This window comes from Loxodonta africana, chromosome 16 (genome assembly GCF_030014295.1).
Source record: "Loxodonta africana isolate mLoxAfr1 chromosome 16, mLoxAfr1.hap2, whole genome shotgun sequence".
In the NCBI taxonomy this organism is placed as follows: domain Eukaryota; kingdom Metazoa; phylum Chordata; class Mammalia; order Proboscidea; family Elephantidae; genus Loxodonta; species Loxodonta africana.
This window is the reverse complement of record NC_087357.1, coordinates 47731325-47875503: the sequence shown is the minus strand read 5'-3', so window position 1 is coordinate 47875503 and position 144179 is coordinate 47731325. Positions and strand designations below refer to the sequence as shown.

Sequence of the window (144179 nt, the reverse complement as noted above, 5' to 3'; positions counted from 1 at the left end):
CTACTTTGGTGAGTAGGATCTTGGGTCTTAAAATCTGGTGAGCAACCATCTAAAATACATCTATTGGTCCCATCCTGTTGGAGCAAAGGAAAATGAAGAAAACCAAAGACACAAGGAAGATATTAGTCCAAAGGACTAATGGACCACATGAACCACAGCCTCTACCAGCCTGAGCTGAAAGAACTAGAAGGTACCTGATTACCACCACCGACTGCTCTGAGAGGGATCACAATAGAGGGTTCCACACAGAGTGGGAGAAAAATATAGAACAAAATTCAAATTCACAAAAAAAGACCAGACTTACAGAGACTGGAGGAACCCCTGAGACTATGGCCCCCAGTCACCCTGCTATCTCAGAACTGAAGCCACTCCCTAAGTTCACCTTTCAGCCAAAGATGTGACAGGTCTATAAAACAAACAATACACTTGAGGAATGTGCTTCTTAGTTCAATCAAGTATATGAAACCAAATGGGCAACACCTGCCTAAAAGCAAAGATGAGAAGGCAGGAAGGACAGGAAAACTGGACGAAAAGACATGGAGAATCCAGTGTGGAAAGGGAAAGGAGGAGAGCCCTGATACATTGCGGAGATTGCAAACAATGTCACAAAACAGTTTTTGTACAATTTTTTGAATGAGAAACTAATTTGCACTCCTAACTTTCACCTAAAAACACATTAACCTTTCTTTTAAAGTATCAATATTGATTTATCAAGAACAAATGTACCACAGGAATACAAGATATTAATAATAGGAGAAACAGTGTGTGTGGCAGGGGAAGTACACAGGAATGCTCTGTACTTTCTGCACAGTATTTCTGTGAATTTAAAACAGGTCTAGAAAATAAAGTCTATTATAAAAAGGGGTGGGGTAGCTTGATTAGGTATTGTTCATTTGTTCCTTAGTAGTCAGGTTTGTTTTTTAAGTGAACTTCCTCCCAAGCATATCTGCATTTTAAGGCTTATCTTTATTATTCTTGGTATGAGGAGCCCTGGCGGTGTAATGACGAAAGCACTTGGCTGTTAACCAAAAGTTTGGTGGTTCAGCCCAAAGCCACTTCGAGGGAGAAAGATGTGGCAGTCTGCTTCCATAATGACTACAGCCTTGGAAACCCTATGACAGTTCTACTCTATTCTACAAGGGCGCTATGAGTCAGAATTGACTTAGCAGTGAGTTTTTATTCTTCTTCTTCTTCTTCCTACTACCGTTACTACTTAGGAATAGTCGTACCCTGAAGGAAATGAATTAAGTAACCTTAATCGGTGGGTTTGACTGTATTCCCAGCCAGAATTGCCTGGGGAAAATAAATACCCATCACATATACTTATGTCTTTAAGGGATACAAATAGCTATTTATAAAATGTCTTGAATGTGCCAAAAGGAAGAAAAAATTAACTTAAAATATTAAAAATAGGACTAATCTTTTAAAATCTGTAAATTAGAAAAACAAAGAGACACTGCCCAGACTACCTTCCAGAATGTATATCTCAGAAATAAGTCATCTGGGTGGACTCGCAGGCAGAGATGATTATGAACTCATGAGGCTGGTGATGGTTCCATGGAAATGGTAGGACACGAATTAGACACTGATGGAAATTTTCATTTAACAATTCAGTCCATCTGCACATTCGGTTTCACACAGACTTAAAGTCTAGATGATTGACTTATTAAATCTATTACAGACTAGATTTTAGGTTTTTGTTGGTTTTACTTTGAGAAGATGCCATCTTGGAAAGAATTGAGAAAATACCTCCTCAGAGACAGAGCCCTTTTAAACTGGGGAGATATTAAGGAACTTAATTTTGATTAACTTCTATCTATTTAGACAATTTATCTTTCAACCTGAGCATTTAATAAATTTAAACTCTTGTTGCTTTCTCCCTTATTTTGTATATTAACTACCTCTTCTTAGCATTCCATAGATTTACTCCCTCTCAGACGGCTGATCCCAGGGTTTAAAAGCCTACCTTTTCCCTTCCCCCTTCGCTGACAGTGAGTGACAAACAGGGTGACAAACATCCTCTTATACTCTTTGCAACCTGGTGTTTGTTAGGGATGGAATTGTATACTCCAAAAAGATATGTTGAAGTCCTAACCCCTGTATCTGTGAATGTGACCCTGTTTGGAAACAGGGTTTTTCTTTTGGTGGTTAATGAGGTCACACTGGAGTAGGGTGGATCCTAAGTCTAATCCCTTCTGAGTGGTAGATTATAAAGAGGAGTACAGACACAGAGATACAGATGCCATGTAAGGATCTACCTACAAGCCAAGGATCATCAAGAAACACACAGGGCTACCAGCTGAAAGAGACATGAATGATCTTCTCCAAAACAGACCAAACACAGCCCTGCCAACACTGAATTTGGACTCCTAGTCTCCAAAACTGTGAGATGATAAATTCCTGCTCTTTAAAGCCACCCTCCTGTGGTATTTTTGTTATGGCAGCACTAGGTAACTAAGATAGGTGCTTTCTGGAAGAGAATGTTGAGGGTCATCTCCCCAGAAATGTTGGTTGATACCAAAGCATTAAATGATATTATCAAGTTAGGTAATAAAGAGAGAGCTAGAGAAGAGACACAACTCTAGCGAAGTGCCTGGATGGAGGAGGCTTACCAAGAGGGAAAAAATCAGCAAAAGACACATGGTGGGGCAACAACAACAAAATTTAAAAAAAAGACACTTGGTGAGAATAACTCTGAGGTGGGAAATGCCAAAGGACTATATTGTAGCAGCCAATGAAGGAGCAAATATAATGAATTTCTTCTTTTTTCCTTCCAAGCTCAGAGCCTTAGTAGTTTTCCTACTCCCAGACTCCCAGACTCTCCCAATGCCAATGGGAGTTCCCACTGAGCACTAGTCCTGTGGGGCTAGGATTTATCGTTGTACACAATTTGATCCTGTTCTATTCTTCTGGCTCTTTGTCTTTCTTTCCTCCTTCAGAAATTCTGACCAAAGTAAACAACTTTCCACACCCCAAATTTTTTCAATTGTAAGTCTCTGCTAGGAGCCCTGGGGGTTGCTAACCGAAAGGTTGGTGGTTCAAATGTAGCAGCCATTCCATGGGAGAAAGATGTGGCAGTCTGCTTCCGAAAGATTTCAGCCCTGGAAACCCTATGAGACAGTTCTACTCTGTCCTATAAGATTGTTTATGAGTGGGAATTGACTTGATGGTAATGGTTTGTTTGTTTGTTTTTAGGTCTCTGCTCACTGATGACTCTACCTGTAATGTCCAGCTCCATCATCTCTACCTATCAAAATCATATCCATCTTCTAGCCCCAGCTCAACTCTCTGATGGGCAAATGAATAACTGAATGGAGGCTCCAGTACAATCTTGATCACTATCACTTAGCCTAGATTCTCAGTATGGCCTGAAATTTGCCTGCAGAGCTGACCTTCTGAAAGATCAGCATCTTACGTTTTTAAATTGATACCCACAGAAACTGTCATCATTTACGTGATCAAGTATCCAAAGGAAAATAGGTGCCCAAAGTTCCCATCCCTAAACTAGAAAGTTTTTCCACATACAGAAGTTACCAAAAAGTGCTCAAGACTTTCCTCGTGAGCTACAAAATCAGTGTCTTACTATTTTCTCCTGCCCTTAGCTCTGTATTTTCAATTCTCTTTCTGTCTGTCTTTCATACACAAATGTACATACACACACACCAGGAAAAGTGCTGAAATATAAATACTGTATAATAAATGTAAATAAAAATATGAATATGTACATATACACACATAAAAAAATTTATATACATATAATAGGAAAGGCGCTAAAATATATAAATATGAAATATATAATCACCTTTTTCTGTTGCTGGTTTATGTGACATAATCCTTCAGGGAATCAAGTAGAGGCTTCCAATTAGATTCATTACAAGTTCCCATAAGAAGCCATTAAGAAGGTAGAGTCCCAAGTGGCTAGTTCCCTCAGTAATTCCAACAGCATTTTCATGTTGCTTGCCAACACCAGACCAGGTTTTAAATACCACAATTATTACTCTATCACTAAGGGATTCTTGGAAGCTTGCAAAACCGTGGGTGAAACTGAGCATAAGGTTGTACTTTACTGAATACCTTCATATGTCAATAATGAGGAAACCAGAAATATAAAAATATCATCAGAAAGTGTTTTAGGGTGGTGGTTAATTGGAGCACAGATGCTGTAGTCAGTAGAAGTTGGGTTAAAATTCCAGCGCCACTGCTTATCAGCTATAAGACTTTGGGCAAATTACTTTTTTTTTGAGCCTCAGTTTTCTCATCTATAAAATGGGGGTGATAATAGGGCAGTTGGAAGGATTAAATGAAATGAAGACAATACTTGACATAGTGTTCAAATAAATGGCAGGTATTATCATTATCATGGAAATTGACAGTCCAGTAAACCATGCTGCCTCTCATTGCCAAAAATATAAACTTGCAGCTGCTAAGCTATTTGTGAGCTCTTAAGGCTATTAAAAAGATGGGAAGAGGAGAGAAAAAGAACTTGTCCTATTCTCAGTGAGCTCCAGGCTTTCACTGTTACCAAACTCTTTATACAAGTACAATGGAAATAACATTTCGAAAATATTTTTCTTCCCCCTTCTTTATAAATCTGGTTCCATGTAGCCATTCAACTAGTATGGCCTGCAGAAATCCTTAATCAGAGTAGAGAAAAATGTGATGTAGATGAAGTCTTTCCCTGTGGCCTGGTGGATTGTGGGAAAAATAACAGAAGGAGAGATGTAGCACAATCAAGTGAGCAGATACCTGTGTCCTGATCTGGCCCCTCTCGGTCACAATCTGGAAGAAGGTGGACGGGAGCTGGGGCAATCGTGCCCCAGTCCTTGTTCAGAACTCTAAGAGGACACTGTCATGTAGAGTGGCCTGCACTGACCTGGGGACTTTCACAGCACAGTGAAGATGGTGGAGAGGCACAATTTAGCAGAGAAGGAGCCTACATGCTCTCTCTCAAGCTTACCTTGGCTCTTAAGTGGCATGCAAGTTTCCACCAGTTCCCACAGCTGGCTGTGGGTAGGTAGATAACAGAATTGGCAGCCTCAGAACCTGCTACAGAGAATCCTCTGTGGTTAGGAGTGAGGTTATCCTAATACAAACCCTGGAGGGCAGATGCCTATGCCAGAGTCCAGATAGAGGACTTGATTGAGACTCAGTGGGGTCTGTAGTCCTGCCAAACATGTTCCTTGGCATTCCTGGCATCTGTCTCTTCCCCCACCCCCCATGTGTCTCTGTGTTTATTTCACTCTTTTTATAAGACATGACTCAAGGTGATTAGGTTTAGGACCAACTCTATTCTGGTATGACCTCACTAACATAACAAAAGAAACCCCCTGTGTTTAAACAGGGTCATATTTATAGGTAAAGGGGTTAGGATTTCCATATTTATTCTGAGGGACAAATTTAATCCATGCAGTGTCATGTGACAATCAGAGTCTTCTAAACACAGAAGTGGCTGGCTCAAAGATACTCAAGTTCTCTGTCACCAGAGATCTTAAAGTAGAGGCTGAATGATCCCTTGTAATAAGTTTGTGTATGGGGTAAGAATTGAACCAATGTTGACACATGGGGGAGAGGCAAGGGGAGACAGGTGTCAGGAATGCCCAGGGACACAATTGGCAGGACTGCAGACCCACCGAGTCTCAGTCAGGTCCCCTCTCTAGACCTTGGCATAGGCATCAGACCTTCAGCCTTTGTTTTAGGATTACCTCACTTCTAACCAGTGAGACCATTCTATAGCAGGCTCTGAGGCTGCCAATTCTGTTATCTACCTACCCACAGGTAGTTGTGGGAACTTCTGGAAACTTCCATGCCACTTAAGAGTCAAGGCAGGTTTGGGAGAGGGCACGAAGACTCCCCTTCTGGTGAACCATGCCTCCCCTGCCATCTTCACTGTGCTGTGGCAATCCCAGGTGGTCTCCTCTCTCAGAGTTCTGAACAAGGACCAGGGCACAATCACCTCATCTCCCTCCGCCCTCTTCCAGATTGTGACCTGAAGGGGGCAGACCAAGACACAGGTGTTTGTTAAGGCACTTTAAGTTACATTCCAAGCTGACAGGCTATGATTGGAACGTAAGAGAATGTTTTTGTTCTTAGAAAATATGCACTGAAGTGCATAGGTGAAGTGTCATGATGCCTAAAATTTACTTTAAATTGTTCATCCAAAAAAAGTTTATATATATACTGAGAGAGAGAAAGTGGCAAAATATCAATAATTGGTGGTGAGTCTAGGTGAAAGGAATATGGGCATAGTATCCTTTCAACTCTTCTGTTGGTTTGAAATATTTTTAAAAAATTGGAAAACAAATGAAAAAGGAAACGCTTTGTAGTTTTCCAGAATGTTGGAAAACTACTCGGTAACTGAAAATCCTCAGTCACTTTAGAATGAAACAGAGGATAGATTTTTTTTTAAATTTTTTAACATATTAGGATTAGACTCAAGGATAATGGGTATTCCCTCTGATGAAACTGTGCCTGCATTTTACCATTACCAACACATCTAGATATTTAGTCCTTTTGTATTTTGTGACCGTTTAGTGACTTATTTCCTGCTTGTGTAATATTAGTCATATCACCATAGCTGTTAAACTGTATTTACAAAAAAAAAAGAAACTATATTTACAGAGGCAGGCGAAGCATTAACAATGACATTCCTGGAGATAGCTTTCGGGCATGCTACCTTACTAGCACACAGGACAAAGCAGGTGATGGTGGGAGTAATTACTGCAGATTGACTTTAAACCTCTTGTTCTAGGGAGAAATGGCAAGAGAAAATTAAGGGCCTTGTAGATAACAACCCACATATGACCAATATGAAACCCATGTATGTAGGTGATCACTGACGAAACCAAGATTAGGATCTGCTGTAAACACTAGCTTCTGAATACATATCTAAGGAGATAGGGATGGAATTTTAGTACAGTACAGTCATATCGGTCCAGAATTATAAACAGAATAGATTGCATCTGAGGAAAACAAAATGATTTTCCTGTTCTCCTTTTCTTTTTTTCTACTGGAGTAGCACCATCTTCTGGACCCCCCTTAAAATGCAAACTCTTCAACCCTGAAGGAACTGAGCAAGGTCACCAGACCCCTCTAGCTGCTCCTTTTCTGGTCCCCAGCATCCCTTTTCTTGGTTCCTGATATTGGCTGACACTTCCTTCCTGTACTTACAAATACAGAAGTGCTACTTATATGTCTTGCTTCCATTACATTTCCTGGAGATTTGTTCTCCTATATAATGTATGTTATGGAGAATGAATACAAGGAATCTGTCCGGGTGTTTTTAATAAGAAAGTTAGCCTTTAATTCTGCAGAGTAATGCTTTGGAAACAGTAGCTGATTCAAGTGTATATTGCTCCTTAAGCTCAGTTCTTTTTCCAAAGCAGCGGTGTATGTGTGCGCATGCGTGTGTGTAAATGTTGTATGACCTTCTTAGTTTCCTGTCTCCATATTTATGCCACCAACTAGACCTCTAGACTCCATATCTTCCTTCTTCCTCCTCCTTCCTCGCCCTTACCTCCCTATACTTCCCTAGGCTCTGAGACTGATCTTGTCCTTAGCCGGAAAATATTTAACAAGCTCCAATTTCAATATTAAATCTATTAACTGAGTCCTCACCTTCACCCCAGTTCTAGCAGATGGTGTTTCGCTATGGCACCTGAGACCATGTCCGATAACTCAATCTCCAGTTCCCATACTGCATCTTTGTCTTTTTCGCTTATGCCTGTATCCCTTTCTTGATAATCTGCCTAGTTTTTCCATTTCCTGGGCTCTCGTGGAGGATATTGTCAAGAGAAAGGGATGAATGAAAAAGTACTAGGAAAGAACATGCCAGGTTCATTGAAAGGTGCCTGAAAAGGAAAATCAAGGAGAACATATAATAATGTCCCCTGGGAAGCCAGCTCTGAGATGGAGATTAACATGTAGGACATTCATCAGGGAGTTCCTTTGCAATGGGCACCTTGGAAAGGAAGAGAAGGAAGCAGGATGGGGGAAAAAGACTACCTGTGATGCAGTCTCAAAGCTTCAGCAACTTAGCAGATGTGGTGAAGATGGGATGACCCTTCAGAGCTCATCTGATTGGGGGTGAGAGGCCCAGGCTTTCCTACCCCTTGTCTATCAGCCAGTGGATATGCACAGATGGTCTCCAACAGGGAACATGACCTCGTGAGGGTCTCTTCAGCTAAGAAAAGTCCAGAAGGAAGTTAACCTCCAAGGGTCACCTTGCAGCAGCTAGGAGAATAAATAATGCCTGAAGAGAGAGATCTGGGCAGGCCATCACACCATCCCTCTACCCACACCCCACCCCCTTCCCCCCAGCTCTTGCCCCAGTAAGCATCATGGTCTCCTCTGTGTAGCAGAGAACATTTTTTTGTCTCACTCCCAAACGTTGAGCCCTTATCCCATGCACAAGCAGGATTAACCCTTCTGGTGACAAGTCACCTGGGAGAAGCAGCACAGTTAGTGCTGAGCAGCAGAGCGAGAACTTGAACAAAGCAAAAGAAAAGTAAAGCCTGTCCCAAGGTAATAAAGAACCACAGCAGGCATTTCACAGAGCATACTTTAGAAAACATCATGTATGCAGTGAACTTTAAATGGGTAGGATGGAAAATGTCTTGCAACTGGGAAATGATTGTCCCAGTAGACAACAGCCTAGAACATGGCCATAAAAAAAAGAGATAGACAGAACAATGGCAGAAAAGGAAACCAGACCAGAAAATATGTGAACAGAAACTGTCCTCCTAGCCACATTGAGCTAAGGGCTTTCCCTAGATCCCTTAAAAAAAAAAAAAAAAAAAGATGATTTTGTAACTTGTCTTGTTCCACAACTGATTTGCTATGACACACCCTTAGTGAGAAGGAAGAGAATCCTTACACTGGAATCTCTTGTTAATTTTATATAATTCCTGGCAAATTGGACATAATTCTCTCCTATATCCTTAACATTGATAAATCCTTTGGTCCTCTTTGTAAAGCCCTGAGTTAAATCCCCTTTCAGTATTAAATACACAGCTCTGGTTGGATCTCTATTCTCTCCGATGTCTACAGAGCACCTACCTGGTAAGAAGCCCAGTTACAGAAGAGTACCTTAACTGGATCAGTTTTCCTGGAGTACCCTGCATGATATACAAACAGAAGAGGAGGGGTCCGGGGATAAAGTCACCAGAAGGCATAAAAAAAAATATTTAAAGAACTCGGAAATACCAGCATTGCATATACCATGCACGGCTGCAAGCAAACTCCGCCTCCATGTACGGGTGATAAGACAATTCAGATGTCTGGCCTACATCAAGAGAAAGTTAAAAAAAATTAATTTAAAAATATCTTTAAAAAATATGTATTATAGAAGGCTTAGGACCATAGTCTCAGGGGGATAACTTGGTCAATTGGCATAACATAGTTCATAATATTCTACATCCTAGTTTGGTGAGTAGCGTCTGGGGTCTTAAAACCTTGCAAGCGACCATCTAAGATACAACTATTGGTCTCTACTCATATGGTGCAAAAGAGAATGAAGTAAATCAAAGACTCAGAGAAGAAACTAGTCCACAGGATTAATAGCCCACACAAACCGCAGCCTGTACTAATCTGAGACCAAAAGAACTAGATGGTGCCTGGCTGCCACTACAGACCGTCCTGACCAGGGACACCATAGAAGGTCCTGGATAGCTGGAGAGAAAAATGGAAAACAAAATTTTAATTCCTAAAAAAGGCCAGACTGACTTATGACAGAGACTAAAGGAACTCCAGTGACTATTGCCCTAAGACACCCTTTGAACAGTTCACTAAAGGAGGAGTGTTCCAGCAAATGGAACAGCAGGTGCAAAGGCAGAGTGGAGAGTTGTGCCAGGGTGTTGAGAAAAATAAGTGAACCTGAGTGACTAAAGTGGAATGTATGCACGAAGAGCCATTGCAGATGAGGTCTGAGAAGCAACAGGGTGGGGAATATAGATCACGTAGGATGGGGAGCTCACCAGTGATTCCAATGTGCAGCCTGGATTGGGGGCTGCTGGTCTAGAGCCCTTTGGCTCAAAGGGTGGTCCATGGACCAGCTGTGTTGACATCACCTATGAGCTTGTTAGAAATGCAGATTCTCAGGCCCTGCTCCACCCCATGTAATTCTTATACACAATTTGAGAAGCACTGGTAGAGAAACTTATAGATAAACCAGGACTTTGGCTCTGTCTTTGAGAGAGATGAGAATGCATTGAAGGGTTTTGAACAGAGATGCAGCAATGTATGATGAGAGTTAATGACAACCAGGAAGTGGAAGGGATAAAAAAACAAAACCAAACCCTTAGCTGTCAAGTTGATTCCAACTCATAGCGACCCTACCCTATAGAACAGAGTAGAACTGCCCCATAGAGTTTCCAAGGAGCACCTGATGGATTCGAACTGCCACCCTTTTGGTTAGCAGCCATAGCACTTAATCACTACACCACCAGGGTTTCCTGGAAGGGCTATGACCTGTTAAAAATGCAGGAAAAGGAAACTCACAGTGCCTGAGCTGCTTTCCCTAGAGTACCAGAGACACAGAGAGGAGTCTAAGGAGCCTAAAAAACTTGACTTGCTTTTGAAACCTTCTCCAGGAGTAGAATTTAGAGGGATCTCGGATATTAATTCCACCTTCCCTCGTTTTATAGATGAGGATATTGAGGCCAGTGAGAGTAAAGGGCTTAACAAAAGCACTGTAGTGAGTAAGAGGCCACCCTGGGTCCCAAACCAAGATTCTAGTTAAGTTGTAGCATCTTTGCTTTCAAATCTTTTTGATTGCAACTCACACAGTAAGAAGTAAGAACACACTGACACACACAATAAACTAAAATTACATAAGAAAACTTTGTGTGTGATGCGATCTCTCTTCTCTTCTACATTTCATCTTTTTAATGCTGATTTGTTGTTGGTTGCTGTCGATCGCCACGCCTTACTTCTGAGGGGCCGCCAACCTTTTGGTAAGTAAGTCCAGCACTTAAACATTTGTGCCACCTGGGGGACCAAATGCTAATTTGTTGTTGTTGTTAGGTGCTGTCAAGTTAATTTTGACTCATAGTGACCCCATGTGACAGAGTGGAACTATCCCTTAGGATTTTCTAGGCTGTCATCTTTACAGGAGCAGATTGGCAGGTCTTTCCCCTGCAGAGCCATTGGGTGGGTTCAAACCACCAACCTTTCAGTTAACAGCTAAGCGTTTAACCATGGTACCAGCAGGGCTTTCTCAAACCAGCAGTTTGAAAAACACTGTGGCAGAAAATGTTTTAGAAAATGATAACTTCACTAAAAAAAGTGTAAAGAATTATGACATGAGAGTGACTAATGCCTTAGTAACGATGACGTCATAGGATTACATGGGGCATAATGGATGTGGTCCCAGAAATGCAGCTCTCCATGGTCTTCAGGAGTTGATGCAGTTATTTACATGAGGCTTACCACAGATTTAGACTAACGCGAACATTCTAAAAAAAAAAAAAAAAGCGAACATTCTAGCACACATTAATTTGGTTTGCTATAAACTGAAATTAAGTATATGTGAAATATAGTAATAATAATAATAGTTAACACTTTACTTACTATGTGTGGGTACTGTTGTTGTTGTTAGTTGCTATCAAGTTGATTTCTACTCATGGCAACCCCATCTGTGTACAGTAGAACTGCCCCATAGGATTTTCAAGGCTGTGACCTTTCAGAAGCAAATCACCAGGCCTGTCTTCCCAGGCGCCTCTGGGTGGGTTCGAAACATCATCCTCGTAGCTAGTAAGCGTGCACCTAACCATTTGGCCACCCAGCTGCCCCGACACTGTTGTAGCACTATGTATATTAACTTATTTAACTTTATAATGACTCTAAGGCAGATACTATTGTCTCCATTTCACAGATGAAGAAATCAATCAACTATATATATAGTCAAAGTAAAATTTCAGGCATATTATACTCAATTATTTCCAGCATCACGAAAGGGGTCTGTCATTCACCCACGCCTCTGACTAAACTCCTGGCAGGGGCAAGAATTAAATGGCCCTAGCATCTTTGCTCTCCTAGCTCTCCTAAGACACTGGGGAAAGGTGATTGAAGGGCAAATGCATTTTGATTGACTCCCAAGGAATGAGGGGCTGCTACTGTCCAGAGAATAGAATAAAATCAAGGGAAGTTGGGCTACTCATCTTTGTCCTGCTTCCTGCTTCCATTTTTCCACCAGCGAGCCCTTTGGGTTCTGCATCTCAGCTTCCTGTTTCCTTGGCACAACTGACAGCCTTCTGTTCTCACATCCTGTAGAGGACTTAACCCTTTGTTTCCCTAAAAATCTGTTTTCACACTTGATTTTGAGCCCTTTAGTAGCTATGTCTTACTCTTTATTATGTCTTTTGTGCCTAGGACAGAGGCTGAGGCAGAAATGTTTGAGTGGAATTGGAAGTCCATCTGATGGGGCTAGCCAAGGGTAGACCAAACAGGCTATGCCCCTGCAGTCAGGGGTGATTCCACTATTTACTTCCAAGGGTCTTTTTGCAAAGTTATGGTGGTACATGGAGAACTGAGCTGGCAGTGGTATTGTCTTAGGAATCTGCTCCCATTTACAAGATGCTGCATCATAAACTCAAACCCAGATTGTAGTATGTTCGTTTGGTATGTTCCTCCTTCACTTCTTACTGGGTGTGGGAGGGAGCTAACAAACAAAACAAAGCTAGTACAGAGAAATGTCTTTTATTTCCCTTCCATACCAATAGCATGAATCCATATCTTCTAGGCCATCACACAATTCTGGTTAATTATATTCCATCGATTTCTACCCTGCCAAGAGACAAAATAAATAACTTTTTGAAACTTCATTCTTCAGTCCTTGAAGTTTTTACAAATAAAACGACATGTGTTGAGACAAATTACATGCTTCAAAATCTGTCACTAACATCAGTTTTGCATAAAAAAGTACTCAGCAACTGTTACAGTGGCATTTCTTTTGTTGTTGATGGAAATAATGACTGAATAGCTATGCTAATTTAGAGACAATTTTAGAGTTTCATGTCTATACAAAAAAGCAATGAGTAGTTCAATAGAAAGCGTTTGAGGGGAGTTATTGGTAGACTTCTGTTGATTTATTGTATCTTGACAGACTGGTATGATTGAAATGAATTAAATATTAGACACGCTTAATATTTTTTATGCTACATGTCATCATAATAGTGAAGTGCACAGATCACATTACTGACTGCCTTTAGGTTTTAAAAATAAAGCTTGCATTCAAATGAATACCAGTTCATTATTGCCTACCCTGCCTTGTCAAATTTAAAAATACAATAGCTATCTTTATTCCCATTTTCCACCACCTGTCAGTCAGTCTGTTGTGTTGTGGTAGCTTGAGTGTTGTTGTAATGCTGGAAGCTATGCCACTGGTATTTCAAATACCAGCAGAGTTACACATGGTGCACGGATTTCAACAGAGCTTCCAGACTAAGACAGACTAGGAAGAAGGGCTTGGTAATCTCCTTCTGAAAAGTAACCAACAAAACCCTTGTGGATCACAACAGAATATTGTCTGACTCACTGGCTTTCCCCACACGTCCAGCTGTTTGTCATACTGTGGTGGCTTGCATGTTGCTGTGATGCTAGAAACCATACCACTGGTATTTCAAATACCAGCAGGGTCAGCCATGGTGAACAGGTTTCATCAAAGCTGACAGATTAGGAAGAAGGACATGGCAGTATACTTCTGAAAAAATTGGCCAGTGAAAACCTTATGAATAGCAGTGTAACACTGTCTGGTATAGGGCTGGAAGACGAGCCACTCAGGTTGTAAGGCACTCAGAATGGGACTGAAGTATAACCAAAATCCATTGCCATTGAGTCAATTCTGACTCATAGTGACCTATAGGACAGAGCAGTACTGCTCCATAGTGTTTCCAAGAAGCAGCTGGTAGAGTAGAACTGCCGACCTTTTGGTTAGCAGCCGAATGCCTAACCAATGTGCCACCAGGGCTCGCCTCAAAGTATAGCGACCTTAATGATGTGAATGAATGGGGTAAACCTTTCAGAACCTTCATTTGCTGAGGCAGCACAACTCAAAATGAGAAGAAACAGTTTCAAACATCCATTAATAATTGGGACATGGAATGTACAAACTATGAATATAGGAAAGTTGGAAGTCATCAAAAATGTAATGGACCACATAAAGATCAATATCCCAGACATCAGTGAGCTGAAATGGACTGATATTGGCCATCCTGAATTGGACAATCATATGGTTTACTATGCCAGGAATGACAAATTGAAGAGGAATGGTGTCACGTTCGTTGTCAAAAAGAACACTTCAATACCCATCCTGAAGTACAATGCTCTCAGTGGTAGGATTATATCCATACACCTACAAGGAAGGCCAGTTAATACAATTACTTTTTCAAATTTACATACCAACACTAATGCCACAAATGAGAAAATTGAAGATTTTTACCAATTTTTGCAGTCTGAAATTGATCAAATGTGCAATCAAGATGCATTGATAATTACTGGTGATTGGAATGCAAAAGTTGGAAATGAAGAAGAAGGACCAGTAGTTGGAAAATATGGCCTTGGTGATAGAAACAATGCTGGACATTGCATGACAGAATTTTGCAAGACCAACGGCTTCTTCACTGCAAATACCTTTTCTCAACAACATAAACGGTGATTATATACATGGACCTCACCAGAGGGAATACACAGAAATCAAATTGACTACATCTGTGGAAAGGGATGATGGAAAAGCTCAATATCATTAGTCAGAACAAGGCCAGGGGCTGACTGTGAAACAGACCATCAATTGCTCATATGCAGTTGAAGTTGAAGCTGAAGAAAATTAGAATAAGTCCAGGAGAGCCAAAATATGACCTTTAGTATATCCCACCTGAATTTAGAGACTATCTCAAGAATAGATTTGAGGCACTGAACACTAATGACCAAAGACTAGATGAGTTGTGGAATGACATAAAGGACATCAAACATAAAGAAAGCAAAAAGTCATTAAAAAGACAGGAAAGAAAAAAAAGACCAAAAGGGGTGTCAGAAGAGATTCTGAAACTTACTTTTGAGCATAGAGTAGCTAAAGCGAACAGAAGAAACGAACAAGTAAAAGAGCTGAACAGAAGATTTCAAAGGGCGGCTCCAGAAGATAAAGTAAACTCTTACAATGAAATGTGCAAAGATCTGGAGTTAGAAAACCAAAAGGGAAGAACACACTCAGCATTTCCCAGCTGAAAGAACTGAAGAAAAAATTCAATCCTCAAGTTGCAATGTTGAAGGATTCTACCTGGAAAATATTGAATGATGCAGGAAATACCAAAAGAAGATGAAAGGAATACACAGAATCACTGTACCTAAAATAATTGGTCAATGTTCAATCATTTCGGGAGGTAGTATATGACCTAGAACTGATGGTACTAAAGGAAGAAATCCAGGCTGTACTGAAGGCACTGGCGAAAAACAACGCTCCAGGAATTGACGGAATACCGATTGAGATACGTCAACAAACTGATGGAGCGCTAGAGGTGCTCACTCGTCTGTTAAGAAATTTGGAAGATAGCTACCTGGCCAACCAACTGGAAGAGATCCATATTTGTACCCTTTCCAAAGAAAAGTGATCCAACCAAATGTGGAAATTATCAAATAATATCATTAATATCACACACAGATAAAACTTTGCTGAAGATCATTCAAAAGTGGCTGCAGCAGTACATTGACAGAGAACTGCCAGAAGTTCAAGTCAGATGCAGAAGAGGACATGAAACAAGAGACATCATTGGTGATATCAGATTCCTATTCCACCTAAAAATCCTTACTGAGGCCTTCTTCACCAACACCGTTTTCTGACTCTCTGCCTTGCTCAAGAAAACTCTAGCCACACTGACATAAGTATCTCAAGTTTTTTTTTTTCCCATTGGGTCAGGGCCTTCCTACATCTTGCATGCTTTTCTTAAGCCTGGGAAGTTTTCCTCGAACCCACCACCCTGTTTAAATGTCCCTACCTCAGGCAGACCTTCCCAGTTCTCCCCTCAGCCTAACTCTTTCTTACAGAATCCTTTTCTTGCCTTTCCTCTAAGTTCTCACAGTGGAGCCTTTGTATGTCTCTGCCATTGGACTGTAAGACGCTGGTCTGTTTTGCTCGCTAATCTAAAGCTAGTTGGATGTAGTGCCTGGCATATTGTAAGCATGCATTACAATGTATATATGTTAAAGGAACAATTTACAGAGTTAAAAGTGTAAGTGTAAAAGGAATAGTCATACTAAGTTTGAAAAGTAAAACCAATTTTATCTAAACATTTAATTCTCCATTGTTCCTGGCTATATTAACAGATGTGGTCATTCCTCAACACTGAGTGATGAAGGATTGATTGATAAGTTATTTCAAATCATTCCTCAAAAAAAAAAAGGCACCATCTTTACGGTTATATAAAGTTTCCCCTCGTTGTTCTCAAGAGTTAGAACTTGATAATATACTTTTCCTTTTAGTCCCAAAAATATAATTTTTTTTTTTTTTCTAAAAAACGCTTTGGAGGTACTTGAGATCATCAATGAGAAATTCATGTGGCTCACTTTGAAATGTTATGAGCCAGTCCCGGAAACCTATCTCTAAGGCAGTCAGTATAAAGCAGTCATTACCCATTACCATGAAACACTGAGACTAGCATTTCTTTTATCTGAACCAACTTCCTACTTCAGACTATATTGAAATATCCTTCTGGCTGAATATCTGTTGTAGTATATATAAAAAGGAATTATAGTGCATTGCTACGTTGGCTGCAGTTACTGGCATAATAGATTTCAGGTTCTCATGTACTGTGCATTGAACATTTTGACTTAGCGAAGTGGCCGAAAGGGGAACATTTGTTCTCTTTTTGTTTTACAATAATGTTTTTGTTATAAAAGAACATATGTACATTGCTGAAAATTGTATAGTATAGAAAAGTATAAAGAAAAGAAAGAAAATTGCTGATGATTCTACCACCAGGAAATCATCATGGTTAACACTTTGGCTTATTTCCTTCCAGAGACTTTTCTAATATGAAATCATTGATATTTGATCCTTTTGACCTGCAAAAATGTTAATTTCATATGGTTTACCCTAGTATATCTCTATAATGTCATATGCATATTATTTTACATACTTAGGAGCGCACTCTGCAGTATAGCCTGCTTTTCTCACTTGACATTATAATTTAAGTATTTATTCATAATATTAAAGACTTTTTGGAAAAAGTTATTATGAATGTCTACCATATTCCAATGTATGGAAGTACCATGACTTGCCTGACAACTTCCTTACTGTTGGACGTATTGGTCATTTCCACGTCATCACCATTATGACTAGTGCTCTGATAAATATCTCTATGTATAATTATTTGTCTCTATTTGAGATTATTTTCATCTCTAGAAATGGTATTCTTGTTTACAAGTTATAAATATTTTAGAGTCTATTGACACATACTGCCAGGAATTTGATTTAAAAAAATATCATATCTTCTATGAGAGCAAGGGCCATGTTTATTTTGCTCACCTCTTTCCCCAGTGGGCAGAAAATTACCAGTCACAACATTGAAGACACTCAAAAAAAATTTGTTCAAAAATAAAATAAAATAAGAAAATACTTGTTCAAATGAGGCCAAGGCCATGAAACACTTTATGTACAAATTATCAAATAGAAATCTAATTTGCTCTGTAAACTTTCATCTAATACACAATTAAAAACTCGAAAAGAGACTTGTACACCAGTGTTCATTGCAGCACTGCTCACAACAGCTCAAAGGTGGAAACAGCCTAAACGCCCATAAATAAAATGTGGTACCTACATACAATGGAATACTGTTCAGCCAGTAGGAGAAATGAAGTCCTGATACATGCTGCAGTATGGATGGAGCTTGAAGACATTATGCTGAGCAAAATAAGCCAATCACAAAAGGACAAATATTGTATGACCTCACTCGTATAAGAAGACAAGAAAAGGCAAATGTATAGGGACCAAAGTTTATTAGTGGTTACCAGGGGCAGGAGGGGAGGGGGGAAATGGAAGTTAACGGTGATGGAAAAATCACACTGATTAAGGGTAGGGTTGCACTGCTGATCATTGTAATTGCTGTCAATAAGTTGTATACCTGTAAAAAGTTGTGCAATAGAAATATTTACAATGCAAAAAAAAGAAAAAGAGCAGCTGCTGAGGCTTCTCCTGTACAACCAAACACCTCACAGGATTTGGTTCCTTGGTTTGGAGATTTAGAGTCATATTTTCACAGGACAATCCAGTTAATTGGCCTAATAACGTATTTAGCACTTCTTTTCTACCTCCTAGTTCACTGCATAGTGCCTGGAGTCTTAAAAGCTTACAAGTAGTCATCCATGGCACAATTGATTTCTATTTACCTGCAGCAATAGATGATGAAGGAGAGTCAGGAATAGGAGGAGGATATGGAATGTATGATTAATTGTCTCCATGAATAACTGCCTCCTTTGCCACCAGGCCGTTAGAACTGGATGGTGACTGGCTACCATGACTGAACATTTTGATCAAAGATTCCACACAAGAATCCTCATTGAAAGGGGGAAATGCAGAACAGAATTTCAAATTCTTATGAACTCTAGACTTTCTGGAGCCATGGAGGGTGGATTAACTCCTCAAACTATTGCCCTGCGAGAGCCAAGAGGTGGGGGTCAAATGAGTAATAACTACCTAATTAGCATTAAACTACTTGATGAGCTCCATCTCCTGGATGCTTGAGTCAATCACCTTAGTAGACATTTCCTTTTTAGTCTGACAGTTTGCTGACCTGAGATCCTTATCCCAGCTCTGGTTTTCCCCCTTCCAGATCAGACCAGCTTGCTCAGGTAGAACACTTGCCAGCCTGACACATCCGTCTGACTGGCAGCTGTAAAGTGACAAGCCTAAAACCACCCAATACTTGTCTAATAGGCCTACACTTACACGATCAACTTTTTTTTTTCCCCCTCTGAAACATGTTCTCCTTAGTCTTCTCATCTCAGGAAATAGAGCCACCACCCCCTTAGTTTCTCAAACTAAAAAGCTGGGAGTTGTCCTTTGATTCATTCTCAGTACCACACCACGTACATCTAATAAATCAACAAATCCCAATAGCTCCATCTCCAAAAAGTGTTGTGACTCTGTCCCCTTCCTACTATCTGTACTACTACAAACAAACCTGGTCCAAGCCTTCATCGCCTCTGGCCCCAGGTGTTGTAACAGCTGCCTAGATGGTCTCCTTGCTCCCAAGCTTGCCCTCCAAATGGCAGTCAGGGTGGTTTTTAAAACCTGTATCAGATCTTTTCACCTGCGTAAAATCCTCCAACATCTCTCTTTGCACTAAAATAAAAACCAAATTTCTTACCTTGGCCTATAAGACCATTCCTCGACTAGGTTTTTGCCTATCTTTCTGACTTCATCTTGTTCTATCCCATCCCTAGTGGCTACACTACAGCCACACTGGCCTTCTTTTGGTTTCTTGAACTCATTAGATTTGTTCCAGCCTTTGTATTAAGTGTTTCCTCTCCCCACCCCCACCCCAACAACTTCTACCCTGGACCATCAAGGGTAGTTCCTTATCATTCAGATCTCAGTTTAAATACCACCTCCTCAAAGAGGCTTTCTGGTTCCCCAAACTAAAGTAGCACCCCTTCCCCGCCACCATCACTCTCTATTTTTATTTTAGTTCTCAAGAATGCTCAAGAAATACTCTTCATATTTATTTATTGTTCTTTAGTAACTCTCTCCCTTTCATGGCCAGAATTGAACTCCATGAGAGCAGGAATTTTGTCTGTGTTGTTCTCCTCTATACTCTCAGCACCTGGAACAATCAATGCCTGGCAAGTAGAAGGCATTCAATAAATAAAGTCTGCTGGTGGGGTTGGTGTCCATCTAGGAACTTGGTATGGCTCAGTTATCTCTATATCTGACCCATAGTTCTAGACAGCTCATTTTACCCTGGCCATACATCAACCCATCTACGTGTCTATTTCATCATTTAGTGGCCTGTCATGGGGAGAAAGTGGGTGAACTAGCACAAATCTAATAGTCCAACTGAAAACGTTATCAAAACTCATGTCTTCATACTTATAAATTAGTAACACTATCTTTTCACTTATTAGAATATTTTACATTCATATATAGATGCTCTTCTTAGGAAACTATCCATCTCTTTAAACCTTTGCTATCTCTGTATAATAGAGAGAGGGAAAAAGCATTACTATCAGTTTTCACTGAGAAACTTGGCAGATATTTTTGAAATAACTCTAGAAGCTTTAAAATTAGGTGGTCTAACTTACTGGCCTGAGAGAGACTGGAGAAACCCCGAGAGTATGGCCTCCAGACACCCTTTTAACTCAGTAACAAAGTCACTCCCAAGGTTCACCCTTCAGCCAAAGATTAAAAATGAGACTAAAGGGGCACACCAGCCCAGGGGCAAGGACTAGAAGGCAGAAGGGGATAGGTAAAGCTGGTAATAGGGAGCCCAAGTTTGAGAAGGGAGAGTGTTCACATGTTGTGGGGTTGTTAACCAATGTCATAAAACCGTACATGTACTAACTGTTCAATGAGAAATTAGTTTTTTTCTAAACCTTCATCTAAAGTACAACTTAAAAAAAAAGAAGAAAAAAGTACTATGGAATGTATGGATTCTTGTATTTCACTAGAATTTAATTGTAATAAATCTCAGAGCCCCCCCAAAAAATAAAATTAGGTAGTCAATACTATTTTAAACACCAAAACCAAACCTGTTGCCGTTGAGTCGATTCCAATTCATAACGACCGTATAGGACAAAGGAGAACTGCCCCATAGAGTTTCCAAGGAGCATCTGGTGGATTCAAACTGCTGACCTTTTGGTTAGCAGCTGTAGCACTAAACCACTACGCCACCGGGGTTTCCATTTTAAACACAGAACATTAAAATCTAGAGCATATAATCTAGCAATGTAACAAAAGCACAAATAAATCATGGGAAATGTAAACAGAGAAAGCAATGGTCTAGAAACTATACTGTAATAGAGGCTATTTTTACATTTTAGTCAATATTTTCCATGAGAAGGTATTCTGTTATTGATTTTTAAATATCTTCCCACTTTTGTTAGCTTATCAGCAGTTTAATATTTTTTCCTGATTATAAAAGTAATGTGTACTCATTGTATAATACTTGGAAAATACAGACTCAACAGTAATTTGGCCAGGTTGGACCTGATAACGTGTTGTTACTTTAGGACCAACATGTGGTCTGAGACAACATTGCTGCAGGCAGACCAGGCATCTAACTCCCAGGGGATCTCACAGCTTCTTCCAGGTCTTAGAGGCTTGTGGACACTGAAGCACATCCTGTGATTTCAGTGGGTCATAGGAGCACTGTGGGAAGGAACTAGTTCCTGGTCCACAGTGGGCTTCACTCGTGAACAGACCTGTGTGATGGTCTTAATCCCCCAAATAAAAAAAACCAAACCCACTGTCATCGAGTGAATTCAGACCCATGGTAACCCCACGTGTTACAGAGTAGAACTGCTCCACAGGGTTTTCTTGGTTATAATGGTGACCCAAACAGTTTGCCCTGGACTACTAACCTAGAGGTTGGTGATTTGAACCCACTCAGCAGTGCCACGGAAGAAAGGCCTGGCAATCTGCTTTCATAAAGATTACAGCCAAGAAAACCCTATCGAACAGTTCTAATCTGCAACACACAGGGTTGCCTTGAGTCAAAATCCACTCACTGGCAAAGGCTTTTTTTTTTCCCCCCTGAATCTTAACAGAAGCATGTCACCAGGCCTCTCTTCTGCAGCACTACTGGGTGAGTTCAAACCACCCATCTTTAGGTTAGTAGTCAAGCGCAAACCATTTGCACCACGTAGGCATCTCTTTACAGATAGGCTGAAATGGAGAGAGAGTCATAGCCCCTTGGAAAAAGCAGTAAGAGTGAGGCTCACATCAGCAGTGTCAGCAAAAAAACAATTGCTGTGAAATCAATTCCGATTCATAGCGATCCCTTCCCTGCCAGAGTAGAACTGTGCCCCACAGAGTTTCAGTGGATGATGTTTTGGAAGTAGACTGCCAGGTCTTTCTTCCAAGAAGCCTCTGGATGGACTAGAACCTCCAACCTTTCAGTTAGCAGCTGAGCTCATTAACTGTTTGCACCACCCATGGATTTCACAGTTTCAGGAAGACAGGGCTTAATGGTCAGAAGGAACAGCTCCAGGGAAGCATGAGGCTGTCTTCCTTATCCGGCTCCACCTCACTGTGCCTGTAAACGATGGAAAGAAAGAGGTATTGTCAGGGGCCACCAGAGAAGCAGGAGATTTACTGGTGGCAAAAATGAAAGAGAACATCATAGGTTCTGACGAAGCTCCCAGGAACACAGGCAGTAAACTGAGGGTAAGCACAGAGGGGAGGCGGTAGAACCCACAGATATCACAGTAAAGGAGCTTCAGAGATACAAGGAGATATTCTAACTTCATGGTCCCACTAGGAGTCCCTGGGTGGCACAAACAGTTAAGTGCTTGGCCACTGGTCAAAAGGCTGGCAGTTTGAACCCACCCAGATGCCCTCAGAAGACAGACCTGGAGATGTGCTTCCGAAAGGTCACAGCTTGAAATCCTTATGGAGCAATTCTACTCAGCACGCGTGGGGTCTCCATGCGTCAGAATCAACTCGATGGCAACTAACAACTAAGAACAAAACATGGTCCCACTCCTACAGGAAAAAACTAGAGAGGACATTCTCTGGAAAAAGCTAAAAATGTAATGTTAATTGAGAAGTAGGGGCCTCTGAGAATTAGGATTTATGTAAATTTGATATAATTTTTACTCATCACTTAGTGATATCAGAAGACAGTTTGCACAGAAAAGTAGAAGAAGAGCCCACCTAAAATTGAATCATAGAAACACAACTACTTTTTATAATTTTTATGTATTTCCTTCTAGTCTTCTTTGCATATTTTTAAAATGTATATAAATTTCATGTTCTACTTATCATTTATAACATATAAACACTTCTTGTTATTAAAAATGCCTTAAACTCTGGAAAAATTTGACAATTTCTTATAAAGTTTAAACCTTATGATCCAGTAATCCCACTCTTGCATATTTACCCTAAACCCACTGCCATTGAGTCGACTCATAGCAACCCTATAGGACAGTGTAGAACTGCCCCATAGAGTCTCCAAGGAGCTCCTAGCAGATTTGAACTGCTGACCCTTTGGTTAGGAGCCATACCACTTAACCACTACGCCGCGAGGCTTTCCATATTTACCCCAGAGAGTAAAAATTTATGTTCATACAAAATCCTGGGCACGAATGTTTATGTCAGGTTTATTTATAATCAGCAAACACTGAAAACAACTGAGGTGTCCTTCAGTGGGTGCGTGGCCAGATAAAACATGGTATATCCATACAGTGAAATGCTACTCAGCAATGAAAAAGAAATGAACTATTGATACATGCAACCACTTGTATGAATCTCAAAGGCATTACGCTGAGTGAAGAGAAGTCAGACTCAAAAGATTACGCGCTGATGATTTTATTTACGTAACATTACTGAAACGACAAAACCGTAAGTATGAAAAACAGATTAGTAGTTGCCAGGAGTTGGGGGCTGGGGGTGGGGTAGGGTGGGCAGGAGCTGTGACTATAATGGAATAGTGAACAGGAGTTTTTTGGGTGATGAAACTGTTTTTTAATCTTGATTTTCATAGCGGTTACACAAATCTATACAAGTGCTAAAATTCATAGAACTATAAACACAAAAATAGTTGCTTATTAAACATTCCAGCAAGAGACTTGTGTATTACTTATTCACCTCTTCCCCTTCTATTGGACTAGTGAGTTGTTTCTATTTCTGTGTAAATAAAGCTATATTGAAAACTGGGGGACATAAATCTTTGTTCATATTTAAGATTTTTTTCATCAGGATTGAGTCCCAGAAGCAGGATTACCTAGATGATGAGTATGAATATTTTTAGAACTCTTGATATCTGCTGCCTAATTGCTTTCCATTTGGGGTTATGTCAATTGACCCTCTTGTAGGCAGTGTTTGATATTAAATGGTTTGAGCATTCTTTATATATATGAAATTAGAGTAGCTATTCAGGAAGCCCTGGTGGTGTAGTGGTTAAGTGCTACAGCTGCTAACCAAGAGGTCGACAGTTCAAATCCATCAGGCACTCCTTGGAAACTCTACGGGGCAGTTCTACTCTGTCCTATAGGGTCGCTATGAGTCGGACTCTGTCCTATAGGGTCACTATTAGTCGGAATCGACTTGACCGCAGTGGGTTTGGTTTTTTGTTTTTTTTTTTTTGGTTTTGTTCAGGGTTGGTAGGGGAATCGTTGGAGGGAACAAAGAGAAGGAAGAGAAGCATAGGTGGGTGAGTGTCTAGACCTGGAGAGAAACTAGGTCTTAAGACCTAAGGATTATCTGCTTCATACCTTTGTGTTTCCCAATAACTCCAACTTCTCTCCTTACCTCTTTCTTTGGCCTGATAACTCTCAAAACTGATTTTTATTTTCTTATTTCTTCTTTACCCTGTCTTTTAGCCTTAATGCAGGAGCAATGTCAGACAACCAGAATAGCAAGGCTTGTTCCATGTAATCAACTAATAAACACCAACACGTGAAAGGCACTGTACTAGCCACTTCAAAGGGGGCTTAAAAAAGCATGGTCTCTACCATCACAGAACTTACAGTGCAATAGGAAGAGGTGAAGATGGTATTATTTCCCTGCCCAATACCACCATTCCCTTGATGCTAATGATGTGGTAAATGTGGTAACTCCGACAGGTACTATTTAGATGTTTGAAGAAAGAGGTACCACTCTGAGTTGGGTTCATCAAAAAACACTTCACAGAGGTTGTAAAATTAAGCCATACCCTTTATTCATTATAGCCAAAAGGTGGAAACCACCCAAGTGTCTATCAACTGATGAATGGATAAGCAAAACGTGGTATATACATACAATAGAATGTTATTTAGCCATAATCAGGAATGAAATACTGATATACATTACAATATGGATGAACCTGGAAGACATTATGAAGAAACCAGGCGCTTATATATGTATCATATGATTCCATTTAATATAAATATCCAGAATAGGCAAACTTTTAGAGGCAAAAAGCAAATTAGTGATTGCCTGGGATTGGGGAGGGCAGAATGGGGAGTGACTGCTTAAAGGGTATAGAGTTTCTGTTTAGGGTAATGGAGAAGTTTTGGGAATAGATGGTGATGATGGTTGCATAATATCGAGAATGTAATTAATATCATTGAATTGTATACTTAATGGTTAAAATGGCAAAATTTATCTTAAAAAATATATAAAAATACATATATTTACTACAATTAAAAACAAAAAAGAAAGAGGAGTTAAAAAAAAGAAAGAAAGAAAAGAAATTAAGTCATGCCTTGCAAGATGGATTCATCCAATTAAAGGCATTCCAGTAGAGAAATGGTGTGTGAAGAGAAGATGGCCTATGGCAAGGGACGCGGAACTGTGGCTGTTTCCCTAGATAGTCTTGTGTGAAAATAAACAAAAGCATTTGAAGATCTCCCCTCCTAAGGTTAATAGAAACTGACTCAACAGCTCATTTCCATGCATCAACCTGCAGGGGAAACTGGGAAGGCCTATTCCCCAAAGCAGTGTTCCTCTCACACAGATAAAGATATCATGCATAATAAATGGGGAAAACTTGAGAAGCGAAACATCTGTTCTGCATGCTTAAACACCGAGGCATTCACAAGATATGAATTTCCATTCTATATTCTAGGTGATGCGGTGATGAACTGATAATGAGTTTGGAAGTTTCATCTCTTTCCAATAAAAATGTTCATCATCTCTCTCCAACTTTTATAATTATTATTTTTGGAACATTTTAGATAGGAAATTGAATGAGACAGGAGGATAGAATGATGGCAGAACTGAAGAACTGATGAAAGAGTCAGTAAAGCTAAGAATGTTGAAAAAGGAATTTTAATGATGGAGTAAACAATGACTTCGGCTAATTTAACCAAATAAACAAATTCATCATACTGTATAAGTGCTGTTTATTTCACCACAAATCTATGTAGAATGAAAGTCACATTATGAAATGTAAAAACTTCCTACATTTAGGATCTAAGCAATTGCATAAATGTTTGGGAAAATAAAATGTGAAGATATTCCTTTATTGAATGTTTTAGAACACAGAATGCTATTATTTTTTTTCCTGCAGTAAACATTTTATCCTTACTAGATGTCCTCAATATCCTCTAACAGGCAGCTAGCTGTTGTGCATCACTTTCTAACGCACTGTTTTCAATCTAGGCCAGTCTTCAAGTTTACTGTTGACCTTGAATACACAATATCCACTCATGGGTTCCACTAGGTAGCCAAATGTGAAATTTTCTGAAGCCAGTTTTGGGTACAGAGTATCTTTTTCTTACCATCATGCTGCATATTATTAGAGCTAATGCTATGTCTTACAGATTTCAAAGCTCCCTTCCAAACATTATCCCATTTGCACTTTACCCGAAATTGGAGATAAGCTGTGCAAATGTTTTTATCCACCATTCTATAAAGAAGGAAATTGAAGGTCTAAGAGTAACTTTTCCAGGGTCACACAGGGAACCAGGACAAGACCTTATGTCTCATAACCGTTGCCGTCAAGTCGATTCCAATTCATAGCGACCCTTAGGACAGAGTAGAACTGCCCCACAGAGTTTCCAAAGAGCACCTGGTGGATTTGAACTGCCGACCTTTTGGTTAGCAGCCATAGCACTTAACCACTATGCGACCAGGGCTTCCCTCAACACCATTGTACAGCATCTGCTTGAATAACTGGGAAACTCTCAGGGGAAGTGTTCCCTAGCTCCAAACCACTTTGCCCTCATCTAATTTCTGCTTAAAACTGTATCCTGTCCTGTTTCTCCTTCTTGGTAGGTACATGGTACCTGCACTGTGTAGAAGGCAGATCATGCCAGCCCAGTGCACTGAAAGTCCAAAGGCACTTCTAGTGGTGGCATTGCATTGGAGTAGCCAGGTATACCAGTGACCAGTGCCTTGAGAGGTGACCCATAAGTGGACAGAGGCATGTAGCTTAGGAACTGTGATGTGAAGGAGTGGCCTTATGGAGCCTCACGTGGCAATCTAAAGCAGCGAGATTCACAGCTTAGGTCCAGGATGGACTGTCTCAACCACTGAGCAGCAGTCAGACGGGAGTTTATTTTCATTTGTTTTTTTATTGTGCTTTAGATGAAGGTTTATAGAGTGAGTTAGTTTCTCATTAAACTATTAATACACTTATTGTTTTGTGACACTTGTTGCCAACCCCGTGACGTGTCAACACTCTCCCCTTCTTGAGCTTGGGTTCCCCATTCCCATTCGTCCAGCATTCCTGCCCCCTTCTGCCGACTCGTCCTTGCCCCTGAGGTGATGTGCTCATTTAGTCTCGTATACATGGTTGAACTACGGGTATTATTGTTTGTTTTATGCGCCTGTCTAATCATTGGCTGAAGGGTGAACCTGAGGAGTCACTTCAGATTTGAGTTAAAAGGGTATTCAGGTGATAACTATGAGCCCAAGAGACAGAAAGGGCCACACGAACCAGAGACTTCCATCATCCTGAGACCAGAAGAACTAGATGGTGCCCGGCCACAACCGATGACTGCCCTGGCAGGGAGCACGAGAGAGAACCCCTGAGCGAGCAGGAGAACAGTGGGACCCCAAATTCTCACAAAAAGACCAAACTTAATGGTCTGACTGAGACTAGAGGAATCCCGGCGGTCATGGTCCCCAAACCTTCTGTTGGCCCAGGACAGGAACCATTCCTGAAGACAACTCATCAGACCTGGAAGGGACTGGACAATGGGTGGAGAGAGATGCTGATGAAGAGTGAGCTGCTTGTATCAGGTGGACACTTGAGACTGTGATGGCATCTCCTGTCTGGAGGGGAAATGGGAGGGTAGAGAGGGTTAGAAACTGGCAAAACGGTCATGAAAGGAGAGACTGGAAGGAGGGAGTGGGTTGACTCATTAGGGGGAGAGTAAGTGGGAGTATGGAGTAAGGTGTATATAAGCTTATATGTGACAGACTGACTTGACTTGTAAACTTTCACTTAAAGCCCAATAAAAATTATTAAAAAAAAAAAAAGGGTGTTCAGGGGCCATACTCTCATGGTTTCAGAGGGGAGTTTTGATCAGCAGTGGACCAGGGTGGACTACATCATCAAGGTCAGCACCAGAGCAAAGTGTCTACTGGGAAAATGGTCGAGAGGGACAGAGGGGACATTCATGTTATACTGTATATGTGCTTTTGCATGCTGACCTTTTCTTTTAACCTCTGGAGGTGCTCAATTCCATGAATTTGACCAATGTATACATTCATGTAACCAACACAATTAAAATACAGACCATTTCCATCACCCGAAAAAGTACCCTTGTACCCCTTGTCGCCAGTCCCTTCATCCACACCCAAACTCAGACAACCACTGGTCTGATTTCTGTTCCTGTAGTTTCGCCTGATTCACAATGTCATAAAAATGGAATCATACAGTATGTAGGCTTTAAGTTTGGCTTCTTTTGCTTAGCATAAAGCGATTTTTCCCTAAGATATTAATTACTCTTTAGACACATGGTTTTTAATGGCTATGTCATATTTAGTTATTTGAATGTATAGTAATTTATTTGACCATTTACCTTTTGTTTGAAATCTAAAATGCTATCATAAATTATGATGCTATGAATATCCCTGTTTATAAATCTTTGTCTACATCTCTGCACCAAAACTGCAACCCATGTTAGAGCATTCTGTTAAGGCCCAAAAACTTAAGAAGAGAAAGAAGTATAAAAGAAATACAAAATATAAAAACAAAATGTTGACTGAATCTCTGCAATACGCATCCATGGCACTGGGTGACAGGAATTATGGAATATACAGAGAAGTATAGAGAGGTTTTTTTTCCCTTTTTGCTCCCTCGCATACTTGCAAACTATGCCATAAAGTACACAGCTCTAAAGTGGCGAGAATTCCCACAGAAATTATCATAATTAAGGATTGTACTTTATGAAGAGAAACATACAAGCTGTATAATAATACTGAATGGTAAAATCATAGGCTGTGTCCTACCCAATCAGAGTAAAATATGCCGTATGCATAGAATTTTAGAAACTATCATGTCATAACTTTGCACAAAAACCAATTAACAAATTTTATTAAATGGCAAATGGCAGTCACAAATGGAAAAGAAATTAAATAATTGTGATTTTTAAATTTTTAATAAATGGAATTGTTAATCAGACCACATTTAATTCATCACCAAATGAATAAATGACTCTGTCCTCCCAGAGTTCCAGGTGTGGTACAAGCATAGGTGACAAAGGAGTGAGCAGCCAAGCTGAAGACAGACAGCTCTTCTCCTCTGAAATAGCTCTTTTTATGGAGTTGAGAGGCCCGTTGAACCTTCTTGTTTAAGCCACTAACCAGTTGGTACTCATCTGCAACCCAAAGAAATCAGCATGCTTCCAGGGTGTTAAAATTTGGCCATTTTTCCCACCTACTGTAATCTCATAGCTGTGTTTTAATTCTGATTTATTGAATTGTATTACTGGGTGCTCTCTAATTCCCATTTGAAAAGGATAAAGTTCTTAGCCATTTTCTTAATTAAAACTTAAAGATAGCTTTAGTTGTGCTGGGGAGCGTGTGGATAATACAATGTTTCTCCCCTGTCTGGAATACTTTCCCTCCCCACATCCACTGCATTACCTCACTCACCCTCCAGCCCATCTTCTCAACCTTCTCAGTCCAGGCTTTGGCAAAACAGCATGGTATTTTAGAAGGAAACCAGATTTTCTATGGGGAAGTCAGTACCCTCAACACTTGTGTGATGGTTTTAAATCTATGTCCCCAAATTCTTTGATACTGCTCACCTAAAGAGATGGAGCTTAATTTCCTATTCCTTGAATGTGAACTGCACTTAGTGACTCACTTCTAATGAACAGAATCCAGTGGAAGTCAAGGGACATCACTTCTGTTAGTGTCTTGGGGGCACACGCTTACTCCTTCTTGAATTGCTCACTCTGGGGGAAGCCAGCTAACCATGCTGTGAGGCAGCCCTATGCAGAGTCCTGTGTAGTGAGGAACTGAGACCTGCCAACAGCCACAGGAATGAACTTGGAGACTCTTTCCCTAGCAAGGTCTCCAGATGACAGCCCTGGCGGATACCTTGGTTACAGATTTTTAAGTAAAGACTCTAAGTCAGAACCACCTTGTTGAGCTACTCCTGGATTCCTGACCCACAGATACTGTGAGATAATAAATGTTTGTTTTAAAACTGCTAAGTTTGGGGGTAATTTGTTACATATCAATAGACAATAAATACAACTTGCCTGGAGCAAAATATTGTTTAAGGAAAGAACCCACTGCTCCAAGTTTGTTGAAACTGGTTCTGTATTGAATACTAAACTGAAAAAAGAATGTTTAGTGTCAGGGTGAATCCATGGATCAGCGGACCTAACAGAATAAGCACGATAGTCATGAAGAAGTTAAATTTGTATGTGTGTGCATGCGCACATGTGTTTGTTTAAAATACATTTCACTTCTTTGGAAGTAATAGATGAATTTTTAAACATTTTTCAAATGCACAATTTAGTGATATCAGTTATATCAATCATGTTGTGCAACCATCACCAATAATAAAAGATGAATTTTTAAAAAATAAAAAGCCCAGGTTCTTTGTTGTCATTGTTTAAACCACTTGATAATCTTAACTATGCCTCCCTCCACTCCTCAAAGTATAAAGGATGATAGCTAAGAGGGCAAGAGGAAGACTGGTTGAGCTACTGAGGCCTGGGGGAGTGGCTCTATATGTGAGAAGTATACCTAAGTTAGAGTTGTTCTATTTTCAGTGATAGAATCTAAATTCAAACTGATAAGCCTAAAGGGAATTTACTGGTTCACACATCTGGGAAATCCAGAGGTAGAACGAGCTTCAGGACTGGCTGTTTACAAAGGCCCAAATGATATCAGCACGCACTGTTTCTTTGTCATCTCTAGGTCTGCCTCCTTGTTTCCTGCTGTATCTTCTCCTGAGGCAAATGGCTTTCTTTGGCTACCAGTAGCCTAACTTCTCATCTTGAAGTTACCTACTCCAGGGGACAAAGCACATCTCTCCTGACATCCATTAACCTAACTCTGGAACACGGATTGACCAGGCTGGGTCATATTCTTTTAGCAGGGAATGGTGGAAGGCAGTGAAGACACTGTGATTGACATCTTTGTCTGATCACATGGAGTGAGAGGAAGGGTGATTGTTCAAAACAGCCAAGAGGAAATGGGAAAGGGGCTGGGTAAACAAAAAATAATCACCACAGTCCCCCCTGGTCCCCTGGGCTTGACAGGAATAAAGCAAACTCTACATATGGTTGCTGTTCTCAGGGTGCTTCAGGATGTGACTAAAGGCTCAGGCAATGGCTGAGCTTAGCTAGGAGCAGACTTTTCTTGCTTCCAGGACCAAAAAAAAAAAACTTTGCCACTGAGTCGATTCCAACTCATAGTGACTCTATAGGACAGAGAACTGCCCCATAAGATTTCCAAGGAGGGGCTGGAGGATTCCAACTGCCAACCTTTTGGTAAGCAGCTGTAGCATTTAACTACTGGACCACCAGGGCTCCCTTGCTTCCAGGACCACCTGTTGCCATCGAGTCGATTCCAGCTCATAGCAACCCTATAGGTCAAAGCAGAACTGCCCCATAGAGTTTCCAAGGAGCACCTGGTGAATTTGAACTACTAGCCTTTTTGGTTAGCACTTAACCACTATGCCACTAGGGTTACCAGCTTCCGGGACCAGGAGGTCTAAATTACTAGGAAATCCTTGGATGCCATGGCTAGCCCTCCAGATCTGTTCTACATAAAGCTCTTTTACTTGTTAAGTGTGAGGAGCTAGAAGGTAGCTATCTTTTTACCCAACAAGAGAGAAGAATTAGGCCCACATGCCCTTATATTTCGAAGAGAGCCCACGTACAGTTTCAAAACACAAGGAAACGGAAGATGTAGGACCCTGTGGAAGTGATGGACATCTACAGTTTTGTTTTGTTTCTGAAGCAGGTCTGAGTTGGGATTCTATTATATGCGACCAAAAGATTCTAATAAAGCTGATTAAGAAAAATACCCAGATTTTTATACAGAACAGAGATAAATAAGATTTAAGTGATTTGATTAAACTTTATATGTTAAAAATTAAAATGAAATATTTTGCACTGGAAGATCAGTTCAAGTGCAAATCCATGCAAAAAATTCATCAAATGAATCCTACGTATTCAGAATCACAGTGTGCTCGAGAGAGGCCTTAGAGATCTTATTTTAACCAGCTTTTCTTTTATTTTAAGTGAGAACAAGCATCTTTTCATATATTTAATGGCTGTTTGTATTTCTTTTGTGAAATGCCTTTTAAAATTCTTGGCCATTTTTCTATTGTAGAATTAATCTGTTAGCAATTTGTAAGTGTTCTTTTTACATGAAGGCTATAAATGAGAACATTGCCTTTTATATACAGTATGCATCTTCCCTTTTTCCTTTGTTATGCTTTTATATATATATAAAGTCGAAAAATTTTCTGCATTAAATTTATTAATATCTCTTTTTATGGATTATATCTTTGTGTTAATAATTATCAAGACTTTTCGATCCCAAAATATAATAAGCCATCCACTTATATTTTCATGTATTTTATGATTTATTTATTCTATTTAATTTTTAAAATCAATCTATAATTTAATTACATATAAATCTTTCATAAATGTAGAATTTAATTTGTGAAGTAGGCATCTAATTTTATTCTTTCCCAAATGGTTAGCCAAATATCCCTGTACTATTTAGTAAGTAATCCATCTTTTTCCCATTCATCTGAAATACTGCCTTAAGTTGGTATTTTCTTTGAGTTTATTTGAGGTGGCAGTATTGCTCAAAACATTTATTAATGGAGAATAATGTTGTATGTAATTAGTATTTAACCTCAAAGCTCAATTTGCAGAATGGAAAAAATAAAAGGAAATGATAGATTCCAACAATATAAATAGTATATGCTGAGATTTTTGAAGTTAGACAAATTAGAAAAATAATATGATGTTCTTTTATTTTGAAGTAGAAGCTAGCAATTTTTTAGCTGCATTTGAGAACTTTATTTTCTCCTCTGCCATCTGCAGAATTTCTAGCAGACTTAACAACTGGCATTCGGGGATCCTTAAACCTGAGGAAGGGCCTTGGCTGACAGGAAGTTTTTCTGGGGATGCTAGACTCGAGAAAAGAGGGGTTTATACATTAAAGATGTGTAGAGGAACATCCATCTTTAAGATTTTAAACTCTATCCATAAGGCATCCATGAAGTTTAATGGCCTCATGGTTTTTTACATCAAAATGTCCCAAAATATCTTTTTGAAATGAATTTTGCCAAATTTTGAACAGTCATAGAAGATGATATAGCTAAAATATGATACTTATCACAAAGAAGGAACATCTCAAATATTGAAAAGTCTACCCCTAAAAAGATAAAATACTTAGGAATAAATCTAACCAGCGACATAAGAGACCTATACAAAGAAAACTACAAAATTCTATTGCAAGAAACCAAAAGAGACCTACATACCTCATGGATAGGAAGACTCAACAATGTGAAAATGTCAAATCTACCCAAAGCGATCTACAGATATAAAGCAATCCCTATCCAAATACCAACAACATTCTTTAACGAGATGGAAAAACTAATCACCACCTTTATATGGAAAGGAAAGAGGCCCAAGACAAGCAAAGCATTACTGAAGAAAAAGAACAAAATGGGAGGCCTCACTTTATCTGATCTCAGAACCTACTTACTACACAGCCATGGTAGTCAAAAAAGCCTGGAACTGGAACACATAGACTAATGGAACAGAATAGAGAATCCAGGCTAAATCCATCTACTCATGATCAGCTGACTTTTGACAAAAGACCAAAGTCCATTAAACGGGGAAAAAACAGTCTTTTTAACAAATGCTGCTGGCAAAACTGGATGTCCATCTGTAAAAAAATGAAGCAGGACCCATACCTCACATCATAGACAAAAACTAACTCAAGATACATCAGTGCATCAAAGACCTAAATATAAAACCTAAAATGATAAAGATCATGGAAGAAAAAATAGGGACAAATTTAGGGGCCCTAATACATGGCATAAATAGAATACAAACCATAGCTAACAATGCACAAACACCACCAGGTACACTAGATAACTGGGAACTCCTAAAAGTTAAACACCTATGCTTATCAAAAGAGTAAAAAGAGAATCTATGGACTGGGAAAAAAACTTTTGGCTACAACCTACCCGACAAGGATCTAATCTCTAAAATCTATAGAATACGTCAACAAAGCACCGTTTGAGAGAAGCATTGGAGGGGTATTTCTGAAATAACTGAAATGTTTTTAGATAAATTTCCTTTTATGTCAACCCCCTAAAGGAATTTCCAATCCCTCCCCTATCACCCGACAACCACTAATCTTGTCTTTATTTTCCTTTTGTGACTGGTTTAAACCTAGCATGTTCTGAGGTTCACCCATTTGTAGCATCTATCAGTACCTTCATTACTTTTGATGACTAATCCCATTTTATAAGGCCCATTGCCTTCCAGTCTATTCCGACTCATAGCAACCCTATAGGACAGCGGAACTGCCCCATAGGGTTTCCGAGGAGTGCCTGGTGGATTCAAATAGCTGACCTTTCGGTTAGCAGCAGTAATTCTTAACCACTATTTTTTTTTTTTTTTTTATGTCACCAGGGTTTCCCAATCCCATTTTATAGATAGCCACATTTTTTGTGAGCTTTGCTACTATGAATATTTGTACAAGTTATTGCTGAATTCTCTTCCTGAAATAAATTTGAATTACAGTTTTAAATGTCTCATGTGCTGTGTAACTTGGCCTGTGTGGTTTGTGGGGATACATAACTCATTGCCATCAAGCCATGCAAGTTGCCAAAGTGTCAAGCAGGTAAAATCTTTTGGCCTAAACCTGCTGTCCACTCTTCCTGAGAATTGTACAACCCCACAAATTTTACTGTGGTGAACTAAGAAAACTGAACCAACCGTGATGACACCAAGAACAAGTTCATTTCATGCAATAGTCTATTAACTTGAAACCAAGATTTCCAATAAAGAATTTATCCTTAAAAAAAAAGGGCAAAGGATATGAACAGACACTCTATCAAAAAAGACATTCAGGTGGCTAACAGACACATAAGGAAATATTTGCTATCATTATCCATTAGAGAAATGCAAATCAAAACTACAGTGAGATACCATTTCACCTCAACATTATCGGCACTGATAAAAAAAAAAAAAAACAGAAAATAACAAATGTTGGATAGGTCATGGGAAAATTGGAACTCTTATGCACTGATGGTAGAATGTAAAATGCTACAACCACTATGGAAAAGATATGAAGCCGCCTTAAAAAGCTAGAAATAGAAATACCATATGATCCAGCAATCCCACTCCCGGGAATATATCCTAGAGAAATAAGGGTAGCCACATGAATAGAACATTGCAGCATTATTCACAATAGCAAAAAATGGGAACAACCTAAGTGCACATCAATAGATGAATGGATAAACAAATCAGGGTACATATACACAATGGAACACTATGCATTGATAAAGAACAACGATGAATCCATGAAACATCTCACAACATGGATGAATCTGGAGGGCATTATGCTGAGTGAAATAAGTCAATCACAAAAGGGCAAATTGTATGAGACCTCTATTACAAAAACTCATCTTACTTGGATCCACAGTCAATGGCTATGGAATCTGCACCAAAGAAATCAAGCAATGTACTGCATTGGGCAAATCTGTGGCAAAAAACCTCTTTAAAGTGTTGAAAAATAAAGACGTCACTTTGAGAACTAAGGTGTGCCTGACCGAAGCCATGGTATTTTCAATTGCCTCATAGGCATGTGAAAGTTGGACAATGAATAAGGAAAATAAAAAAATAAACAAGGCCTTTGGATTATGGAGTTGGCCAAGAATATTGAATTTACTATGGACTGTCAGAAGAACTAACAAACCTGTCTTAGAACAAGTCCAGCCAGAGCACTCCTTAGAAGCAAGCAAGGTGAGGCTTCATTGCACGTACTTCAGACATGTTATCAAGAGGGGCCAATCCCTGGAGAAGGACATCGTGGTCAGCAAAAAAGAGGAAGACACTTGACAAGATGGATTGACACAGTGGCTTCAAAAATGAGCTCAAACATAACAACAATTGTGAGGATGGTGCAGGACACGGCAGTGTTTCGTTCTGTTGTACATGGGGTCACTATGAGTTGGAACCAAATGGATGGCACCTAAAAACAACAACAATAACCCCTTACACTCACACCCAATTCATGATCAAGTCTTGTTAGTTTTACTTCCAGATTAGGTTTCTATTTTATCTCTATCTCTGTTCCACTGTCCCCATCCTAGTGTGAGCCACCATCATCTCTTGCCATAGCCTCTTACATGGTCTCCTGTCTCTAGTCTTGCTGTCTTAACAATCTTTCTTTCCATATGACAGCCAGAGTTATCATTTTTTAATTTAATTTTTATTTTACTATAAAATATACATATACGGAGTTTAAGTAGGCAAAGAATTCAACAAATAATATTACCAGAAAGAAAGCAAAAAACAAACAAGAAAACCTATGCTCTAAGCTCTCCCCATTAACATCTTCCAGACAAACCATTTTTGATACTTCAGCTCAGTTGTTTATTTATTGAAGGATAATTTATGTAAAGTGAAATTCACCAGTTCACCTTTCTAAGGTACATAGTTCAAAGACTTTTGCCAAAAGTATATAGTCATATAATCACTACAATCAAGATACAGAATATTTACTTATAAAGTTATACTTTAAAACATAAACCAGATAATGTCAGCTTTTTTGGTAAAAAGCTTTTAATGACTTGCTTCTGAATTTGGATAAAACCCAAACTCCTTGTCAGGGTCCTTGAGGTACTGCAAAGCTTACTTCTCTTTGCTTCTTGGAACTCCCCTGATAAGAAGCCCCCTCACTCAGCACAGCCTCTATCTGGATTTTCCTTCCACTTTATGGCTGTTGAACTTGCTGTTTCCTTTATCTGAAATGATCTTCTGATGGTCCATCTCACTATCTCACCTTTTGTGACCTCCTTCCCCAAAGTAGCTTTTACTACCCACAAGTAAGTGTCAATCATTTTATCCTGTTTATTTCTGATCACAATTTGAAACGATTTTGTTAATTTATTTGTTTTCTTTTTTATGTCTGTGCCCACAAGAATGCAAACCAGATGAAGGCAGGGAACTTGGTCCGTCTTATACACCACCACTTTCTCAGCTTCCAGGATACCATAGCTTACAGAAGATGCTTTATATTAGGCTGAACCATTTGGAATTGCTGATACATGACAATATTTGACCTACAAAGATGACAATTTCATATGGTGTAACATAATAACTATTTGATGAAGAAATAAATAAATGAGCTGGAAGTTTACATTGCTGCCACCAGGAGGCAGTAGACAGCTACACTTCAGGGCAGTTAGACCAGGGTTTGTTCTTCCCGAGTTCACTTGATTGCTTTTAATCCTGAATTGCCTCCAGAAGTACCCTCATAGTTTTACAAATAATAATATTCTGTTATGCAGATAGCCCTCTTTACTAAAACAGATAACATGGGTCCTTAACTTCAAAACTTAAAGGTAACATGTCTTTAAGGCAATTTACTCAAAGAAATAGAAAATTTTCCAATTTTTTTTAGTTTTATTGAAATGTGGTTTACAGACCATAAAATTCATCCATTTTAAATGCACAATTTCATGAGTTTTGACAAATGTAAACAGTCAAGTTACCACAATCATGATATAGAATGTTCCTATCACTAAAAAATTATTTTATGTCCCGTTGCCATCAGTCCTCTTCTCCCGTCTAGTCCCAGGCAATTCCTGATCTGTTTTCTGTCACTATAGCTTTGCTTTTTCTAAAAATTGCCTCTTCAGTACTTCACATAAATGGGATCATACATGTAGTCTTTCGTGTCAGACTTCTTTCACTTAGCATAATGGTTTAGAGATTAATACACTTGGTGTGTCAGTATTTTGTTCCTTTTTATTCCTGGCTAATTTTTTGACTCTTCATACTTTTTGGTGGCAGGCATCTCATGGACTGTCCTGAGTGGCTCAGAAGTAGATGGCTTCCATCTGAGGTGAGTTTTATAGCTCCAGGAGTCCTTACTGCCTGGTAACTGAGAGGGCCAGCTTTGGCATCAGGACCACCTGTCTTATTTGCTGGCTGTGTTATTTACCTGCTAGATCAACTGACTGGAAGAGATCCATATTTATGCCTACTCCCAAGAAAGGTGATCCAACCGAATTCAGAAATTATCAAACAATGTCATTAATATCACACACAAGTAAAATTTTGTTGAAGATCATTCAAAAGTGGCTGCAGCAGTATATTTACAGGGCACTGCCAGAAAATCAAGCCGGATTCAGAAGAGGATGTGGAATCAGGGATATCATTGCTGATGTCAGATGGATCCTGGCTGAAAGCAGAGAATACCAGAGAGATGTTTATCTGTTTTATTGACTATGCAAAGGCATTGGACTGTGTGGATCATAACAAATTGCGGATAACATTGCGAAGAACGGGAATTCCAGAACACTTAATTGTGCTCATGCAGAACCTGTACATGGATCAAGAGGCAGTCGTTCGAACAGAACAAGTTGTTTGAATTTTAAACTGCATGGTTTAAAGTCAGGAAAGGTGTGCATCAGGGTTGTATCCTCTTACCATACCTATGCAATCTGCATGCTGAATAAATCACTCAAAAACCTGGACTCTGTGAAGAAGAACGGGGCATAAAGTTTGAAGGAAGACTCATTAACAACCTGTGTTATGCTGATGACACAACCTTGTTTGCTGAAAGTAAAGAGGACTTGAAGCACTTGCTGATGAAGATAAAAGACTACAGCCTTCACTATGGATTACACTTCAACAGAAAGAAAACAAAAATTCTCACATCTTTACCAATAAGCAACATCATGATAAACGGAGAAAATATTGAATTTGTCAAGAATTTCATTTTATTGGGTCCACAATCAATGACCATGGAAGCAGCTGTGAAGAAATCAAAAGATACATTGCATTGGGCAAATCTGCTGCAAAGGATGTCCTTAAAGTGTTGAAAAGCAAAGATGTCACCTTGAAGACTAAGGTGTGCCTGACCCAAGCCATGGTATTTTCAATCGCCTCATATGTATGCGAAAGCTGGATGATGAATAAGGAAGACATAAGAAGAATTGATGCCTTTGAATTATGGTGATGGCAAAGAATATTGAATATACCATGGACTGCCAAAATAATGAATAAATCTGTCCTAGAAGAAGTACAGCCAGGATGCTCCTTAGAAGCAAGGATGGCGAGACTGTCTCACATACTTTGGACATGTTATCAGGAGGGATCAGTCCCTGGAGAAGGGCATCATGCTTGATAAAGTAGAGGGCATCATGCTTGATAAAGTAGAGGGTAAGCAAAAAAGAGGAAGACCCTCAATAAGATGAATTGACACAGCAGCTGCAACAATGGGCTCAAGCATAACAACAATCAGGATGGCGCAGGACCGGGCAGTGTTTCGTTCTGTTGTGCATGGGGCTGCCATGAGTCAGAACTGACTCAACAGCATGTAACAACAACAACAAGATCTTGCCACCACCTGTGCATTAATTTGTCATACTGTGGTGGCTTGTATGTTGCTATGATGCTGGAAGCTATGCCACTGGTATTTCGAATACCAGAAGGGTCACCTGTGGTGGACAGGTTTCAATAGAGCTTCGAGACTAAGAATAGGAAGGCCTGCCTATCTACTTCTGAAAATTAGTGAAAACCCCATGGATCATAGAATATTGTCTCAGACTTTGACTTGCTTACTTTGGATGCACATCAAAAGGGACTGATTTCTGGAAGAATATCATGTTTGGGAGAGGACCAGCGAAAGTGAAGGAAACCTTCAGTTTGATGGATTGATACAATGGCTGCAGCAATGGACTCAAACATAACAACAATCATGAAGATGATGCAAAACTGGGCAATGTTTCATTTCTGTTATACATGGGGTCACCATAAGTTGGAGCAAATTCCACAGCAACTAACAACAACAACAAGGGGATATTGGGCAAACTTGGCTCCCTCACTCTGTTTCCTTAGCTACAGTCAACATGATAAGACTGCCTACCTCAGGGCTGCTGAGGGGATCACATCAGTTATCAGTGTGAAACACTTAGTACAGTGCATGTTCCAGACCCCCAAGAGATTTCACCACTTGCATATCCCACCAAAACATTTAACTCTAAGTGTCCCAATCATGACTCATCACCTTCCCCCATACGCCAGCTCCCCAGCCTGTTCGTTTTCTGATTGGGGCACTCCTTCTTCTGATCTCTCAGGCGAGAAATGACAGAAGCCTATTTGGTACTTTTATTTCTATTCGAGAATTGCCATTCTTTTTCTTTCTAGGATGCCTTCCTTCCACATTATTATGGAATCCTCCCCTTCCTTCAAAGTACTCCAGGAGCTCTACATTGCTTCTTGACGCTTTTTCTAGTTTCACCATCTCATATTGGTCTCTCTTTTCACTACAGGTCCATCGTACTGACTATCAGTACAGAATGGTTCTTCTTTTCCCCCCATTATAGGAAGGATGGAGCTGTGGTGGTACAGTGGCTAAGAGCTCGGATGATAACCAAAAAGGTCGGAGTTTGAATCCCCCAGCCGCTCCTTGGAAACTCTATGGGGCAGTTCTACTCTGTCCTGTAGGGTCACTATGAGTTGAAATCAACTTGATGGCAATGGATTTGGGTTTTTTGTCTGTTTGTTTTGTTTTTGTATGGGAAGGGTACATGCTAATAATAGTAAATTTAGAAGGGAAAAAAATTATCACACCTACACTACTTTGTATTTATGAATAGCTTTTTTCTGTTTTAATCTTGTGTTTGTAACTTACTATTATAAAATCTGCATCTCCATGCTCATTAATATCATTTAAAATTACAGAATAATATACATCAAGTGGCTATACCTCAATTTTGTTTTTTCTTATCCCTATTGTTGGGCATTACATACTCCACAAGTTGTTATAAATAACGGTGTGGTGAATTTACACATTAACACATTTTCTGTATATTTGGATTAAAGGAGATAGGGTATGTGAGGTAATTTGGGAAAGTATTTGATGCATAACAGGCAATAAAAATACTAGATGTGATTATCATTTTTATCTGTTTCTTATTAAAAACTCTGAGAGGTCAGGGACTCAGTTCTTTTTTATTCCTCAAATTAGCGTACTACTATGCTCACCTGAAGTGCTCAATTTTTTTTTTTTTGCAAATGACTGTTTTTTTAATTATGAACTAAGATATGCTCACTGCAAAAAACCAAAACCAAAAAACCCCATAAAATAAAGAGGAATATACTGAGGAAAAGAACACTCATGTGTAATCTCAGTCCTCAGAAATAATCACTTTTAACATTGTTGGTGTATTTTCTTCAAATCTAGACCATTTTCTATTTTATACATACACACAGAAATACACAGACAAAGCTAAGCACATATATTCAACAAATTTTAGACACTCAATTATTTTTTCCAACATATTTTGAAATCTTGCACAATAACTCCCATCGCCATGGAACATGACTTTATCTTACAAGAACAGTAATATATAATGTAATATAATAAACATGGAAACCCTGGTGGTGTAGTGGTTAAGAACTATGGCTGCTAACCAAGAGGTCAGCAGTTCAAATCCGTCAGGCGCTCCTTGGAAATTCTATGGGGCAGTTCTACTCTGTCCTATAGGGTCACTATGAATCACTATCGACTCGATGGCAGTGGATTTGGTTTTTTTTTTTTATAATAAACATGATAAATATTCTCAGTGTGATAAAATAAAAACAAAGGTCTTCTGTCCTAGTAAATTTAGACCCAGATGAAAATATAAGCACACTAATTTTGAACAAATTTAGCCTAGAGCTACAGGCTCAGCAAGTTCAAGGTTGAGAGAAACAGGTTGGGGATGCCAGCTCTTAAATGTTTAAAGTTTTGCAGCAAATGACTCCTAGGCTTTTAACGAAACAAAGAATCTGCAGGAGTATGTGGTAAAAACTAATCCCATATTGTGTGTAGCTTAGAGCTAGAAAGGAAGAGCAGAGCATGAAGGGAAACCAGATAAATTCAGTCTTTGTACATAACACCAGCTTTATAATGAATGACAGTCCTATTTGCTTTCTGTAAATGGACAGTTGCTAATAATAACTGGTGCAGCTTTTTATTTCATTCATATAGGTCTTGAAAAAGCCATGAAAACATTCACTCCCTAATATTCAACAGTAACTAAAAAAAAAAAAAAAAATTTAGAGAAGCCTAATTTCTTCTCACATTTTTGTCTTACTCCAGTCTCATGATTTCCCAAAATAGATATATGATCTGAAAGAGGGGTTCATGGGCAATTGTCACACTTTTCTTGGTTCAGCTAATTATATTTCCGCTTTTGCTTAAAATAAGATTAATTTTCTTATTCTGTTAATAAATCACGTGATAACAAAATGGTGTTAGTATTTTCATGCTAGAAAAAGATGCCTTTGGCATTTTAAAGAATAGAGAAGCTACAGATAAGCCATTGTGTACATAAAGATAAATTTATTTATATGAAATGTTCAAAAACTATAAAAGGATAATAATTTAAATAAAATCATTTCGCAGTTACATTTTAGTTACGAACAGTGATTTCTTCTAAAAGATAAAAAGCGTCTGTCTACATGAAGAATGGTAAACAAATATTGAGTTCATTCATATAAGCAGCATCTTTGGTTTTACAGATGTTAACTTTGAACTGTATTTGAGTACTTTTACGGACACCTTGCAAATGGAATAATAGCTTTGTTCCTGAGACTCATATTTTTCCACACCTTCCTCAGCCTGACAACCACTTTTTTCAAGGAAAAAAAGAACATAAGTGATTAACCCATACTGAAAATGCTTTTTTTTTTTTTAATCTGGAACGTTCACACACTATCTACTTCTAGGAAACCTGGAAACTAGAGAGAAAGCTGCAGGCCTTAAGATAAGGAAATCAATGGCAACATTTAGGACGTTACATTTTGTAAAGCTTTTCCTTCATAGCACCCATGTCCTCCCCCTCCCCCCCCGCCCCGATTTCTCACAACGATGCTAATTGTTGCTAGTTGCCCTCCAGTCACTCTTGCTCATGGTGGTGAACTTAGGTATAACAGAACAAAATGTTGCCAGGTACTGCACCATCTTCACGATTGTTAGTATCTCCATTGTTGCTATTATGTCAATCACCTCACTGAGGGTTTCCCTCCTCTCTTTGTTGGCTTTCTACCAAACACAATGTCCTTTTCTAGATATTGATCTTTTCTAATGATGTGTTCAAAGTAATCGAGTTGAAGTCTTGCCGTCCTCACTTCTAAGGGGCACATAATAAATAGATTTGGATATTGTTTGGCAATTTAGTTTTATATTCTTCCTGCTAATGCTGGTCTGATTTTAAAAATATACTGGTCTAATTTTAAAAACAAAAACAGCACCTAGCTTTTGTCTGTTTAATAATACAAGAGTAATACACATTCATTCTAAATTACTAAGAAAACATAGTTAATTTCACCACCCAAAGATAACTACTTATTTTTTTCCTGTCAGTCTTTTTTTATACATATACATTTCAATATATTTATTAAAATATGATCAGTAATACACATGTAGAATTGACATAATAAAAATTTTATACAAAATTTATAATTAAAATAGTAATCAACAGTATTTCCAATTTTTGATTTCTTATTCTGGCCTTTCTTTTCCTCTTTTTTAAACAGTTGTTTAGTTTTCAGGACTGGCCTATTTAATCTATAATGCCACTGAAATACTCTTCATGGTAAAAAAATGATAAAATATTACAACTCCAGTGATTTGACAAAACTAAAAACCAATACAATAGAATAAGAATATTTGTCCTAACAGTTGGACTTTAAGACAAAGCATATTTGATGTTCAATAATATATACATCAAGAGGTTGTTGGAAAATTTTATAGACACCTAGCACTTTTGTGAACTTTTTTGAATTATAAGGTTTAGTTTATTCCAGAATTATTTTTGCTCAATAGAGACATATCATTAGTCCTGTTGAACAGCCGATTGATATATCAAATATAGAAATATTTTGCTGTTGGATAATATAGTGAAGATACATGTAATTTTCAAGATTAAGCACTCAGCTTGAAAATGCCCATATATATGAATGGCTCCTTACACTTTTGTTTTCCTTTTGACTATGTGGCAGCTCTAGACAGCATCCTTGCTATCTGTAGGAGATAGCACCACCTGCTGACTAGTGCTAGAGCTAACTGAGTGATTTTCTTAACACCTTTCCATTCTCTCAAGGTCATCAAGGCCCTTTCAGTGCTTTATTTCATCTTAGCTTTCACTGCTGGAAATCAGTTTATTTCACTAATTTGATATACATCATTTTTAACCCCTTTCTTCTTATACCCTTCTTGCCTAGTTGCTTCTGTTGGATCTTATTCTTTCCTTCTTTAATTACCATGCATCTACTTTGCCTTTTGTATTCCTGTTTACTGTTTTGTATGAAATTGAGTTGAAAAAAAATTTTCCCCCTAATATGAATTTGAAACTTGTATATTTTATTTCCATTCTTTCAGTAGTTTTCATTAAAATATTTTTAAATGAATGTTTTATTTTGTTATCATTTCATCTTTGTCTTTATATTGAGGTTTTATTTTTATCAAAGTTTTATAAAGCATGTAGTTTAAAATGTCAAGTACTTCTTCATGGTTTATTAGGCTCCCATATTCCTCTCCTTCCCTCTAAAGTAATCTTTTTTTATTTTTTTTACTGGTCACATTGGTATCTGCTTCAGTGTCTCTAAAGAACGTGCTTTTACTTAAATTTCTTGATTTTTCACCAATTTTTGGTATTCTCTATTGCTTTCCCACTATGGAAGATGACTGCCCCCGCCAGATGTGCACATTCTTTCCTCTTTCCCACCCTCATGATATGATCATAACATATTTTATTTTGATTACATCAACATGTTTACATTAATATGACTATGCAAACACAATTCAAAGCTCGACCATGTAGAAAACTGATTAATCATTCTTGCCTGAACAGCTTTTTGTTTGCCTTTGAGCTGTCTTGTTTTACCATTTGTTTAGGTTTTTTTTTTAATGTACTTATTGCTAATTTTAACCCTAACTTTTTGCTAGTTCTCTAAATCTTCTCTTAAAATGTTCAGACGCATTGATTTCATCTTTCTGATTTTTCTGTCCTGTTTCCATTCAGTCATCATGCCTGATGTAATGATATCGTTACCAAATCCAGGAAGATGGGTCCTCGTCCAGTGCACTCAGACTTGCCAAAGATCTGTACACTGGTCTCTGAGAAAGAGAAAGTAACTTTATTGCAATGGGCACAGCAAGGAGCTGGAAGGAAGCTCCTCAGATCTGACTCCTGAGCTATGGTAAAGCAGAGCTTATAGGTGATTCAGGCAGTAAAATGGCGGCCGTGCAGGCACACTGGGGAAGGAAAACTCTAGAAGACATCCAGGAAACTGGAGGTGACAGGGATCTTGTCGGACCTTCAGACTAGGGTATGTGTGATGATGATTTTCCTTCTGATTCATTCCACCTGTTGCTGTGTCCTCTGTTGAGGTTAATTCATGGTCATAGCTGGCCCTTCTGCACATGTGGGGCAGGCCAAATTTGTCTTGGGCTAGTTTAAAGACTAATGGCAATTTATGGGCATTCATAGGGTCAGTTTACAATAAAGAGTTGTCGTCTTGGGATTTTCCCTTCACCATCCTAGGCCTGCTATCACCACTCTTCTGTGTGCATCTTCCGTCCTGTATCCTTGGTCTTCTACATTCTTTGTTTAGTTTCTTTGGTAAAGCACATCTTCTGGTAGCTTCCTAAAAAGGGGTGCATGGGAAGTAAAAGTTTTGAGACCTCACATCTCTAAATATGTCTTTATTTTACTCTTATATGTAATTCATAATTTAGTTGGAAATCACTCATTATTAGTCTTTCAAAGGCTTTGTTCCATTCCCTATACTTCCCCCTTGCTCTGGGGAAGTGAGAAGCCGTTCGCATTCCTGATCTTTTAAAAATGTTCCTTTCTCCCTCTCTCTGTCTGTCTCTGTAGTATTTTCTATTTGTCTTCAGTGTACTGAAACAGCAGTGATTAAAAGCTTGGCTGTTAACCAAAAGGTCAGCAGTTCAAATCCACCAGCCACTCCTTGGAAACCCTATGGGGCAGTTCTGTTCTGTCCTATAGGGTCACTATGAGTCGGAATTGACTCGACAGCAGTGGGTTGGGGTTTTTTGTTGTTCTGGGTACTCTTTTATTCTTGGAAGTTATATCCTCAGTTCTGGAAAATTTTCTCAAAATATTTCATTGATGATGGGTTTCATCCTGTCCAATTTCTCAGATTCTTTGTAAGAAAAATCTGAGATATTGGATCTTGTATATTAGTTGTTGAGATGTTGGAGCTCATATATTTGTCCTCTACTTTTCTTATCTTTTTTTATTCATCTCTTTGTTTTTTTGTACTGCTTTCTAGAAAATTTCCTCAGTTTTATTTTCCAATAGTTCTGAGATTTTCATTTCTGCTTTCATAGTTTTTAAATTCCCAGACCTCTTTTTTGTTCTCTGAGAATTCCTTTTATAGTATTCTGCTCTCATTTAATGATTGCAATATCTTCTCTTAAATATCTCTGAGAATAGTAATAGTCATTTTTTTTTTCAGAGGTTTTTTCCTTCCTACATAGTCCATTTTTTGCCTATTTGTTTTTATTTCTTTCCTTCACTTTACAAGTTTCCCCTGGGTATTTGGCAATGCTTAGCTATCTCCTCATATTTAAGAGTGTGGGATTTAAAAAGCTAATTGGGAGTTCTAAACTCCTGGAGCTCTCACTGTTGAGTGTCTGGCTGGGTGGTTTAGATTGGGAAATTTTAATGTTACTACTTTTAGTTTTTCCCTCCTGGGCTGGTCACATAAAGCTCTCCTATCTCCTGAAGAATGAAAGTCTAGCTTCTAGTATTCTGAAGCTGGGCAGGGCAAGATGGTTAAATTGGAGAGGGCTTGGCAACCCAGATGCATATATTCTCTTAATCTCACAATTTTCAGTAAGGAACCCCCATCTTGATTCAGTTCAGTATTTTCCAGGCCATAAATCTTCAGTGGTACAGCTTTTTGTGGTTGGAAGGGACCTGGGGTTCTGACTATTTCTTAAACAAACTTTCAATGACTCATCCTTACTTCAGTCTCTGCCCTTCACCCCACTTCCAGAAGAATAGGATGCTGCCAATTTCTGAGCCTTTGGGGGATTTTTAGTGTAAAACAAATTGTTTCTTGGCTTTCCTTCTGTTGACTTAGTAATTTAAATTTGGGGGTGTCTGTTAAATCCTTTGCCACTCATTTATCATCTTCCAGTTTTCCGAAATTCTGTTGTTGTTTCTTCTTTCATTTCCCCTGCCTTGTGACCCTTAAAAAAAAAATCACTATCATTTTAATTGGATGTGCGGAGAGCAAATTTGATGCATATGTTCAATCTACTCTGTATACCTTCCATTACATTTTTAAGAAGCATAACTTGACTCAATAAAGTCTAATTTTAATGAATATCTTCACTCTTAACCTCAAAAAATAAGAACATAAGGGCTTTGGAATCCTTTAATACTGACTACTCCCATATTCCCTATTTATGTTTATTGTTCTAATGCCATCTTATTGTTATCCTCCATCCCCAAGTTATTCCTGTTGTTGCTATTTATAAAATTGCTTATTTTGATATACCTGGATGTTTATAAATTTTTCCACTTAACTATTTCTTCTTGCATCTGACTCCTTCCAAGTTCATGTCCTTCTTATTTAAGTGCATCCTTAGAAAAAGATGCTCTTGGTGCTCTGCCAGAGTCTCTTTAATGGACCCCTGGATGTGTCCCCCAGCTGCTGACAGTATTGGCTGTTCTTCGCTCACACCCTCTTGAGGATTCCCTTCAGCCAACAAGACCAGGAAATGCTAGAACGTTACACTCTTTCCCCAGGGGTACCGCATAGCCAATGAGTGAGTGATATGGTGGTACCACTCATGCTCCATAACTCCCTGTGAAATCAGGTTGAGGCTAGACTTCGGATGAATACACATCTTTGCCAGATTCTCTTCCTGTCCTGTTCTGCTTCCCAAGTTCCCTTCTTCTGAGAGAAATCCTTCAGCAAATAATCACTTGGGCAGGAATCTAGGTCTCAGGGTTTGTTTCAAGGGCTCAACCTAAGAAAGCTGATACCAGGAGTAGTCCTATGATTCTGAGCTAGACAAGATTCTGGAGTTTGCTCATTCACCAGTCATTTGGCAATGATGGCCTCTTCACTGGAGATAATCTCTAGCCTGCTGCTGCAGTGTAATTGCTTAACACTGTCACTTAGGGTACTGAGACTGGGTATAAATAAAAGGGGATTCATTAGCTTGTGTAATGTATCTGGTTTTATTTACCTGTGTTTTATTGACTATGCAAAGGCATTTGACTATGTGGATTATAACAAATTATGGATAACATTGCAAAGAATGGGAATTCCAGAACACTTAACTGTGCTCATGTGGAACCTATACATAGATCAAGAGACAGTTGTTCAAACAGAACAAAGGGATACGGCGCAGTTTAAGGTCAGGAAAGGTGCGCATCAGGGTTGTATCCTTTCACCATGCTTATTCAATCTGTATGCTCAGCAAATATTCTGATAAGCTGGACTATATAAAGCAGAATGTGGCACCAGGATTGCAGGAAGACTTATTAGCAACCTACGATACACGTATGACACAACCATGCTTGTTGAAAGCAAAGAGGACTTGGAGCACTTACTGATGAAGGTCAAAGACTAGAGCCTTCAGTAAGGGTTACACATCAATATAAAGAAAACAAAAATTCTCACAACTGGACCAATAAGAAACATCATGATAAATGGAGAAAAGATTGAAGTTGTCAAGGATTTCATGTTACTTGGATCCACAATCAAAGCCCATGGAAGCAGCAGTCAAGAAATCAAAATGCCATATTGCATCGAGCAAATATGCTGCAAAAGACCTCTTTCAAGTGTTAGAAAGCAAAGACGTCACTTTGAGGACTAAGGTGCACCTGACCCAAGCCGTGGTATTTTTAGTTGCTTCATATGCATGCAAAAGCTGAACAATGAATAAGGAAGATGAAAGAAGAATTGATGCCTTTAAATTATGGTGTTGATGAAGAATACTGAATGCACCATGGATTGCCAGGATAAGGAACAAATCTGTCTTGGAGGAAGTACAGCCAGAATGCTCCTTAGAAGCAAGGATGGCAAGGCTTTGTCCCACTTTCTATGGACATGTTATCAGAAGGGAACAGTCCCTACATCATGCTTGGTAAAGTAGAGGGTCAACGAAAAAGAGAAAAACCTTCAACAAGATGGATTGACACAATGGCTGCAACAATGGGCTCAAGCATAACAACGAATGTGAGGATGGCATAGGACTGGGTAGTGTTTCTTTCTGTTGTACATAGGGTTGCTATGAGTTGGAACTGATTCGATAGCACCTAACAACAACAGTGTATCTGATATTTGATAGTACAGGAGAAAAAGGAAATCGGAAGGTTGTGGAATTGGGCAGCTGTTGCTAAATACCACTGAAGTACCGAGAAGGGTAAAAGATAAGATCAGATGTATTAAATACCAATTTAAACTCAAGCGTGAGAGTCAAAGGGCCTTCTTGGAAGCTTTTAAAGAGACCCTCATAACTAGCAGCCACAGAGCAGACAAAGCTGAACATCAGGCACCAGCCTTAATTAAGAGTGGCAGAACTTATGGGAAAATCTCCTTCAATAGTCAGGGACCTGATAGGAAAGTAATAATACCAAGAGACTTGGGGTAGAGATAACTGTCACATGCTTGAAGACCTTGATCATCTACTTCCACTGAACACTCTGGCCCACCTTCCCTCATTAAAAGACAGAAGCCCCTCCCCTTGCTTGAAAACTATGTAGAAACTTCAAATGAAGCAGGAGTCTTACAAAACAATGCTTGGCCCTGCTCAGAATATTTCCGTACTTCTTTCCCAGCTGCCAGCCAGTACTAGGATCAAATCTTTCAGCATGACTCAACTACATAAGGGCAGAGTCTATTAAGAGAGGAGAGAGAGCTATGGCAAAGAAGTTACAGGATGTGGCTGGCATATACCAGCAGGAACTTGGAGAATATGCATGTAAGTGGACCCCAAGGGTACTGGATAAAGAGAGCAGAATATAAAGTTGGGAAAGACAGAGTTTGTCGATCTGGTGGCACCATCCTGCGACACATGATTTAACACCCTAGCGAGGGTTCTGGAAGGACTTTTGGAAGCTTAGCTTTCCTATAACTTCTATGACATAAGGCACATTTTAACCTCAGCTTCCTTGTCTGTAAAATGGAAGACTTGCATATTTATTAATCAGTTGTTCCAACAAATATTTACTGACTATTCAGCATGTGCTATGCACTGTGTTAGGCTGTGGGTCATCAGTGCTGCATAAGAAAGAGTTGGTTTTTGACCTTAAGGAGCTTAGTAAACAAAGAAATGAAACAATTCAGGATGTGATAACCTCTCTAAAGGCAATTATTATGGATTGAATCATGTTCCCCAAAATATGTATTGAAATCCTGATCCTTATACCTGCCCTGGTGACCCAGTAGTTAAGAACTACAGCTGCTAACCAAAAGGTCCACAGTTTGAATCCACCAGCCACTCCTTGGAAACCCTATGGGGCAGTTCTACTTTGTCATATAGGTGTCTATGAGTTGATATCAACTCAGTGGCAGTGGGCTTGGTTTCTGGTTTTTACACCTGTAAATATTTTTTGGTAGCACAGTGGTTAAAGCATTCAGCTGCTAACCAAAAGGTCAGAGGTTCAAACCCACCTGCTGCTCCATGGGAGAAAGATGTGGCAGTCTGCTTCTGTAAAGATTACAGCCTTGGAAACCCTATGGTGCAGTTCTATCCTACCCTATAGAGTCACTATGAATCAGAATCAACTCAATGGCAATGGGTATACCTGCAAATATGATCCTGTTTGGGAATAGGGTTTTTTTTTTTTTTTTTGCTAATTAGGTCATACCCAAGTAGGGTGGGTTCTAAATCTAATCACTTCTTAGTTATAAAAAGATCAGAATGGACAGAGAGACACACACACAGGGGAAGACAGATAACATGTGAGGACCTATCTATGAGCAAAGGAACACCAAGGATCACTGGCAGTAACAGAAACTAGGAGAGAGACTCACAGAAAGAATGGACCGACCTGAACTTTTCACCTCCAGAAATGTGAGAAAATAAATTTCTGTTCTTTAAAGCCACCACTTGTGGTATTTGTGTTAAAAGCAGCACTCGGTAACTAAGACAACATAAACAAGGTGCTATAATAGTGAATAAAGAGACCTGGTGGTGCAGTGGTTAAGTGCTCAGCTGCTAACCTAAAGGTAGGCAGCTCAAACCCACCAGCCACTCTGCAGGAGAAAAATGTGACAGTCTGCTTCTGTAAAGATCACAGCCTTGGAAACCCTATGGGGCAGTTCTACTCTGACCTAAAGAGTCACTATGAGTCGGTATCAACTCAATGGCAATCAGTTTGGTTTTGGTTTATACAGAAACCTGTGAGAGCCGGAACTAGATGGGATTGCCTTGATTTTCTAGGTCTCACAAGTTGTTCACCTTTGACAGGGAACACAGTTTTACCGCTTTTCTATTGCTCTCTATTGTGGAAAATATTTTAGTTTTCCTTCTCTGACAAGTTTCTACCTTAAACAGGTTCCAGCTTTCACAGGTTTTACTGTAACAGTGAATAGTAGGAAGGAGGGCCGAATTTAGACAAGATGATCAGAAAGGACCTCCCTGAGTAGGTGACAATAAATTGACAACTAAAGGATAAGAGTCAGCCATGTGAACGGCTTGGGTAAGAACTTTCCAGGCCAAAGATGAGGGAAATACAAAATCTTTGAGGTGACAAGGAGACTAGGTGTCTTCTGATAAAAGGTCAAAGTTACTCAGATACAATGACATGTTCCCTTGTGTTGTTTTGATTTAAGAACTCTAAGAACTCTGCTTAGTATTATCAGCTTTGTGCTTATAGGCTAAACTACTTTTTACGTATAATATAGACACAATATTTTATTTATTATGCTTTAGGTGAAACTTTACAGAGCAAATTGGTTTCTCATTCAACAATTTATACACAAACTGTTTTGTGACACTGGTTGCAATCCCCACAATGTGTCAACACTCTCTCTCCCCTTCTATACTGTAATTCCTCCTTTCCGTTATCCATTTTTCCTGTCCTTTCCTGCCTTCTCATCATTGCTTTTGGGTAGGTGTTACCCTTTTGGTCTCATATACAGGATTTAACTAAAAAACATGTTCCTTGTGTGTGTCATTGTTTTATAGAACTGGCTAATTTTTGGCCAAAGGGCGAACTTCAGGAGTGGCTTCAGTTCTGAATTTAAAGAGTAGGGGAGAGCATAGCCTCGGGGGTCCTTCCAGTCTCTGTCAGACCAGGAAGACTGGTCTTTTTATGTGTGTATGTGAATTTGAATTTTGTTCTACATTTTCCTGCCACTTTGTCTGCGACGCTATGTTGTGATCCGTGTCAGAGTGGTTGGTGGTGGTAGCCAGGTACCATCTAGTTCTTCCGGGCTCAGGCTGGTGGAGGCTGTGGGTCATGTGGCCCTTTGGACTAATATTTCTAATATTTCTCCTGCACCTTTGATTTTCTTCATTCTCCTTTGCTCCAGACAGGATGGGGCAAGTAGATGTATCTTAGCTTTAAGGCTCCAGACACTACTCACCAAAGTTGGATGTAGAATATTTTCTTTATGAATTCTATTTTAAAGTTATTACTACTAATGCATAAATGGTTATTTCTGGATATAAATGATAACATTAGCCTGCTAAATGTCAAGCACTTTACAAATGTTTCTTATTTACTTCTCCCAACAATCCTGCAAGATAGCTATTATTATCCCCATTTTACAGATGAGGAAACTCAGAGAGATTAAGTTGTCCAATGTCACTTAGCACCAGCAAGAAGGTTCTTTCCATTGCTTACCCCCCAAAAACCTACCCTAGCAGACGTAGTTGTGTATTTCCAAATGCAAAACTCCAAGGGCTTTATTTTATTTTAATTTAAAGCCCTGGTCTTAAAATGTAGTATATCACCTTATGATAGAAAGCTAACATAAAACGGACTTTTCTTCATGGAGGCAACAAACACCAAGTTCTCTCTTCCTGGTTGCATCTAACAATTCTCTTCTTAAGCTGGTAGGACACTGTTTCAACAAATTAGACCAGTTTAATTTGGATGGCAGGACTCTTGAAAAAAACGCGGTTTAAACAAAGTCAGTAAGTGAAAGAAGCAGGGATTACACAGTAACAACAACAACAAACAAGTAACCAGTGGCACTTTAGATACTTAATTTTCTATGATTATATCTGGAGAAGCTCATCAGTTTTTATATTCCAAAGGAATGCTTTTGGTGACTTATTAGAGAGTTCTGGAGAATGCTAGAAAAGAATTTTTAAATTACACTTTTTTTTTTTTTTTTACTTTAAGAACCAATCCACAGGCTACAAAATATAGTAATTAAAGTTCAAGTGTGCATAAACAAGCAAATTTCTTATTATTGCTGCACTTTAATTTCTTAATCATAAAACAAGAAGTTGATGTTAACATCTCAAAATCCCTGGGGCAACTACAAAGGACTAAACAAAAACAGGTCGTACTTGGTCCAGAAATATGCTTGTCAAGTTAGTACAAGATCATAAAGGCTGTACCGACTCGTACTGAGGGACGGGTAATAAAAGGGTACATTTCATCAAGCAATTCAAAGTGGTGGAAGACGTAGTGATACTGAAGAGGTGAAATGCTAAGGGAAGTTCTGCCTAATCAGAATGAAAAACCTGGTGATTTTGAAACTACTCCACCTGAAGTTTCCAGAGTGACCCTCCCCAACCCCATCCAGAGTGAAGCCTAATGGAACTGAGTGACTGGCAAGGTTAACCAAGGCCCAGGAGACAAAAAAGTGGGACCCTGTTGAGAGGTGCAAAGGAGGGCAGTGGTTCTCAATCAAGGCTGGGCATTAGACTCACCATGGAGGAATTTTAAGGAGGAAAAAAAAAGATACCCAAATCCTTATCCCAAGCCAAATAAATCAGACTCTTTGAGGGTGGGGCCGGGCATTAGTATATTTGGAAAGCTTTCTAGGAGATTTTAATACATAGGGTGGGTTGAGAATTGTGAGGTTAAAGGAACCAAGGGAGCCCCTGAGCGGTGCAAATGGTTAATATCCTCAGCTGCTAACCTAACTGAAAGGTTGTAGATTCAGGTCTACCCAGAGATGCCTTGGAAGAAAGGTATGGCGATCTACTTCTAAAAAAATCAGCCATTGAAACCCTATGGAGCATAGTTCTACTCTGACACATTTGGGGCCACTGTGAGTTGGTGTCAACTCAATGGCAACTGGTTACAAGAAAGCCAGAGGCTGTAAAGCAGAGTGGAGGGAAGACAGGGAAGGTACAAAAGGAATAGGTGGCCTGGATCAAATTCTCATGGACTCTAAACTTTCTAGAGCCATAGAGGGTAGGTGAACCCCTAAAATTATTCCCCTGAGATAATCTTTAAATCTTAAACCAAAAATATCCCCTGAAGTCAACTTAAAACTGGACAATGGGTTCGCTTAACTAGTTTAAAAAAAAAAAAAGCCTGCCTTGAGCATTATGCTCTTTTAAGAACTATCTATACGGGATCAAATTGACAACAGCAACTTGAAAGATTATATAGGAACCTTAGGGGACAGTGAGTTTATATTAATGAGGGAGGAACAACTCAGAAAAGGAGGGTGAAAATGGTTGTACAACTCGAAAATGTAATCAATGTCACTAAATTGTACACGTAGAAGTGGTTGAATTGGTATATGTTTTGCTGTGTATATTCTCAACAACAACAAAATAAATAAAATTAAGAAAAAAAAAAACCCAACAATGAAAATACTACAACTCAATTAAAAATTGGGCAAAAGACATGAATAGACATAGATATACAAACGGTCATCAAGTACATGAAAACATGCTCAACATCATTAGTCATCAGAGAAATGCCACAAAGACATATCACTGCACACCCAGCAGGATGGCTATTATATAAAAAACTGAAAACAACAAGTGTTGGGGAGGTTATAGAGAAATCAGCACACTTGTAGGGTTTCCATAGAGCAGCTGGTGGATTCCAACTGCCAACCTTTTCTTTAACAGGTGTTGCTCTTAACCGCTGAGTCACCAGGGCTCCAGAAATACCATATGACCTAGCAATCCCACTTTTGGTATATACCCCAGTGAATTGAAAGCAGTGACTCAAAAAGATATATGTACACTAATGTTCATTGCAGCCTTATTCATAATCGTCAAAAGGTGGAAACAACCGAAGTGCCCAGCAATAGATGAATGGATCAAATTGTGGTACATGCACACAATGGAGTATTATTCAGCTATAAAGAAAAATGAAGTTCTGATACCATCACATGGATGAACCATGAAAACTTTATGCTAAGTGAAATAAGTCAGACACAAAAGGGCAAATATTGTATTATCCCACTTATACAAAATATCTGGAATAGGTAAGTACATGGAGACAAAATAAGACTGGTGGTTACTAGGGAATGGGAGGGGGAGGATCAGTACAGTGTCCATTTAAAATTAGTGAATTCTATTTTATGTGACTTGTTCCTCAATAAATATTTTTTATGGGAAATTACGGGAATTATGTTAGTAGCACAGAATGTGAACATTACAAACTTTGGCAACATAAAAATAATAACTAATATCAGGAGCAGCCAGAGGGAAGCTGAGAGGAATGGGAGAGTGAAAATGTGCTTATCTTTCATGGCAGGTACTGAATTAAAACTGGATAAAGTCAAAACAGGTAGTTAAAAATTACTACTCATGAACTATTAACATTTTTCTTTTCTTTCTTTTCATTACTCATTTCTTACCCTTAGAGAGATCTGTTTATTAATAATAATAATAATATTTTCTATAGTGAAGAAACATGTATTTGAAAAGCTATTAATTTTATTCCCATTTCTTTTTCTTCTTTAAATACAAGTGAAATTAAATGTATTACTTTTTTTTTTTTTATTATTAAAGGAATGGGTAGCCTTGAGAGATTGACTAAAGGAATCATGCATCTCAAGGTGCTAGGGAGCGGTTGATGAGAATGAAGCAGTCACTCCCAACGCCTCCAGTCCCCTGTGGACTTCATATGGTTTGGAAGATATGACTCAAACTTCAGTTACACGGCTGTAGCTTCTTCTGGGCTCTCCATGTTTGACTGGCTAAGATAAGGTAATAGTTTAGGACTGAACCACCTTCCTTTTCACTTTTAAGTCTCACTTTTTTACTGCAGTTACATTATTTTCCAAAGTTGTTCTTAAAATGAAAATAGGAAAGCTCAGAGATGGGTCATATTTTTATGCCATCTACCATGCATTGTCTGTCACCTATAAATTATTTCAGTTTGAACTGATGTCTGAAGACTGACCAGGTTTTTGTTGCTAAGTTTCTGCAGTAATCTGGCCCCTCAATGGCACACACTAGATTGTTTACCCTGGAGAATTTACATTCCTATGTACGGTTGATGACAAAAGATTACACGTATTCCATTATTGCTACTGTTGTTATTGTAAGATGCCATCAAGTTGATTCCAACTCATAATAGCCCTATGTAAAACAGAGCAAAACACTGCCGAGTCCTGCGCCATCCTCACAATCATTGCTTTGTTTGAGCCCATTGTTACAACCACTGTGTCAGTCCATCTTGTTGAGGGTTTTCCTCTTTTTCACTGATCCTCTACTTTACCAAGCATGATGTCCTTCTCCAGGGACTGGTCTGTCCTGATAACACTAGTCCAAAGTACCACCCCAAACCAAAACCAAACCCACTGCCGTCAAGTCGATTCCAAGTCATAGCAACCCTATAGGACAGGGTAGAACTGCCCCAAAGAGTTTCCAAGAAGCACCTGGCAGATTTCAAACTGCCGACCGCTTGGTTAGCAGTGGTAGCACTTAACCACTACACCACCAGGGTTTCCGAAGTACTACCAGTGCTCACAAAAAGAAATTCTGAGGAAACAGAAAGAAGGTTTTTCTCCAGACCTTGAGCTAATGAAAATTTCAGGCAAAACCAGTCTAAAAAGTAGACTAGGAAGCTGAGATTTTAAGGATCTTGGCAAGGTGTTTTGTTTTTGTTTTTTTGCTACTAGAAAATATCCCTACTGCTCCTGATTCTTGCTGCATTAATCATTCAAGGGGCCTCATTACAAATGCAAATGTTGCCTAGATAGCAGCACTAGCTCCGTTATCATGTTAGCCAGTCAGCTAGTAGAAATTTGGGAGAACTGGAGAAATTGAGTAAATTGAAATGAGTAGAAAAAAGGTCTCAAGTTTGGAATGCAAACTGGGACTCTACAATGGGAGGCTTCAGGCTTCAGCAAGTCCTCTGAACCAAATGGGTATATGTGGATACCAAAGAAAGGAAGCACTGAAAAAGACTAAAGGGATCCGAACACATTTATTGGCTACTTTATACTTCTTAGCCAAGAGTCTGCCTGAACATTATGTAGTCTGCTCAACTATGAGTGAAACGTTGATATGGTTAGGGCAAAATCTCTTGTGATTTTAGAGGCTGGGACCTGAGAAAGCTTCACATAGGAGATGACATTTAAGCTGCTGTAATGGTAAGCAAAATTTCTGCAAGCAAAAAAGAGAGGAAAGGTGTTGAGGGAGAGCGTTTCTGGTGGAAGAAGCAGCATGATAAAAAATATAATGCTATGAAAACATAAAGTATCATGTTTAAAGAATATACCCTATTTCAACATGGTGAAGGGTGGAAATTGGTTACTAAATAATGCTGGGAGATTTGGCTGGGTCAGATCAAATGCTACATGAAGTATTTTGGGACTTTTTTGTATAAGCAATGGTGTGCCATCAGATGTTTATGAGTAGGGGAGTCATGTGATTAGCTATTTACTTAGAAATGTAACACAGCAGGATGGAGGCCATATTGAAGAGTGGAAGACCTGGCTACAGGGATACCAATTGGGAAGCTCCCCGGATAGTCTCTGTGAAAGATGATAAGTGCAGTGTCAACGGAAGGGAAAGGACAAAAACCCAAAAGACATTTTAGAAGGATAACTCCCAAAAATGGAGAATGAAGAAGAGAAGATGGCTGAACACACCTACAGATTACTAAAAAGGGTTGTACCATCTCTCTCTTTGGAAATTTATACTCATAATATATACAACATACATCTATACCTCTGGAATGTTTCAAAGGTGAAGGATTTTACCAGTTGCCATTGAGTCAATTCTGACTCATGGAGATCCCATGTATTTCAAGCAGAACTGCACTCCAAAGGGTTGTCAATGTCTATGATAATGCAGAGGTAGATGACCAGGCCTTTCTTCCAAGGTACTGCTCTGTGAATTCGATCTGTCAACATTTTGGTTAGTAGCCAAGCACTTTACCGTTTGCACCAAAAGGTGAAAGATAGGGGAATGAACTGAATAATCTCTTGAGATTTTCCCTGGTTCTATTACCTGTGCTTAAAAATCTAGGATCATAAATATAGCTTATTTTAGTGGAAGTCATCAATGACAACTAAAGAATCCTATAGTCTATCTCTGACTTATTTTATATCTTCTCTGTGAGATAATTCCAACATTTCTACCCTAGAGGACTCTAATGTTCTTACCCTGGAATATGCATCTTCCTCCATGTGATTTCCAACTCTGCTCATATCTCAGAATACATCTATGTAAACTGTGCAACTACTTCCATACATATGCAAAATGGTTTTGGATTTACCAAGATTCAATCACTCAACATTATAAGATGCTTCTATAGCTCCCTCATTCATTCTTCCTGAACCAATGGCTCTCATGCTCTGCGTCATTTCTCTTTAATGCTAATTTTATTATTTTTCTTTGCCTCTAAGTTTCACTCAGTTTTATGGTAAACACTTTTGGTAATATTTTACATGAAGGATGAATTATGAAAATAAATGATACAAAGTAAGCCATTGATATGTTATATCATTGGGATAAATGATACTACGTAATTTTTGAGCTTCAGTTTGGTAAAAACGGGTTAGCCAAGCGATAAGGCTTAGCATTGAGGTGTCCCAAATTGTTATATACTCAGATTTAATTTTAGAAAATTTATGCTCATGGAATATGCATCAACCAAATAAATTGATAAATTACCTTCATCCTCAGTCAACCATTTTATATCATTTTCCAAGAGATGAATTTTAACGTAATGCTGGGCAGCATTATTCTCTGAATTATCTGCAATACTTCTTGTCACTGGAACCAAAGACCTTGTCAGCATTTTCATTATAAATTTCAAACCATCAATAATAGTTAGAAAGTCAACAGTAATTTACAAAAGAAGGGGAAAAAGACGAAAACATGTACATTCCTACACATCTGGAGATCATCCAAGAAAGAAAATAATTTTCACTGCAAAAGCAAGACTGAATTAGGTATTTTGAATACGCATTGTTGAGACCAGCAAAATGTTTGGTCCTAGAAGCTGAGCAAACATATTACTGAATGATTATTTAGAACAAAAAGTTCATCTTGTCATAAGAATATGTAGCTATTCTTTACTTCAATCTTAGCTGAATGAATTTTACTTTCTTTCACGCCAAAATTCACTCACTCACAAATATTTATGTGGCTCCTTTTATGAGGCAGGCACTGTGTTAGGTAAACGAGATACAGGAGGGGGCAAGGTAGAAGATCTCTTGTGGAGGGTATGGTCCAGAGGGAGGAGAGAGACATTAAATATATAATCTCTAATTCATTCAGTTATTTATTTGACAAATATTTATTCAGGTTCTATCATGTGTCAGGAAACCCTGGTGGCGTAGTGGTTAAGTGCTACGGCCGCTAACCAAAAGGTCAGCAGTTCAAATCTGCCAGGCGCTCCTTAGAAACTCTATGGGGGAGTTCTACTCTGCCCTATAGGGTCGCTATGAGTCGGAATCAACTCGATGGCACTGGGTTTGGTTTTGGTTTTTATCAACTGTCAGGCATTGTTCTAGGCACTGGGGATATAGTAATGCACAAAACTAATAGGAATTCTGCCCTCGAAAATCTTAACTTCTAATTGTGTAAGTGCTTCAAAGGAAAATGCAGATTACTATGAGAAACCATTCACCATAAGCCCTACAGTTGGTCTAACCACTTGATTAAATGCTCCTGGAGAGGGCTGCGAAACTGACCCTTGCTATGTTTCCACAGGGGTGAATTTAAGCTGTACTAGAAGAGAAACTGCAAGTGATGGAGGAGGAATTTATTTATGCCTGAAGACCCTGTACCCTGCAATTATATTCTGTGCAAAACGTAACCACAAGATTGAAGAGGTGTGCCTGGCCAGGGAAGGTGGTCTCTGACACATATCTAGACAGAGCTACATGAGGGAATACACCAGTGTTATATGTATTTACGTACGTACGTATGATGGCACCTGGAGAGACTGCTCTGTTTCCATAGCACCTGATGTGACCTTCACTGAGCAGACATCATCATCATCTGCAAGTATGCGTCGTGGTGGAGGCTTTCTGGAAGATGAAGCTGCACGTTTTGGTGTGTTATGCAACATGTTGACCATGTATCTTGATTATGCTGGTTTTCTTTTGTGTTCTTCAGGTAAGTAAACTCTTACATTTGTCCACGTAGTATCTGTGCCTGATCTTTCCATCCATCTAAACCTGCTATTGAAATCAGCCAATTTATTGGTTGTTCAGATTAACAAATATAGTCCATTCATTTTAAAGGTGATAACAGAAATAACTATTATTCAAATTTACACACCAACCACTAAGGCCAAAGATGAAGAAATTGAAGATTTTACCGGCTTCTGCAGTCTGGAATCAACTGAACATGCAATTGGGATGCACTGATAATTACTGGTGATTGGGATGCAAAAGTTGGAAACAAAGAAGGATTGGTAGTTGGAAAATATGGCCTTGGTGACAGAAATGATTCTGGAGATTGCATGATAGAATTTTGCAAGACCAACAACTTCTTCACTGCAAACACTTTTATTCACCAATGTAAACAGCAGCTATACTCATGGACCTTGCCAGATGGAATACACAGGAATCAAACTGACTACACCTTTGGAAAGAGATGATAGAAAAGCTCGATGTTGTCAGTCAGACGAAGGCCAGAGGCCGAATGTGGAATAGGCCATGAATTGCTCATGTGCAAGTTCAAGTTAAACCTGAAGAATATTAGAACACGTCCGTGAGAGCCAAAGTATGACCTTGAGTATATCCCACCTGAATTTAGAAACCATCTCAAGAATAGATTAGATGCCCTGAACGGTAATGACAGAAGACCAGAGGAGTTGTGGAATGACATCAAGGGCATCATACATGAGGAAAGCAAGAGGTCATTAGGAAGACAGAAAATAAAGAAAAGACCAAAATAGATGTCAGAAGAGACTCTGAAACTTGCTCTTGAACGCCAAATAGCTAAAGCAAAAGGAAAAAAACAATGAAGTAAAAGAACTGAAGATTTTAAAGGGTGGCTCAAGAAGACAAAGTGAAGTATTATAATGACACGTGCAAAGAGCTGGAGATAGAAAAACCAAAAGAGAAGAACACGCTCAGCATTTCTCAAGCTGAAAAAACTGAAGAAAAAATTCAAGCCTCAAGTTGCAACAGTAAAGGATTCTACGAGGAAAATATTAAACGACGCAGGAAGTATCAAAAGAAGATAGAAGGAATACACAGAGTCATTATACAAAAAAGAATTGGTCTACATTCAACCATTTCAGGAAGCATACGATCAGGAACTGATGGTACTGAAGGAAGAAGTCCAAGCTGCACTGAAGGCATTGGCAAAACCAAGGCTCCAGGAACTGGTAGAATATCAATTGAGATGTTTCAACAAATGGATGCTGCGCTAGAAGTGTGCACTCATCAATGTCAAGAATTTTGGAAGATAGCTACCTGGCCAACTGACTAGAGAGATCCATATTTATGCCTATTCCCAAGAAAGGTGATCTAGCTGAATGCGGAAATGATCGAACAGTATCATTAATATCACACACAAGTAAAATTTTGTTGAAGATCACTCAAAAGTAGCTGCAGCAGTATAGCAACGGAAACTGCCAGAAATTCAAGCTAAATTCAGAGGAGGATGTGGAATGAGGGATATCACTGCTGATGTCAGATGGATCCTGGCTGAAAGCAGAGAATACCAGAAAGATGTTTACCTGTGTTTTATTGACTATGCAAAGGCATTTGACTGTGTGGATCATAACAAATTATGGATAACATTGCAAAGAATGGGAACTCCAGAACACTTAATTGTGCTCATGAGGAACCTTTACATAGATCAAGAGGCAGTTGTTCAGACAGAACAAGGGGATACTGATTGGTTTAAAGTCAGGAAAGGTTTGCGTCAGGGCTGTATTCTTTCACCATACCCATTTAATCTGTATGCTGAACAAATAATACGAGAAGCTGGACTATATGAAGAAGAACGGGGCATCAGGATTGGAGGAAGACTCATTAACAACCTGCATTATGCAGATGACACAACCTTGCTTGCTGAAAGTGAAGAGGACTTGAAGCCCTTACTGATAAAGATCAAAGACCACAGCGTTCAGTTGTATTACACCTCAACATAAAGAAAACAAAAATCCTCAAAACAGGACCGGAAAGCAACATCATGCTTAATAGAGAAAAGATTGAAATTGTCAAGATTTCATTTTACTTGCATCCACAATCAACACTCATGGAAGCAGCTGTCAAGAAATCAAAAGATACATTGCATTGGGCAAATATGCTGCAAACAACCTCTTTACAGTATTGAAAAGCAAAGATGGCGCCTTGAAGACTAAAGTGCGCCTGACCCAAGCCATGGTATTTTCAGTCACCTCATATGCATGCAAATCTAGACAATGAATGAGGAAGACCGAAGAACTGACACCTTTGAATTGGTGTGTTGGCAAAGGACATTGGATATACCATGGACTGCCAAAAGAACGAACAAATCTGTCTTGGAATAAATACAGCCAGAACGCTCCTTAGAAGCAAGGATGGCGAGACTACATCTCACATACTTTGGACGTGTCATTAGGAGGGATCAGTTCCTGGATAAGGACATCATGCTTGATAAAGTAGAGGGTCAGCAAAAAAGGGGAAGACCCTCAACAAGATGGATTGACAGAGTGGCTGCAACAATGGGCTCAAGAATAACGATAGTGAAGACGGCACAGGACCAAGCAGTGTTTCCTTCTGTTGTACATAGGGTCACTACAAGTCAGAACCAACTCGACAGCACCTAACAATAATAGAAATGACAAGATGATGTTTTAAAACTTCCTAATTTAAGGCACTGAATGTTACGGCTACACTATAAAAAAAAAAAAAATTTATAGGGATCATCAAATAGGGTCATTTCCAGCCCAGGTAGGTCTTTTCACTATGATGACTCATCAGAGGGCAAGTACAGCCTCTTATCTGGGTTGAATATATAGACAGCGCTGGCAATTGCTTCCAAAAGGTCACAGCCTTGAAAACCCTATACAGCAGTTCTACTTCACACATATGGCATCTTCATGAATTGGAATCGACTCAACGGCAACTAACAACAACACAACAATAAGTGGATCATTTGAGGGAGGCTGGAGAAAGCTGCTTTTAAACTAAAAATGCTCTCACGATTACTTCTTACCCAGGATCTAACTTTAATATGTGGTAGGTGTCTTAGTCTGGGTTTCCCCTAAAGCAGAACATTTTTTTTTTTTTTTGAGATAAAAAGTTTCCTTTCTTTTTCCTTCATTAAAAATGCAGTGCATGTACAGTGCAGTACAATCAGAAGAATATAGATAAGGCATACCAAAAAACCAAACCCGTTGCCACTGAGTTGATTTTGACTCATAGCGACCCTATAGGACAGAGTAGAGCTGCCCCATAGGATTTCCAAGGAACAGCTAGTGGATGTTAACTGCCAACCTCTTGGTTAGCAGCTGAGCTCTTAACCACTGTGCGACCATGGCTCCAGATAAGGAATACCAGAAAAAACAAACAAACCCAGCACCATGGAGTCAATTCCGACTCATAGCGACCCTATAAGACAGAGTAGAACTGCCCCATAGAGCTTCCGAGGAGCTCCTGGTGGATTCAAACTGCCAACCCTTTGGTTAGCAGCCATAGCACTTAACCACTACGCCACCAGGGTTTCCAGATAAGGAATAGAAGGACAAAAATAATTTCATAAATTAATTTACCCAGGGATAGCCACTGTTATCCTTCCCTATTTTTTACATGCATTTTATACATATAAACTGAATATTATTTGTAATCTGCCATAATCTATCTATTCTATAGCCACCTTTGTCGAGGATTAGGTTTTGGTTCCATTTTGCCTTTTGTCTTGCAACTGTGGGCCAGTCCACCTTTAATTGGGAATAGATTGTTATTCTCTTTTCTCTTCTGTCCCTCAATCCTACCCAGCCCTACATCAGCCTGGACGCCAAAGGCTCCTCTACGCAGAGCATTTGACCAGCACTCGGATGTAGTACTTTTATCTGACGATAATCCCAGGAATCAGAAGTGAGGGAGTAGAAGCAGAGAAAAGGAAGGGAGAAAAGCTCAAAAGAAACACTTTATTAAGCTGGTTACCACTGTGGGTAACCGGGGCTCAGTCCACTGGGAATCCTCTGATGAACTGTGTAGAACCGCCCAGAACAACCCACCAAAGGACTGGAAGGCTAGGGCCTTTATCCACTGAGTACTACCCCCACTCTTTGTAGTTGCATCCAGGGGTGGTAACTTTCCCAAATTCCAGGGCCAAGCTTGCAGGTTCTGAGCAGACTTCTCAAATTTCTGAAGAGCCTTAGGGCAGAAAAGCAAAAGAAGCCAAGGTTAGTGCTTTAAGTGGTACACAGGCCAGGCATATGTAACTGTTGACCATGCTGTACTAAAATCGGATGGGCTGAGGCCTGTGGCACAAGGCACCAAAATGGCTGTAGTGGGACAGTATCCCCTTTCCTATTTTCTGAGGCTTGGGACACAATGACCCTCCTTAACGGGACATGGAACACAAAAAGTTCTATAAAACTAATGGGGGGATTTGATGGTGTACTTTAAAATGCAGGAAGAGACAGAAACTTTTCTTAGCATAAAGTTGAAAATATGCTGAAGAACCAGTTTAGCAGTATGAATGTCTTAATTGTCTCATAGATGTTCTCCCTACAGGATCTTGGAGGAAGCAGACCCTTTGGAAAACTGGGGCAAGAAACTGGTGGTGGTGGTTGTAGGCTGCAGTTGAGTCTGCCCGACTCATGGCGACCCCATGCACAAAGGAATGGTCCTGCGCCATCCCCATGATCGGTTGCAGATTAGACTACTGTGATCCATAAGGTTTCGTTGGCTGATTTTCAGAAGTAAATCGCCACGCCTTTTTTCTTAGTTTGTCTTAACCTGGAAGCTCCACTGAAACCTGTTCAGCATCATAGGAACACACAAACCTCTAGTGACAGATGGGTGGTGGCTGCTCATGAGGTACACTGGCTGGGAATGAAGCCCAGGTCTCCTGCATGGAAGGTGAGAATTACAACACTGAGCCACCAATACCCCCTTTTAGAGCGGTGAGGAAAAGTTACTTATTAGACAACATTTCAGGAGTACTTACTATCTGTTCAGCACTGTTCTAAGTCCACTACAGGTTCTAGTGCAGGTGTGGGGTATCCGTGCAAGGAAGGGGGAACTTACTATTCCGCATGTGGATAACTCTGTCTCTCAGGTTGAACCTGGAGTGAGATCACATGACAGTCTGAGGCAGTGAGGCTACACTGCGTTGACCAGGGAGACTCATGGAGGGGGAATATCTTTGTTGGCCCGTTGCCTGTAGTCCTGGACTGATCCCACAGATGCTGATCTGCTTGCTTGCCCTGGAGAAGCTTGAGAGCAGGGGAGAGCAGCCTCCTTTATCACAATTCACGTGAGATATGAACCCATTTGCTGCTAGTTTTAGATAAACACCCCTACATTCTTTTTTATTGACTGTATTGGTGTTAAAGGAACCTCTGTACACATTTAAAAAGATACAACTTGAAAAAGGGATATCGACTAAACAACTAAAAGAGATGACCCCTACTGATACTGAAATAGAACACTTTAAAACGTAATGAGAACTCTCTAGTAGATAGAATTAGACAGCACAAGAGAAATCTTGAAACTTAAAACATGATTTCAAGTTTCAAAATTCAGTAGAAAACCTGAAAAAGAAAATAAATACTACAGGAAAAAAAAAAAAAAAACTGTCTGGAAGATCCATGAAGGAAATATAACACAGGGCCAAAATATAAAGTAATAAAAATAATGAATGAAAAGTTTTAAAAAATGAAGGATAGATTCAGGAGACCTTATATGCAATTAACAGGAGTTTCCTAAGGACAGAAAGGAACAAATGTAATGGAAGAAATAGTCAAAGGAGTGATAAAATTAAACTTTCTGGAGCTGAAGAAATACTCTAAGTTTTAAAATGAAAGCTCTACCTGTGCCAGGCACCTATATCCTGTGAATGTTCTGAATCCCAAAGGAATATGTCTTGTAAATTTTCAGATGGAAAAACCATTATTACAGAGTTGCTTTAAACTCCCTGTGAATGGATTTGGTCCTCTGTTAATGATTTTACCAGCAACTCTGCCAATCAACCATCAAAGATTCAAAAAAAAAAAAATGCCATAAGGGGCTGTCCAAAAGAACAGACAGATAAATTAAAATTTGTGCAAAGAATGAATGGAATGGAGCCCACAGATAATTTCTAATCACCATGCATAGGGACCTTGTGGCCACACTGTAAAAAGGGGGAAAAAATCACATTAGCATAAGACCTCCAGTTTGCAACATCAGAAGCTAAAAGAGAGTGGAACAATGTTTGTAGACCTTTGGGAGAAAAGAACTACGATCCAAGAATCCGAAATGAAACTCAGATTATCATTTTTATGCAAGACAAAAGACATTTCTTTGCATATTCAAGGATTCATAAAGTATATCCATCATATACCCTTTTACAGGAAATTAATGTAAAAAGAGCATAAAACCAGACCTTACATGTCAAAATAGAAAAAGATGACTTGTAAACAAAAGTGGTGAAATAAGCCTTAGAGTATGATGAGAACTGAAACCATCCACAGCTACACAGCTCAACAGGACTAGGAGTTGTATGCATTAATGTGACTTTACTATCCCAGGAAATTCTTACCCAGGAAGGTGAAGTTACAAATAATTTTATTTTTTTGTTTCAGGAATTTCCTGAAATCTATGTATCTGAAGAAGAGACTACTCAACTAGCCCTCATTAGGGTAAACAGATCCCTTTTCAAAACAGTAGATCAAACAACTGAGTGCCATCACTTTAGACTATTATATCATGAAAGTTGCCCCATCTTAATAAGACTCCACTCCTGACTTGACATTAAAAACCCCATCTTAAAACCAGACCCTCCCCCCAATCTTACCAATATCTTGCCCTTAATACCCCATTCTGAGACGCTACTTACTAAGATTCTGTTGAGAAAGCAGGCTCCCTTACTGCGGTAAGCAATAAACTTGATTTTACTTAATCGATAAGTGATTTTAACGGTCTTTTGAGGGAATCAGCAGTTGGCAACAGTTATATTAAAATGAATTCAATCATTCAACAAATATTTTTTGTCCATTTTTTATGGGGCAGGTACCATACTAGGTGCCAGAGAAATAATATTGGTTCTTGGTGTTACAGGGCTTGGTATCAGTTTGAACTGAATACATCTTAAGTAAAGCTAAATGAAATACCTGAAACTAAAACAACACTCAAGAGTTGGAAAAGTAGGGATAAGGCTCAAGTAAAATGCAGGATGGTGGGGGGAATAATTAATTTTTAATATCTTGAGATGGAAATATAGGTTTAATTATAACAATTAAAATAGGAAGACAGCAATACAGACATACATTAAAATTTGAAATTATCAGGGAGAGAAAAGGAATCATGAGAATTTGGTAAATCCAGCAAAATTAAAGAAACAAAGATTAATGAAGTTTGTATATGTTATATATATATATATATGTATAAAATAACATGGCAGGGAGAAAATTGATTGAATTCCCCTATCAAAAGACAAAATGTCTCAGACTGGGTTAGTAAATTTCAGCTACATGCGATTTATAAGAAAAAATATAAACATAAATGACAAAGGCTGAGTATGAAGTGATGGGAAGGTTTAGCAGACAAACCCAAGGAAAAAGAATGAAGGAATGACAATATGAACATAAGATAAAAACATTCTAACATAAAAGCATTAAACGCAGCAGGGACAAATATTTTATAACAATAAATGTTTCAATCTGCAAAGAAGACATAATCCTCACTATTACTTGCCAAATAATATAACATCATTAACACACATTAGGCAGAGATTCCTGGACAATCAAGGACCTTTAAAAAACCTACTGCTGTCGAGTCGATTCCAACTCACAGCGACCCTACAGGACAGAGTAGAACTGCCCTGTAGAGTTTCCAAGGAGCGCCTGGCGGATTCAAACTACCAACCTTTTCGTTAGCAGCCGTAGCACTTAACCACTATGCCACCAGGGTTTCCCAAGGACCTTTAGTTATGGATTTCTGTTTTCATGAGTTGCTTAAACCTTAAGTCTCTGTCTTCTCAACTCTAATAAATTATTACAAAAAAAAGAAGAGTGCCTATCTCACAGAGTTCTTGCGAAAATTCAATGTGATGATGCTTGTAAACATAAAAATGGCTTGGGGGCAGTGTCTGACCTCCTCCAACCCTACAAGAAAGGAGAACCAAGATCAATAGCCCAAGGCTAGTTCTTTTGAGGCACAGGTCAGACATGCCTCCTCTCTCTGACATCTCTACCAATTCTGACACTAACTCTCCCTCCCACAGCACTCTCTCTGGGTTCAATAATTCATTGCAATGGCCACAAAGAACTCACAAATCATACCCACAATTACAGGATTTATTAGGGAAGTAACAGTTCCTCAAGAACACTCAGGATACGGTACTTCCATCAGGAAAGCCTCTCCCCAGCTGTACTCGCAGGCATGTCTCTCCCTGGTCCTCAGTCTCTAGTCCAAAGGCACTCAGCTTTTTCACTCTATGGGCCAGGAAGCCCACCTCACCATCTTGTGCTGCCAAGTCTCTGCTGCTGGATCTTTCCTGCTGGTCTCTCCTTCTTTGACGGTGGTAGGTTCTTCCTCCCTGCTCTGGAATTGGCTGTCTTTTGAGACAAAACTGATCAATCCCCTTGGTAGACCACAACTACCCTATCACATAATCATCTGGGTGGGAGTTAAAAGCCCATGTTTAGAAAGGCCACACACAAAAGCAATTGTCCGCACCACAGTAAAGCAAGTACGCAGTTCCTGGTACATAGCTAGCACTCATAGTTTTTGTTATTGTTCTTAGGAATAACATTGTTAAAGATCTATCATTTTAAAAGGACCTGAACTCAGACCTAGAGGTAAACGAATTGTCTAATCCTGGAGTATATGCTAAATGGAATTTCTTTTGTACCTACTAATATGCCTGTAAAGAGAATAACCCACTGCTGTTGAGCTGATTCCAACTCACAGTGACCCCACAGGGTTTCCAAAGCTGTAAATCTCTACTGAAGCCGACTGCTACATCTTCCTCCCGTGGAGCCGCTGGTGGTTTAGAACCGCAGACCTTTTGGTTAGCAGTTGATCGCTTTAACCACTGCGCCACCAGGGCCCCTTGTAAAGACATTAAAGATTACTTCATTGTTTTCAGTTATTTTCCTTTTTTAAATTTCAAACTTATAGAAAAGTTACCAGAATAATACCAAGGAATCACCTATATTCTTCATTCAGATTTCCAATTGTTAATATTTTACTATATTAGTTTTGTCATTCTGTGTGTGTGTGTTTGTGCATATTATTGTTGTTTTCTGAACCATTTGAGAATAAGTTACAGATTTACCCCGAAGCCTTTAACGTGTACTTCCGCTTCCCCTGCCCCAAGACACTCTGCTACATAGACACAGCACAATTAACAAAATTAGGGAATTGACCTTGATTCAATACCGACCCATCTACAGGCCTCATTCAAATTCCATAGATTGTCCGATAATATTCTATTTCTTTTTTATTGGGATTGGTAGTTAGAAAACAAGATCTGCGTGTTAGGTGTGCTTATTGCAACTGGGGTACTATTGTTTATAGCTTGTGTTTAAACACAAATGCACACATACACACACCTATACATCTGTATCTATTTCTACATCTATCAGCTTTGTTGTTGTTAGGTGCTGTCATGTTGGTTTCAACTCATAGTGACCCTACGTACAACAGAATGAAACACTGCCCAGTTCTGTGCCATCCTCACAATCATTGCTATGTTTGAGCCCACTGTTGCAGCCACTGTGTCAATCCATCTTAAGGGTCTTCCTCTTTTTCGCTGACCCTGTACTTTACCAAGAATGATGTCTTCCTCCAGGGACTGGTCCCTCTTGATAACATGTCCATAGAACATGAGATAGAGTCTCACCATTCTTGTTTCCAAGGAGAACTCTGGCTGTACTACTTTCAAGACAGATTTGTTCATTCTTCTGGCAGTCCATGGTATATTCAATATTCTTCACCAACACCGTAATTCAAAGGTATCAATTATTCTTCAGTCTTCCTTAGTCATTGTCCAGCTTTTGCATACATATGAGGCGAATGGGTCAGGTGCACCCAAGTCCCTAAAGTGACATCTTTGCTTTTTAACACTTTAAAGAGGTCTTTGGCAGCAGATTTGTCTAATGCAGTACATCAGCTATATATACTAAAAACCATGAATTCATATAGATGCCTCCAATTCCAATTCCTCTCCATAGTGTCTATCTCTCCCCCTTCCCATATTTGTAACTCCTTTCTCTGGTGGTAAAAAACAAAAACAAAAAAACCTGGGGGCATAATGTACTGACTTATTTTCTCAATCACTCTGTATGAAACTATTTTCCTATCTAGGTGGGCTATCTCCTCCACCTCCACTCCTTCACACGTCAGCCTAGTAGACTACCCCCACCTCCACCAGCTAGGACCTCCCAATACTGTGGCCCCATTAGCTAAGCTTCTTCCTCTGCCCCTGATGCTATCACTCTCATGGCAAAGTGACTTTTTTAGAAATGAAAAACAGACGAAAAATACATTTCTGAAGGAGGTCAAATGACACAAATATATAAAATCTTTCCAAAGTTATATACAATTAATGCATTTTCAACAGAATCCCAATAGGGTTATTTTCAGAACTAAACATAATGATTGTAGAGTTCATATGAGAGAGTATAGAACTGACAAGAAATTTTTGAGAAAACACTGAAGAGATACTTTACCTGATATTAAAACTTATTACCTAAAAAGTAGTAATAACACCAGAAGAGTGGAAGAGCAGTGACAAATGACATGGAGAAATGGCATAAGCAGAGATATTGGTGGTTTGAACCCAGCCAGTGGCTCCTCTGGAGAGGGACTTAGTGATCTATCTGCTCTCTTAAAGATAAACCCATGAACTCATTGCCATCGAGTTGATGCCAAGTCGTAGTGACCCTATAGTGCCCCATAGGGTTTCCAAGGCTGTGGATCTTTGTGGAAGCGGACTGCCACATCTTTCTCCCATGGAGTGGTTGGTGGGTTCCAACTGCTGCTTACCTTTTGGTTGGCAGCTGAGCGCTTGACCACTGCCCATTAGGGCTCCCCTAAAGATTAAAACCCATCGCCCTGGAGTTGATTCCAACTCATAGCAAGTCTATAGGTCAGAGCAGAACTGCCCCATAGGATTTCTAAGGCTGTGATCTTTATGGTGTTGGTGAAGAATACCGAATATACCATGAACTACCAGAAGAACAAACAAGTCAGTTCTATTCTGTAAGACAGGATTGCTATGAGTCAGGCCTGATTTAAGGGCAGTCAACAACAACAACAGCTATATAAAGGTTCATATTCTTTCTATCTTTGAATCTCTTTAGCAGATTGTCTTGGGCACATTGCATTCTGGTTTAATGCTCATTCAATAATAAAACTTTTTTTTTCTCTTCCAAAAAAGAAAAAGAAAAAAAAAATAGTAATAAAAACAATATGGCCTTAATGCAGTAATAGGTGAGTAGTCAATACAGTTGAACAAAGAGTACTGAAACAGATCCAAGCATATATTAGGACATAATGTGAGAGAGTGGTGGCATTTCAATTCAGTGGGGACAGAGTAACAAAAAAACAAAAAACCCACTGCCGTTGAGTCAATTCCAACTCATAGCGACCCTACAGGATAGAGCAGAACTGCCCCATAGGGTTTCCAAAGAGTACCTGGTGGATTTGAACTGCTAACCTTTTGGTTAGCAGCTGAACTCTTAACCACTACACCACCATGGTTTCCAGAAATAGGGTAGGTGTCAGGAAAAGAAACACAGAGATAATTGTTTCCATACATCACTATCTAGAACTGGTTCTACTAAATACTTGTTGGATGACTTCAGGCAAGGCATCTAACCTCATTTTGCCTTGACTTCCACACCTACAACATGATATAAATATTGGTCTATATGTGTCATGGGATAGCTGGGAAGATAAAATGAGATAATTACATTGCAAAAATTCAAAGCAATATTTTTTCCCCACATCAGTCTCCCTCACTGCCTCTTCATTCTGTTTATTTAGTCATTCATACACATTTTCAACAAATAGTTGCTGACAGCCAACTAAATGTAAGATCTGGGATGGATATTTGGGGATCAAAATAGTTTTCACTGGGACCTCTGTACCTAAGGTTCTTAATCAAAGCACAATTTAGTAGCACCTGCCTTATCACTCAGAGTACGGAATCAGAGAAGGCAGTGTAAGAAGTAGGACAGGAAAGCTGAGGTGGAGTAATAAGAGGTGTTGCTTGTGGAACCAAAATGGTTGCTTCTGTTGGAGTGTGAATTGTCCTTTTTTACTAAAGAGGTTGCAATGAAGTTTATGAGTTCACAGGTGCCTACATTGCTTTTCTGGCTTAGGTGCTGTTGGGTTTTTAATACTTATTGACACATAATATAGACAAAGCAACCTATCCAAAAAAGATTTTTATGCTACAACAATGGAGTGAATAAAAACCAAAAGAAGAGTGGTTCATGCATGGACTGTTGGGACATCAAGGAATTGACATTAATGGACTAAATAAAAAAGCTCTCCTCATAAAGAACTAATAAAGAAAAAACTTTTCTTCTCAAAGTTCTCCATTCTTTGGAATGATAAGTATGCATTAGCGGCTTTAAAGTGAGCTAACCAATTGTCTTGAAGATTCAATGGCTCAAAAAGATTTCCTATTTTGGAAAAATAACATTCAAATAAGATGCTAAAACACAACTGTTATTGCCTATGCCTGTTCTTGAAAATACAAGTGAAAAGACATTTTTTTCTGGAATTTGGAACCCACTGTGTATCTTTATAATCAGATAAGTACATATTTTGGATGGAGGGGAATTCTGGAGGAAATGATGTTTCTGTGTAACAATGTTGGCTTGTGCAGGAAAATCACTATAGCATAGGCCTGGAAAATAAATACTTATAATCTCTCCTATTAAATGGGAGTATCAAAGCATATAAAGATATTGGTACAATTAGATCTACCACAATTTTGCATCTGGTTTCTCAAATAGTTCTGTGAATTTAGAACCAATGTTCAATGGGAAGGAAGAATTTCCAACATCAAAGTCCTAGAACGTGTCAAGTCATTGGAAGAGAAACTTTGTCATTGCAAAATGACTCTCTCAGCAGAATATAATAGAGAATGTACAACAGCAGCCCACTTCTGTAGTTGTGAGTAAAACCCAGGTACTATGAAATTCTGTACATAAATTTAAATACAATTTTAAGCAAGTCAGCTAAGCTTTAAGATGATGGAGGATAGCCTAATGGTTAGCTATCAATGATGGTGTGGTTCCTTTTGAGCAAAGGTATCTTGTAGCCAATGGAACTTGTGATTTACGCTGCCTGCACATTCAATCAAGGTCGAAGGGACTGCTGCTGAGCATGGATTACACCACCCCTGTTCATACACAAGGCACCCTGGTGGCACGGTGGTTAAAGCACTTGGCTGCTAACCAGAAAGGTTCAAACACTCCGTGAGAGAAAGATGTGGCAGTTTACTTATGCAAAGATTTACAGCCTTGAAAACCCTCTGGGGTAATTCTACTCTGTCCTATAGGGTCACTATGAATTGGAATTGACTTGACAGTGGTGGGTTTTTGCTCAGTTTCTTCTATTGAAGCTTCTTCTTCTGTCAGCTTCTTCTATTGCAACAAAAAGCAAATAAGCCCCAAACCAACAACTGTCAAAAGTGAAGGAAAAAAAAGGAATGCTGCAACAGCAGGCCACTAAGATAGTAGAGTTAAAATCTTCTTGGCACAGGCACAAAGTTAGTTGCTTAATGCAGTTGTGAGATGACAGATATCTACCAAAAACTGGGAATTTGCCAGTTTACTTATTAGCGGAGAAGGGTTAATAAGAAACATTTTAATTGTGCTTAAAAAAATTAACTGATATTTATTTTGTGCCAGGAACTGTAGACAGTCATTATGCGGATTGTCTCATTTAGTCCTCTCATCCAACAAAGTGGTGTTACTCTCCCCACTTTAGAAGTGAAAAATACTGAGACAAAAGAGGTTAACCATCTCAATATCCCACAGATATTTAGTGATGAGTGTGGAACCCAAAACTCAGAAAGTCTAACTCCAGAGACCATGTTCTTAATTAATATTTTATAAGCTTACATAGACAGCCTAACTGTTTCTCCACAAAATTTAGCTTTTCCCTCCTATTTAGTGTTTCTTCATCAGAAAGCCACCTTAACCACCTCTTTAAAAGTGTGGTAGATTGCTATTACTTAAATTACTATACATACCATTCAATCTTAAAGTGGAATGACTATTTTAGAAGTCCTATGAATAATCTGGAAACCCTGGTGGCACAGTGGTTAAGAGTCTGGCTGTTAACCAAAAGATCGGCAGTTCGAATCCACCAGATGCCCACTGGTAACCCCATGGGGCAGGTCTACTGTGCTCTAACCATGAGTCGGAATTGACTTGACGGCAACAGGTTTTTTTTTTTTTTTAATGACTAATCTGGCAAAAATGATCTAGTATATTTTTTAATGCAATGGATTAATTAGAAGCGGGGTTCCACTTAAGACATATTAGAATAATATGGAAAAATAGTGCTCATTTTTTTTTTTTTTCGCACTGAAAGACACAACAGGTAATGTTCATATTCGGATAATACTGCACAACCATTACCTATGCAAGTTTTCCATTCTTGGTTTCTCAGAGCAGACCATCCAATTTCTTACTTGTTTTCCCATTACTCTCAGTTGCAAACCATTCCCACTTCCTTCCCATTTCTCAAAGTTGCAAGTCCAAACCATTTCTACTTTTCATAAGACATAACTTCCATTCCCCTGATTTCTTCAGTCTTACCTCCTATGTCCCTGAGGAACTTGAAGCCACCAGGCTTGAACTCCATGAACTCCTTCTAGATCCACAAATTCATCCACATGTATACATCCTTCCAACTTTCCTTCAGAAGATTAAAGTCTCCTTCTTGTTCAAATCAAACTCTCCGTTAAAAATTAGGGAAAAGGAAGCTCCATAAATCACGGCACCCAGCATAATCTCCCTAGAGTACCAGAAACACAAAGGCCCTTAGGTGGTCCAAACGTTTGTGCTAGACTACAAACCTAAAAGTTGGCAGTTCAAATCCACTCAGCTGCACTGCAGAAGAAAGGCTTGACAATCTGTTCCTATGAACCTTACAACCAAGAAAACCCTATGGAACAGTTCTACTCCGTAACACAGGATTGTAGTGAGTGCTGAATCGACTTGACAGCAACAGGTTTGGTTTGATTTAGTTTTGGTGAAGAGAAAGCTAGATTAGGAAAACATGGTCCAAACTTCCTTGAATTTGGATGACCACATGCTTAATACTTATCCTTTTTCCAACTGTCGTATAAACTGGGGTTCAAGTGGAGAAACAAAAGTAGTGTTTGGATTTATGACTTTGTGGGTCAAGTAAAGATTCTGAGCAATAACCTAGAAAAACCCAGCTGCTGATTTGAGTATGATGTTACATGAAAGGGGAAAAAAAAAAAATGAAAGGGGCGTGGTGGTTAAATAGCATGTTTGCTTCACACAACAGATTAGCTCATACGTAAATAATAGAGTAAAGCTATTGGACCATGACTCAACGCGCCCTAGTTATCAGGACTGCTATGTCTCTACTCTCTAATCCTTCGGTATCAACAAGCACAGAACTTTTGGAAGGCTGTCTCGTTGATGTCTAGATCAGTCCCATTTGTCCAGGCCAAGAGACTACCAAAAGTTCGGGGCTTAAACTCTTGGGGAGCCCCTTTCCAAGTTCTTCTTTGCCTTATGGCAGAGTTTATTTGCAAACTCTTACGGGAAGAAAAATCTTGGGCTTCAGGAGGCATCCTGGAGCAAAGGTCTTTGCATTTTGGACAAGGGCCTCAGGTGGATTTGGTGCGGTTAGTTCAGAGATTACATTCCGAGAAACAGTAGAACGAGGATGATGATAATCTGTTCAACGACGTCCTGTTTCGGCAGCCTTGTACACTAAGGCTTACCTCAGGCTTCATTTACACACCGCACAAAATTTAAAAAGCAGGGGACCTGTTTAGTCACTCCCTGAGGCGGAAGCTAAGAAAAACGCGGGGGAGGGAGCGGGACGGGGTGTCAGCTGACGCCAGCTCCACCTGAACCGCAGGTCTGGGAGGCGCCTCGGGGCCAGCCGCGCAACCTCCACCTGAGCCACAGGTCTAGGACACTTCACGGGGTTTCCCGCTGGCTCCCTTAGCCCTCCGGCTGCCGCCACGACCCCTCAAAAGCCGACCGCCGGCAACCAGGAAGGAAAACACTGGCCGAGCTCCGGCCGGAAGTGCCCTCCGGATCCGCCCCCTGCCTGTCGGAGCCGGAAGTGCGGCATCAGCAGCCCGAGCGTCGCCCTCGGGGGTTTCTCCACAAGATGCTCCGCGGCCCGTGCGGCCTCCTCAGGGCCCAAGTAGCGCCCGCCGCGGTCCTGGCTGCGGCGCTGCTCTCGTCGCTGGGGCGCTGCTCCTTCCTGGAGTCGGGGGACCCCGTGGCCTCAGCGCTTAGCCCCTACTTCGGCACCAAGACCCGCTACGAAGACGTCAACCCCGGGCTGCTTCCGAACCCCGAGGCACCCCGGAGGGACCCGGAGCTGCTGGAGGGGACGTGTACGCCAGTTCAGCTGGTTGCCGTCATCCGCCATGGCACCCGCTACCCGACGGCCAAGCAGATCCGCAAGCTGCGGCACCTGCATGGGCTGCTGCAGGCCCGCGGGCCGGGGGGTGGCAGACCCAGAGGTACCGGCGGCCGCGACGTGGGCGCTGCGCTGGCCGACAGGCCGCTGTGGTACGCGGACTGGATGGACGGGCAGCTGGTGGAGAAAGGGCGGCAGGACATGCGACAGCTAGCGCTGCGCCTGGCCTCGCTCTTCCCAGCCCTCTTCTGCCCCGAGAATTTCGGCCGCTTGCGGCTGGTCACCAGCTCCAAGCACCGCTGCGTGGACAGCGGCGCCGCCTTTCTGCAGGGACTGTGGCAGCACTACCACCCCGGCCTCCCGCCGCCCGACGTCGCAGGTGACCGCCCACCCGCCAGACCCGAGCACTGTCGCGACCCTCACTCCTAAGTGCCCCTGTATACCCTGGCGACCGGTTCAGGTTCCCTGGGCCCCCAGCCTGTCCTCATCTCCCTGTGTCCCCGGTCCACCACCTCTCGGGCAGCATCCTGCCAGGGCGCGGAATGATTAGGCCTAGGCTGCCTCTCACATATCCATTCATTTATTTATTCATAAGGTATGGATTTAGCACTGTGCTAGTGGGGGGCACTGTAGTAGATATTGAGGATCCAACAAGAAGGGAGACAGGCGTCTCCTGCAATTTTTAACCTTTAATTCCCAAATTGAATTGCCTCCCCAGAATGCCAGCCTGTCCGTATTCCCCCTCCCCTGATAGCTGGTTGTACAGTTGGGTGCACTTGTTTTTTCTTTTAATCTAGAACTTTGTACTTCAGGCTTTGCTTCTGATACTAGTTGGGTTTTTATTTTACTTACCAGCTTTTTCAGATGCTCTCAAGTCTTCTTTACTACCCTGCTTTTTCCTTTGGTTTTGTTCTTGTATGTACTGTAGAGTTCTAGTAGCTGTCGTCCATGGTCACAGACTATATCTTACTAATTTATTCTGTTAAGAATTAACAAAATTTGAGAGATCATTTAATACGGTCCTTTTATTTCACAGGTGAAGAAGCTGAGCCTTGCTGATTGTTCTTCACTATTTGAGAACTAGAGTCAAGTGCAGATCTGGTAGTCTTCTTTCCAGAACAGTGCTTTTTCCCCTCAGAGAATGTTTTAATAGTCACAGGTGATCTCACACTGATTTCATTAAATTCTCACAACAGCTCTCCGAGGTAGACGGTATTTTCCTCCCTACCTAATAGGTGAGGAGATTAAATAATTGTTCAGTTTCATGCAGCTAATTAGGGACTCAGGTAATCCGATTCAGAGATTGTTCTCTTAACCATTAAACTCTGCAGTTTCCACTTGTCCTGTGATGTGCCTGGTAAGAATAAAAACATAGTATTTTTGTGCCAGAGAAGGTGACAAGTGTTAATGGTTTCTTGAGAATTCATTTTAAAGTCAGAGTTGAGATGAGGAACATCACTTAGTTTCAAAACCCAAATGAAAAACAAATTAGAGGTAGACTGGTTTGTCATCTCTTCAGTAACGTCCTCTCTCAAGTGGTTCAGCCATCCCCAAGGTGTTCCTTCTTTGACTGTGTCATATATTACTGCTTTGTGGGTAACTCAGTTAACTGAATTGTTTAGCCAGTTGTTGAATTGTGTTTTTTAATTATAGCTAGATTTTTTCATTAATATGGATGAAAATTCCTCATACAAAAAAAAAAAAAAACAACCAAACCCATTGTGGACAAGTTGATTCTGACTCATGGTGACCCCATGTGTTTCAGAGTAGAAGTGAACTCCATAGAGTTTTCAGTGGCTGTAATTTTAGGGAAGTGATCACCAAGCCTTTCGGGCAGAACTTTCTTCCCCAGTGATTAGTAGCCAAGAACAAACTGTTTGCAGGACCCGGAGAACTTCAAAAATTCCCCATAGATCTATTAAATTAACTGAGTTTTAAAAGCAGAACTTACTTTAATTTAGCACAGTATACACTGTGTAGCACAAAGCGACCTCCTGGGATGAATGAATTTTTACCCTTAGGTGGCATTATGAGAATTGGCATGTGCTTGGAATACAAAGCCAGGGATCACAATAGGTCAGGGTAGGTCCACCCCCACCGTTTTTAGCCTGAGTTTAAACCTTTTGCCCAGCCACTTCATTATTATCTATAGACAATGGTTTCGCCTGCTGTGTGTATCTGGGCTTTTGAGAAACGCCACTGAATTGGACTTTATACTCTTATAGAAACAGAACAATCCCTTTGTTGAAAGAGTAGCAGTAATTAAATTACAACAGGGTGAAATATCCAGATCCACGTGGGCAATCATATTTTGAGGCCACTTAATAAAAAAAAATTTTTTTTTTTAATTTTCCTAGTCAAGATAATTTCTTAAGAACTGTAATCCATTTAGCGATTACTGTAGGCTGAATTACCCATTTTAGGGTGCACTGAATACACACAACCAAAGCAAAATGGATATAACTGCTTTCAGTTTTCTCACATTTTGTATACAGAAATGATACATTTGGTGTTCTTTTCATGGCAAATTATTGGAGAAATGATAATTGAGATGTGTGTTTAGTGTATGACCCTGGAAAAACTTAAAAGGTGCCCCAGTAGTTGAAGCATTGATTATCAATTGGTTTATGGTATAAACCCATGTATTTTTGTTGTCAAATTAGGGAAATAATGTACCTTGTTGAATTCTAAATGAAAAGTTATCTGGGAGCGTCAGTTAGAGTGTAAACCAAATCAGAAGCACCTAGAACAATGAAATACGGTAGACCTAAAACATTTAATGTATTTTGTGCTGTTGTCAGTAGTTTCTGTCCAAAGCAAATTATTTTTGTCAAGTAACACAGGGTTGAGAAAGTTAATTGAGAAAATAATCTATTTAGATTTTGGTATAGAGTAGAAAAAATTATCTCTCACCTTCTCATAGAAACTGTTAATTTTTAGTTTACTTTCTTAAGTTTTCTGTGCTTAATAGAAACAGTACTTACATAACAGCTATTTTTTTCCCCTCACTTTTTTGACTTTCCTGTTTATTTTTGGTTTCTTTAAAGAAAAGTCATTTCATTTACCTTTTTCATTGTGTAGTATTGGAATAACACATTTTATCTTTGATACTCTGTTTCATTAGTCTTTTCCTAGCGTATTCTGTCATGCATCACAGTGATTACAAATGGGGAATCATTTTGCCCTATGTTTTCATTGATAGATATGTGCTTATTTTATGCATTCGAATGAATAGGTTGTTAGCATTCCTTGTCACACTTGAAACAAAATTTTCAACAATTCCAAATTGTCATCTATGTCAGTGGATTACATATAAAACCAGACCCATTGCTGTCGAGTCTATCCCTGCTCATAGCGACTCTATGGCACAGAGTAGAACTGCCCCACAGTTTCCAAGGAGCCGCTGGTGGGTTCGAACTGCTGACCTTTAGGTTAGCAGCTGAGCTCTTAACCACTGTGCCACATGTATATGTGTGTGTGCTTGTGTGTGTGTATTATATGTACATATATAAAATAAATGTATCCTTTTTTTTTTCCTTTCAGACATGGAATGTGGACCTCCAAGGATTAATGATAAACTAATGAGGTTCTTTGATCATTGCAAGAAGTTTTTAACTGAAGTGGAAAGTAATGCTACGGCTCTTTACCATGTAGAAGCCTTCAAAACTGGACCAGAAATGCAGAGCATTTTAAAAAAAGTTGCAGCTACTTTAGAAGTGCCAGTAAATGATTTAAATGCAGGTAATGTGCCTATTATCTTCTATTTGAACTTCTGGTTTAAATGGTTTTTGAACTCTGAAAATAAAAAAATAAGGAAACATAAAGTTATTCCTTTTAAAGGCCCAAAATTGAATTTACCTTAAGAAACTAATGTGTTCTAAGACAAGAAAATTATACATCTCATGCTTACTATTTTTATACTCATATTCTTCTTCAGTTTAGGTAAATTAATATACAAGATTCTTGCTATGGCTTTTTTTTTTTTAAGAACCCAAGCCCAGTGCTGTTGAGTCGATTCTAACTCATAGCGACCCTGTAGGTCAGAGTAGAACTGCCTGACAGGGTTTCCAAGGAGCGACTGGTGGATATAAACTGCCGACCTTCTGGTTAGCAGCCATAGCTCTTAACCTCTACACCACCAGGGTGTCCTCTTTAAGGACAGGGGTATATAAATCCTCAACTTCAAGCATTATTTATAAAGCCAAAATTATCTTTTCTGAATTTTCTTTTCATAAAGTGATACAAATGAAAAATCGTGTATATATAATTATTTAGTTTTGGAAGCAGTTTGGAAGTATATGTTAATATTTTGAGAAAGCTCTTTAAAAGTAAAAGATAGCATCGTTTTTTTTTTCGAGGGTGTTACACCTAGAAATGTTGAATGAATGAGAAGTCATGTCAATCTTAAAATATGAATGGGCTGACTGTGCAATTTATTATCCAAACTGGGATACTTTTTTTAAATTGTACTTTAGATGAAGGTTTGCAAAACAAACTAGTTTCTCATCCAACAGTAGTACACACATTGTTCTATGACATTGGTTAACATCCCCACGACATGTCAACACTCTCTCTTCTCAACCCTGGGTTCGCTATTACAGCTTTCCTATTCCCTGCTGCCTTTCAGTCCCTGCCCCAGGGCTGATGTGCCCCTTTCATCTTGTTTTGTTCCATGGGCCTGTTCAATCTTTGGCTGAAGGGTGAGCCTCAGGAGTGCCTCATTACTGAGCTGAAAGATTGTCTGGGGCCATATTCATGGTTTCTCCAGTCTCTGTCAGGCCAGCAAGTCTGGGCTTACTGGGACACTTTTAAGAGTGAAAAGTGATGTTATTAATAATTATACTGGGAAAGCAGGTAGAAAACGAGGGCATGTGGTCACCTAGTAATGGGAAATTAAGAAAAAATAAAATAAAAAAACTTCCCCTGCCTTCAAGGAATTTGTAATCCGTAGAGCAGATGTTGGCAAATATACATACAGAGATGGTGGATTTCATCATTTTGTGAATCAGTTATCAAAAGACTGGAAGTAGAAAATGTTGGGAAAAGAAAGTAAATTAAAATCCTTTATTCATGGATCCTGGATGCTTTATATGGATTTAAAAAAGTGAAGATATCTAGATTAGCATTTGAAATTGAATTTTTTCCCTTTTCTCAAACTGGCTGTACATTTGGGGCACATGTAGGGCTTTAAAAATTTATTGGGAAATAATTCAGACATTTAAATAATAAACACCATATATCACCACAACTTTGTTTTGTCGAATTTTAATATTATGCTTCAGTTACTTGCTTTAAATAAATGGAAGTTACTTGGTCCCTGTCCTGGATCTCATTCTTCTCTTCCCAGTTGTTGTTAGGTGGAATTGAATCAGGTCCAACTCATACCCCGACCCTGTGTACAACAGAATGAAACACTGCCAGGTCCAGCGTCATCCTCAGAATTGTTGCTATGTTTGCGCCCATCGTTGCAGCCACTGTGTCAGTCCATCTTGTGGAGGGTCTTCCTCTTTTTCACTGACCTCCTGTTTTACCAGGCCTTCTCTAGGGACTGGTCTCTCCTAATATCATCTCCAAAGTACGTGGGACAAAGTCTTGCCATCCTTGCTTCTGAGGAGCATTCTGGCTGTACTTCCAAGACGAGTTTGTTTGTTCTTCTGGCAGCCCATGGTATATTTAATATTTTTCTTCAGCATCATAATTCAAAGGCATCAGTTCTTTTGTCTTCCTTATTCATTGTCCAGCTTTCACATGCATATGAGGCAATTGAAAATACCATGGTTGGAGTCAGGTGCACCTTAGTCCTGAAGGTGACATTTTTGCTTTTTAACACTTTAAAGACGTCTCTTGCAGGAGGCTGACCCAGTCAGTATGTTGTTTGATTTCTTGACTGCCGCTTCCGTGGCATTGATTGTGGATCCAAGTAAAGTGAAGTTCTTGACAACATCAGTATTTTCTTTATTTATCATGATGTTGCTTTATTGGTTGGTTTGTGAGGATTTTTATTTTCTTTATGTTAAGGTGTAATCCATACTGAAGTCTCTGATCTTCATCAGTAAGTACTTCAAGTCCTCTTCGCTTTCAGCAATCAAGATTGTATCATCTGTGTATCACAGATAGTTAATGAGTCTTCCTCCAATCCTGATGCTGTATTCTTCATATAGTCTGGCTGCTCAGATTATTTGCTCAGCATACAGATTGAGTAAGTATGGTGAAAGGATACAACCCTGACACACACCTTTCCTGACGTTAAACCCCAGAGCATCCCCTTGTTCTGTATGAACGACTGCATGTTAGTCTATGTACAGGTTCCTCGTGAGCACAATTAAATGTTCTGAAATACCCATTCTTCACAGTGTTATCTGTCATTCGTTATGATCCACACAGTTGAATGCCTTTGCATAGTCCATAAAACACAGGTAAACATCTTTATGGTATTCTCTGCTTTCAGCCAAGATCCACCTGCCATCATCGATGGTATCTCTAGTTCCACGTCCTCTTCTGAATTCCTTTTGAATTTCTGGCAGTTCCCTGGCAACGTAGTGCTGCAGTTGCCTTTGAGTGATCTTCAGCAAAATTTTACGTGGTGTGATATTAACGATATTCAATAATTTACACATTCTGTTGGATCACCTTTCTTTGGAATGGGCGGAAATACGGATCTCTGTCGGTTGTCCGGGTAGCTGTCTTCCACGTTTCTTGGCGTAGTTGAGTGAGCATTTCCAGTATTACATCAGTTTGTTGAAATATCTCAATTGGTATTCCATCAATTCCTGCTAAAGTCTTCAGTGCAACTTGAACTTTTTCCTTCATTACCATAGGTTCTTGATCATATATCTCCTGAAATGGTGAACATTGACCAGTTCTTTTTGGTACAGTGACTTTGTATATTCCTTCCATCTTCTTTTGATGCTTCCTGTGTCATTCAATATTTTGCCCATAGAATCCTTTAATATCACAACTTGATGCTTCAGTATTTTCTTCAGTTCTTTCAGCATCAAAAATGCAGAGAGTGTTCTTCCTTTTTGGTTTTCTAACTCCAGTTGTTTGCACATTTCATTGTAGTACTTTAGTTTGTCTTCTTGAGCAGCCCTATGAAATCTTCTGTTTAGCTCTTTAACTTTATCATATCTTCTGTTTGCTTTAGCTACTTGATGTTTAAGAGCAAGTTTCAGAGTCTCTTCTGACATCCGTTTTCGTCTTTTTTTTCTTTCCTGTCTTTTACATGACCTCTTGCTTTCTTCATGTATGATGTCCTTCCATAACTTGTCTTGTCTTTGGTCATTAGTATTCAGTGTGTCAAATCTATTCTTGAGATGGTCTCTAAATTCAGGTGGGATAACTCAAAGTTGTACTTTGGCTCTCAAGGACTTGTTCTAATTTTTTTCAGCTTCAACTCAAACTTACATATGAGCAATTAATGGTCCCAAGCGTAACCATTTATCATGAATTTAGCGTTCAGGTCATCCCCATTCCAGTTTTTATATTTATGTTTCTGTACACAAATGGGATATCGTTTTATAGATTTTTTAACTTATAAGAATGTTACCAAACTGTGTACTCAACTTTGTGTTTTTTATTTATCTAGGTTAATGTGTATAATTCTACTTTTTTATGTTAAATTTTTATATACAGAATTCCGTTGTATAATCATACCACTGTCTATCCATTCTCCTGTTAGTGCACATTTAAATTGTCGAAGTTGATTTTTTAAACTGTTTTCAGTCTTCAGTTGAAAGGCAAGGATTATTTGAGTTTTATTAATGGACCTCTTCCAGTCGGTTGGAGTAATTGAGAGCGACTTCTTTTTGGAGGCAATATAAGCAGAGTAGTTAAAGCATAGATTCTGAAAGTAGACTGGGTTTGAATCTTGACTTTACTGTGATGTTCACTAACTCTGTGATCTTAGGCAAGTTTCTTAATATCTGTTTCAGTTTCCTTATCTGTAAAATGGTATAGAAATTGTACCTGACTCATAAGATTGTGATGATGACTATATGAGGTCAATTCATACAAAACATTTAGCATGGTACCTGGCACATAGTTAACAGTTCAATAAACATTTTAGCTATTTAATTTTTTTTTCACATAGAGAGATCATGCTGTATGTAGTTCCCTGCAGCTTATTATTTTTTCTTAACAAAATATCTGTTTCAATCTTTTAAATTCTGTGTTATTTCATAAGATACATGTTACAGTTTCTAGTTCAACCCCAGTTCAAAAGTTAAACCCATTATTGAATTTTACTGCCAGAAAGGACTGGAGTTAATACACTACAGATTCTTTTTAATCATTTTTCTACTAAGATTTTTCTTTATTTTTGACTCTTTCAAATGATGCTGCAGTGAACATTCTTGTAGTCTGTCTTTTGCATCTGTGAGTTTATCTATAAGGTAGACAACTATAAGTTGGATTCCTGGGGCAGCCAGCATGCATATTTTATATTTTGACATCTTCCAAATTGTTCTTTGAAAGTCGAATAAAAATTTATAACAACCATATGTGAGAATGTTCCTTTTCCCATATCTTCTTCCAGTACTAGATACTGAGTAATTTTTTTATATCTTATGCTTTGGAAAACCCAACATTTTTGTTGGATTATTTAAAATGTTGTTATTGGGTATATTAATGATATATCCTTTATTAATTCTACCTGACAAAGGACTAATCCTTTGCCTGCTATATGTTGCTAACATTTTCTTTTAATCTGTTGCTTATCTTTTAAGTTTGTTTATGATGCTATTGTACAGAAGTTTACACTTTTTATGTAGCCATCTGTCTTTTCATTATGGCTTCTGAGTGTTGTATTTTGCCTAAGTATATCTCTATAGCCCAAGATTATTACATTTTTCCTATGTTTTCCTTTTTTTAATGTTTAAAACTCTAATCCATCTAAAGTTCCAAAAGATTGACCAAGAAGTCAGAAGCATTACAGTAGATGGGCCAGACCCATAACTTGTCAAGAAAGATTATTTGTCAAATTTATTTTGTAGGTGGGAAAATTGAGACCCAGAGAGCCTAGAATGATTTGTCCAGGATAATTAGTCATTATGATTAGTGGCAGAGTCAGGTCTTAGCATCAATCTTCATCTCATGCTTTTTTTCCTCCTATAGTGCTGGCGGTGTAGTGTTTAAGAGCTCAGCTGCTAACCACAAGGTCTGCAGTTCGAATCCACCAGTTGCTCCGTCAAAACCCTACGGGGCAGTTCAGCTCTGTCCGGTAGGGTCGCTATGAGTTGGAATCGACTCACTATGAGTTGGTTTGGATAGTACTACCTTGAAGAATTGTTTGGTGATTTTTTTTTTTTTTAAGTCAACCTCCCTCCAGTTAAAAAATAGATGATTTGGACAGACTTTTATAGTTGTGAAACTAGAGCTTTGAGTGTGAATGAGCCAGGTCCTTTCATCAAACACGTAGGGTACTTACAAGGCACTATATTAGATATTGGGTTTATGAAACCATACATTTATATAAGCAAAGTGTTCAAAGTGCTTTTGTGTATATTCCCAATAAAATGTTTTTATACCATATACTGCTTCAGGGGAATTCTTTAAACTCAAGATTAGCACACAAAGGTTGTAATTGGTTCCGGTTACCCTAGGGAAACTGAAAGGCAGTGAAGTGAAAGAAAAAGCAATGGAAGCAACCTTTGCGTTGACTTCTTCTCTTTTATTGTAGCAATAAAAATCATCTCACTCACAACTGACTATACCAGAAAAGAAAAAAAAAAGCCGTTGCCATCGAGTCAATTCTGACTCATAGCAACCCTGTAGGGCAGAGTAGAACTGCCCCATAGGGTTTCCAAGGAGTGGCTGGTGGATTCGAATGGTCGACTTTTTGGTTAGCAGCTTAACCACTGTGCCACCTACTGACAGAGAGTATTTTGTAGGCCAAGTACCCTTTCCCTTGTCCCTGTTCCTCAAAACCCATAGTTATCTAAAAGTAGTCTAATCAGCTGTCTGGCAGTGAAAAAAATCTCAAATAACTCTTTCTGAATCCCGCTGTCCCATTGAGCAGCTAGATTTGAAAAGCTGATGCTGTTACCAGCCTTTCTTTCCCTCTTTTGTTTTTTCCCTCTTTGTTTCTCTCCACAATTCTTTCATCTTCCTCCTGACCCCTCACTTTCTCTGCCCCTTCTTCTCTTTTGATCTCTTGCAGTCATCTTCTCTCCCCTTTTACATCTTCTCTGTACTCTTTTCTCCTTAATATAGTATGAATGGCGGGTATAGTTTTTTTTTTAAAAAAAGTTCAATAAATATAATCGGTTATTTCCAATTTTGAAGGTGGGTACTAAAACATTTTATAACTTTATCTTCCATCCCCCAGATTAACAAAATCGAATTATGTTCTACATAGACAAGTCCTTGGAGTAAACTCTGTTTTGGATTTGATAGGCAACCATGCTTTTAACAAATATATTACTTTTAAAAGCAGAAAATAAAGTTAATGTTTTACAGAGAAAGTTTCTTTGTTTCATTGGCCTAAAACCCTCCTCACTGGTCTTCCTGGCAGTTCCAGTTCCACCCCTTTGGATTATACAGAGCATGTCTTCGTTCTCAGATAGCTATTCAGAAACCGAATTCTCTGGAATATACACAGCCAGTTTCTTCAGTTGTGCTGCTCCTGGCATTCTATAGATATTTCGCCTTTGGGGAAAAATTGCAGAAAATAGTAACCCCCCAAAATTTACCTTTCTTTGTTTTGTTTTCAGATTTAATTCAGGTAGCTTTTTTCACCTGTTCATTTGACCTGGCAATTAAAGACATTAAGTCTCCTTGGTGCGATGTTTTTGACATAGATGATGCAAAGGTAGGTATTTACAGTTTCTCTGCCTTTTTTTTTTTTGGTAACTTGAAGCAGCTTTTCAGAAAACAAGCAAAGTAAAGAACATTAACTGTCTTGTGACTAACTTACAATTTTCCTTAAAGAGAGATGAATTGTTCAACTAGGTCCCATCTAACTTGTAAATTGGGTTCATAAAACTCTGGAAAACATGTTTTCATGGTGATTCAGTTTCTGAGTCCAACCTGGTTAAAAGCCTATTTAACCCATCATCAAATCTTACTACCTGTAGGGACTGTGGAACTAATATAATCCAAACTCTAATTTTTATAGGAAGTCAAAACTCAGAGAATAGGATAAATGATTTTTCCAAAGACTTAACTCTTTACTTTGTAACAGTTTTAATAAGAAATTAAGTTCTGCATTCCACCTGGTAATGGGCAGTAATTCACCTACAATTTCTATCTTCCCATTTCACATTCCCCTTTATTTTCTTTACTCATATCACTCCCTGTTGACTTTTAGATTCTTGAAAGAGAAAAATAGTCAGGGCCTATGAAGGGAGGTAAATTCTGGTCAATTTTGGGGTGTTGGGAGCCAGAGAGGTGGGTAAAAGAGTGTTAATTGTTTTCTTAAGCATTGTAGGTAGCAGCATAGGATAACATTCCGGTGGATGGGTGTACTATAGGTCTTTCAGAAACACAGACTTCTGAAACCATAGTCATCGCTTGCATACATGTAAAAACTTTGGTATTCCTTGTGAAAATAAATTATTTCAAAATTTAATCTTAGATTTTGAAAAGAAGTATACTGTTTGCCTGATTCTAAAAAAGTCGTTGTCATTGAGTCGATTCTGACTCGTAGCAACCTATAGGACAGGGTAGAACTGCCCCATAGGGTTTTCAAGGAGCGCCTGGTGGATTTGAACTGCCAACCTTTTGGTTAGCAGCCGTGGCACTTAGCTACTATGCAACAAGGGTTTCAAGCAGCCTTTTAAACTGAGAGCTAATGTACATTTGAAGGTAAACGAACGATTTGTATTGTTACTTAAAGACTTAAGTGACCAGCAGCCAGATCAAAGGTAGATAGCATGTTGTTCCGTGGTATTGTGCCAAGGTAGGGGTGGGAGTTAGAGGTGAGTTGGGAAACAGGGAAAAGGCCCTCAATGAATTGATGTTCTAGGATGCCGAGCACCAGTAGTAATTAGGTTTATTGTATTTCTGTTTTCTCTGCTCCTGAGTCACTCCCTGGTGACCTACCATTTTCCTCTGTCCAAGTACCTAGTACCTTACTCTTCTTCTTTTAATTATCCATAACTCACCACTTCAGAAACTTTCTGGCATACCCTTGAAGTGCCCTGTGCCTAGGATGACCATATTATTATCTTCCAAATTAGGATAATGACAGGGGTACTGTTAATAGTTATGCCTGTACAGGTATAAACTGAGACTCATGGTCACCATGTCAAAGCAAAACAAAACAAACCCATTGCCATTCAGTCGATTCTGACTCATAGTGACCCTATAGGACAGAGTAGAGCTGCACCATTGCTTTTCCACGGAGTGCCTGATGGATTTGAACTGCCAACATTTTGGTTAGCAGCCGAGCTCTTAACCCCTGTGCCACCAGGGCTCCATGGTCACCATACACCTACATCAAAATTACCTCACTTCCCTTTCCTCACCATCCAGATTCCTTTCCTATTGAAAAAAAGCTAATAAACATAATTAAAGTAATTTTCACTATTGTGCAAATAACCGATGGGTATTTTGCAAAAGGGAAATTTACATTTTAATTGAGGAACTTATTAGCCCAGGTTATTCTTCTTGGTAGAATGTGTGAGGTGATTTACAGGCTACCTGCCATCCTCCGCTTTTCTATTCTGACAGTTGACAACCCCTGGTTTAAGTGCAGAATGCTTTCCCTTCAGTGAAAATAACATCTCACATCATAACCAGCCTCTGTTTATTCATTCTCCATCACCTACTTGTACTTCCCTCTCTTTTCCTTTGTTGAATCACTCTCACTTCAAACATTTTATTCATGCATTTTGTGCATCTTTGCTTTCTCTGCTGGGGTGTAGTTAGATACACTGTACTGTAAAAGCCCTGCAAGTCAAGATCTGGGTTCAGGTAACACTTAATCTTTCTATGCCTTGATCTCCACATCTCTTAAGTGATGGGTCTTGATTAGATAACTCAAGAACAACCCCTAGAGCTCTAAGATTCTATATCACTTATCTTTCTTTTCCTTCCTTTTCTTTTTTTGGGGATTACCCTTTTATCTCATTGCTAATGAGTTCCATGTGTTGCTCTCCTTTTTTTTTTTTTTCCTCTTTTTATTTTGAGATTTCAAACTGGCAGATTTAGGTTACTTGGAACTTGAGTATCTTCCAGCCTTATGGTAGGTCTTGTTCAGATTACAGCTCTCCAGTAGCGTTCAGCAACAGACTCAAGGAAACCTCACAGATTTCTGGAGCTCTTTTTTGTGTAACTTCTTCTTTCTAATACTCTCCCCTTTTAATTCCAGTCCCTAAAGCCTTTCCAAACTCTGAGCTCTGACTCTTCAACTCTGTGAGACTGCTGTGCTCTGCTTGGGATCCCTTTCTTGTGCCACAGTTTGAAAGTGCCTCTAGGCAGGAAGCTGGGCAGTTGTAGGGTCCACTCTTTCCTTTCATTCAGTGATCATAGTTCATTGCTTATTATCCAGTGCTGAAACATTCGTTTTATATAGTTTGTCCAGTTTTCTAGTTGTTTATGGCAGAAGGGCATGATTGATATCTGTTACTTCATAGCAGATGGTATATTCTTCAATATACTGCTGAATTTTATTTCAGATTCAATAAATCATATGTATAGTGAATTTTATTTCAGATTCAATAAATCGTGTGTATAGTGGCTCTCATTTGTGCATGGTATAGTACTGACCCTCACCCTACTTTTCTTTCTTTGTGAGGATTAGAAATGTAAGGGGGTATTTTTCTTTGTTACAGTGATTGAGGTCACAATTGGCATTTAGTGGGTGAAGGTAAGAGATTCTGTCTTAGAATGCACTAGTGTAAAAACGGCATGGGGGCATGTCTGACCTCCTCTAACTTCACAAGGGAGAAGGAGAATTGAGATCAACAGCCCTGATTCCTATGAGGCGGAGGTTAGACATGCCTCTTTCCGCCATCTTTACCAATTCTGACACCAACCATCTCTCCCATGGCCTCTCTACTTCTCTGTTGAGTTCAGTAATTCATTAAAACAGACACACACAACTCACAGATCACCGTCACGATTATGGGATTTATTAGGGAAGTAACAGTTATAATTCAGGCTCAGAAACACTCAGGATACAGTTCTTCCCTCAGGATAGCCTCCTCCCAGCCGTACTTGCAGGTACGCCTCTCCCTGGCCCTCAGTCTCTGCCCAGAGGCCCTCGGCTTTCTTTCTCCCTGGGCCGGGAAGCCTACCACACCGTCTCCTGCTGCCAGGTCTCTCGTACTGCTGTTTCTTACTGTCTTCAGGGTTACAGCTTGCTTTCTGCCTCTTGAGTCCAAGAGCTTCTCAGCACAGGGCTCTCAGGTCCAAAGGACGTGCTGGCTTCTGGCTGTTCTTCCTTGGTGATACTGGGATTCTCCTCTCTGCTCTGGAATTGGCTCCCTTTTAAGGCAAAACTGACCAATCCCCCTGGTGGGCCACAATTACCATATCACACAGTCCTGCCCAGTCACCTGGGTGGGAGTTACAAGACCATGGCTAGAAAGGCCACACACAGAGTATTTCATAGCACTGCAACTGGTCTGTAATTTTCTACCTTCACCTCTTTTCTTTGTGCTTCCTTTGTTCAGTTTTAGTAACATGATTCTGTTGGTCTCTTAAAATAAGAAGCTTTTTCTGTGTCCTGGAACAGTTTAAATATTAAGAACTAACTTTTCTTTGAAGGTTTGGTAGAACTCAGATGCTTAAAACCAGGTATCTTTTTAGGTAGACTCGCAACTCTATGGTTATTTTTATATTCAAATTTTTTGAGTCAATTTTTGTAACTTATTTTCCTAGAAAAATCATCCATTTCATTTACATTTTAAAGTTTTTTGATAAAAAGTTTTAATAGTGTGCATATGTGATTTTTGTTAAATCTCCAATTATTTATTTTTTAAATTATATTATTTTCTCTTATTTCTTGAATAGATTTGGCAGACTCTAATGTTTTTCTTACTCCCCTTCATTTTAATTCTTTTATAAAAAAATTTTTAATGCTTATTTTGTTCCTTTTGCTAACTTTTTTTTGTACTTTAAGGTTTACAGAACAAACTAGCTTCTCATTAAACAGTATACGTATTGTTTTATGACATTGGTTACCAACCCCATGACATGTCAACACTCTCCCCTTCTCAACCTTGGGTTCCTTATTACCAGCTTTCCTGTCCCCTCCTGCCTTCTAGTCCTTGCCCCTGGGCTGGTGTGCCCCTTTAGTCTCATTTTGTTTTATGGGCCTGTCTAATCTTTGGCTGAAAGGTAAACCTCAGGAGTGACTTCAGTACTGGGCTGAAAGGTAAACCTCAGGAGTGACTTCAGTACTGAGCTAAAAGGGTGTCCGGGGCCATACTCTCAGAGTTTCTCCAGTCCCTGTCAGGCCAGTAAGTCTGGTCTTTTTTTTATAAGTTAGAATTTTGTTCTACATTTTTCTCCAGCTCTGCCCAGGACCCTTTGTTATGATCCCTCTCAGAGAAGTTGGTGGTGGCAGCTGGGCACCATCTAGTTGTACTGGACTCGTTCTGGTGGAGGCTGTGGTAGTTTTGGTCATTAGTCCAAAGGACTAACCTTTCCCTTGTATCTTTGGTTTTCTCCATTCTTCCTTGTTCCAGATGGGGTGGGACCAGTGGGGTATCTTAGATGACTGCTCACAGCTTTTAAAACCTCAAAACACTACTCACCAAAGTAGAATGTAGAACATTTTCTTTATAAACTATGTTATGCCATTTGAGCTAGATGTTCCATGAGACCGTGGTCCCCGCAGCCTTCAGCCAAGTAATTTGCTAACAAAGATTGGAGATCTTTTGCTAACTTCTTATTTTAATTGCCTCTTTAATACACTTCCAGTTTTGTTTTTAGTATATGGCACTGTCCCACTCCTTTTAAATTGATTGTGGCACGCGCTTAGTTTCTCTGGGGACTCCTCGAAGAAGAAAGACTCAAAACTACTGCATAGTGTTCTATGCAGTTTGCGTTGAAGGTTTTAGTCCTCAAGGTTTGGTGTCTGTCTGATCAAATGATACATGAGTACAAAGTTCATCATTCAGATAAAGGATTCCTTAATCATCAGTTCCAGTTCCAGACCCTTCTGCAGAATCTAACTGCTGCTGTCAGTGTGATGTTCACCTTCTAAAGTGTTTTCTATGCTTTTACTTGACATCCATGTCGTCCTGAGAAATAGAAAGGGTGTGATGTGTATTTGTATATGTATGTGTGTTTTGGTAATAAATGGTATCATACTGTATTTGCTATTCTTACCTGCATTTTTCATTCAATTGTGTGTCTTAGAGATCGTCCCATGTCAGTACATGCAGATCCACAATACAGAACTTTTTAATAATTGCATAGTCCTTGGGTTGTGCTCTGGTGGCGCAGTGGTCAAGAACTTAGCTGTTAACCAAAAGGTTGGCAGTTTGAATCCACCAGCCACCCCTTGGAAACGCTGTGGGGTAGCTCTGCTCTATCCTGCAGAGTTGCTATGAGTCAGAATCGACTCGACAGCAACAGATTTTGGTGGTGCAAACACTTAATGCACTCAGTTGCTAGGTAGAAGTTTGGAGATTTGAATCTGCCCAGAGGTGGCTTGGAAGAAAGTCCTAGTGATCTACTTCCAAAAAATCAGCCCTTGAAAGCCCTGTGGAGCACAGCTCTGCTCTGACATGCGTGGAGTTGCCGTGGTCAGAACCGACCTGGCGGCACCTGGCTTACGGAATTCGGTAACACTTGTACAACCCAGTTTAACCATTTACCTAATGATGGGGTGTAACAGGACTTTTCTGTTTGTTTCCTCTAGGGAGTGCTGCTTTAGGACATTTTTGTGCATTCTCCCTTGTGTTTTCTCTCTGAATATGACTTCACAAGAAATGAAAGTACATGGGCCATAGAGTTTATGCATTATGGATTTTGCCAGTTTGCCTTCTAGAGTGTCTATACCAATATACAGTCCTTCCAACAGTACTTATTTTCCCATCTCCTTGGTGTGATAAAATACCAAAGCCAATTATTCTCTATTTGGTTTCTCTCTTCCAAAAATTCTTAAAAATGCCTGATCCATGGTCGACATCTTTCTTTTGCTATAATGGGTATCCTTCTGCATGCATCTTTTTTTTTTTTTCTTCTGAGACGTCTTTGCTATCATCTTTATAGAATTTTAGAAGAAAGGGGAGGTGAGTACATATCCTCAGTCCCCTGTCTGAACTGTCATGGATACTGATTACTGGCTGTGCGTATTTACTAAATTGCTCTTGCACATCTGCCTCTACATACCCATGATGCAGATTTGTGACTCAGCATAAGTCTCTGCTTGTCAAGGATCTTTGGGGCCAACTCTGAAATCCTGTAAATGACGAGAATAACATCTGTGAATGCTGGGCTTCGACTATACTTTGGCAGAATGGTAATTACACAATGTAACTTTTCTGAGACAATCTTTAAATCAGGGAATACCCACCCACTGCCGCCGAGTCAATTCTGACTCCCAGCGACCCGATAGGACAGGGTAGAACTGCTCCATGGAGTTTCCAAGGAACGCCTGGTGGATTTGAACTGCCGACCTCTTGGTTAGCAGCTGTAGCACTTAACCAGTACACCACCAGGGTTTCCAAATCAGGGAATATGTTATATTAATCAACATGTATTAGAAATGATTTTTTAAATTCTTATTTTCAGGTTTTAGAGTATTTAAATGATCTGAAACAGTATTGGAAAAGAGGATATGGTTATACTATTAATAGTCGATCCAGCTGCATCCTGTTTGAGGATATCTTTCAGCATTTGGACAAAGCAGTTGAGCAGAAACAAAGGTAAAAATTTAGAAAAGGATTGTACATTTTGAATGCCCAATTAAGCTTCTAAAAAAATGTTGTGTAATGAGTGGGTTTTTTAAAATAATACTTGATACCAAAGAATTATATAACATGTATGTAAGTGATAAAGCATACGAACTCTGCACTCAGTGTAAGAACTAGAACATTACTAATAACTTGAATTTATTTACACGTTCCTCACCTGTTCTATTATCCTGCCTCCTGCTCCCTCCACACCTCCTATTCTGAGTAACAACTACTCTGAATTTTGTGTTTATCATCCCCTTGCCTCTTAAAAAATAATTTCAACCATGAATGCATGTGTGCCTAGACAAAGTTTGGTTTTACTTAGACTCATACTGCTTGCTGCCTTCTGAGGTTTTTTACCCTCAACATCATGTTTATAGTATTTATTTTGTTGAATATAGTTCATTCATTTTTGCCACAATACAATATTTGATAGTGTGAATATACCAAAATTTATACCGTCTATTCTTACCAATGGAGTCCTTTGGTGATGCAAACAGTTAACAGGATCAGCTGCTAACCAGGAGGCTGGAGGTCTAAATCTACCCTGAGGCACCATGGAAGAAAGGCCTGGTGATCTTCTGCAAAATCAGCCACTGAAACCCCTGTGGGGCACAGTTCAGCTCTGACACACAGGGAGTAGCCATAAGTTGGAATCAACTCCATGGCAACTGGTTTGGCTTTTTTTTTTTTTTTTTAAACTCTTGTCAATGGACATTTGGTAGTTTCTATTTTTTGCCGTTACAAATAGTGTAATTATGAACTTTCTTATACATAGTTCCTGGTAGGAATGTGCAAAATTTTTAAATTTAGAAGAAAGTTTCTCATAAAAAAGCCTTTGTTACTTTCATACTTTTCAAGTTTTTGGTTTTAAACTTTTCATAATTTGAACCTTTGATAGAACCTCAACCCCCATTTTATTTGAAAGATATGCCTCCACAAAAACTTATATAGTTATAGTTGGAGACAGAAATCATTTTATCAAGATTTAGACAGAAAGACAAGGGGTGATGTATTATGTTGTGTTTCTGGTGCTAATTTATGTAGAGAGAAATTTTTTAATTTATGGATATGATTCTAGTTTATGAAATTTTTTTGATGGAAGTTAGATAAGAAAAGCTGCTACCAAAAACTTTTGTGTGGTTTTCAGTTGAGGCAAGTACCTTCTTTGAGACGGGAGATAACTTTCTTCCTGCTTAGTTTATAAATGACTTATAGCCTTTAGACTTTATGAGATAACACATCTTTACTGTTTGTTTCTTATTCATTTCATTGTTGGATGGGAAGCATAGTAAACTTAAAATTGTGTCAAACACAAGTAACATTTGTAAGGTTTGCAGTTATAGTTTGATCCCAGACTTAAAGCTTAAGTAAGAAGTTTATCATTGGTGTATTAAATATGAGTATTCTGTACACTGAAAACTACAAAACATTGCAGAGAGAAATTAATGGGGACCCAGATAAATAGAGAAATATACCATCTTTATGGATTGGAAGACCTAAATTGATCTATAGAGTGTAATCCCTATCAAAATCCCAGCAGATTTCTTTGTAGAAAATGACAAGCTAATTCTAAAATTTGTGGGAATGTAAAGGACCTAGAAGAGCTAAAAAAATTTTGAAGAGAACAGAAAGACTTACACTGTCTGACTTCAAACCGTACTATAAAGTTATGGTGATTGACAAATAGGTCAATGGAATAGAGTTCAGAAATAAACTCACGTGCATATGGTCAATTGCTATTCAGTAAAGATGGCAGGGTAATGTATTGGGGAAAAGGATAGTCTTTTTAGCATATGGTGCTGGAACAATTGTTTATCCATGTGTGAAAAATAATGACACTTAGACCCTTTCTTCACACTATATAAACATGGGTCATATATTTAAATGTAAAGCATAAAACTATAAGACATCTAGAAAAAAATATAGAACCAATGACCTAAATATCACAGCTAAACTCTAAAACTATTAGAAAACTTAGGAGTAAATATTCGTAACCTTGAGTTAGGCAAACATTCCTTAGATATGGCACCAAAAACGTGATCCTTAAAAAAAAAAGACAGACTTCATCAAAATTAAAAATTGTACTTCAAAAGATACTATTAATAAAATAAAAAGACAAAACGTGTATGTGATTAAGGACTTGAATCCAGAATATATAAAGAACTTTGTCATCATTAGGTACCCTTAGGTCAAAATATTGCCTGGATGTGCGCCATCCTCAAAACCCTTATGTTTGAGCCCGTTGTTGTAGCCTCTGTGTCAATCCATCTTGTTGAGGATCTCCCTTGTTTTCACTGACCCTCTGCCTTACCAAGCATGATGTTTTTTCTAGAGATTGGTCCCTCCACTCAGTAATACTGAGACAAATAACACAATTTTTAAAAGGGGCAAAAGATCTGAACAGACTCTTCACCAAGAAGATACATGATGGCAAATAAGAAAGCACAAGAAGAGATGCTCAGCATCATTAGATGATGTTATTAGGTGCTGTTGCGTCGATTCCACCTCATATAGGACAGAGCAGAACTGCCCCATAGGGTTTCCAAGGAACAGCTGGTAGATTGGAACAGCCGACCTTTTGGTTAGCAGCTGAGATCTTAACCTCTACACCACCAGGGCTCCCATTAGATATTACCAGGGTTTCCATTAGATACTAGGGAAGCGCAAATTTAAATCCCAGGGAAATACCACAAATAATGCCTCAAAACTGGCTAAATTGAAAAGACTCAAAACCCTAAGACTGGGCAAGATGTGGAGAAACTGGAAATCTCATACATTGCTAGTGGGAATGCAAAAATGGTACAGCCACTTTAGAAAACAGTTTCGCAATTTCTTGAAAAGTTAAACACATACCTACTATATGACTTAGCAAATCACTCCTATGTATCTTCCCAATAGAAATGAAAACATACATCTACACAAAGACATTTATGCAAATGTTTACAGCAGCATTATTCATAATAGGTCAAAACAGTAAAACAATTCAAGTGTCCGTCAACTGATAAATGGATTAAACATGTGGTACATGCATATGATGGAATACTGCCCAGCAATAAAAAAGCATGATACTGATGTTGGGTTAGGTGCTGTTGAGTCGATTTCCGCTCATAGCGACCCCATGTGACAGAATACAACTGCCCCATAGGGTTTTCAGTTGGAATCGACTTGACAGCAACAGGTTTGGTTTTTTTTTGTTTTTTTTTTTAAATAGGGTTTTCTAGGCTGTAATCTTCCACGGAGCTGCTGGGTGGATTCAAACCACCAACCTTTCAGGTAATAGCTGAGCACTTAACCATTGTGCCACCAGGGCTTCTTGAACTACTTGTAGATGCTACAAAATGAATTATTTCAAAAACATTATGCTAACTGAAAGAAGCCAGACATAATAAGACTATATTTTGTATGACTCTGTTTATATGAAATTTCTAGAAAAGGTAAAACTTTAAGAGACAGCAGAGCAGTGGTTGCCTGGGTCTGGAGGCAGGAGCCGAGAGTGACTACAGACAGCCAGAAGGGAATTTTTTAGGGTGATAGAAGTGTTCCAAAACTGAATGTGGTGAAGTTGCACACACAGTTTTATATGTTTACTGAAACTTATCAAACTGTACACTTAGATGGGTGGATTTACGTTAGGTGAATTATGCTTTTAAAACAATGTCAGTACTTCGTAAAAGGAAAATGGAGAAAATAAAAACTTTTGGTAAAAGTGGAAAAAATATTTTAAAGAATCTGTGAATTCAAAATAAAATGTTTCCTTAGAGTTTTTTGCAAGATAATGCTTATGGTATGTAATTTTTGAAAAAGTTTTGCAATTCTTAGTTCACTTCTTTACCTTAACAGAATATAAAAATAGAGTATAGTAGAATGTAATTTGAATTTTTTAAAAATTAAGATCTTGCAGTATCATATGGTCGTATTTTTTTAAGCAGCTTTATTGAGAAATAATTCATGTACCATACAGTTCACCCATTTAAAGTGTACAATTTACTGTCTTTTAATATAACCACAGAATTTCATAACAGTTATCTGATTTTAGAACATTTTAATCACTGTCTGATTTTAGAACATTTTAATCACCTCAAAAAGAAACCTTGTACCCTTAACATTCACTGCCCCCCGTCCTCTCAAGCTCTGGCAACCACTAATCTACCTTCTGTCTTTCTGAATTTGCCTGTTCTGGCCATTTCATATAAGTGGAATCATATAAATATGTGGGGTTTTGTTTTTATTTATTTTTTAATTGTTTTCCTTGATTTAGCATAATATTTTCAAGGTTCATCCATGTTGTAACCTGTATCAGCACTATATTCCTTTTTATTGCTAAGTAATCTTCTATTGTATACCACATTCTGTTTATTCATTTATTAGTTGATGGATATTGGGTTTCTATTTTTTGACTGTTGTGAGTAATGCTATTGTGAACATCATATAAAAGTTTTTGTGTGAACAAATATTTTCATTTTGTTTGAGTATGTGCCTAGGAGTGGAATTTCTGGGGTGGCAAGAAGGTCTTTAATTTTGACTGTCAGTGATTTGTTAAGGAATATTAAATCCATAGGTATGTAGGCAGTCCCAGACTTGCATCGGTTTCAGGACACAATCTGAAGTTGAAGTGTTCTAAGTTGAGGTTGGCCTGTTTGTAGTCGTCCAGATTATCTGTTGGGAGGCTTTGTTTTGGTTTATCTTAAAATGAAATTACAGTTTTTAGCTTGTTTTCTTATAATTTATTTGCTTCATCCAAAAGCAAAGTATAGAGGGAAAAATGCAACTAGTTGTGTGGTCCATTATGCTAAATGGTAGCTAATTGGGTTTTTATATACTTAGAAGCAAATGAAGCTAATATTTAGCATGGCTTGTAGACTCAGATGCAGTAACATAGAAGCAATGTGATGTCACAGGCAGATGTTTAGGTTGGTTTGAGGGCTGGTTCTGCTTTATTGATACTGCAGATTCCCCACTCCTGAAAAGGGAGTGCCTCCTCAGGCTCATGGAGTTGTGTGAACATCAAACGAGATAATGTCTTCGAAAGCACTTGGTATAGTGTGATGTAGAAATAAGGTATTGTTATTGTATATGAGGCTTCTTAGTTCAAAACATGCCCTTAACTTGTCTCAGACCTTAACACACCTCCTTCCTCCCCCTGTAATTGTTCAAATAATAAAAACAAGTACTTTGTAGGACTTACTCTCTTAAAATTTTCATGGCCTTGAGCTCATTTATTAATAAACCAATTTCTTTTTTATTAGCAAGTTGGAGAAAATCTTTACTTCTTTTGGACAATTACTTGTTTATGTGTGAATTGAACAGAAAATTCACTCATCAAATTTTTAAATACCTACTACACTACATGTCAGGGTGAGTTCTAGGAGCTGGATAGAGTGAGTAAGACAGTCAGTCATTGCACTTGTGGTTCTTAAAATCTGGAGAAAATAGCAATGTTTTATAAAAACCATGTGTAATGGTATAATTGTTTATATAAGATTGTGAAATAGTACAAAAAGTTAAAGAAAGGAGTTTGATCCTTTATGGCAGTAAATCAGTTTGTCTACCATCCCCTTTTCTAACTCAGGAAGGAGAGAGTCAACAGATGGTGCCCAGCGGTGATTGTGAAGACTGACAGATGGTTTTCAGGGACTGTTTATACGAAAAGACTGATGAAGAGTTTTTAAAATTCTTGTTTAGCTGAATCAAGATGAAATCTTTTTAAATGGGTGTACTCAGAGACTTCGATCAGATTTCTCTCCAAATTGACACTGACCAAAGTGAGCAGTGCCAAAATTACGAGTGTTTCTGAAGAAAACCAACATACGCTCAGCAGGGAGAAAATAATAAGATTTTTAATAGAGTATTTTATATTGTATTTTTTCTGATCTATTTTATCAAAATATTAACTTTTTCTTTCTTAAGTTACTCTTAAAATCCCTTTTTTTGTACTTGGATGTTACATTTTAAAAAATATGTGTAAACTGACAATATTCTGTTACTGATGTGACTTGTCTGGGGTTCCCAGGCTGCATTTTGCTTTCTCCACCCTTCCCTACCCTACCCTGGCAATGATACTGTGCATACAGGTTGTCATCTTTTTATATTAGCATTAAAGCAGAGACATTCTTCAATGTCACTGGATGTTTTTAGCCTAATTTTAATAACATGATTTTACTTAAGGAAAAATTGAAGCTCGCAAATAATGTTAATTGACAAGCATCAACATTTTAGTTAAATAAAACCAGCTTTCCAAATTTAGGGTCCTTGACTTTTGTTAGAATCACTGCAGTGATGAGATTAAAGTTAAAACCAGTAAAGTTACTCTTTACTCCTTTTGGCAGTAAGCAAATTTAAGCAGCTATTACTGTTTAAGCGCTGTGATTAGAACAGCAGATTGAATTTACTAAAGAAATAAGATCTCCCTGGATTTTATTCCACCCCACCCCCATCCCCCAATTTCTGTTAATACATGTTTATCTTTTCAGATTTGGGGAATTCAGCAAGTCACTTCCTCATTCCCAAAGTAAGATTGATATTCTGGACCGTAATTACTTGCCTCATGAAATCTTTCTTTTTGTCAGAGATACTCCCAGATGTCAAAATTAATTGTTACAAACACTAATATTGGTTGCGATTATTAAATAACTCTTGAATCTTTTCATTGGCTCTTCAGTCTATGATATTTTCAGATTTCATGGTTGAAATAGCACGGCTTTTTTGGGTTGTGTAATTCCTCATTGTAACAGAAGATGGCAACATTGGAACATGTTTAGTGGTACCAAGTGATTTTTTAAATAGCTATTTTGGTCAATTACTTAGCCCGTTGTAACCAGGAGACTTTGTCTTTTAAAGTTCTCTGGGGTGTATTTAGGTTCTTGCCCCCCTGAGAACCTGTTCTTGGTTGTCTTGCCCAGTGTTCCATGGAGTTTAACTAGGTGTACCATAAGTATCTTTCCGTGCTAGTTGAAAGATACTGACTGAACAAAGTAAAAGTTTATATAAATATACTCGCTGTTCTTTTCGTACTAGTTGAAAGATAAAAAAAAAATAAAGTAAAAGTTTATATAAATATACTGGCTGTTCTCTGAATTCAGATTCAGATGTCCGCTTGCCTTCTGGATAAACATGTTTTGACTGTCTCTCTGGACTCTAGGTCTGTGAGGTTTGGAACTTTGTATAATTCACTGTTCTCTCTTTGGTGCCTAGTACGATGCCTGGGATAGTTGGTGCTGAATATTTATCGAAAGAATATTCTCAAAGCTTCTTTTTCTTCTGTATTCCCTATTTTAGTCAAAACCACCGTCATCCTTCCAGCCATCCAAGCTGTGTACCTAGGCGTCATTTTTGACTCTACCTCCCTCGCCTTCTACATCCATCACCATATTTTTATTTTTGGTTCTAGTTTATATCAATTCCTTCCACTTTTCTCCATCCCCACTGTTACCACCTCAGTTCAGGCTATTATTTCCTCTCTCCTAGATTTTAACAATTGCCTCCTAAATGCTTCCTTGATTTCAGTGTTACTTCTACTCCACTCTAATACAATCTTCTTTCTAAAATGCGCATATTATCATATCCAGCGCCTGCATAAAATCATTCGGTGACTTCCCATTGACTGCCAAGAGAAAGTCCTCTCACAGTTTTCATGAGACCCCTCTGTTTCCTTCTTGAAGGTGGTGTTGGTGCTATTGATTTTTTTAATGTTGAAGTCTACTAACTCTGTAATTTGTAGCCCTTTTTTTCTTTTCTTTTCTTTTTAACTGAACTTTAGATGAAGGTTTACAGAACAAACTAGTTTCTCATAAAACAGTACACACATTGTTGTGTGACATTGGTTAACATCCCCATGGCATGTCAACACTCTCCCTTCTCAACCCTACGTTCCCTATTACCAGCTTTCCTACTTCCTCCTACTTTCCAGTCCCTGCCCTAGTGCCGGTGCACCCCTTTAGTCTTGTTTTGTTCCATGGGCCTCTTCAATCTTTGACTGAAGGGTAAACCTCAAGAGTGACCTCGTTACTGAGCTGAAACGGTGTCTGGGGTCTGTACTCTCAGGGTTTCTGCAGCGTCTGTCAGGCCAGGAAGTCTGGCCTTTCTTTTTGAGTTAGAATTTTGTTGTACGTTTTTCTCCAGCTCTGTCTGGGACGTTCTATTTTGATCCCTGTCAGAGCAGTTAGTGGTGGTAGCCGGCCACCATCTCATTGTACTGGACTCAGTCTGGTGGAGGCCGTGGTATATGTGGTCCATTAGTCCTTTGGACTAATCTTTCCCTGTGTCTTTAGTTTTCTTCATTCTTCCTTGCTCCCAAACATGTGAGATCAGTGGAGTGTCCTAGATGGCCACTCATAGGCTTTTAAGACCCCAGACACTACTCACCAAAGTAGAATGCAGAACATTTTCTTTATAAACTCTGTTAAGCCAGTTGAGCTAGATGTTCCCTGAGACCATGGTCCCCATAGCCCTCACCCCAGCAATTAGGTCCCTCAGGGAGTTTGGGTGTGTCTATAGGGCTACCAGGGCCCTGCCTTATACAGGCTGTGCTGTCTTCCCCATTATTGTGTACTGACTTACAGTTCACCAAAGTTGCTGCTTATCTATTGTCTATTAAGTGTTTTTCCAAACCAGCCCCTCCCCACCCTAGTAACACTCAAAGATTCTTTCTTTTTGTGTGTAAACCTTTCCATGAGTTTTTACAGTAGTGGTCCCGTACAGTATTTCCCCTTTTGTGACTAATTTTACTCAGCATAATGTTCTCCAGATGCATCCATGTTATGTGATGCTTCACAGATTCATCATTGTTTTTTAGGGTTGTGTAACAGTGCATTGTGTGTATGTACCACAGTTTGTTTATCCATTCATATGTTGATGAGCATCTAGGTTTCCATGTTTTTGCTATTGTGAAAAATGCTGCAGTGAACATGGGTGTACATGTATCTATTCATGTGATGACTCTTATTTCTCTAGGATATATTCCTAGGAGTGTTTCTAGTTTTCTAAGGAAGCACCATATGGCTTTCTAGAATGGTTGTATCATTTTGCATTCCCACCAGCAGTGCATAAGAGTTCCGATGTCCCCAAAGCCTCTCCAACATTTTTTTAAATTAGTTTTTATTGTGCTTTAAGTGAAAGTTTACGAATCAAGTCAGTCTCTCGTGCAAAAATTTATATACACCTTGCTATACACTCCTAATTGCTCTCCACCTAATGAGACAGACTGCTCCTTCCCTTTGCTCTCCCTCCTCGTGTCCATTCGGCCAGCTTCTGGCCCCCTCTGCCCTCTCATCTCTCCTCCAGACAGGAGATGCCAACATAGTCTCATGTGCCTACTTGATGCAAGAAGCTGGTTCTTCACCAGTATCATTTTCCATCTCATAGGTCAGTCCAACCCCTGTCTGAAGAGTTAGCTTTAGGAATGGTTCCTGTCTTGGGCTAACAGAAGGTCTGGGGACCATGACCTCCGGGGTCCTTCTAGTCTCAGTCAGACCATTAAGTGGTCTTTTTATGAGAATTTGGGGTCTGCATTTATCCCACTGCTCTCCTGCTCCCTCAGGGGTTCTCTGTTGTGTTTCCTGTCAGGGCAGTCCTCGGTTGTGGCCAGGCACCATCTAGTTCTGGTTTCAGGCTGATGTAGTCTCTGGTTTATGTGGTCCTTTCTGTCTCTTGGGCTCATGATTACCTTGTGTCTTTGGTATTCTTCATTCTTCCTTGCTCCAGGTGGGTCGAGACTTAGATGGCCGCTCGCTGGTGTTTAAGACCCCAGATGAGTGGGATGCAGAATGTTTTCTTAATAGATTTTATTATGCCAATTGACTTAGGTGTCCTCTGAAACCATGGTCCCCAGACCCCCGCCCCTGCTACACTGGCCTTTGAAGTGTTCAGTTTATTCAGGAAACCTCTTTGCTTTTCATTTACTCCAGTTGTGTTGACCTCTCCTGTACTGTGTGTTGTCTTTCCCTTCAAATAAAACTTATTTACTATCTAATTAGTGAAAACTCCTCTCCCTCCCTCCTTCCCTCCCTCCTCCCTCTCATAACCACCAAAGAATATTTTCTTCTCTGTTAAAACTGTTTCTCCAGTTCTTATAATAGTGGTCTTATACAATATTTATCCTTTTGCAACTGACTAATTTCACTCAGCAAAATGTCTTCCAGGTTCCTCCATGTTATGAAATGTTTCACGGATTCATCGTTGTTCTTTATTGATGTGTAGTATTCCATTGTGTGAATGTACCATAATTTATTTACCCATTCATCCGTTGATGGGCACCTTGGTTGCTTCCATCTTTTTGCTATTGTAAACACTGCTGCAGTGAACAATGTTGTGCATATTTCTGTTTGTGTAAAGGCTCTTATTTCTCTAGGATATATTCCAAGGAGTGGGATTGCTGGATCGTGTGGTAGTTCTATTTCTAGTTCTTTAAGGAAGTGCTAAATTGATTTTCAAAGTGGTTGTACCATTTGACATTCCCACCAGCAGTGTATAAGTAAGTGTTCCAGTCTCTCCACAGCCTCTCCAACATTTATTATTTTTTGTTTTTTGGATTAATGCCAGCCTTGTTGGAGTGAGCTGGAATCTCATTGTAGTTTTGATTTGATCGTGAGCATTTCTTCCTGTATCTGTTAGCTACCTGAATGTCTTCTTCAGTGAAGTGGCTGTTCGTATCTTTTGCCCATTTTTTGATTGGGTTATTTGTCTTTTTGTTGTTGAATTTTTGCAGTATCATGTAGATTTTGGAGGTCAGGGTATGATCAAAAATGTCAGCTGAAAACTTCTTCCCAGTCTCTAGGTAGTCTTTTTATTCTTTCGGTGAAGTCTTTGGATGAGCATAAGTGTTTGATTTTTAGGAGCTCCCAGTTATCTGGTTTCTCTTCTGCATTTTTAGTAGTGTTTTGTATACTGTTTATGCCATGTATTAGGGCTCCTAACATTGTCCCTATTTTTTCTTCCATGATCTTTATTGTTTCAGATTTTATATTTAGGCCTTTGATCCATTTTGAGTTCATTTTTGTGCATGATGTGAGGTATGGATCTTGTTTCCTTTTTTTGGAGATGGATATCCAGTTATGCCTTTTTCCCAATTAACTGACTTTGGGCCTTTTTTAAATATTGGCTGCTCATATGTGGATGGTTTTATGCCTGGATTCTCAATTCTGTTCCATTGGTCTATGTATCTGTTGTTGTACCAGTACCAGGCAGTTTTGACTACTGTGGCGGTATAATAGGTTCTAAAATCAGGTAGAGTGAGGTCTACCACTTTGTTCTTTTTTACTAATGCTTTACTTCTCTGGGGCCACTATCCCTTCCATATGAAGTTGGTGATTTGTTTCTCGGTCTCATTAAAAAATGTCATTGCAATTTGGATTGGAATTGCTTTGTATCCATAGATGGCTTTCGGTAGACATTTTTACAATGTTAACTCTTGCTATCCACGAGCATGGTATGTTTTTCCACTTATGTAGGTCTCTCTTGGTCTCTTGTGGTACTGTCTTGTAGTTTTCTTTGTGTAGGTCTTTTACATCTCTGTAAGATTTAATTCCTAAGTATTTTATCTTCTTGGGAGCTACTGTAAATGGTATTCATCTGGTGATTTCCTCCTCGATGTTCTTTTTGTTGGTGTAGAGGAATCCAACTGATTTTTGTATGTTTATCTTGTATCCTGACACTCTGCTGAACTCTTCTGTTAGTTTCAGTAGCTTCCTTGAGGATTCCTTATGGTTTTCTGTGTATAAGATCATGTCATCTGCAAACAGAGATACTTTTACTTCTTCCTTACCAATCCTTTGTTTCTTTATCTAGCCTAATTGCTTTAGCTAGGACTTCCAGCACAGTGTTGAATAAAAGTGGTGATAAAGGGCATCCTTGTCTGGTTCTCGTGGGCAATGCTTTCAGAATCTCTCCATTTAAGATGATGTTGGCTGTTGCCTTTGTATAAATGCCCTTTATTATGTTGAGGAATTTTCCTTCTATTCCTATTTTGCTGAGTTTTTATCATGAATGGGTGTTGAACTTTGTCAAAAGCCTTTTCTGCATCAATTGATAAAATCATGTGGTTCTTGACTTCTGTTTTATTTATATGATGGATTATATTAATTGTTTTTCTGATGTTGAACCATCCCTGCATACCTGGTATGAACCCCACTTGGTCATGGTGAATTATTTTTTTGGATATGTTGTTGAATTCTATTAGCTAGAATTTTTTTGAAGATTTTCGCATCTAAGTTCATGAGGGATGTAGGTCTGTAATTTTCTTTTTTGTGGTGTCTTTACCTGGTTTTGGTATCAGGGATATGCTGGCTTCATAGAATGAGTTTGGGAGTATTCCGTCCTTTTTTATGCTCTGAAATACCTGTAGTAGTGGTGGTGTTAACTCTTCTCTGAAAGTTTGTTCGAACTCTGAAGTAAAGCTGTCTGGGCCAGGGCTTTTTTTCTGTTGGGAGTTTTTTGATTACCTTTTCAATCTCTTTTGTTGTGGGTCTATTTAGTTGTTCTACCTCTGTTTGTGTTAGTTTAGGTAGGTAGTGTGTTTCTAGGAATTCACCCATTTCTTCTAAGTTTTCAAATTTGTTAGAGTACAGTTTTTCATAGTAATCTGATATGATTCTTTTAATTTCACTTGCGTCTGTTGTGATATCGCCCATCCTGTTTCTTATTTGGGTTGTTTGCTTCCTCTCCAGTTTTTCTTTTGTCAGTCTGGTCAATGGTTTATCAGTTTCTTTAATTTTTTCAGAGAACCAGCTTTTGGTGTTGTTAATTCTTTCAGTTGTTTTTCTGTTCTCTAATTCATTTAATTCTGCTCTAATTTTTATTATTTGCTTTCTTCTGGTGCCTGAGGATTTCTTTTGTTGCTGTTTTTCTATTTGTTCAAGTTGTCGGGATAGTTCCTTGATCTTGGCCCTTTCTTCTTTTTGGATGTGTGCATTTATTGATATAAATTGACCTCTGAGCACTGCTTTTGCTGTGTCCCAAAGGTTCTGATTGGAAGTGTTTTCATTCTCATTGGATTCTCTGAATTTCTTTATTCCATCCTTAATGTCTTCTATAATCCAGTCTTTTTTGAGCAGGGTATTGTTCTGTTTCCAAGTGTTTGGTTTCTCTTCCCTGCTTTTTCTGTTACTGATTTCTACTTTTATGGCCTTATGGTCAGAGAAGATGCTTTATAATATTTCGATGTTTTGGATTCTGCAAAGGCTTGCTTTATGACCTAATATGTGGTCTATTCTAGAGACTGTTCCATGTGCACTAGAAAAGAAAGTATACTTGGATGCTATTGGGTAGAGTGTTCTGTATATGTCTATGAGGTCAAGTTGGTTGATTGTGGCATTTAGATCTTCCATATCGACTTGACAGCAGTGGTTATGGTGTCTTTATTGAGCTTCTTACTGGGTATTCTGTCCTTCACTGGAAGTGGTGTGTTGAAGTCTCCTACTATAATTGTGGAGCTGTCTATCTCACTTTTCAATGCTGTTAGAGTTTGTTTTATGTATCTTGCAGCCCTGTCATTGGGTGTATAAATATTTAATATGATTATATCCTCCTGGCATATTGTCCCTTTAATCATTATATAGTGTCCTTCCTTATCCTTTGTGATGGATTTAACTTTAAAGTCTATTTTGTCAGAAATTAATAGCGCCATTCCTGCTCTTTTTTGATTGTTGTTTGGTTGATATAGTTTTTTCCATCCTTTGAGTTTTAGTTTGTGTCTCTACGTCTAAGCTGTGCCTCTTGTAGGCAGCATATAGCTGTATCATGTTCTTTTATCCATTCTGCAACTCTCTGTCTCTTTATTGGTGCATTTAGTCCATTTACATTCAGCATAATTATGGATAGGTATGAGTTTAGTGCTGTCATTTTGATGCCTTTTTTGGCATAGTGTTGAAGTTTCATTTTTCCACTTCTTTGTGCTGAGAAGTTTTTCTTTGTAAATTGTGTGTTCCTTTTTCATTGTAGTTGAATTTGTTTTTGCTGAGTCTTTATCTTGTTTTATATTTTGAAGTATGGGATTGTTAGTCTTCTTTGTGGTTACCTTAGTGTTTACCCTTGTTTTTCTAGGTATAAACCTAACTTGTACCTCCCTATATCACCTTGATTTCCTCTCCATATGGAATATCTGTGCATACTTTTATTCCCTCTTGATTATTGTCATCTTTTACATGACATCACTGATTCCCTGTTTTGAGCTTTTTTTTTTTTAATATTTTATTTTTGTGATTTCCCTGTCTCAGTTGATATCTGGATGCTTGTTCTGTGTCCCAGTGTTGTGTTGTTACCTGATATTATTGATTTTCTAAGCAGAGAATTCCCTTTAGTATTTCTTGTAGTTTTGGTTTGGTTTTTGCAAATTCCCTAAGCTTGTGTTTATTTGTAAATGTATTAATTTCACCTTCATATTTGAGAGACCATTTTGCTGGATATATGATTCTTGGCTGGCAATTTTTCTCCTTCGGTGCTCTATATATGTCATCCCACTGCCTTCTTGCCTGCATGGTTTCTGCCAATTAGTCCAAAGTTATTCTTATTGATTCTCCTTTGTAGGTGACTTTTCACTTACCCTTGGCAGCTCTTAAATTACCCCTTTATCTTTGATTCTGGCAAGTTTGATGATAATATGTCTTGGTGACCTTCTTTTGGTATCTACCTTGTATGGGGTTTGGTGAGCATCTAGGATAGATATCCTTTCACCTTTCATGTTGTCAGGGAAGTTTTCTGCCAACAAATCTTCAGCAGTTCTCTCTGGATTTTCTATTATCCCTCCCTGCTCTGGTATTCCAGTCATTCGCAAGTTATTCTTCTTGATAGAGTCCCCCATGATTCTTAGGGTCTCTTCATTTAAAAAAAAATTTTTTTCTGATTTTTCTTCAAATACATTGGTGCCAAGTGCCTTATCCTCCCATCTCCCCAACTGTGCGTTCCAGTTCCTCTATTCTGCTCCTCTGAACTTCCTATTGAGTTGTCTAATTCTGTAATTTTATTGTTAATCTTTTGAATTTCTGAGTGCTGCCTGTGGATTCTTGCAGCTTATTAAATTTTTCTTTTATGTTCTTGGATAATCGTTTTAATTTCTTCAGCTGCTTCATCTGTGTGTTCTTTGGCTTTTTCTGTATATTGTCTGATCTCGTTCCTGATGTCTTGAAGCTTTCTGTATATTAATCTTTTGTATTCTACATCTGGCAATTCCAGGCATACATCTTCATCCAGGAGAGTCCTTGATTCTCTGTTTTGGGAGTTTGTTGAAGCAATCACAGTCTGCTTCTTTATGTGATTAGATATCGACTGCTTTCTGCAAGCCACTATAAGTTGTTGTAATAATTTATTTTATGTTTGCTCACTGTGTCCGAGCTTCTTGCTTTGTTTTATTTCAGTAAACCCAAATAGGCTACTAGAGTGAGCTAGCTTGATTATTGGAGCCTTTGAAGCACTAATGTCCTGTTACCAGATGGCTAGAGCTGTTACCAGGTATATGAGCCTAGGAGTGCATTCACTATCCTTGTATAGATTCAGCTCAGGTGTCCTGATAATCGGTCACCTAGTGTGTGGTATAGGCTCTCATGTACTATCTTAGAGGAGTAGTGGTGATGGTTGTATGCACTGGTTTGTGGTAGTGGCAAGGCGTCACACTCTGAGGAGGGCACGCTGCTGACAGCCTTCCCCCAAGTGTCAGTGAGGAAGAAGCTTCTCTGTTCTCTAGAGCACCCTGGTGGGTGGGCTCTGCAGCTGTACCTTAGGCACCCAATGCTTATACCTGTAAAGACTGGGGTAGGCACCACTATCCTCAGACCCTTTTCGCAGGTGGCTGGATGGCATGGGTGGAGCCTCCAGCCCTCAGGTCCCTGCTGTGGGTAGGTGAGGGCTCTGTTTAACAGGCAGAGCGGTATCAGACCTCCAAAACCTGTCTCTGCACCGCACAGCTGAAACAATTACAGTCAGACCTCTAACAGATTTGCCCTTGCGTTATAATAGCCACCTGGATCCATGTAGGGGTGCAAGCCAAAGTCTGTGGATCGCTTATGCCCGGACTGGAGCCACTTCTGAGCTTCCAGATTAGGGGAGTTGGGAAAGTATTTTTCCTGTTTGTTAGTTTACTACTTCTCCCAGGCCAGGGGAATGGCTCAGAGAGGGTGCAGCAGGTTCTATCTCAGGCCCAGGGAATTCAACTGTTAATGAAGCCAGATGGGGCAGGGGAGGGAGGGATCAGATAAATAGGAGAGAATACTTTCAGAAGAAGGAGCTATTAGATCCAGGGGTAAATTAGACAAAATCACTTATCTTGTGTCAACAGCACTGTTTTATCTCAGATTGCAGAGGCCTGTATAGCCTGTGTTCGCTGGCTGGGTCCCCGCTGAGATTGCCTCAGGAGGGTTAGGGCTGCTTCCCACACTTTTCTTCTTTCCTGGAGCAGCTTTGTCCTAAACTCCACAGCCAGACCCATGGGCGTCACACTAGGGGGTTGGGGTGCCGGCACTTCGTTTGCCTTCTTGCGCTGAAGCAACTGCTTCCTAAACGTCGTGGCCAGCCCCACTGTAGACACACCACAGGGTCAGGGGTGCACCACTTTGCTTGCCTTCTTTCGCTGAAGCTGCTTTGTCTCAGGAAACTACCATCAGCCTGTGCTGCATTCGTGCCAAAGAACGGTGCCAAGGAATCAGAGCTGAGGAGCTACAACTTGTCACTGCTTCTGCACCATCTCTCGCTTCCCCTGTTGCTCAGATGGATTCCTTAATTCTGCATTTGATGCTCAGCGTTTGTAGATTGTCAGATATGTAATCAATTCACTTTTTTTTTCGGCTGTTCATTGCAAGAGGGTTCAGCGAAAGCTTCTGACTAGTTAGCCATCTTGGCCCTGCCTCTGTGTAGCCCATTTTTAAGAAATTTTATTTCTACCAAAAGGTTTCTCTGTGGATGTAAGAGTTGAGTTGGGCACTAATTACAAGCAGTATAGTGTGATAGAATTTGCATTGGTTTTACAGTCATATCCAAATTTAAATCTTTGCTCAACTTGTTCAATGTTTCTAAATCACAATTTCCTCATCTTTGAAATAAAGATAATACTCATCTTACAAGATATTGAGAAGGTTTTATGCAACTATATGTCCGCGTGTGTGTGCATCACACAAATGCACATATATGCACACACATTTATCTTTAACCACTGTGCCTTGCACACAAGTGCTAATAGTCATTTTAAAAAATTAATTGTCAACATCATCATGATAGTCATCCCAGGCAGAATTTGGCTAGGTAGGAATGATGAAGATGTTCTAACAAAGAAGTGTACTTATTAAGTAAAGGCCTATGTGGGAATGAAAACAAAGTGTTTGTAGTAAACCAAAAACCAAACCTGTTGCCATCAAGTTGATTCCGACTCATAGTGACCCTATAGGACAGAGTAGAACTGCCCCATAGGATTCCAGGGAGCATCTGGTGGATTTGAACTGCCAACCTGCAGGTCTTAACCACTACATCACCAGGGTTTATGCTGAGGAAATTAACCTGGTGGCTTAAAGTAGACAATATTGGGAAATTTTTTTTTTTTTTTTTAGTACGGTCTTGGAAATCCTGGTGGTATAATGGTTAAAAGCTGTGGCTGCTAACCAAAAGGTCAGCAGTTCAAATCCACCAGGTGCTCCTTGGAAACCCTATGGGGCAGTTCTACTCTGTCCTATAGGGTCGCTATGAGTCGGAATCAACTCAATAGCAATGGGTTTTTTAGTACGGTATTACCTTTGCCAGATTGAATTTAATTTTTTGTTTGTATTTCTACTGTAATGATTTCTGTTCATTTTATAATACAGTGCACTCTAACACTTAGACATCTCCTTCCTTAATTAGAATCATGGCCAGTAAAATCTGTTGCTATACTTTTAAAAAATACTTGGACAAATCGATTGAAATAAAGACAGAGTATCTTCTGTGTTGTTTTTTGTGACCTACAATGTTCAGGCAATAGAGGATATACGAAGATGAATACGTTTAAACTGTTGTCTCAAGGAACTCATGACCTGGTTTGGGGGATATTTATATAACTGCGCTAAAACAGGCAAAAAGGAAAATGCTGAAAACCAAAAGCCAAACCTGTTGCATTGAGTCAGTTCCGACTCATAGTGAGCTCATAGGACAGAGTAGAACTCCCGTAAGATTACGAAGGAGTGGCTGGTGGATTTGAACTGCCAACCTTTTGGTTAGCGGCTGTAGCTTTTAACGACTGTACCGCCAGGGCTCTAGTTTGAGCTGTGAAGTTTGGTAAAGGCTTTATGGAAGGAGGAATATTTGAGCTGGGCCACCGAAAACTTTTTTCACTTAACTCCAGCGTATCAGCGTACAGTGAAACATGTGAGAACTGTAACTTGTCAGGACTGCCTTGTTTTTCTGGCTCACAGGTTTTCCACCTTTGACAGGGTGCAGTCTTACTACTTTTCTATCACTCGTTTTCATGGGAAATATTTGAGTTTTCCTTCTCTGACAGGTTTCTGTCTTACACTGGTTCCAGCTTTCACAAGTTTTACTGTACTTGATTTTTTTTTTAAATAGCGTTTTTGAGATATAATTGATGTAAAGCAAAGTTAAAATTTTGTGGAGTTTTACTTACATGTGCATGCATGCGTAAAACCATCACCACAATCAAGGTAAAATGTCCAAACAAAAGTTTCTTTGTGCCCCTTTCTGATTCCCTCCCCCAATTCCCAGGCAACCACTGATCTGTTTTCTGTTACTGTAGATTAATTTGCATTTCCTAGAATTATATGTAATGTCACTATAGTATTTAAATTTTTTGTCTGCCCTCTTTCACTTAGCATAACTTTTAGATTCATCTCTCTTGCATAGTTTAATAGTTGGTTCCTTTTTATGGCTGAGTAATATTCCATTGCACAATAATTTGTTTATCCATTCACCTTTTCTTTTGATGGACCTGTAGGTTGTTTCCAGTTTGGGGCTATTACAGATAAAATTGCTCTGAACATTCATGGTCTTTGTGTGGACACATGCTTTCATTTCTCTTGGGTAAATACCTAGGAATAGAATGGTTGGGTCATATGGTAGGTGTATGCTTAGCTTTTTAAGAAATTACTAAACTGTTTTCCAACCAACTGTGTGAGCGTTCCAGCTGTTCCACATTCTAGCCAACACTTGGTATGGTAGGTCTTTTTAATTTTAGACATTCTGATGGGTACATAGTGGTGTCTCATTGTGATTTTAGTTTGCATTTCTCTAATAATAACAGTGCTGAACATCTTTTCATGTGCTTATTTGCTGTATGTATATCTACTTTGGTGATATGTCTGTTCAAATCTTTTGTCCATTTTTTTCATTGGGTTGTTTGTCTTCCAAGTTTTAAGAGTTATTCTAAGTGCAAGTCCTTGGTTGGATTTATGCTTTACAAATATATTTTCCTAGTCTGTGGCTTGCCTTGTTTTATAATAGTGTTTAAAGGGTTGATTTTGCCCCAGTAATTTGGCAGTTTCCTCCTGAGCATTTGTCTTAGTTATCTAGTACAGCTATAACAGAAATACAAGTAGATGGCTTTAACAATTAGAAAGTTATTCAGGGCACCAGCTCCAGGGGAAGGCTTTCTCTCTCTGTTGGCTTTGGGGGAATGTCCTTGTCATCAATCTTCTCCTGGTCTAGGAGCTTCTCTGTGCAGGAACCCCAAGTCCAAAGGACATGCCATGTTCCCGGCACTGCTTTCTTGGTGGTATGAGGTCCCCATGTCTCTCTGCTCGCTTCTCTCTCTTTTATATCTCAAAAGAGATTGCCTTAAGATAAAACCTGGTCTTGTAGATTGAGTCCTGCCTTATTGACATAACTGTCTCTAATCCTGCCTCATTAACATCATAGAGGTAGAATTTACAATGCATAGGAGAACACATCAGATGACAAAATGGTGGACAATCACATAATACTGGAAATCATGGCCTAGGCAAGTTGACACATTTTTGGGGGGGACACAGCTTTGATCCATTATAGTACTCTAAATGGCAGCCTGTGTATTATGAAGTTTTTCCAGCCTGGCTTGTAGTAACACAAACTGTTCCTGGCCTTAGTGTTAGTTTTTGTTTCACCTGTTACTTTCCAATGGCTCTTTCCCTACATTTGGGTAGTTTTCTCACATGCATGCACTGATCAATACCAAATCACTCTTTCCTCTCCGGCACTTTATTCTCTGAATTTCAGCCAGTGTGGCCTCCCAAATTCTCAACCCTGTCTCCTCTACTCAGGGAGATTGTCATGCTTTGTGCTTCAGCCTGGAAACTCTAGGCAGTTAGCTGGAGCAGTTGTTGGGTATACCCCTTCTGCCTTCCTTCTCTCTTACTCCACCAGTTGTTCAGTGTCTGAAAACTGATGTTTCATGTACTTGTCTGGTTTTCTAGTAGTATAGGACAGGAGGGCAAATTCAGTCCCTGTTATTCCATCTTGACTGGAAGCAGAAGTTATTTTAGTGTATTTTTGAGAAAAAAACTTTATACTTGAGTCATTTTAGTCTATGATTTTGTGTTAAGCTGATGAATTAATACTTCTTCACACACCTTACTGAAGCTCACGATTCAGTCATAAAAAGTTTCTTTATGGTATTTTTCTTACCAAAGCATCTCCTATATCTGGTGGTTTGTGTTGCTTATTTGTACACTTACATAACTATGAAAATTATAGGTATTGTCTAAAGCACTATTTGATACTCCTGGCTCATGTTTAAAAAAACACTGCATAACATCAGTTGAGTGTAAAACATGAATTGAGAGCTTAGAAAGATCTAGCTAAATACATTCGGAGGAAAACACAATTATCAGTTGTTTTTCTGGTTGAGCCTTTTGAGTGAGTTTAAGTACTTGATTATGGGTGTTTATTTTGAACACACACAAGGTCATCTACTTATATTTAACAACATAACTTTAGGCTTCAATTAAATTTCATTTTTATTAAAGATTTAATAAAGTCTCTTTACCAACTTGTATAGATGAAAACCAAAAAAAATAAACCCACTGCCGTTGAGTCGATTCCGACTCATAGCAACCCTGTAGGACAGAGTAGAACTGCCCCATAGAGTTTCCAAGGAGCACCTGGTGGATTCGAACTGCCAACATTTTGGTTAGCATCCATAGCGTTTAACCACTACGCTACCAGGGTTTCTCATATAAGTGAAAGAGGACCATAATTTGGAGAACTGCATTCTTAATATTGATGAATAGCATTAGGTAATTCACTTGACCACCTTAGACCTCTTTTTTCTTATTTCTGAAATAGAAGGACTTAACCAGACCTCAGTTGTAAAACATTATGATCTGACTGTTTCTATACATACATTCATATAGATTTCTACTTGCTTATGTTCGTATTGATAATTTGCATCTTACAGGTTCTTTTTAAGGTAAAAATTATGTTTTTTTAAGTGGTTTTGTCACTTCTTAGAATATGTGACATCCAAAGTTTAATGTATTTTTATTGGATGGAAAGAGCAGAGTGAGAGATGGTCCCATTCCAAGCCTTTGTATCCGTTGTTCTTTGGGTATTTTGCTAAGAGTCTCAAAGAAAGAATAGTCAGGGATGTAAGGTAATTTTAGAAATGTGACTAATAGAAGTCTTTATTTATTGATGAGTCAGAACCAGCCTGTGGAAAATCCACGCATTCTCTGTCAATGGGAAATGGCATTTTTGGGCTGAGGCACAGAGAAAGGTCTCCTACTATTTGGTGGTATTAGTGGTACTAGAAAGTGGGTAGGCACCTTGTGAGCATGGTTACAGTAAATATGGTGCCTAGCTGATAGTGAAAGAAGGAGGAGTTAAGAAAGAAAAGGAAAATGTGTGTTTTATTTTTTCAAGAAAAATAGAAAAAGCTCAATTCAAATTAGAGAAAGTCTGAATTATTTTAATTTGATGTTAAGTATGTAAATTTAATTCATTCTCTTTAGAAATTTTAAATGTAGGATTCATCAGAATAAAACTATCAGACATTTCTGAAATACATGTGATGCAGGAGATATAAACCAGTGTGGGGCAGAATTGTGGGTGAAATTAATCCTCAGGATGTCAGGTGGTAATATAATGTATAACATAGGGGTTCTTAGAATCATGGAGGGTCTATGAACTCCCAAAACTGTAATTCAAGCTTTTATGCATTTGTGCATTTCTCTGAGACAGAGTCCCATTCTTTTAGTCAGATTCTCAAGTGGGTTTATGTCCCTGAAATGTTAAGAACCACAGATACAGTGGGTATTGAATATGCCTCATTACTGATTGCCTTGGCAGCCTGACCTTTAAAAACCATTTACGTTTTCCTGCCAAAAACTGCATTGTTTTGTTAAAGACAAAAACCTGAACCTCACAACTCTGTTTATTGAAGGGTATTGACAAAGAAAGCTACATGGGACCACAGACAGAGTGGAATGTAGCAATCTTCATGCTGTCAGCAATCTTCTGACAAAATGATATGCAGAGGGCTTATATATGGAGTTGAGTAAACTGACTTTTTTTCTATTCATATTCCCACTCCAAAAGTAAGTCCTCCCAGTCCCACATGTGTTCTCTTCTCCTTTCTGTCTCTCTCTCTCACACACACGTACACACAGAGTTATTCCCTCATTCAGACATATATAAGACATACGTACGCACTCTTACCCATTTGCTGCTTGACCTGATTTGTTCACGGTATTTTGAGCTTAATTATAGATCAGCTTTGGCTTAGAGAAACTTGAGAATGAAACCCAGAAAAGTTCTCATGCCGTCTTTGGGATTTGGGCATTTTTAAGGATAAGTTGGGGATTTGGTTCTTTCAAACGGCAATTGGGCCTGTACTAACTGGAGTAAACCAGTTTCTAAGAGATGACTTAGAATCAGGTTGAAATCATCTAAGATTTATTCCGAATTATGAGGCATAGAGCAACATGTTCCTTGAGATGAAACCGAATCTCTTCTTCACAGAAATTACTGATTTACTTCAAAATTCTTGATAAAACCTAGTATATACCTTTAAAAACTTCCTGGACCACAAATGCTCTCAAATATTTGCTTTGAGGTGTTTAGAATTACAAAAACAAATAGAAAAAACCCAAAACCTTACTCTCTGTCCACACACACACATCTCAGAACTCTTTTAGCCCCCACTAATTGAAGGTCCTGTTGCCGTCAAGTCAGTTGTGACTCAAGGAACCCTGGTGGTGCAGTGGTTAAGCACTGGGTTGCTAACTGAAAGGTCGGCAGTTCAAACCCACCAACTGCTCTGGAGGAGAAAGATATGGCAGTCTGCTTCAGTAAAGATTACAGGGTTAGAAACCCTGTGGGGCAGTTCTGCTCTGCCCTAAAGGATCACTGTGAGTCAGAATCAACTCAATGGCAACGGGTTGGTTTGGTTTTCAATTGAAGGTATCCAAGTTTACCTTATTTTGGTGTTCAGATATAATCTAGAATAGAAACAAGATGTGTTTTTCCATTTGACACTTACGCTACTTAACAGCATTAAAAAAAAAAAAAGTGAGCAAGTCTAATAAAGGGACAAACAAGTGTAACCATGAGCAGCTGTTTGAGAGGAATTATGTTAACGCTAAGGAGTTCTGGTGGCACAGTGGTTAAGCGCGTGACTGCTAACCAAAAAGTTCGAACCCACTAGCTGTTCTGTGGGAGAAAAACGTAGCAGTCTGTTCCCGTAAAGATTACAACCTTGGGAGCCCTGTGGGCAGTTCTTCTGTGTCTTATGTGGTTGCTGTGAGTCAGAATCAACTTGATAGCAGTGGGATTTTTGTTGCTGTTTATATTAACCCTTGGAAAGAAAATACGCTCTTTTTGATCACAGATATTTCCATGGCAGTAACTAAAATTTTTATATACTAGAATTCATTTTGGCAATTGAGCTTCAATGAAATAGAAATCAGTTTATATATCACTTATTCTTGTTTATAAGAAAAGCAGTTTAATATTTGTAGCTATAAATGGACTATTTAGTTTAAAATGGCTGAAAAATTACTGGCTAGGTTCTCTTGAATTTTATACTTCACAATTATAAGTTAGATTTTTTTACTTATACTATGTAGGGAACCTTGAGGAAGAATGCCTTATTATTTTTATTCTAGTTTTAACATTTGAATTATTAAGAATTACTAAGTTAAATTCAGACTAGAAAAAAATAGTGAAGGAAAACATGTATGTTTCAGACTTCAGTGATTTATATTCTGAGCTATTATTTATTGAAAATATTTTGAGTTACAGCAAAAGCTACTTAACTTTTTTTTGGCTATTGTAGTTTATTTTAGAGTGAACTGAATTCCTCTTCTTACTCTAAAACTCTGCTAGACATTTAGTGCACTTTAATTTTTTTTAATGGGAAAATCAAGAATAAAGTTAGATTTTTTTAATTGTATAAAGCATGTATGTGCTGAAAAATAATTTTTAGTCCCCTTTAAGTTTTCACTTTTGTGTTCATATTGATAGCATATTTTATAAAATATCATAAAGCATTCTTTTCTATTTTATAGACTATTTTCCCTGAGATAAGATTTCTCTAAGCCAGATTTTTAATAGTCTGCTTTGACGTATTTTACACCCATTAGGTGTTGTCGTCTTCTATGCTTAAAAAAGATTTGTGCACACACATTTAGGAATGATTACACATAAAGTAGTACTTAGGTGATTATATGTTTTAGTGTGTCTGTGTTTTAATACACATGATCAATAGTAACATGACCATCGAAAAGCAAAAAGGAGAAAAGGAAACAAAGAAAAATAATGTACACTATATTTTGTGTACTATTACAATATTAATTTGAAACATTTTCAACTGCTGTATCTTGTAATCTGGTGTCTTAGAAATGAATAAAGTGATTTTAATTATATTTGGGAAATGAGAGGTAAGGATGGAGAGATTGGTTGGTGAGGGGAGGAGAGCTCGTATATGGAGAGGAGAGAGTGTAGAAAATACAAAGTAGATCATACTGGGCCTGGGTACAACCTGAATCCTTCTCAATACAGTGTTCCAGATAGCTGTTAGGCACTAATTAGAGCTGAAACTGGTTTGGCCTAGATATTTGGTTCTATGAGACTAAAATTGTCATTTGTTGACACATTTTCTTTCTTCCAAGCTAGAATACAAATTTAGGTATATACGCACCCCATTTTGGAGCCCTTGTGGTACAGTGATTAAGAGCTACAGCTGCTAACCAAAAGGTTGACAGTTTGAATCCACCAGCTGCTACTTGGAAACGCTGTTGGGGCAGTTCTACTCTGTCCTATAGGGTCACTGTGAGTCGGAATCAACTCGAAGGCAATGGGTTTGGCTTATGCACCCTTTATTATTCAGCAAACTGAATTCAGAGTGGAGGGTATAATGCAGATGAGTGCCTAGAGTTAGTGAGCGAGAGATGCTCTTAGGGACATGGCGTCTCTGATTTTTGGAAGTGGTTTGTCGTGTAGTATATTATATTAATTCCTGGGGGGAGAGTTCTTGTCTCTCTGTCTTTGTCTTCTTCCAGGCTTACATCACAGGTCATTATTCTTTTGTAGAACTGTATTTTTTATTGACCATTTTTTTGTTGTGTATTCATTTCAGAATAAACCCTGTGAAATGAAGGTTTTACCTCTTAAACATTTTTGAAGAATTGATGCCGTATTTATAGAGATAATCCATTTTCTTATTTTGTAGGGTAATTTAACACGTGCTTTCACCAAATTGCATTATTGCTAAAGAGTGCTTTTTTTAATTGGCTGATTCTGATTAGTATACTAGGGCCTTGTTAACAAGCACTAGCAATACAGTCTTCTCACCTCGCCTGTTGAAACACCATGTTTCTTACCTCCACCTAAAAGTTTGACTTGAAATTAGGCTGCTCTGGTGCAGTGCTGTTTGCTACCACAATTTTTTTTTTTTTTTTTTAATTTATCAACTGCTCAATGCCATGCACCAGTTTATTGCTGTAGCTCTCATCTAACAACAGCTCTGTGAGGGGAGTAGATTACCTTCATTTTGCAGGAACCAAGGCTTGGAGAGATTCAGGGATTTGCCCTAAGTAGGTTATGGCCTCCGGTTTTCAAGCTGCGGGACCTGTTCCTCTCTCGTCCATTATGACCACCTGTTCTATCAGATGCTCAAATTTTTTTTTTTGAAGGCTGGGACTAATCTAAGGTTGCTTCCAGAGCCAAAAGTTTGAGCTAGAAACTTATTTTTGAATAACTTCAGGTATGCCCTACTTCAGGAAAACTAATCTTTTGAAAAAATTGAAGTTATAAATTAGACCGAAGATGGCTGGAGTAAAATGTTTTCAAAATGATGTAGGTTGTTCTTTTATGTGAAACTACCCCCTGTGAATTTAATGGATGGTACTGTACTTTTTTTTTTTTTTAACTGTACTAGTGAGTTTAATTGGTGGTTCACAGGTAACTTAGGCAAGTTATTTAAGCTCAGTTTTTTCACTTATAAAAAGGGGGTGATGGTACCTATGCCATAGAGTTTTTATGGGAATTAAATGAGAATCATTGGAGAAATGCATGGAGAAGATGTCCCATTAACTGTGTGAATGAGAGGATGGAGTAGGGCAGAGACACTTAATGCCAAAGGGTTAGGAGATACTAGTAATTAGAGAAAATCTGAAATGTGAATATAAATAAAAGGAGTTATTTATAATAATTCCTTTGCAGGAAAACTGTGCTCTCTCAAGGCAAAAATAGGAAACAGTCTTCCATTGAATAGATTTTTTAGGCTTTTCAAGGGAGTAAAGTCCTTCTTAAGGAGCCCTGGTAGCACTTGACTGCTAACTGAAAGTCAGTGGTTCAAACCCAGCAGTTGCTCTGCAGGAGAAAAGAGCTGGTAATCTGCTCCCATAAAGAGCACAATTCTGCTCTGTCTTATAGGGTTGCTGAGTTGGAATCGACTTGAAAGCACAGAACAACAACAAAGTCCTTCTTACATCTTACTATGACAGTCCTGTTTACTATCATAAGTTAGCATTTTTAATCATACTATTTTTAGAAATATATGTTGAATTTTCTAATTATCAAATACAAAAAACCTGCTCTTGTACTTCGCTAAGGTTATAGTAGGCAGCATTTTTGTTACAAGACTTTCTAGGAAGGTATTTATGACTCAGCTTAAACGTTACCCCTTCGGTAAATCCCTTGCAGCTTTTCCCCAGACAGAAAGAATTGCTGTCCTTCTCTGGGTTCCTTCATGTTTAGACAAATGCTAATCTGCAAGAGCCAGGAATATGTTTTATTTGTATTTTTGTTTACCTCACCGCCCTTCCCCTCCCCCTCTGCACCACCAAAAAAAAAGAAAAACTAGCAAAGTTTCTGGCTTGGCCTAGATTGGTAGGGCCTGTGACATCTGAACATAAATTAGCCATATAGACACAGATAACTGATAATATGCATGTCTTGAGGCTCTTGGTGCTTCACAGAGAATACTTTATTACATAGTTATGCTGTAAATGTAGATGCTGGATTTGCTATCTAGTTGCTCTATCTGTTTTTATGTGGCGAATGAGGAAGATCCCCTAACTTCGCTGCAAATACTGCTGCTCTCCTATCAGAATCAAGATGCACCAAATTCATAACTTGATGTGTGGGGGTGGCAGCAAGAAGCCAGGTAGTTAGTCATGTTTGAATAGGTGTACAAATTATATTTAAGAACCACATTGTTAGGTGCCATCCAGTTGGTTCTGACTCATAGCAACTCTGTGTACAACAGAAGGAAACACCACCTGGTCCTGTGCCATCCTCACAATCATTGTTATGTTTGAGCTCATTGTTGCAGCCACTGTGTCAGTCCATCTCATTGAGCATTCTTACGCTTTTCGCTGACCCTCTACTTTACCAAGCATGATATTCGTTTCTAGAGACTGGTCACTCCTGTTAGTCCAAAGTACATGAGACAAAGTCTCACCATCGTCACTTCTAAGGAAGATATCTTCTTCCAGGACAGATATGTTCGTTCTTCTGTTAGTCCATGGTATATTCAAAATTCTTTGCCAACACTGTAATTCAAATGCAGCGGTTCTTTTTGGATGCTCCTTAATTCACTGTCCGGCTTTCGCATGCATGTGATGCGATTGAAAATACCATGACTTGGGTCAGGCGCACCTTGGTCCTCAAGGTAACATCTTTGCTTTTGAGATCTTTTGCAGCACATTTGCCCAATGCAACGTGTCATTTGATTTCTTGACTGCTGCTTCCGTGGGCATTGATTGTGGATCCAAGTAAAATTAAATCCCTGACAACTTCGGTATACAAAAAAAACCCCAAACCCACTGCCGTCGAGTCGATTCCGACTCATAGCGACCCTATAGGATAGAGTAGAACTGCCCCCATAGAGTTTCCAAGGAGCACCTCGTGAATTTGAACTGCCAACCTCTTGGCTAGCAGCCGTAGCACTTAACCACTATACCACCAGGGTTTCCAACCAGGGTTTCTCTTTTTATCGTTATGTTGCTTATTGGTTTTCTTTATGTTGAGATATAATCCATAGTGAAGGCTGTGGTCTTTGATTTCATCAGTAAGTGCTTCAAGTCCTCTTCACTTTCAGCAAGTAAGTTTGTATCATCTGCGTATCACAGGTTGTTAATGAGTCTTCCTCTAATCCTGATGCCCCGTTCTTCATATAGTCCAGCTTCTCAGATTATTTGCTCAGCATACAGATTGAATAAGTATGGTGAAAGGATGCAACCCTAACACACACCCTTCATGATCCCAAACCACGCAGTATGTACTTGCTCTGTTCCAATGATTGCCTCTTGGTTTATATACAAGAACCATCGTCATAGTTTTTCCATACAAGCTGGGAAAAGTCTAAGCAGTCATTCACTGCGTCTTATGAAAAAAAAAAAAAAGACCCTTTATCAGAAAAAAAATGCTTAAAGAAAAGGCAACTTAGCTCATAGTGTTAAGATTTGTTTTGTTTCTGTCAGTGTCTAAACTCCAACTCCCAACCACAGACACAGTACCCCATTGCTATTAAGTCAATTCTGATTCCTAACAACTCTGTGGGACAGAGTAGAACTGCCCTATGGGGTTTCCAAGGCTGTAAATCTTTATGGAAGCAGATTTCCAATTCCTTCTCCCGTGGAGTGGCTGGTGGGTTCAAAGCACCCAGCATTCAGTTAGCAACTGAGTGCTTTACCGCTGTGCCACTGGGGTCCCTTCACAGACATATTGTATCAGCTAAAGTAGGTTATATCTCTGCCTTTTTCTGGCTGTATTCTCAATTTGGTGCCCAAATCAGGTCTTGTAAACTGTTGAAGGGTTATGTGAATTGATATTCATTGTTCAGTCTTGGCCTTCACCAAGAAATTTACTGAATACTGTGTGTCCTTATTCCCTAAACAAACAAAACTCAAACCCATTGCTGTAGAGTCGATTTCAACTCATAGCGACCCTATTCCCTAGACATAGATAAAATAATAACACTTTAAGTTTGCTCAGAAGAGCTCCATGGAGTAATCAATATTTACTAAGGGCTTATTTGCTCATTTTTATTCACAGAAAGACAACACAATAGTGAAATACATCTGTTTCAAGTTCTTTAATCTTCAAAAAAGAAAAACCTCTGAAATTTAAAAGATAATATATATACATGCTGTTTTAGATGGCTTTGGAATACTACAATGATCCTGAATTTTGAAACTTTTCAGTATAAAAAGTTCAGTTCTGTGCCACACAGATTTTAGCTGTATGGTTGTGTTATGTACATAAAGATAAAAGGAAAAGAAAAGATGGGACAGTTTAGATACTATTTTTTATGATGAGTATATATACATGTATTATTATTTTTTTTTTTCTCAATTTCTTTTTTCAGGTCTCAGCCAATTTCTTCTCCAGTCATCCTCCAGTTTGGTCATGCAGAGACCCTTCTTCCACTGCTTTCTCTTATGGGCTACTTCAAAGACAAGGAGCCCCTAACTGCTTACAATTACAAGGAACAAGTACATCGGAAGTTCCGAAGTGGTCATATTGTACCCTATGCCTCGAACCTGATATTTCTGCTTTACCATTGTGAAAATGCTAAGACTGCTAAGGAAGAATTCCAAGTGCAGATGTTATTGAATGAAAAGGTGTTACCCTTTGCTTACTCACAAGAAACCGTTTCTTTGTATGAGGATCTGAAGAACCATTATAAGGACATACTTCGGAGTTGTCATGCCAGTAATGAATGTGAATTACCAAAGGTGAACAGCACATCTGATGAGCTATGAGTAACTAGGGAACATTTTAAATTCACCACGAATCTGTAGGGAATGATTACATGCTTGGAATAGCTGGGCAATCCTTGATTACAGAAAGCTTTCGTATTACTTGAGTATTTCTGTCTTTTCACAGAAAAGGGTTGAGTTTCTTTTTGGGTCCAGATGTGGATGTATAAGAAATGATTTTTCCCTGGAACAGCTCTCACAAGGGGAACAGGACAGAGGAAAAAAATCCATTTGAAGAAACAGCTGACCCTGTACGTGTTTACAGAAATGAAATTCTTCCTATTTCTCTAGGAAATCTCACTGAGATAGAGTATGATTTCAAAACAATACTTGAAAATTTTGGAGTAACAAAATATAAGGTCAACTGGACTGTCCATAGCTTGACTGAACTCAGCCTGGGACCTTTACCAATTGTGCTACAGTTCTTTTTTTTTTCCTCAGGTAGGGCAGCTCTAGTATTAATTGTCTTTCTTAATCAAAAATATTGTGATAAACTGGGGTTATGACTTTGGAAAACAACTGACATCCTCTCTAGTTGAGAGTTTGAAACAATATTAAGAAATAACTATAATCCGATTTATAAGGACACCTTCACTGAAGCAAAACAAAAGTATTTATATAAGTATTTGTATACTTTTTTTAATAATTCCTTTTAAACTCCTACTAAGTCCTGCAAGACTACCGTTATTATCATACCTGTTTTACATATGTAACAGTAAAAGGACAAAAAGGACCATTAGCAACAGGTCAGAGGGATAGAATCAAAAGTTTCTTAAATTCATTACTTAGCTTTTTTTCATTCTGTCACTTGGCTTCTATTTTTCTATTTTGCTATTATATGAAATGTATCTTTTGATTGTCAGATTTCTTTTTTTTTTTTAATAAAGACTTCATCTTGGCTGGCTTAACAGATTTGAACCCATTTCAAAAAATAGTTCTAAGTTATGTCAAATGCCAAGAAGGTATTTACTATAATAATAAGTACAATTTTTGTGACTTTACTGCCAGGTCTTTTATGTTCTCTGTGTTCATATACAAGTAATAATTAATTGTAAAAGCTTGGAATTTCAAGGAGTTTTGAATCAGTCAGGCAATATAAGGTAATTTTCTTCTAAGAAATTTCCTCAAGTAAATTAATTATTTTTAATGTATTTCAGTTTGTCTTCACTTTATGGCAGTGGTTTAAAAAAAAAAAAGATTAAATATTTCAAAGGGAGATTTAGGATTTTTGTTGAAAATATATGGTTTCTCTTACAGAACAATATGCAATAAAATCTTAATTAGCTGGAATCCGTTGCGTTAATTTTTCAGTAGTTTACTTTTGAGGGGACAGGCCACAGGAAAACAAGCACAAACTAAAGATCGTTGTTTATGACTTGAACTAGGACACTTTCAGTACAGTCTTAGGTTTTACAGATAGAAAAAAAAAAAAAATCTTTTTAGCACCAACAATCAAAGCAAAATGTTTTCTAGTTAATGCTTAATTAATTGAATTTTTCATTCCAGTGACTTTATCATACACTAATTTAGGGGATAAAAATTTTAAAATGCGTTCTTTATCAGTAAGAAAACCTTGTTGCTTTTACTTCTGCAAAATATAGCTAGGGACACCTTTAAAATTAGTTCATAGTAACTGTTGGGTTACATTACCTTGCCGCTACCTTTTCAATAGATTTTCTGTATTTTCTAAGGTAAAAAAAAAAAAAGCACTGATCTATAAGTAAAAGAGACAAGCCAACATTTGGAGGCTGTAAATATGGTATATGTGCTTTGAAGAGATGAATTATTTCAATATGGCATTTTCAGAAACTGTACCAGAATGGTGAGTATTGAGAAATATACATGATATCGCTTAATTAATATATTCTTCCCTGAACACCAATTCTAGATAGAAAATATTATAGATATTACACAGAAATGATCCTGTGATCAAATGACCTTGGGAACCTTGGGGTTATCTTTACTATGGAATGTTTCAGGCTTTTAACATGCTGGTGTGCACTGTGACTCTGTAAGGGAGCATGTTCCTCTCTTGTTTGACCTGAGAATTCTTTTCCAAGAAGCAGCTCCTGTGACTATTACAAACCAGAATATACTTTGGGAAACATTGGGCTAGAACAACACATGCCATTTAGGGTTCCCTTTCAGATTAGAGGATGATGAGTCATGGAATTAAATACAACTGGGAAGAAAATTGCACTCAGTTGTAAATCAGATCAAATAAATGGAATCATTACAGTTTTCTTAAAATGCTTCATGATTTAGTTTTCACTTTTTTAAAAAAAAATGGAAATTTATTTTACTAAAAATCTTAAGAAAGTATCATAAATAAATATATATTGAAATTATAAAAGAAGATGCATAGCACAGATCATTGATCTTCAAATGACCTACATAAAAAAAATAGATAAATAACTGGTAAATGCTCTTGAATCATCAGTACATAGCTGATTGTTCCTGCAACATTCTAATGCTCTCAAAAATGTGCCATTTCTTTTCCTTTTTTAAGTTGCAAATATGCAAACAAGAGAATAATGAGCCCCCATACCCATCATCCTGTTTTTTCAAAATTAACATTGTCACATTTGTTTTAAATCCAACTAAGAACAATTGAGGACTTTTTTGTACCTCTCTGCTCGTATTTTGTATACCTCCCTACTTGTTGCCCAGAGGTAACCACCAACATAAAATTCAGTATTTGCTCTTCAGTGCGTGCTGCCATCTGGAATCTTACACTGTGAAAGCTAGAACTAGACGGGACTGCCTTGTTTTTCCGGGTCTCTCAAGTTTTCTGCCTTTGACAAGGTGCAATCTTACCACTTTTCTATCGTTCTGTGTTAGTGAAAAGTGTTTTGAGTTTTCCTTCTCTGACAGGGTTCTGCCTTACACAGGTTCTGGCTTTTGCAGGTTTTACTGCAGTATTGTGTGAGTTTTAAAATTTTGTATAAAAGGATTTTATACTGTGCTTTATCATTCTTAAATGAGTGATTGATTTTAGCTGCTATTTTTGTTTTCAAAACTTTTCTCGATCCTGATCATTTGTTGCACATTTATACCTTCAATTCATCCATACCTGTTGAGTACTTTTATGTGCAGATGTCGGACTTGGCCTATAGGCATATAAAGATGAATGAACCCCTTTCTTTTATTCAAGTGGGGGCTATTTTAAAATTTCCTTTGATCGTATGTATTTAAACTTAGGTTCTGACACATTAACTGAATAGTATTTGATTCTTTGAATACTTTATAAAATACAAAAGATTATGAAAGTTTAATGGGAATTGTTTATTTAATTATAATGTTAGGTAAGACCGTATCATCATCTTTATAGTTATTGGTATGTAGAATATTTGAAGATGGAGGGTAAGTGTGGTCCATTTTTGCTAGTGTTGTGGAAGTTGTGATGTTATTCTGGTGTGGTTGTGGTAATATTCTGATGCCATTATTCTCTTTTAGGAAATGCCTGAAACTAAGAATTTTGTGATGAAAACTAAATGTCTTATCTAGGATAGTATATATGGAAAGTTGAACATCAAAAAATAATCTTTGGCTAACAAGAGTTTATACAGAATAGTTGACCAAATAACTCACTTAAGCCAAAATTTAATCATTGTCGATCCTGACATTTTGATCAATTAATAAATAGCCTGTGGACATTAGCCATTTTTCTGTCTAATTTACAACTTAATGTGTGCAGTGCATTGTACTTAGTGCTTTTATGGTCATGTTGCTATTTTGAAGTTTCTACTGTCCCACAGTTACTTGATACTGTTTTTGTATATTTTAACACTGAAAGGAAAACTAAACTTGTTTTAAAAAAAAAGTGCTTCATTTTTTCTAGGCATAATCAACCTTCCTGATATATTTATTTGAGTGCTTTCCTTTTGTTAACAGCAAAACTGATGCATGCCCTTAAATTTTTGGAATTTAGATGCAACCAAACCAGAATATATGAATGTAAACTTTTGGAACACATTTCTCAGAGGTGGTATTTCATGTGGTTCATTAATGATACTTGGAATTTGGACTGTGTTTTGCCCAATATGAGCTGAAAATAAATATCTGCATTACTATATTACTTGCTTATATCTACTTTGGAAGTTACTTTGGAAGTCACATGTTCTCTCCTAACCACTCTTTTTCTCTCACTTGTTTCCTTCTACCCACCTGGCAGCTCACTCAACTCTTAAGTATTGCATAGTGCATCCTCACACAGTCTATTCAACTATGTTTTCGTGTATATGTGTATAATAATAAAATTATTGAGGAAATTCCACAGCAAGAAAAAAGATTGTGTATTCTTCCAGTTAAAGGATTTGTAGCTTGAGCTTCATACATAGCAACTTGGGAGGAAGGTTGGCTTATTTTTTAAATATACTTACTTTTTAGAGTGATTTTAGGTTTACAGAAATTGCCTAAAGTACAGAGGCCCCCCTTAACACACACGGTTTGTCGTATGTTAATGTTTTACATAGTGTAGTACGTTTGTCAAAACTGATGAGTCAGTATTGATACATTATTATTAACTAAAGTAGTTGACATTAGGCTTCACTCTGTTGTACAGTTCTGTGGGTCTTGGCAAAGGCATAATACCATGTGTCCATCATTACAGTATCATACAGAATAATTTCACTGCCCTAAAATCCTCTATGCTCTACCTATTCACCCCATCCCCTTACCCAGAACCCTTTGGACACACGCATATAAAAAAGTTCTATTTAATGATAAGAAACCTTCTTAATTAAACTCAGGAAAAACACTGACTTTTTATCTAGCCATAGTTGCTCTTCCTTTGAGGGACCACTGGTTTCTTTTTTTTCTTTTTGACCTTCCTCAGTTCTGTGCAAATATATCTTAGGCCCACCACCACCACGCTGTCGAGTCGATTCCAACATGGAGGCAGAAAACTCCTAGCTTCTACTTTCCTCCTTGTTTTCTCCTTTCACATTTTAGGCACAAGGAAATTTTAAAAATTCTTTTTTGGGACTAGTTGCCAGGACCTGGTAGGAATCTTAAAAAACTATCATTTTTGACCACATAGGATGCTCAAATCCTGGGCCAATTCGCCATTTTCAGACCTTCCACAGAACCCTCCCCACCCCACCTTAGGAATATTAAAACCAGGATTTTGGAGGGAAGCAGTTCAAGTTCATCAGCTGCTCCTTGGAAATCCTATGGGGCATCTCTACTCTGTCCTGTAGGGTCACTATGAGTTGGAATCAACTTGAAAGCAGTGGGAACCTAGTCTATTTTTACACAATGGGTTTGGTTGTTTTTTGCAGTCTTTTTTTGTATATACAAGGATTCCTCTATCAAAAGGAGTTTAATGTGTAAGTTTGATTTGTAATTTTCAGCATACCTCTCAGTTCAATAGCATGAACTTTCGTGACCTATAATATTTAAATTCAAATTTTATAAAAATCAGTGTCTAAGTGGATTAAACAGTCATTTTCTAGGTACCCATTTTCTGGCTGCTCTCTGGTGATCCATAATAATTAACATCCTCAGCAGTTTCCAGTATGATTGCAGTCACTTCATTTGTGAGTATACTCTGAAGTAGTCCACCTGCCCAAGGGCTTTAAGTCAAGCTTTGTTGTTGTTGTTGTTAGGTGCTGTCGAGTGGGTCCCAACTCATAGTGACCCTGTGTACCACAGAATGAGACACTGCCCGTTCCTGCACCATGCTTATAATCATTACGCTTAAGCCCATTGTTGCAGCTATTGTGTCAGTCTATCTTGTTGAGGATCTTCCTCTTTTTCACTGACCCTGTACTCTACCAAGCATGATGTCCTTCTCCAGGGACTGATCCCTCCTGATAACATGTCAAAAGTATGTAAGATGCAGTCTCACCATCCTTGCTTCTAAGGAGCATTCTGGTTGTACTTCTTCCAAGACAGATTTGTTTGTTCTTTTGGCACTCCAGGGTATAGTCAATATTCTTTGCCAACACCTCAATTCAAAGTCATCAATTTTTTTTCCGATCTTCCTTGTTCATTGTCAAGGTTTCGCATACATAAGATGCTATTGAAAATACCATGGCTTGGGTCAGGCGCACCTTAGTCTTCAAGGTGACATCTTTGCTTTTCAATACTTTAAAGAGGTCTTTCACAGCAGATTTGACCAATGCAATGAATCTCTTGATTTCTTGACTTCTGCTTCCATGGGTATTGATTGTGGATCCAAGTAAAATGAAATCCTCAACAGCTTCAATCTTTTCTCCATTTATCATGATGTTGCTTATTGGTCCGGTTTTGAGAATTTTTGTTTTCTTTGTGGTGAGGTATAATCTATACTAAAGGCTGTGATCTTTGATCTTCATCAGTGGTGCTTCAAGTCCTCTTCATTTTCAGCAAACAAGGTTGTGTCATCTGTATAACACAGGTTGTTAATGAGTTTCCTCCAACTCTGATGCCCTGTTCTTCATACAGTCCATCCGAATGCAGAAATCATTGTACAATATCATTAATATCACACGCAAGCAAAATTTTGCTGAAGATCATTCAAAAGTGGCTGCAACAGTATATCCACAGGGAACTGCCAGAAATTCAGGTTGGATTCAGAAGAGGGCGTGAAATCAGGGATATCACTGATGTCAGATGGATCCTGGCTGAAAGCAGAGAATACCAGAAAGATGTTTACCTGTGTTTATTGAGTATGCAAAGGCACTGGATTGTGTGGATCATAACGAATTATGGATAACATTGTAAAGAATCGGAATTCCAGAACACTTAATTGTGCTCATGAGGAACCTGTACATAGATCAAGAGGCAGATGTTCGGACAGAACAAGCAGATACTGTGTGGTTTAAAGTCAGGAAAGGTGTGCTTCAGGGTTGTATCCTTTCACCAAAGCTGTTCAATCTGTATGCTGAGCAGATAATCTGAGAAACCAAAAAAAAAAAAAGCTATAGTATCTCTTAAATTTTAGCAACATCCTTGTCGATCTATTTCCCAAGACCAGCAGTGAATTAAGTGTGGTTTTCTCTAATATCAATAATTTCCCACTATCATTGTCATTGTCCCAACCATCAATTGAGCCTGTTTCATATGTGAACAATACTAGGGTCATAATAACCCTAAACAAGGTAAGTGTTACCAGCCTCTAAACCAGGGGTTAACAAATTATGGCCCATGGCCCAAATTCAGCCAACTGCCTGTTGTTTTTTTCTTTTCTTTTTTTATTGTGGTTTAAGTGAAAGCTTTCAGTTCAAGTTAGTTGTGACACCGTTGGTTTCTTTTCCTCCCAGTTTTTCCCCCTTTCTCTTGCATTCCGGAGAATGTGAGAAGAATAGTCTTAGTGAGACAGGATTGTTTTTTTTTCTTCTGTCTACAGTGTTGCTCCCTGAAGCTTTCTGTTGCTATTTATTTGCATTGAGGAAATTAGGATGAGAGTGGTTTTCTAATTGGATTCTTCTAGGTGGTTACAGTTTTGTAGTCTCTTTAATCCACTCCATTCTATTCATGCTGGAAACAAACAATTGAGCTGTATATCTTGTGACTTCAGTGTTAGATGAGTAGGAAGAGTTTAAGAGATCCTTGGTGCAACGGACTGAATGAAAGAGAAACAATCCTCTGCCTTTTCCTTTCTGAAAAGATAAACAATATGTGAAACTCCAGATTTGGGTATGGATTCCAGGAGTAGCTGGGATTCTACATCCACTTCAGACTGGTTGCCAGGCTTCAAGTTTTTCTAGTAGGGAAATGGAGTAGAGTGGCTGACAGAATTTTCTTAAACAGGTGCTACTAGAGGTAGGAGACTCAGTAATACTTGCTTTTTAAGCCTAGCTGCTATCGGCCTCTTTGAATAGCTAGAAGCATGGCTGAAAGACTCCTCCAAGCCTTTGGTCTATATAATACTTTAAAGAACTGTTTTCTTTAGCAGATCTGAAGCTTTTTGATCGCCAAGTATTTTATAAGCACTATATATTTTTTTTTATTATTATACATGTGGGTACATGTATTTGTTACTGTTTGCCCAAACCCAGGTGTGTAAAGTTCCATCTTAGCTGAGTCTCCTCATGTTACAGAGCAGTAATGTAACAAAGTGCTTTTAATTCTCAGCACTCAGCATTGTAGCTGATATTAACTAGGTTATCTATAAGATAGATCATATGTATGAAATAATAGTTGCCATTGAGTAAGATAAAAATCAACACCTGTCAAACACTGTACACTGCATTATAGTACAACGAAGTTGGTGGTATGAAACTCATTTTCCAGATGAGTAAGCTGAGATTCCACCACTCGTATGTCAGTTTGTTGTACTGTGGTGGCTTGCATGTTGTGTTGCTGGAAGCTATGCCACCAGTAGTTGAAATACCAGCAGGGTCACTCATGGGGGACAGGTTTCAGCAGAGTTTCCAGACTAAGACAGACTAGGAAGAAGGACGTGGTGATCTACTTAAAAAAAAAAAAGTGGCAAGCAAAAACCTTTTGGAACATTGTCTGATACAACGCCAGAGGATGAGCCTTTCAGGTTGGAAGGCAATCAGAATACAACTAGGGAAGAGCTCCATCCTCAAAGTAGAGTAAAACTTTTGAGACCTTGTTGATGTGACATGACTCAAAATAAGAAGAAACAACTGCAGACATCCATTAATAATCAGAACGTGGAATGTATGAAATGTGAATCTAGGAAAATTGGAAGTTGTCAAAAGTGAAACACTTGAAGATTGATATCCTAGGCATTATTAGTGAGCTGAAATGGACTGGCATTGGCCATTACTAATCAGACAGTCATGTGGTGTACTATGCTGGGAATGACAAACTGAAGAGGGACAGCGTTGCATTCATTGTCAAAAAGAATATTTCAAAGTCTGTCCTGAAGTACAATGCTGTCAGTGATAGGATAATAATCTATACACTTACAAGGAAGATCAGTTAATATGACTATTACTTAAATTTATGCACCAACCGCTAATGCCAAAGATGCAGAAATTGAAGATTTTTACCAACTTCTGCAGTCTGAAATTGATCATACATGCAATCAAGATGCATTGCTACTTACTGGAGATTGAAATACAAAAGCTGGAAAACATAAGGATCCATAGTTGGAAAATATGGCCTTGGTGATAGAAGCAACATAAGAGGATTGCATGAGAGAATTTTGCAAGACCAATTTATTGATGGAAATACTTTTTTCAACAACATAAATGGCGACTATACATGTGGACCTCACCAGATGAAATACACAGGAATCAAACTGACTACATATTTGGAAAGAGACAATGGTCAGGGGCCAACTGTGAAACAGACCATCAATTGCTCATATGCAAGTTCAAGTTGAAACAAAAAAATCAAAAGAATTCCACAAGAGCCAAAGTACGACCTTAAGTATATCCAACCTGGATTTAAAGACCATCTCAAGAATAGATTTGACACATTGAACACTAATGACCAAAGATCAGGCAAGTTGTGGGATGACATCAAGGACATCATACATGAAGAAAGCAAAAGATCATTAAAAAGACAGGAAAGAGCCCACCTACAGATGAATGGATAAATAAATTATGGTACATACACACAGTGGACCAAATGGGGAACACCTGCCCAAAAACAAAGATGAGAAGGCAGGAAGGGACAGGAGAACTGGACAAAGAGTACCCAGGGTAGATAGGGAAAAGGTGAGAGTCCTGACACATTGTAGGAATTGCAATCTATGTCACAAAACTATTTGTGTATAAAATTTTTTTAATTCCACTGTATTTATTTATTAAAGCTAGTTGAAGTACCATCTTTTTTTTTTATTGTGCTTTAAGTGAATGTTTACAAAATCAAGTCAATCTCTCATGCAAAAACTTATACACACCTTGCTATGTACCCCTAGCTGCTCTCCCTCTAATGTGTCAGCACACTCCTTTCCACCCTGTATTCCCCGTGTCCGTTCAACCACCTTCTGTCCCCCTCTGCCTTCTCAGAGATCTCATCTCCAAACAGGAGCTGCTCACATAGTCTCATGTGTCAACTTGAGTCAAGAAGCTCACTCCTCACCAGTATCATTTTCTGTCTTATAGTCCAGGCCAATCCCTGTCTGAAGAGGTGGTTTAGGGAATGGTTCCAGTCTTGGGCTAACAGAAGGTCTGGGGGCCTGACCTCTGGGGTCCCCCCAGTCTCAGTCAGACCATTAAGTCTGGTCTTTTTACGAGAACTTGAGATCTGCATTCCACTGTTCTGCTCCATCACGGACTCTCTTGTGTATAAATTTTTGAATGAAAATCTAATTTGTGCTGTACACTTTCACCTAAAACAATAAAATTGAAAAGAGAAAGGACCAAAATGGATATCAGAAGAGACTCTGAAATGTGCTCTTGAACATAGAGTAGCTAAAGCAAATGGAAGAAATGATGAAGTAAAAAAGCTGAACAGAAAATTTCCAAGGGCGGCTTCAGAAGACAAAGTATTGTAATGAAATGTGCAAAGACCTGGAGATAGAAAACCAAAAGGGGAGAACATGCTCAGCATTTCTCAAGCTGAAAGAACTGAAGAAAAAATTCAAGCCTCGAGTTGCAGTATGGAAGGATTCTATGGACAAAATATTCAAAGCTGTAGGAAGCATCAGAAGAAGATGGAAAGAATACATAGAATCACTGTACCAGAAAGAATTGATCGATGTTCAGCCATTTCAGGAGGTAGCATATGATCAAGAACCGATGATACTGAAAGAAGAAGTCCAAGCTAAACTGAAGGGAATGGTGAAAAACACGGCTCCAGGGATTGATTGATGGAATACCAACTGAGATGTTTCAACAAATGAATGCAACTCTGGAAGCAATCCATATTTATGCTCATTCCAAAGAAAGGTAATCCAACAGAATGCAGAAATTATGGAACAATATCATTAATGTCACGTGCAAGTAAAATTTTGCTGAAGATCATTCAGTAATGGTTGCAGAAGTACATCAGAAAGGAACTGCCAGAAATTCAAGCCAGATTCAGAAGAGAATGTGGAACGAGGGGTATCATTGCTGGTGTCATATGGATCTTGACTGAAAGCAGAGAATACTTTTTTATTGACTGTGCAAAAGCATTTGACTGTATGGATCATAACAAATTATGGATAACATTTCAAAGGATGGGGAATTCCAGAACACTTGATTATGCTCATGCAGGACCTGTACGCAGGCCAAGAGGCAGTCATTTGAACATAACGGGATATGCGTGATTTAATATCACAAATGGTGTGTGTCAGGTTTGTATCCTTTCACCATACTTATTCAATCTGTATGCTGAACAAACAGGCTGAGAAGCTGGACTATGTGAAGAAGAACAGGACATCAGGATTGGAGGAAGACTCATTAATAACCTGCGATAATGCAAATGACACAACCTTAATTGCTGAAAGTAAAGAGGATTTAAAGCACTTACTGATGAAGATTAAAGACTACAGACTTCAGTACGGATTACACCTCAACATTAAGCAAAAATCTTCACAAGTGGACCAATAAGCAACATCATGATAAATGGAGAAAATACTGAAGTTGTCAAGGATTTCGTATTATTTGGATCCAGAATCAATGCCCATGGAAGCAGCAGTCAAGAAGTCAAAGGATGTATTGCAGTGGGCAAATCTGCTGCAAAAGACCTCTTTAAAGTGTTAAAAAAAACAAAAATGTTACCTCAAATATTAAGGTGGGTCTGGCCCCCCAAAAAAAATAAAATTTTTTTTTTTTTTTACAAGCCACGGTATTTTCTGTTTTTTTTTTAAATTGTGCTTTAAGTGAAAGTTTAAAGTTCAAGTCAGTTTCTCATACAAAAATTTATACACAAATTGTTATGTGACCCTGGTTGCTCTCCCTGTAATGTGACAGCACACTCCTCCCTTTCACCCTGTATTTCCTGTGTACATTCAGCCAGCTCCTGTCCCTCTCATCCTTCTCATCTCGCCTCTGGGCAGGAGCTGCCCATTTAAGTCTCAGGTATATACTTGAGCTAAGAAGCACTCTTCACAAGCATCATTCTGTGTCTTATAGTGCAGTCTAATCTTTGTCTGAAGAGTTGGCTTCAGGAATGATTTCTGTCCTGGCTAACAGAGAGTCAGGGCCCATGTCTTCTGGGGTCCCTCTAGTCTCAATCAGACCATCAATACTGGTCTTTTTACTGGAATTTGAGTTCTGCACCCCACTTTACTCCTGCTCCATCAGGGAATCTCTGTTTTGTTCTCTGTCAGGGTGGTCATTGGTGGTAGCTGAGCACCAGATATCTAGTTCTTCTGGTCTCAGGCTGATGTAGTCTCTGGTTTAAGTGGCCCTTTCTGTCTCTTGGGCTCATATTTTCCTTGTGTCTTTGATGTTCTTCATTCTCCTTTGCTCCAGATGGATTGAGACCAGTTGATGCATCTTAGATGGCCGCCTGCTAGCTTTTAAGATCACGGATGTCACTCCCCAAAGTGGGATGCAGAACATTTTCTTAATAAACTTTGTTATGCCAATTGGCATAAATGCCCCCTGAAAGAGCCATGGCATTTTCAATCACCTTATATACATGTGAACAGTGGACAATGAATAAGAAAGACCGAAGAACTGATACACTTGAATTATGGTGTTGGTGAAGAATATTGGATATACCACGGACTGCCAGAAGAACAAACCAATCTGTCTTGGAAGAAGTACAACCAGAATGCTCATTATAAGTGAGGATGGCCAGACTTTGTCTCATGTACTTTGGACATGTTCTCAGGAGGGACCATGCACCTGGCCTAGAAGACTTTCTGGTTAACCAAGAGGGCAGTGTGGGCTAATTGATTATTGGATTTAAAATTATCCCTTAGAATTGTAGTATTTCAGGGCAATGCAAATTCATACATGTTGGAATTTTTAAATAGTTTGGATTCCAGAATTATTATTATTTTTCCCTTCCATTGTTTTCATAACAGAATACATTTGAACAATAACTAAGTGTTAGGCATGGTGTTAGGCACTGGAGGTAAAATGTTTTGTGCCCTCAAATATTTTATGTATACACAGTATGTTGTTATCCCTTTTTTAGAAACTGTTGTTTAGGGTAACCTTCATCTTAAGAGGATTCTCTTAAGAACTATTTCTGCATTAAAATTAGAATTAGATGCCTGTGGAATCCACCCCTCCTCCCACCCAATCTTCATTCAGTGAAGCAGCTGTCCTCTACTTATGCCACCCCTCGTAGCCTCACTCCTGTAATTAACCTGTGTGCCCAGGGTCATTGAGCACACAGCAGTGGCTGCTGGCAAGTGCTTCACCAGATATCCATTATGCAGAATTTTAGAGGGGATGAAAAACAGCAAGAATTTGCTGCTGACTGTGCCAGAGGCAAGTTGCCTATGTCGCCCCATGTCAGTGATCCCTACTTCACCGGAACATTCTATCATATAAGCTGAGTAGCTTTGACCCTCACTGCAATAACCGTAAATACCCAGCAGTTCCATGGAAGAAAGACCTGACGATCTACTTTCATAGATTACAGTTAGGAAACCGTATGGGGCAGTTCTACTCTGATATTGGGTCACTATGAGTCAGAATCAACTAGACGGCACCTAACAACAACAACATTAAAAAAAAACCACATGCACCAATTTCAAATGGAAGGGAAAGAGGCCCCGGATAAATAAGGCATTACTGAAAAAGAAGAACAAAGTGGGAGGCCTTACTTTACCTGATTTTAGAGCCTATTATACTGCCACAGTAGTCAAAACAGCCTGGTACTGGTACAGCAACAGATACATGGACCAATGGAACAGAATTGAGAATCCAGACATAAATCCGTCCACATATGAGCAGTTGATATTTGACAAAGGCCCCAAAACAGTTAAATGGGGAAAAGGCAGTCTTTTTAACAAATGGTGCTGGCATAACTGGATATCCATCTGCAAAAAAATGAAACAAGACCCATACCTCACTCCATGCACAAAAACTAACTCAAAATGCATCAAAGATCTAAATATAAAATCTGAAATGATAAAGATCATGGAAGAAAAAATAGGGACAACATTAGGAGCCCTAATACATGGCATAAACAGTATAGAAAACATTGTAAAGAATGTAGAAGAAAAACTAGATAACTGGGAGCTCCTAAAAATCAAACACTTAGGCTCATCCAGAGACTTCACCAAAAGAGTAAAAAGACTACCTACAGACTGGGAAAAAGTTTTTACCTATGACATTTCTGATCTCTAAAATCTACACGATACTGCAAAAACTCAACTGCAAAAAGACAACCCAATTAAAAAATGGGCAAAAGATAGGAATAGACACTTCACTGAAGAAGACATTCAGGTAGCTAACAGATACATGAGAAAATGTTCACGATCATTAGCCATTAGAGAAATGCAGATCAAAACTACAATGAGATTTCATCTCACTCCAACAAGGCTGGCACTAATCCAAAAACCACAAAATAATAAATGTTGGAGAGGCTGTGGAGTTATTGGAACACTTATACACTGCTGGTGGGAATGTCAAATGGTACAACCACTTTGGAAATGGATTTGGCGCTTCCTTAAAAAGCTAGAAATAGAATTACCACACCATCCAGCAATCCCACTCCTTGGAATATATCCTAGAGAAATAAGAGCCTTTACACGAACAGATATATGCACACCCATGTTTATTGCAGCACTGTTTACAATAGCAAAAACATGGAAGCAACCAAGGTGCCCATCAACAGATGAATGGATAAATAAATTATGGTATATTCACACAATGTAATATTATGCATCAATAAAGAACAGTGAGGAATCTGTGAAACATTTCATAACATGGAGGAACCTGGAAGGCATTATGCTGAGTGAAATTAGTCAGTTGCAAAAGGACAAATATTGTATAAGACCACTATTATAAGAACTTGAGAAATAGTTTAAATTGAGAAGAAAACATTCGTTTGTGGTTACAAGATGGGGGAGGGAGGGAGGGTTGGAGAGGGGTATTTACTAATTAGATAGTAGATCAGAACTACTTTAGGTGAGGGGAAAGACAGCACACAATACAGGGGAGGTCAGCACAATTGGACTAAACCAAAAGCAAAGAAATTTCCTGAATAAACTGAATGTTTCGAAGGCCAGCGTAGCAGGGCCAGGGGTCTGGGGACCATGGTTTCAGGGGACATCTAAGTCAGTTGGCATAATAAAATCTATTAAGAAAACATTCTGCATCCCACTTTGAAGAGTGGCATCTGGGGTCTTCAACACTGGCAAGCAGCCATCTAAGATGCATCAATTGGTCTCAACCCACCTGGATCAAAGGAGAATGAAGAACACCAAGGACACAAGGTGATTATGAGCCCAAGAGACAGAAAGGGCCACATGAACCAGCGACTACATCATCCTGATACCAGAAGAACTAGATGGTGCCCGGCTACAACTAATGACTGCCCTGACAGGGAACACAACAGAGAACCCCTGAGGGAGCAGGAGAGCAGTGGGATGTAGACCCCAAATTCTCATAAGACCAGACTTAATGGTCTGACTGAGACTGGAAGTACCCCGGTGGTCATGGCCTCCAGACCTTCTGTTGGCCCAGGTCAGGAACCATTCCTGAAGCTAACTCTTCAGACATGGATTGGACTGGACAATGGGTTGGAGAGGGATGCTGGTCTTGGATCAGGTGGACACTTGAGACTATGTTGGCATTTCCTGCCTGGAGGGGAGATAAGAGGGTGGAGGGGGTTAGAAGCTGGCGAAATGGACATGAAAGGAGAGAGTGGAGGGAAAGAGCAGGCTGTCTCATTAGGGGGAGAATAATTGGGAGTGTGTAGCAAGGTGTATATGGGTTTATGTGTGAGAGACTGACTTGATTTGTAAACTTTCACTTAAAGCACAATAAATATTATTTAAAAAAGAAAAAAAAAACCACCACATAGCTACCCAATTATTTTATGTCAGCAGAATCTTGTTAAATCCAGTCATTGCTAGGAAGTATCTCCCAGTCTGAAGACCTTAATATATGATCTCCCAGCAACGATTAAGAACTGTGCCACTTAAAGTGACCTGCAGCCCAGCAGCATTAGCATCAGCTGGGGGCTTGTGCACTGATGTGTGGACTTGTCCTATAAAAAAAAAAAAAAATTTTTTTTTTTTTTTTTTTTTTGTCCTATACCTGCTGTTAATTCATTGTCCTGAACCTTGGCTGGGGTGGGGGGTGGGTGTATGTCAAGAAGAGGGCCATTCATTGCCCTTTCTGAGATCTGATTCAGTTCCTGCCCCCATTTTCATCGGAATTCTCTTTCTTTTATCGTTTCCTACCCCATTTAATATAGATTTTTATTCCCAGGAATTTCTCCTCAAAGTAGGCCTACATCCTGGAAGGGAGCTTCAGATGGTGAGTTTTGAGAGTTCGTAAGGTCCACCTGCTAGAGTCCCTTTAGCGCTTAAGTTTGACTGCTGTTGTCTATTGGCCCAGTGTACTTTCAGTGAGTACGTGTGGGTGACTTGGGGGTTTCCCCATTCCTAGATCCACCCCCATAGATTCCCTCTGCTTTGTTCCACTAAGATGATGATTATATGGTACCCATCCTCTCATTGTGGGGGATTTTTGGGGATATTTTGCTTAGTTTTGTTGTAGATGTTGCCTGTGAGTTTTGCCGCATTATTTGGTGTTTTTATGGGGAGTGGGTTCGGGAAATTTAAGAAATTATGCCATCATGCCATCTTTTCAAAATTCTCATTTTTAAGTCTTTTAGAGGATTATATGTTGGCTATCTTTTATGTATTTATTTGCCATTCATACATCTGTTTTGGGAAAGTGCCTGTTCAAATATTTTGTCCATTTTAAAATTGAGTTGATGATTTTATCATTGAGGCATAATCCAAAAAAAGGAGGTGGGGCCAAGACAGCAAAACAGATGCTTCCTGCTGTCCCTCTTACAATAAAGTCCTGAAGAAACAAGTGAACTGATTATATATGACCGTCTAGGAGCCCTGATAATCAAGGAGGAGTCAGACCAAGTGCCAGGCAGAAAGAAGACAGTTCAGCAGCAGGGAAGAAGTGCCAATCATGACGTTACCAGCACCCTTTTGGCTGGGTTGGCCGGCGCACGCTGGCTGAGGTGAGCAGTAGCATTTGGGAGATGTTTTACCACATCGGGAGAGGCTGAGCGGTTAGAGTCTTTACAAGCCTCCACAGCTGGGGGTAAGTGGCGCTGTACCTGCAAAAGTTAAGTGCAAGCGTCTAACCTACAGCACAGGGTCAAAATAACCCCTCCTCCTCCGGAACTCTCACAATGGAAAAGTGCCTCTTTCCCCTTGCCTACCCTCCACCCTGCTCCACTCTGACAGTAGTCCAGCAGTATTCAACAACTGCCACTTCCCATAAGCCAGAACTCAGGGCTAACTGCACCCAAACCAGTCTTGTGGCTTTAAAAAAAAAAAAGCCAAGCCCTCTAGGCCAGGAACTTAGGACTGTCTGTGCCACCGAAACCAGTCTCGTGGCTTTCAAATATTACCACACCCTCTAAGCCAGGAACTCAGGGCAGTCACTGCCCCTTTGCCTAGGCACTGGCGTAAAGGGTCTATGGACTTGTAGTGCCCTTCACCACTGCCTAGACCCGTGTGGGCCGGTTCCACAGGGCAGGCACTCATTAGCATAAGGGCATTAGCAACAGGGCATACATCTGAAGCCCATTTTCAACTGCAGCAGCTAAGAGGGAGTTACAGGTTGGTGATATTTGACACTGTCCTGCCCATTAATCAGTGACCTCATCTACGTACATCAGGGGCCTAAAGGCTGGTGGTATTTCCCACTGAATCTAGCTACACAGGACAGGCCTGAGAACAAGTGGTGCCTCTGAGCCCCTACAGCCAACAGCCTTGGGTCCAAGGACTCGCTGCAAAACTCACCTCCCTACATGCTGTAGGGGACAGGAACATGCCCTCCACCCAGGCACTTGGGGACAGTCATCAGCCCCCTGCCTTGCTCAGCACATACTCCCCTACTGCAGCCAGATACCTGTGCCTGTGCCAAACACCCCTACACAGCCCTGCCCATCTAGGACTGTAGGTAAGAGCCTGTACCACACACTTGGTGAATGACAGCCTGGACACCTGAGCTGAATCTGTACGTGAAAAGTGAACAGACTAGTGGGCTCACACACCTAGTCACTGCTCTAAACACCTGGTGACAGGACGTGAGAGCTTCAAAGATGCCAATAACCAAAGTAGCTCATGTGCCCAGCTTACTTGGGTATAACAAAACAAAATAAAAAGTTAGGACACAGTAAACATACAATAAATAAATATAATAACTTACTGATTGTTCAGAGACAGGAGACAATATCAAATCATGTAAAGAAGCAGGTCAAGATGGCTCTAGCAACCAACCAAAATAAAGAACCAGGAAACTTCTGGAGGAAGGGAAGGTCTTGGAATTACCAGAGTTAGAATTCAAAAGATTAATATACAGAGCTCTTCAAAAGATCAGGAAGGAGATCAGGCAAAACTCAGACCAAGCCAAGGAACACACAGACAAAGCAATAGAGGAATTCAGGAAAACAACACAAGAACAGAATGACAAATTTAACAGGCTGCTAGAAACCATATATAGACAGCAACTAGAAATCTGAAAGATTAACAATAAAATTTCAGAATTAGACAATAGAAGGTCATAGGAGTAGGATTGAGGCAAGGCAAGTCAGAATTAGTGAGATTGAAGATAAATCCCTTGAAACCAATTTATTTGAGGAAAAATCAGAAAAAAGAATTAAAAAAAAATGA

At 38.9% G+C, this 144179-nt stretch overlaps 1 protein-coding gene and 1 long non-coding RNA gene across 5 annotated transcripts; one reads left to right on the top strand and one right to left on the bottom strand.

The window, feature by feature from the left end:
• Window positions 1-64824: 64824 nt before the first annotated feature.
• LOC111750314 (uncharacterized) lies at window positions 64825-76951 on the bottom strand. Its single transcript, XR_002785474.2, has 2 exons — window positions 75690-76951; window positions 64825-65067 (listed from the first exon to the last, which is right to left on the bottom strand). It is a non-coding gene; the product is annotated as an uncharacterized LOC111750314 (long non-coding RNA).
• A 128-nt stretch (window positions 76952-77079) lies between these two features.
• On the top strand, window positions 77080-129578 carry MINPP1 (multiple inositol-polyphosphate phosphatase 1). 4 transcript variants are annotated; one of them, XM_003409252.4, is made up of 5 exons: window positions 77080-77887; window positions 81052-81249; window positions 88218-88315; window positions 95197-95330; window positions 125110-129578. In XM_003409252.4, the coding sequence occupies exons 1-5, from the start codon at window positions 77251-77253 to the stop codon at window positions 125504-125506; spliced, it is 1464 nt and encodes a 487-aa protein (XP_003409300.1). In that variant the 5' UTR covers window positions 77080-77250; the 3' UTR covers window positions 125507-129578. The 4 variants fall into 4 exon arrangements, with proteins under 4 accessions (XP_003409300.1, XP_010587433.1, XP_023402720.1 ...); XM_010589131.3 differs by lacking the exon at window positions 125110-129578 and adding an exon at window positions 100933-125103; XM_023546952.2 differs by lacking the exon at window positions 95197-95330 and having other exon boundaries at window positions 125110-125421.
• The last annotated feature ends 14601 nt before the right edge of the window (window positions 129579-144179 follow it).

Coding starts and splice junctions, on each gene's coding strand:
- MINPP1 (XM_003409252.4), top strand. CDS start 77,251: ATGCTCCGCGGCCCGTGCGGCCTCCTCAGGGCCCAAGTAGCGCCCGCC. Junction 88,316..95,196: donor TTGACATAGATGATGCAAAG/GTAGGTATTTAC, acceptor TCTTATTTTCAG/GTTTTAGAGTATTTAAATGA. Junction 95,331..125,109: donor GCAGTTGAGCAGAAACAAAG/GTAAAAATTTAG, acceptor TTCTTTTTTCAG/GTCTCAGCCAATTTCTTCTC.